At 43.5% G+C, this 144,179-nt stretch overlaps 3 protein-coding genes across 4 annotated transcripts in view; all 3 read right to left on the bottom strand.

Moving 5' to 3' along the window:
* The window catches only part of LOC111976388 (MORN repeat-containing protein 1), a 75,804-nt gene extending 32,596 nt beyond the window's left edge, over positions 1–43,208 (bottom strand). Inside the window, exons 1-10 of one of the 2 annotated variants that reach the window (XM_024005188.2) lie at positions 42,570–43,207; positions 42,351–42,422; positions 41,836–41,934; positions 39,890–39,980; positions 39,482–39,569; positions 33,858–33,954; positions 23,623–23,733; positions 23,283–23,409; positions 22,317–22,528; positions 15,728–15,799 (exon numbers count right to left, since the gene is read on the bottom strand). In XM_024005188.2, the coding sequence (XP_023860956.1) occupies positions 15,728–15,799; positions 22,317–22,528; positions 23,283–23,409; positions 23,623–23,733; positions 33,858–33,954; positions 39,482–39,569; positions 39,890–39,980; positions 41,836–41,934; positions 42,351–42,422; positions 42,570–42,642 (1,042 nt within the window). In that variant the 5' untranslated portion in view covers positions 42,643–43,207. Of the gene's footprint in view, positions 1–15,727; positions 15,800–22,316; positions 22,529–23,282; positions 23,410–23,622; positions 23,734–33,857; positions 33,955–39,481; positions 39,570–39,889; positions 39,981–41,835; positions 41,935–42,350; positions 42,423–42,569 lie in introns of both variants that reach the window. The other variant, XM_024005189.2, reaches the window with a different exon arrangement.
* Positions 43,209–53,504: 10,296 nt separating this feature from the next.
* si:ch211-251b21.1 (PBP2_iGluR_non_NMDA_like domain-containing protein) lies at positions 53,505–61,547 on the bottom strand. The gene is made up of 10 exons (XM_024006429.2): positions 61,415–61,547; positions 60,323–60,403; positions 58,875–58,906; positions 58,164–58,343; positions 57,703–57,929; positions 57,218–57,315; positions 55,322–55,539; positions 54,872–55,091; positions 54,341–54,588; positions 53,505–54,045 (listed from the first exon to the last, which is right to left on the bottom strand). Exons 2-10 carry the CDS (start codon positions 60,384–60,386, stop codon positions 53,947–53,949), a joined length of 1,386 nt encoding a protein of 461 aa, XP_023862197.1. The 5' UTR covers positions 60,387–60,403; positions 61,415–61,547; the 3' UTR covers positions 53,505–53,946.
* A 4,654-nt stretch (positions 61,548–66,201) lies between these two features.
* plch2a (phospholipase C, eta 2a) lies at positions 66,202–142,343 on the bottom strand. The gene is made up of 22 exons (XM_070448107.1): positions 141,746–142,343; positions 131,583–131,729; positions 128,043–128,286; positions 127,014–127,143; positions 115,806–115,976; positions 109,171–109,264; positions 108,245–108,448; positions 107,819–107,939; positions 106,224–106,395; positions 103,532–103,639; positions 99,033–99,185; positions 98,005–98,103; positions 91,304–91,404; positions 88,798–88,886; positions 88,404–88,589; positions 87,868–87,975; positions 87,499–87,623; positions 87,208–87,292; positions 86,541–86,687; positions 83,315–83,394; positions 79,120–79,504; positions 66,202–69,925 (listed from the first exon to the last, which is right to left on the bottom strand). Exons 1-22 carry the CDS (start codon positions 142,014–142,016, stop codon positions 68,178–68,180), a joined length of 4,968 nt encoding a protein of 1,655 aa, XP_070304208.1. The 5' UTR covers positions 142,017–142,343; the 3' UTR covers positions 66,202–68,177.
* Positions 142,344–144,179: the final 1,836 nt, after the last annotated feature.

The following is a 144,179-nucleotide window of genomic DNA, read 5'->3' as shown; positions in this document are numbered from 1 at the left end:
AACATACATATAAGGACAGACAGGCTTACTTCAGGTGAACTGCCATGTCATCTTGATAAGTCGTTTTTGTACTGAACTGTCATTACTTGCTGTCACTGAAGTTGAAGAAGTCATGAAAATGAAATGTAAAGGGGTGATTAAAAGCATCATCTGTAATGGATGTGAGTGTGAAATAATTTTGTTTTKAATAGACACATTCCAATTATCATATAGTGAATTATCAACCTTGAAATTCGAGATTCACTCCGAGCCTCTATTGCTTTAATTATGCTGTGCGGTCTTGTCATCACTTATGTCACCAAACTGCTGTCTCTAACCTCTTCCTTTTCTTCAGTCAACAGTCAGTCAGTCGCTCCAAAACCAGTGCAATCCATTCTCCAACATCCGTCCTTGTACTGACAGGCTATTGCGACTTTTCAAAACATTGTTTTTAGTGGGGTTGTGTACTCTGGCTGCTGGTGTCAGAWTGTTTGGGRGTGAGAGCCCAGCAGGTCCTGTAARGGTTCAGTTCAAATGTAAGCGATAGGGTCGTGACCTCAAACATCAAGGTGTCCCTTTTAATAACGCTAAAACCCAAAGATGAACGCCAGGTGAAGGACTATCGCACCGAGCTGTTTTGCCAGAGAAGAGCGTTCAAGACAGTCAAAGTCACCTAGAACCTCAACTGATCTGCCCGTGYTAATAAAACATCTATTCAGCTAGACTGACAACTCACGTTGGAAAAGMATCCATTAAAAGGTATCTGTTCTCAAAACTTTCATGCAATACCTTCCCCTTTAAAGGTTAGACAAAGCCTGATTGGTCAAAATACAGAGGCATACACAGCTGGGGTTTTACTTTTAAATTCAGACAAACCCATAAACCATGAACCCTAAAAATCTATCCGTTTGGTCTGCATGCACGACTCAATCAAGATCTGCCGGGCACCTCCCACTGCACTAGCAACAAGGACACACCAATATTTAATTAAATTAGCAGCGCTATAACTGCAAGGTCTCCTCATCCACGGCCAGAGGAACAGCAGTAAAAGTGGGAGGAGGGACGTTGTGGCTGCAGAAGCAGTGTAGCACTTATTTCCCAATGCCAGAAATGCATATAATAGTAACTTAGAGCACCCCAAAAAAACATTTCCAAATTACAAACTTTGAGGTTTACTTCAAATCAGCTCTAACTTRGGAAACAATCCCACAACGCCCTGCGGTCAGCGTCACATGGTGAATGAAAAACGTCGTAAAAAAAGTGGGATACATTTGTGAGAATGAGGTYGGTGAATTGGACGTCTTCAAATTTCATTCCTGAGYACTTCCACAGCTATCAATAATGGAAGGAAGGCTTCAGCAAGAAGTTMCTTCTCAAAGTAGATGCTGTCCCTACCATTAACATGGCTTCTAAAACATCTCAAACAGCCAGTAGCACCAGCAGTGACTGAGCATTGTCACTGGCATGGAAGTAAACCGGGTAWATGCAAGCAGCATTTCAGAGAAGCCCAGCAGCCATGCTTTCTTTGGAGGTGTGGATTGTGGATTTTGGTCAATCTGGAAAGTTCATTTCTGGAGCTCACCGTGAATTGTGTTTTGGGAGCTGCTGGRTGTCTGTACTCGGGCTCTGTGTGTGTGTGTCTGTGTGTGTGGATGGTTGGTCAGATGGATCCACGCAGGTTGATGGAGACTTACAGCATCATTTTATTCTGCTATATCTGCTATGGGCTAGGGCATCTGGAATATATTGCCTACAGTCCAACAGATTTAGGAATGGAATATGGAAACCATAGTTTTTAATGTGTTTGTGGGGGCTGCAAGTTGCGATAATTCYGTCGTTCTGTGGCTCAGGGGCAGTTTTCTATACGGCCTTCTGAGTGCGGGCTAAACTGAAATGCAATCCTTCGGGCCATGGATCTGATCGTGGATCGGGTAGCATTTCGGAGAAGCCCCGGAGCCATGCTTTCTTTGGAGGGGTGGATTGTATCGTTTTTTTTTTTTGTTGAAGCAGATGACGTTAGCTTGCTTAGAGCTAGCTATCCTCTTCCTCCATTTCTGAATGAATTTGTGGCTATCCTTCTAGCTATCAAAATAAGTGAGCTAGATTTTGTTTGTGTACTGCCATATGTCGATAACATAGCTATGTTTGTCACTGGTATGGACTAGAAAATATCCCAAACCTATCCAGTTAGACAGTGATAGACACAAGCTAAAACCGTGGAGAGAAGGAGGATAGAATTCACTTTCTGTTTCATCTGCTGCTGGCTTGCTAARGTTCACTCATAACGTTTTACACATGTAATTGATGAAATTAGATTTTTATTCTATAAATATCSTAATTGTGTCAATATGTTGTGAATATTGTAGAAACATCCTCACAGCCACTGGGTGAGCACCAGCTTGCCATGTACAGTAGGCTACAGGCAATATGTTCCTCCACCGTGTGAGTCATAGAAATTACCATCTTGCATTCGGGACTTTCCGGCAGTCTTCGTGGATTTTATATGCAGAGAGCATAAATTGTACAATTGTAAACTTACAAAATAATTGTTCAAGTTAGAACCCATGCAAATMAGTTAATATACAGCACCAACTACATATCTGATAAGGTCCGGTATCTACTACCTGGACTTGAAGTGGCAGAAGAGGGGGGAAAACASGGCCCATTCATTTTCAAATCAAGCATTCCCTGCCGTGCACCAGTTTTGTCCTTAGCCGTAAAGGGATTGACATGGAGCATATGGTCCCTGTGTTTCAAATCCGAGGCCTTGTTTTACCAACTCCCCTCAGGTTTAATGCCTGTGTCTGGGTGTCTGTGCTGCGCTACAGCCAATTAACATGCTGGAGTAACAAGCTGCACCTCACAGCATAGAATATGCCTGAGCCTGCTTCTCTGATTGCCGGGCTTTCTCATTAACTTAAGTATATAAGAGTGTTGGTGCAGGACAGCTCAGCAGGTGTGCATGTTTTCCTTTACACAGTGCAACCAGTTTTGTCAATAATTGAGGGGAATATGGATTGCTTACATGTGGACGAGAAATGCATTTTTGATGCGTTTTGACAGGGACATGCATAAAAGGCATATTAGATTTGACTTTTTTTAATTTTTTAAATTTACCCTTCTTCCCCAAATTTTGTGGTATCCAATCGCTAGTAATTACTACTTGTTCATCGCTACAACTCCCGTACGGGCTCGGGAGAGACGAGAGTCGAAACCATGCGTCTCCGAAGCAACCCAAACAGCCGCACTGCTTCTTAACACAGCGCGCCTACGAGGGTGTTGGAGGAAACACGTGCACCTGGCCCCTTGGTTAACGTCGTCACTGGCCCGGCCCGCAAGGAGTCGCTGGCGCGGATGAGACAAGGATATCCCTACGGCCAACCCTCCCTAACCGGACGACGCAAGGCCAATTTTGCTCGCCTCCACCCCACCGGTCGCGGGCTGCGACAGAGCCTGGGCGCGAACCAGAGACTCTGGTGCACAGCTAGCGCTGCGATGCAGTGCCCTAGCACTGCGCACCCGGGAGGCCTGGATTTACATTTAGCAGACTCTCTGACTTACAGTAGTGAATGCATATATGTTCATCATCTGGTCCCTCCTGGGAATCGAACCCCAAACCCTCGGTTGCAAATGCCATGCTCTACCAACTGAGCCACACGGAACCTTTTAGTTTAAAATTTTAGTTTGAGCATTTACTTTGTAACCATAATGAATGATGAGTGGAGACACAAATGGTGATGTGTTCCACTTTCAATGGATAGAGTATGTGAGCAGAGCATGCCCAATTTGACTGGAGTGAGGCCTTCTCGCCCGCTTCAATCGCTCCAGTACCGCTCAAGTACCGCTCACTTCACTTGCGAGCTCAAGGCATGACCAGCCCAGCATGCATTTGTAGGCTATCTTGTGTGCTGCTATAGACCCTGCTGAGCTACTGTCATGTAGTTTTCAGAAAAAGAACTGTTAAACAGGTGCATAATCAGGTGACAAGATGAGGAGGACAAGAGCAAGAGGGGAGTGCGGTGATGTAGTGTCCACAACTAAAGAATCATCTAGAATCTGGAAATTATTTGCCTAAAACTTTTGGCCAACCACTCTGCCCAGCCTGGCAAGAGTCGCTGAAGGGTGTTTAGCATCCTCAGTGTCTCAGAAGGGCGGAATGGATCTCCGTATGCTGGCCTGATCTCCAGGCACATCGCATGAGCCGAGGTCACAGACTCTGGCCAAACTCGTGTTTCTAAAAGTGAACTGAAGAAGTACTGAAGACTGACTGAGGTGAAGGTTCACCTTCAACAGACAACGACCCTAAGCACACAGCCAGACAACGCAGGAATGCGCTTCGGACATCTCTGAATGTTCTTAGAATGGCCCAGCCAGAGCCCAGACTTGAACCCGATCTAACATCTCTGGAGGAGACTGAATATAGCTGTGCAGCGATGCTCCCCATCCAACCTGACTGTGCTTGAGAGATTCTGCAGAGAAGATGGGAGAAACTCCCAAATACAGGTGTGCAAGCGCTGTAGTCATACCAAGAACTTGAGACTGTAATGCCAAAAGTGCTTCAACAAAGTACTGGGTAAAGGTCTGAATACTTATGTCAATGTAATATCAGGTTTTTATTTTTAATACATTCGCAATAAATAATAAAAAACTGTTTTTGCTTAGTCATATATGTGGCATTGTGTGTAGATTGAGTGAGGAAAATGTTTTATTTAATCCCTTTCAGAATAGTCGTTGTCTCTAAAAAGCATATTGATAAAATAATTGATCCAAACTAGGAATTTGCTATGGACCAGGTCTCCTTTAAACTCCCATAATGTAGGTACCGAGTGCAACTTAACATAAAGATATAAATGCAACATGTAAAGTTGTCACGCCCTGATCAGTTTCACCTGTCTTTGTGCTCGTCTCCACCCCCCTCCAGGTGTTGCCKATCTTCCCCATTATCCCGTGTACTTATACCTGTGTTTTCTGTTTGTCTGTTGCCAGTTGGTCTTGTTTGTCAAGCTTACCAGCGTTTGTCCTGTCAGCTCCGGTCTTTTCCCAGCCTGTCTTTTTCTCGCCCTCCTGGTTTTTGACCCTTGCCTGTCCTGAACCCGCCCGCCTGACCACTCTGCCTGCCCCTGACCGCCGTCCTGTGCCTTTGCCTCTGTTGCTGTAATAAACATTGTTACTGTCACGTTCTGTGCATCTGGGTCTTACCTTATCCCGATAAAAGTGTTGGTCCCATGTTGCATGAGCTGAAATAAAACATCCCGGAAATGTTCCATACGCACAAAAAGCTTATTTCTCTCAAATGTTGTGCTCAAATTTGTTTACATCCCTGTAAGTGAGCKTTTCTCCTTTGCCAAGATAATCCATCCACCTGACAGGTGTGGCATATCAAGAAGCAGATTKAACAGCATGATCATTACACAGGTGCACCTTGTGCTGGGGAAAATAAAAGGCCACTCTAAAATGTGGAGTTCTGTCACACAACGCCACAMATGTGAGAGACGGCGCCGGAGAAGATGGCTGACGTTTTACGTGCTCCTAACCGATTGTGTTTTTATTTTCATTTTTTGCAAGTKATTATTTTACTTATTTTGTACATAATGTTGCTGCTATGCATATATGTAAGGAACTCAATGAGCTGTATTCCGCCATAGGCAAACAGGAAACCGCTCATCCAAAACGCGCTCCTAGTGGCCGGGGATTTTAATACAGGGAAACTTAAATCTGTTTTACCAAATTTCTATCAGCATGTTAGACCACCGTTACTCCACACACAGAGAAGTGTAACAAAGCTCTCCTCACCCTCATTTAGGCAAATCTGACCATAATTCTATCATCCTGATTCCAGCTTACAAGCAAAAATTAAAGCAGGAAGCAGCAGTGACTCGGTCAATAAAGTGGTCAGATGAAGCAGATGCTATACTATAGGACTGTTTTGCTAGCACGGGCTGGAAAATGTTCTGGGATTCTTCCGATGGCATTGAGGAGTACACCACATCCGTCATTGGCTTCATCAATAAGTGCATCGATGACGTCGTCCCCACAGTGACCGTACGTACATACCCCAACCAGAAGCCATGGATTACAGGCAACATCCACACTGYGCTAAAGGGTAGAGCTGCCACTTCCAAGGAGCGGGACTCTAACCTGGAAGCTTATAAGAAATCCTGCTATGTCCTCCGACAAACCATCAAAACAGGCAAAGTGTCAATACAGGACTAAGATCGAATCGTACTACAACGGCTCCGACACTCGTCAGATGTGGCAGGGCTTGCAAATCATTACAGACTACAAAGGGAAGCACAGCCGAGAGTTGCCCAGTGACACGAGCCTACCAGACAAGCTAAACTACTTCTATGCACGCTTCGAGGCAAATAACACTGAGCATGAGCGCATCAGCTGTTCCGGACGACTGTGTGATSYCGCTCTCCGCAGCCGATGTGAGTAAGACCTTTAAACAGGTCAATATTCACAAGGACYCAAGACCAGAAGGATTACCATGAAGTTTGCTGATGACACAACAGTGGTAGGCCTGATCACCGACAACTACGAGACAGCCTATAGGGAAGAGTTCAGAGACCTGGCCGTGTGGTGCCAGGACAACAACCTCTCACTCAACGTGATCAAGACCAAGGAGATGATTGTGGACTACAGGAAAAGGATAACCGAGCACGCCCCCATTCTCGTTGACGGGGCGGTAGTGGTGCAGAAGAAGAGCTTCAAGTTCCTTGATGTCCACATCAACAACAAACTAGAATGGTCCAAACACACTAAGACAGTCGTGAAGAGGGCACGACAAAGCCTATTCCCCCTCAGGAGACTGAAAAGATTTGGCATGGGTCCTCAGATCCTCAAAAGGTTTTACAGCTGCACCATTGAGCGCATTCTGACTGGTTGCATCACTGCCTGGTATGGCAACTACTCTGCAAGGCACTACATAGGGTAGTGCGTACGGCCCAGTACATCACTGGGGCCAAGCTTCCTGACATCCAGGACCTCTATACCAGGRGGTGTCAGAGGAAGGCCRTAAAAATTGCCAAAGCCTCCAGCCACCCTAGRCATTGACTGTTCTCTCTGCTACCGTACGGCAAGCGGTACCAGAGCYCCAAGTCTAGGTCCAAGAAGCTTCTTAACAGCTTCTATCCCCAAGCCATAAGACTCCCCCCCTCTTTTACGCAGCTGCTACTCTGTTATTATCTATGCATAGTCACTTTAATAACTCTACATACATGTACATATTACCTCGACTAACCGGTGCCCCCGCACATTGACTCTGTACCGGTACGCCCTGTATATAGTCTCGCTATTGTTATTTTACTGCTGCTCTTTAACTACTTGTTACTTTTATTTCTTATTTGTATTTTTTAAACTGCATTGTTGGTTAGGGGCTTGTAAGAAAGCATTTCACTGTAAGGTCTACACCTGTTGTATTCGGCACATGTGACTAATAACATTTGATGTCTCAAGTCATGAGGGAGCGTGCATTTGGCATCCTGGCTGCAGGAATGCCCACCAGAGCTGTTGCCAGATAATTAAATGTTTATTTCTCTACCATAAGCCACCTCCAACGTTGTTTTAGATAATTTGGCAGTACGTCCAAACGGCCTCACAACACATGTAACCACGCCAGCCCAGGACCTCCACATCCGGCTTCTTCACCTGTGAGATCGTCTGAAATCAGCCACGAAACTGTGGGTTTCCACAACCGAAGAATTTCTGCACAAACTGTCAGAAACAGTCTCAGGGAAGRTCATTTGAGTGCTTGTTGTCCTCACCTGGGTCTTGACCTGACTGGCGTCGTAACTGACTTCAGTGGGCAAATGCTCACCTTCAATGGCCCCTGAAATGCTGGAGAAGTGTGCTCTTCACGGAATCCAGGTTTCAACAGTACTGGGCAGATGGCGTCAGGTGGGCAAGCGGTTTGCTGAAGTCAACGTTGTGAACAGAGTGCCCCATGGTAGCGGTGAGGTTATGGTATGGGCAGTCAAAAGCTACGGACAACAAACACAATTGCATTTTATCGATAGAGATCCTGAGGCCCATTGTCGTGCCATTTCTCCACCGCCATCATCTCATGTTTCAGCATGATAATTCACGGGCCCATGTCGCAAGGACCTGTATACAATTCCTGGYAGCTGAAAATGTCTCAGTTCTTCCATGGCCTGCATACTCAGACATGTCACCCCAATGAGCATGTTTAGGATTCTCTGGATTGACGTGTCCTACAGCGTGTTCCAGTTCCCGCCAATATCCAGCAACTTRGCACAGCCATTGCAGAGGAGTGGGACAACATTCCACAGCCCACAATCATCAACCTGATCAAGTCTATCCGAAGGAGCAGGTGCAAGGGGCTGRCATAATCGTCTTCGGCGCCCAGGGAATAGTGGGTTAACTGGCTTGCTCAGGGGCAGAACGACAGATTTTTACCTTGTCAGCTCGAGGATTCTATCCAGCAACCTTTCGGTTACTGGCCCAACGCTCTAAACACTAGGCTACCTGCCACCCAGTCATGTGAAATCCATRGACTACGGCCTAATTTATTTATTTCAAATTGACTGATTTCCTTCGAACTGTAACTCAGTAAAATCTTTGAAATTGCTGCATGTTGCGTTTATATTTTTGTTCAGTGTACAAAGCAAACATTGGTGTCAAAGTTKTACCGCTTGCTCTGTAATACAGTATGAGTAGTATTTTAATTTCAATAAAAAAAAATGTTTTTTTACATTGATCAAAATATTWAAAAATATAAAAATGAATATTGATAACACACCATTTTGGATTTTGCTAATTGTTCTATATTGTTGAACATATTCTATGGGTATATCAAAGTTTCAGAGTGGGATCTCTGCTAGTTTTAAAGTTATGGCCCATTTTATACAGAGAAAWTGGAAWAGAAGGCAATGTAACCAATCACAGCCCTTCTTTTACTTGTATCATTGCACATCCTGCAAATTACCAGCAGAGGGTGATCATTTTGAATCCATTTTCCCATTCACTCTGTTGTAATGCTTACAAATTGGATCATAACCCTTAAAGGAGCAGAMATCCCACTCTGGGACATTGATAGGCCTTTACCGTATATTAGCCAAATCCAAAATGTGTTTTTTCAATATTCATGTTTATATTTTACAATATTCATAAATTAATGTATTTTTTTTTTTGTGAAAGCAAAATACTACTCATATTACAGAGCAAGTGGTAAAGCTTCATTTGACACCAATTGTTTCTTTGTAGCACCTACAGATGAAATATTATGGAGTCTTAAAGGAGGCCAAGGTAAGGCCAAAATGTCAGAAATATGCCAACTTTGATACATTATTTCTCAATTATGCTTTTATATATAAATGTCATGAAAATCCCCCAAATCCTTGTKTTTTTTTGTCCTGGTTTCATATGGAATCACTCTAAACCACAATAACGACCGTTCGTCTTAAGCCACAGCCAGGAAAAAGCCATTATGGTAGAGTAGAGTAATGCTTCTTTAACATTACTAACCAGGTTCAACATCTATCAATGAAGGTATAAAAAGGATGAAGAATTTGGGGGGACATTTAAATGCATGTCTGTTTTCTGTTCCAGTCGACCGGGCACCCTTTAWGATATACATCATTTTCAAGGTATGGTCCCTAAGCGAACGCCATGATTAAATCATCAGAMAGAGGGTGAAAGAGAGAGGAATGGATGGATGGATGAAGGAGGTAGAGGCTCACCTCTACAAGCACCCCACCTCTGGAGGCCAACTGAAATTACCTTGATTTATCAGGTCTGAATCACGTCTGCACCCCACTCTCATAAATTCAAGGCCAAAGCTTCCAGATAGTTTTGATGATCAATAAAACGTAATTGGATTTTTCGCACATATTTGACCAGAAGTATTATAAAACCAGATGGAAAACTGTAAATTCGGTGTTTTAATGCCTGTCAATGGCACCTTCGGTAAATAAATCTCTCTGAAATGGCTATGGGCCTTTTATGTGTGATGTACTGTACCGATAAAAAGTTATAATCGTTTCAAATTGACACCTCCAATCTCTGGGTCTTTTCTATGGTGAGAGAAACATTCTCTCCTTGATACAGAAATAAACAAGCAGATGAAAAACAGAACACCCCTTACAAAAGGATCTCCATTTATGACATTAACCATTTACACTCCACATTAAATCCCATTCAGATTTCAATAAAAGTGTTATGCGGTGTTGTACGCCATTAATCAAAAATGTATCCCAATCTTTAACAAGAGAAAACATACTCCTGAGCGTCGTAAAAGAAGTGGAGAGAGAGAACACTCCATTAAATCAATTATGTCTGCTGCCAGAGTCTAGGCGAGGGATAATTACTTAGGGAGGGCGATCAGAYACTAACCTAATGATGATGCCCTTTCGTATGCTCCTAGACTTGATGAAGCTGTAGCTCCTATGGGAGTGGCCTGATGGTGAAAACGCAGCAACCATATACAAAGATAGAGAGGAAGAGAGGGGGGTAAGAGAGAGGGGGAGAAAGAGTGGTAGACAGATAAAGAGAGTGGAGAGAGAGAGTGAAAGAGAGAGAAGGGAGAGAGAATGAAAGCGAGACAGTGAAAGAGGTATGAGAGAGAGAGAGAGGGGGCAGGTGGCAGCGGGGGGAGGATTAGCCTTAGGGGTCAGTTGCTTTCTCACCTAGCTTAACTGCTGCGAAATGAGCCGAGGCCGTCAGGAAATTAACGAGGCGAGTCGGAAGCAGCCTCGCCGGCGCTCTGACCTTCTCTCTTTTGACACGCACACGCACACAAACCCGTACGTACAAACAAACACACGTCCTCGCAATTCATCTCGGTCTCTTGCACTGCCTCTCTCTTCCTCACACTCCCATTTCTATGTCCTGATACTTTATCAAAGTTAATACAATTTAAGCTCTGTTTTAGTAGTCACGAATGTACTCAGTTGTGCTGCTTCTGTAAACTCGTAATTACTCTCGCTCTCTCTCTCCTACTTCTCTGCCCTTCATCTCTCCTTTTCATCTCGTTTACTCACTCCTTTCTCTCCTCAGTTACTCCATTACTTACTTCATCCTTTCTCCCTCCCTCTTTCTCTCTCGCAGCATGGAGAGCAGTGAATTATCATCCCCTGTGCATTTCCACTTAACTGAAAGGGCTTCCTTTGAACTTTGCGGGCGAAGCCCTGCGCAGTCCACTGTTGTTCAGTGCAAATGAATGGGAGATGCGCTTGGGGAGCAAGAAAGAGCGAGAGAGATAAAGTAAAAGAACTGCTCGTGCTGTCCGAAGAGAGCCTCGATGGATTTTCACTATCAGTGGCACTTTGAACAGAGATAAGCGCAAGTTCTCGACTCGAAGTAGAGCTCAGGCTCGATCAAAGAGCATTGATCCTCAGAGCTTGGACAACAGAGAACAAAAATAACTGTAAAATCGGTCAAAAAACAAGGCCCGCAAAAGAGCCCCTTAAGAGGAAAATAAAATACACTAATATTGTGTACTTTCACTTAATTCCGAGAGAACATCGTAATGCTGTCAATAACAACTTAACAAGAGGACTAAGCGACCATAGGGAGGAACATTGTTCAGACTAAAAATTGGATTTCAAGGTCATTGGTGGTGAGGTTGAGAAAAAACTCCTCAGAATTCTGCTGTCTATCAAAATGTACCCATATAATTGGATAGAGGGCACCAGGCCTCGAATTTCCCGGTGGCAACGACGGCTATGGCCGCCGATGACCCCTTGTGTGGATGTAAWGTCCCCAAAAACAATCCATGCCTTGCAGAAGAAGTGGCCATTGTGCCCWTGGGCTGAATATAATAATTATAATTCCCTTCTCCCGGCTGCCAATCGCAGTGCTCCCAAAGCACCTATCACTCAGGTGGCTCACTCAGATATCTCAATTCTTATTAGCCAATGCCGTCARATGATCGGTTCCTTTCCACAGGCCTAGCAGCTCKGAAGTAGGCTACAAGTGAAGACAGAAACATCGGGGATGCAACGGCACACGTCCTTATCGAATTCCCAAGGTGCATATTGAAGATGTTAGAAGAACTGTCCACATTTACTTTTTGTCAGGCAACAAGATGAGTAACGAACAGCAAAAGCACAAACCTACTGTATGTCAATCTACTATCCTCCATAGTACAAAAGTTGACCTATTCTATTGGTCAGCTTGTCATTCTGTGAGAGAAATAAATAACAGACTCAACTGGGACAGWTGTGGGATGATAGATCCCAAATGAATACAACAGCTGTACATAAAATACAACTTTTAAAAGTAAATGAGGCTGCTGCTACAGATCAAAACGTTTKACTTCACATTTTGATAAACTATTAGGCTTTCTTCACATTATGAACGCAGCAATGTGSGCACGGCAGTTGTCTATAAGCGCAAATGTTCKAAAATMWAATGATTGAAAAGCYCACGGCAAATGCAAGCGGTTTCATATGACAGATGAAAATATCCTTTAGKAATMTAGAAAGAGATAAGATCTAAAGATGGGTTGTTAATATGACTCGGATTGTGTCTTTGGCTGCTGGACAACAAAAGACAGTAGAGAACATGACAGATATTCTGGGTTCAATGGCATATGAGGAACTGTTTATAAAATAATCCTTTCACCATTCCTATGGTCCGAACACAGAAAAATGATGACAAAAACAGTACAGTTTAAAAAAAAATTACTTTTATGGTTTCAAAATGTTGACTGACCGCTCAGATTGCAAGATGACTGAGGTTGCAGTGCGCAACAGGCACTGGCCTTTCTCTCCTATCTGAATGAACAGTGCCTCGAGTATGTCAACAGAAGCCTTTAGATGGGGAGCGCCAATGTAGGCTTTCACCATTTAAAAACATTTAGTCCCCTATTTCAAAATCAAATCAAATATAATTTGTCACATGCGCCAAATAGAACCGGTGTAGACCTTACAGTGAAATGCTTACTTACAAACCCTTAGACAACAATGCAGTTAAGAAAAATAAGTAAGTATTTACTAAAATAAACTGATGTAAAAAATAAATAACTTTTTTGGGGTGAAAAATAACAAATACTGTAATTTATGAGCAACAATAAAATAACAGTAGTGAGGCTATATACAGAGGGTACCGGTACAGATTCAATGTGGGGAGCACAGATTAGTCGAGGTAATATGTACATGTAGCTAGAGGTAAGGTGACTATGCATAGATAAACAGAGATAGCAGCAGCGTAAAAATGGGGGGGGGGGGGGGGTCAATGCAAATAGTCTGAGAAGCCATTAGATTAGCTGTTAGGAGTCTTATGGCTTTGGGAGCCATAAGCCTTTTGGACCTAGACTTGGCGCTCCGGTACTGCTTGCCATGCGGTAGCAGAGAGAACAGTCTGTGACTAGGGTGGCTGGAGTCTCTGACACCGCCTGGTATAGAGGTCCTGAATGGCAGGAAGTTTGGCCCCAGTGATGTACTGGGCAGTACACACTACCCTCTGTAGTGCCTTGCAGTCGGAGGCCGAGCATTTGCCACACCAGGCGGTGATGCAACCAGTCAGGATGCTCTTCATAGTGCAGCAGTATAACTTTTTGAGGATCTGAGGACCCATGCCAAATCTTTTCAGTCTCCTGAGGGGGAATAGGCGTCGTCGTGCCCTCTTCACGACTGTCTTAGTGTGTTTGGACCATGATAGTTCATTCGTGATGTGGACACCAAGGAACTTGAAGCTCTCAACCTGCTCCACTACAGCCTTGTCGATGAGAATGGGGGCGTGCTCAGCCCTCCTTTTTCTGTAGTCCACGATCATCTCCTTTGTCTTAATCACGTGGAGGGAGAGGTTGTTATCCTGGCACCACACTGCCAGGTCTCTGACCTCCTCCCTACAGGCTCTCATCGTTGTTGGTGATCAGGCCTACCACTGTTGTGTCGTCGGAAAACTTAATGATGGTGTTGGAGTCGTGCCTGGCCGTGCAGTCATGGGTGAACAGGGAGTACAGGAGGGGACTGAGCACTCACACCTTAGGGGCCCCCGTGTTAAGGATCAGCGTGGCGGATGTGTTGTTACCTACCCTTACTACCTGGGGGTGGCCCGTCAGAAAGTCCAGGATCCAGTTGCAGGAGGTGTTTAGTCCTTAGCTTAGCAATGAGCTTTGACTGCACTATGATGTTGAACGCTGAGCTGTAGTCAATGAACAACATTCTCACGTAGATGTTCGTTTTGTCCAGATCTACAGATTGCGTCATCTGTAGATCTGTTGGGCGGTATGCAAATTAGGGTGGATCTGGGATAAACTGTGTTGATGTGAGCCATGACCAGCCTTTCAAAGAACTTCATGGCTACAGACGTGAGTGCCTTGGATCGGTAGTCATTTAGGCAGTTTACCTTGGGGTTCTTGGGCACAGGGACTATAGTGGTCTGCTTGAAACATGTTGGTGTTACAGGGACAGGTTGAAAATGTCAGTGAAGACACGTCCTGGTAAGCCGTCGGGCCCTGCAGCCTTGTGAATGTTGACCTGTTTAAAGGTCTTACACACATCGGCTACGGAGAGTGTGATCACACAATCGTCCGGAACAGCTGGTGCTCTCATGCATGCTTCAGTGTTGCTTGCCTCGAAGCGAGCATAGAAGTCATTTAGCTCGTCTTGTAGGCTCGTGTCACTGGGCAGCTCGTGGACGTGCTTCCCTTTGGAGTCCGTAATAGTTTGCAAGCCATGCCACATGTGACAAGCGTTATGGCACTTATTGATGAAACCAAATCAAATGTTATTGGTCACATACACATGGTTAGCAGATGTTAATGCAAGTTTAGCGAAATGCCTGTGCGTCTAGCCAGTGACTGATGTTGTGTACTTCTCAATACCATCAGAAGAATTCCGGAACATATTCCAGTCTGTGGTCTACAGCTTATAATGAGATACTCTACCTCAGGCAAGCAAAACCTTGAGACTTCCTTAATATTAGATTTTGTGCACCAGCTGTTATTTACAAATAGACATAGACCGCCACCCCTTGTCTTACCGGAGGCAGCTGTTCTATCTTCCCGATGCACGAAAAACCCAAGCAGCTGTATGTTATTCATGTCGTCGTTTAGCCACGACTCGGTGAAACACAAGATAMTACAGTTTTTAATGTCCCATTGGTASGTTCGTTTTGATCGGAAAAAATACAAAATAATTTTGTAGAAGACCACTTTCTCTTGGTAACAGAGAGACATGCTTAAAGCTGAAGTTTCAACGAGTCAGCAGGCAATTGAATGGCGTCTGTGCTTCGCTCAGAGGACGCTGGGCAGAAATACTCGGTCATCAGTTATATGAAATGGTGCCAATGTTGTACTATCACTAAGTATGATCATATTTATTTTACAGTTATAAGGTGAAATGTTTTAAGTAGTTTATCATTTGATTGTTACTATATTTAGAAAGCATTTCAAATCAGTTCAAGTCCTATTCCCATATAATTTTTCAGATATATATCATATTTGTACTGTGTACTTGAGCTTGTCCTTAAATGTGACTACATCTCAGCAATTTATAACTATGTTTTACCAGAAAGGTGAGATTTTAATCTTTCAGACAGTATAAGCATTACTAGGTATTGTTGATGGCCCTCTCGGTAAATAATTACTTTTGGGTACGTCTATATAGGTGTAAATCTACATTTTGACAATTACATTTAAAAGGTTTTAAAGGTAGTGAACTTGATGGACCCTCTTGCCAACTCTAGCCTATAACTTATATGGAAATCCAAATCTCCAAACCCTTTTCATGAATCTTGAAGAAGTTAAAGACGCAGATGTGTTAACGAGAGGCATAATTACCTGAGAAGAACTCGGTGATGYTGGTCGATTCCCCTTCTCCTGACTGATTCTGCTCCCCACTCACTTCCTTTCCTGAGCAGAGAAAGCACACTCAACTCTATCATGGCCCTGACATACAATATAATACACTACTAGACAGTATATTGATAAGGCTCTGGTATATATGATATAATGCATCATGTCCAGATAGTGTATCGTCATTATCTGCCTAATTCAGAAGAACACAGAATCAGAACTCTGCAGGCCATAGAGTGACAGTGTCTCAGTTTGGTTAGGGAAATGGAATGTGTAGGGCCGGCTATAATATTATGGATAATAGTATTGGAATTTGAATACACTTCCCTCACAAAACAAAAAACAACCAAGCAGTACAGAGTGTAGGGAGGAACAATGGCAGACTGAAGACAGCGGAACAGAATGCCTCAAGATAAAAATTTAATATTCAATATCTGTAAATCTGACTAAATATTAGCACTTCACTCCACATACTCGTGGGCAATAAGCTTCAATCTGGAAAACAACACAAGTCTAGAGACCGTCTTGCTAAAGACGATGAATGATAAGTTGGGCATACTTGAACTAGCCGGTAAAGATATAAAGGAGATAAAGTCGAGCCTTGAGATGAGTGACGAAAAATCTACGACAATAGAGAAAGAAACAAAAAATCGAAACGCTACAGTCCATACTATTGAAACGGATGTTAAAGAATATGTTTCTGAGAGGAGTCTTACTTGAAATACAGACTAGATCTATGAGAGAAAATATGGCACTAACGGTATTAAAAGAGAATGAGGATGAAGATCCAGAGAGTGTTACAGATCCCAGGCAATACTGTCAACAAAATCAAAAGTGTACATCTTTTCGGACAGAGAAACGAGCACCCGATTGTTGCCAGATTTGCATTCTTTAAGGATAAAAATAATGGTTAAAAACCTGGGCAAATTGCAGAACGGCGCAAATTCTGTACCCACTCTTCAAAGCGAATAGACTAAAAGGGAAACGTGTAGCTCTTGCAGTAGATAAACTGTACATTGATAACCAGCTGTTCTGAGACACCAAGACTACTCCATGGCTATTCTAAATAACACCAAGTTCCCATAGAGGYGTCGAATAATGGAACACCCAATACTATCCATGGTAGGAATTGTAATAAAAAAAACGGAAAATAATGAAATACATAAATTGATGAAGAAATAAACCACAAATACACTATACCATTCAAGATAGGGAATGTTGTAAAATAATTTAGAGTATTTAGAAACAGATTAAAGATAGCATTAGAAGAATGGATCATTATTGAAACAATAATAATAATAATCTTCAAATATAAGGCACTGGAACACAAAAGTACTGAAAAGCCCAAAATTAAGTAGGAATCAACATAGTAGGGATAAAAACACAGCAAACAGAGGACATAGACGGCACAGTGTGGGTGTGTGCAAGTGTATATGTGGGGGAGTGTTGTTGTAATGGAAGATGGGGTGTGTGTTTTAGTGATTGGAAAAGTGTGGCGAGTGACTGAAAAAGGAAAATGGTTGCAAATGCCAGAGCCCATGTGTGTCTGCGAACAGGAGTTGTGACAGTGAGAGTTTTACAGTTTGTGCAGATATGGGATACACATTTAAAAATAAATTACAAATAGTCTATTTATTTATTGTCCTATCATGATGGAACGCTCCCGAACCCTATACCCTAGACACCCATCTGAGCGACCGACACACTAAGGAGAAGTCTTTATCTGTTTTATAGGCTACTGCAAGCAGCCTATACAGAAAGATAAACGTGGTCAGAGACCCACTAAAGCAGAATCCTCAAGAGTCTGAGCCTGCCTGGCAGTGTTGGTCCAACAAAGCCAAAGCCCCCGGGTGGGTAAGCATAATATACAAGGATTTCTCAAAGCTGCTAATGAGAACCTTGACGACCTTGTACCTTTCGGTGGGAATTCCGGTGGGAATTCCGGTGGGAATTCCGGTGGAAACCCCCACGCAGGTAGTGGCAGGGCTGGCAACACTAGCTGCAGTAACCCATGGGGAGGGGGTCACACTCAGACAATCAGAGAGGGGGCAAATTATTGTGACCCTAGCGGCACAAAATAATCCAAAGGTCTAACTACTCAGAGACACTTGGGAAAATGGTCACAACGGGGGACCAGCGTGTGTTTGTGTTTCAGGGGAAAGGGGTGTATCTGAGCTCCATCACTAGGACTTGACATTGGTTAAGCAAATCTCCCCATTCTTGCTCAATTTTGCATGCCTTCTCAAACAGCTGCAACTGTATATGCATTCACACATCAAGTCTTCTGTTGAGTTGGGCTCGGGGATTGAACAACTGTTGAACATCTGAGCTTGTGGTTGTTTGTGGGGGAAGGGTGTGTATGTACCCCACATCTGTTGCTAAGGGGTAATGATGTCAGGGACAGTATAAGATGAATCACAATAATTGTTTCCCCCAAAAAATATATTTTTGTAATGCCGGTCCTGGTTATAGATAACAATCCTTCGTATGAAGTGCCTACATATTAGTGTTTGTTAATTGAGGAAATAAATTAAGATATGCACAATTTCTTTACATATATATATTTTTAAATAACAGTATACAATACAATGGAGGTGAGTGCGTTGGAAATGCTTTGGCAGTTAAACTGCTTCTGTTCTGTGTGCTCTTTTTAAAGGATGGGCCCTAGGATACAGGTGGACAGGGGTGGTCTGCCAGTCACTGGGACGACAACCTGTGTGCTCTTTTTAAAGGACGGGTCTGGGATTCCTGGGATTCCTGGGAGTGCATTCTGATGAAGATCATCAAAGGTAAGTGAATATTTATATTGCTATTTCGGACTTCTGTTGATTCCACAACATGGCGGGTATCTGTATGGCTTGTTTTGGTCTCTGAGCGCTGTACTCAGATTATTGCATGGTGTGCTTTTTCCGTAAAGCTTTTTTGAAATCTGACACAGCGGTTGCATTAAGGAGAAGTTTATCTATAATTCCATGCATAACACTTGTATCCTTTATCAATGTTTATTATGAGTATTTCTGTAAATTGATGTGGCTCTGCAAAATCACCGGATGTTTTGAAAGCAAAACATTACTGAACATAACGCGCCAATGTAAACTTTGCTTCACGGTTGGGATGGTGTTCTTTGGCTTGCAAGCCTCCTCCTTTTTCCTCCAAACATAACGATGGTCATTATGGCAAAACAGTTATATTTTTGTTTCATCAGACCAGAGGACATTTCTCCAAAAAGTACGAGCTTTGTCCCCATGTGCAGTTGCAAACCGTAGTCTGGCTTTTTTTATGGCTGTTTTGGAGCAGTGGCTTCTTCCTTGCTGAGTGGGCTTTCAGGTTATGTTGATATAGGACGCGTTTTACTGTGGATATAGATACTTTTGTACCGGTTTTCTCCAGCATCTTCACAAGGTCCTTTGCTGTTGTTCTGGGATTGCTTTGCACTTTTCGCACCAAAGTACATTCATCTCTAGGAGACAGAACACGTCTCCTTCCTGAGCGGTATGTGTCGCGATGGCTTGAATAATTGAATAATCTATTGGTTAAAACAGTGTCGATGACACATGGTATGGTAGTGAGTGGATATGACAAATATGATTGTTATACATCCACAGGTACACCTCCATTTGACTCAAATAATGTCAATTAGCCTATCAGAAGCTTCTAAAGCCATGAGATAATTTTCTGGAATTTTCCAAGCTGTTTAAAGGCACAGTCAACTTAGTGGGTGTATACTTCTGACCCACTGGAATTATGATACAGTGAATTATAAGTGAAATAATCTGTCTGTAAACAAATGTTGGGAAAATTACTTGTGTCATGCASAAAGWAGATGTCCTAATCGACTTGCCAAAACTATAGTTTGTTAACAAGAAATTTGTGGAGTGGTTGAAAAATTTGTTTTAATGACTCCAACCAAAGTGTATGTAAACTTCATACTTTCAACTGCATGTATATATGGGGGATTTGAAATTATGCAGGCAATTCCATTGATAGAAGCCACAATCTATTTGCAATATTAAAGCTGATCCACCCCCTAAAAACAAAACAAAAACTACCCAGAACACTGACAAAAGCAATGGAGTGTACCAAACAGCACAACACAAATTAACTTTAAAAAAAACAACAACATCTGTTTGAAATATCACTGATCCCCCGCCTTCTCCCTTCGACCCTCCTACACACACACACACACACACACACCCTTCTACCACTGCACTACACAATCATTAACATTCTAGACAGCGGGAGGCCTGGCCTCTCATCTCGATGAAGAGGAGCCTCTTGTGTCTTTAATGGACGTCCGTATGAAATATTTATCACCCCTACATCCGGCCTGCCAAGGTAAATGTCTCAAGAATTCTAACGGTAAGCGAAGGGCGGCGCGCTAGCTCCCGGAGTCAGGGTGATGGGCTGGTAGCATGGTGAGTGGGGTGGAACAGCAGCTTAAGTTTAAAGTGGCATTTAGCTGAGATTAATGCTGTTGATCAAACAGCGTCTGAATTGGCGTCTGAATTGCGGAGAGCCTTTTTTGAAACGGGGGCAACTTAGATGTGATAGGTCGCATGTGTCGCGATGGCTTGAATAATTGAATAATCTATTGGTTAAAACAGTMTCGATGAGACGAATATGATTATTTGTGTTTGTTCACAAGCTTTTCTATATAAAAGACAAAGTCTATCATGTGTTTGCGATTAATTAAACAAATTAAGGCATTTCGTTTTTGATTCATCAAACACAACATTTTACTGCCAAGACCTCTGTAGCTGATTGAGACGTCTGTGAAGCCAGATAGACTTGAAACGCTCCATAAAATGGGACTTCCCTGAGGAAAATCCTAAGTAAAGTACATTACAGCAGCCAAAACATTAAAGACATCTTTATAGGCACACATACTYATAGAGACTCTGCTCTGCAGGCATCTCCTATAACTTCTTATGGCTAGGGGTTCCGCTTGAAAACATTCCGCTGAAAAGGCAGAGCGCGAAATTCAATTTTTGGGGGGGGAAATATGGAACTTTCATACATTCACAAGTGCAATACACCAAATTAAAGCTCAACTTCTTATTCATCTACCCGTCGTGTCCGATTTCAAAAAGGCTTTACAGCGAAAGCACATCATATGATTATGTTGGGTCAGAGCCTAGTCACAAAAACACATACAGCCATTTTCCAGCCAAAGAGAGGAGTCACAAAAAGCAGAAATAGACATAAAATTAATCACTAACCTTTGATGATCTTCATCAGATGGCACTCATAGGACTTCATGTTACACAAATCATTTATGTTTTGTTCGATAAAGTTCATATTTATATCCAAAAATCTCAGTTTACATTGGCGCGTTATGGTCAGTAATGTTGTCCCTCGAAAACAAAAGCGAATTTTCAGAGAGCCACATCAATTTACAGAAATACTCATCATAGAACTTTGATAAAAGATACAACTGTTATGCACACAATTAAAGATATTCTTCTCCTTAATGCAACCGCTGTGTTAGATTTCAAAAAAACTTTACGGAAAAGCACACCATGCAATAATCTGAGTACGGCGCTCAGACACAAAAACAAYCCATACAGGTACACGCCATGTTGTGGAGTCAACAGAAGCCAGAAATAGCATTATAAATATTCAAATATTCACAAATATTCTTCATCAGAATGCACTCCCAGGAATTCCAGTTCCACAATAAATGTTTGTTTTGTTCGATAAAGTCCATKATTTATGTCCAAATACCTCCTTTTTGTTAGCGCGTTCAGTTCACAATCTAAACTCACGAGGCGCGGGCAAGTCCAGGCGAAAGTTCAGACGAAAAGTTCAAAAAGTTATATAACAGTTCGTAGAAACATGTCAAATGATGTATAGAATCAATCTTTAGGATGTTTTTAACATAAATCTTCCATAATGTTTCAACCGGAGAATTCCATTGTCTTTAGAAATGCAATGGAATGCAGGTCGCTCTCATGGCCATGCGCCTGACCAGCTCATGGCATTCTGCCAGACACCTGGTTGAAACAGCTTTCATTCCCTCCTCCTTCACAGTAGAAGCCTCAAACAAGGTTCTAAAGACTGTTGACATCTAGTCAACAGCCTTAGGAAGTGCAATATGACCCCATAGACACTGTATATTAGAAAGGCAATGAGTTGAAAAACTACAGACCTCAGATTTCCCACTTCCTGGTTGGATATTTCTCAGGTTTTCGCCTGCCATATGAGTTCTGTTATACTCACATACATCATTCAAACAGTTTAACAAACTTCAGAGTGTTTTCTATCCAAATCTACTAATAATATGCATATATTAGCTTCTGGYCCTGAGTAGCAGGAAGTTTACTCTGGGCAGGCTTTTCATCCGAACGTGAAAATGCTGCCCACTATCCCAAACAGGATAAAGAAGCCATGTTTTTTTTAAAGAGAGAAAGAAAGAGAAAGCAAGAGAAATAGATAGAGAAAAATAGAGACAGAGTGAGAGAGAGAAAGAGAGTGAGTGAGTGTACAAATAACAGAAGGCCCAGTAAACAGTGTGAGAGAGAAATAAAGGGCGGCGTGGCGAATGACTTGCCGTGACTATCTCGCTATCCCTTACCATCCAGGTAGCTGGGGGTACCCCCCACGAGTGGCGGCCCGTCTGATCCGCTTCCAGACTCCCACTCGCCCTCGGGAAGCAGTGGCGAGACAGCCTGCGCTGAGCCTGATTTAGCCGCCACCGCAGCCACGGCTAGGGGGGCTGCAGTGTCTATGAAGACCTGGCTTCCAAAGGCTCTCTCCATCAAAGGGTAGCTGACAACCTGAAAGCCACTGAGTGGGGGGAGAGAAATAGATATAAAATAGGAAGAGGGGGAGACAGTGAGAAAAAGAGAGAGAAGAAATAAGGAGAAATAGGTAGAGAGAAAMGCATAGAAGGGGTAGAAAAAGAGTGTGACAGAGCGAGTGAATGAAAAAGAATGAAAACAGCGAGTGCGAGATATGACACATCCGTGTAATCCACACAGCTCCCAATCTCTAGACTATACCAAGAGAACTAGAGACCATGCAAATCAAACACAGCACATCCTGCCAACCATGGGACAAAAAAAAAGATGAACAAACATGGGCATGGCGGAAGGAGTGGAAACATGGAACTACATTGGAATAAAGTTGCGTCATAGAGATTACACTGGAGCGGATAATGTCATTGACCTGCATAGCTCTAGAACAGGGATAGGCAACATCGAGGCTCGAGGACCACACCGAGACTTGGAAATTGAACAGAGTGACGCAAAAACAAATGTGGACCGATTTGTTTGTAAAAATGTATTTGCAGTCTGGGAAAAAAGGACAGTTATTTCAAAATACATCGGCCCATTCCAAAAATATTTATAATCAGGTTTTAGAAGTTCAAGTGTTGTTTCCCCAATTTATTTATTTTTACTAAATTGACTGCCGGCTGTATTTAAATCGGCTTTCCGGCCGCATCCACCTGTTGCCCATCCCTGCTCTTATGTGCTGATAAAGGCAGCCATCTTGGTCAGGGATACATTTTCTATTTAATTCTATGATTGACATATCCTACAATGGTGTGGGGATGGGTGTTTCCTTGATGTCTTCCATCATCTTCAGCAGGCTCGCTGGAGTTGTTGACGGGGAGAGATCACAGAGTCTGATAGCAGTGGATATTTGTAAGACTCTGCCATTTTCACCTGGAAAAAGAAGAGAAATTGTACATGGTTTTACAGTTCACACTTCTCAATCAAATGTAAACGTTGTATTTTTAAAAACTGCATTTTTGTGTAACAGTCAGTTTAGAATTTTCCTCAATTTACTGAATTGAAATGGAATTGACCCAATCCCCAACCCTGGTAACCGTAAAGTAAACTGTGATATTCCTATCTGGCGTCCATTTTGTGTCTCACCCGTTGCCTTCTCTCCCGCCTCCGTCTGCAGTTGCACTTCCACACAAAATGGAGTCTCTTGGAAGACCTCCAAGACATCTCCTCCCTCTATTACAACTTTCGAAGCGCCACCTGCCGTGGTATACAAATGGGCTTCAATGAATAATCAAGGCCATTCAGTTTTCCATGCACCACATCACCAAAGAGACTTCTTTTCAATACCAKTCGACATCCAAAACCACGGTCTCATTAAAACCCCTTGATCGGAGCTACGCTAAGACAGGTCAACGTGTTAGTGTATAACAAAAGGAAACTAGCTCTCTCACTCTTTCGCTCTCTCTCCCCTCACTCTCTAGTTTGAGTAAACTATTTTTCTTTCTCTCCCTCTGTTGGTTTCTCGCTCTCCCCWTCTCTCTCTCTCTRTGCCCTCAGTAGGATAGGTAATTAGCATATGTCACTGTTCTGAGTCGTCTCGAAGCGCCTGCCAGGTCCCACCTCATGAATAGATCCCCAACTACATCCCATCCCCACCCATTAGTTGGCATGCAGATCAGACGACTCCATTAACAAACCTTGTCATGACATGTCAAGGAAGTCATCACGCCACGRCATGTACACTCATGTACCGCCGCTTCAAATCTACCAAGAACAAAAACAGACGCCAAAAGTCGAAGAGCTGGGCCTGTACTCAGAAAGCATCTCGGAGTAGGAGTGCTTATCTAGGAACAGCGTTGCCTTCCCACAGTCGTGATCATAATGAACACGAMTACATGGGCCTGATCCTAGATCAGCACTCTGAGACGTTATTAATATGGGCACAAGAAGTTGTGTGTGGTGCATTGCCATGCAGGACGGTACACTGGCTTAGCATTCAGTAGTGGGCAGCACTAAGAAATCATAAATCTGCCATCTCCTAGTGCCAAGAAGCACTATGTGTTCTATCTACGATGGGCATTAGCATTCAACGCCGGGCGCGATGCATAGTAGTCTTATGATTGGAGATGATCACCCCTGTGTTGTGCGCCTGGTGAAAACAACGGGCAGAGAAGAGTGGTAGATCAATAACGTTGGGAGCGATGGCGCCTCGTTGACAGCAGGCATTACCGATGAAGAGTAAACAGATGCCACAATCCTCAGAATCCTAATCAGAGCAATTTACAACCTTGTCAGCTCAGCGCTGGTTCAAATGAATCAGGTGTAAGTAACCTGCCTCCTCCAACATGTGCATGTTTGCATGTACACATGCACAGGAAATCCCCCCGATGGGAGTGATCCCCCCCACCTTCACTCCACACCTGCCTCACCCTGGGCAGCAGCAGCCTGCCAAGGAGAGGAGACGTCAAGCCTGCTTGGAAAAAAACGGCTAACTAGAGCTGGTCTGAGCAGTTGGCTGGATATGCCCTCACCGGCTAGTACTTAATAATGCTGATTGGTTTTGGTTCTGCCCACTATACTGCTGTCCGGTTAGAACGTGATGTTGAGGTCCATTACTGTAACTTGGTCACAACCACACACACACTGCAGCTTCCATTTGAAGATGTTTTATATGCATGGTGTGTGGTGGTGACCAAGTTACAGTAATGGACCTCAACATCGCGTTCTAACAGGGAAAGGCAGAGTAAAACAATCATTAGGATCCATTTCTAAGAGACTACTGAGATAAATATACATCATGCAATAGTAAATGTGGACTCTACATAATTAAGAATGCAATAACAATATGTGCAAACAGAAAGTATGATGTTCTAACAAGGACTGCTATAGTATAACATATTCACACATCAGCAATGTAAACTTATTGCCAGTGAGGGGGAGAGAACTGAGCCTAGGGTTATTAAGATTTATGGTTCTTGCTCAGGCCTGGCAACAGATTTTATCTGATGGCTTGGCTACTGCACATGTTCTAGAGCACGAGAGCAGGCTGGATACAGTCGGAAAGCTACAGACATTTTGCAACGGCAGCCTGCTAACAGTACCATAAAAAAACTATAGAAATCACTGAGGTAGCATGTGATATAGACACTACAAATATAACAGTTAAATGGCCACACTCAACACAGGTAGCAARGCAGTAGGCAAATGATAATATGGAAATACAAAAGGCATGCATGAACAAARAATAGCACTAGCATTAGCTATAAGCAAAGCATGACAAAACAAACTCTCAAACTTCTTAAACCTAACAACTCGGCCTAATCCTGTTAGGGTCAGACATTGCACACACCAATATACATATATACACTAGATGACCAAATGTATGTGGACACCTGCTCGTCAAACATCTCATTCCAAAATCATGGCCATTAATATGGAGTTGGTCCCCCTTTTGCTGCTATAACAGCCTGATAATAAATAGTRCCCACTAGCTGGCCTCCGCCCAGTACCCTGCCCTGAACTTTAGTCACTGTTACTAGGCAGCTATCACCCGGCACTCAACCCTGCACCTTAGAGACTGCTGCCCTACATWGTCATTGAACACTGGTCACTTTAACAATGTTTACATACTGTTTAACCCACTGCATACAGTGGCAAGAAAAGTATGTGAACCCTTTGGAAATACCTGGATTTCTGCATAAATTGGTCATACAATTTGATTTCATCTTCTTCTAGGTCACAACAATAGACAAAACACAGTCTGCTTAAACTAATAACACACAAACAATTATACGTCTTCATGTCTTTATTGAACACACCGTGTAAACATTCACAGTGCAGGGTGGGAAAAGTATGTGAACCCTTGGATTTAATAACTGGTTGACCCTCCTTTGGCAGCAATAACCTCAACCAAATGTTTTCTGTAGATGCGGATCAGACCTGCACAACGGTCAGGAGGAATTTTGGACAATTCCTCTTTACAAAACTGTTTCAGTTCAGCAATATTCTTGGGYTGTCTGGTGTGAACTATTCTCTTGAGGTCATGCCACAGCATCTCAAAATCGMGTTGAAGTCAGGACTCTGACCGGGCCACTTCAGAAGGCGTATTTTKTTCTGTTGAAGKCATTCTGTTGTTGATTTACTTKTGCGTTTTGGGTTGTTGTCCTGTTGCATCACCCAACTTCTGCTGAGGTTCTATTGGCGGACAGATAGCCTAACATTCTCCTGCAAACGGTCTTGATAAACTTGGGAATACATTTTTCCGTCGATTAGAGCAAGCTGTCCAGGCCCTGAGGAAGCAAAGCAGCCCCAAACCATGATGCTCCCTCCACCATACTTTACAGTTGGGATGAGGTTTTGATGTTGGTGTGCTGTGCCTTTTTTTCACCACACATAGTGTTGTGTGTTCCTTCCAAACAACTCAACTGTAGTTTCATCTGTCCACAGAATATTTTGCCAGTAGCGCTGTGGAACATCCAGGTGCACTTTTGCAAACTTCAAACATGCAGAAATGCTTTTTTATGGACAACAGTGGCATCTTCTGTGGTGTCCTCCCATGAACACCATTCTTGTTTAGTGTTTTACGTATTGTAGACCCGTCAACAGAGATGTTAGCATCTTCCAGAGATTTCTGTAAGTCTTTAACTGACACTCTAGGATTCTTCTTAACCTCATTGAGCATTCTGCGCTGTGCTCTTGCAGTCATCTTCGCAGGATGGCCACTCCTAGGGAGAGTAGCAACAGTGCTGAACTTTCTCCATTTATAGACAATTTGTCTTACCGTGGACTGATGAACATCAAGGCTTATAGATACTTTTGTAACCCTTTCCAGCTTTATGCAAGTCAACCATTCTTAATCTCAGGTCTTCTGAGATCTCCTTTGTTTGAGGTATAGTTCACATCAGGCAATGCTTCTTGTGAATAGCAAACTCACATTTTGTGAGTGTTTTTATATAGGGCAAGGCAGCTCTAACCAACATCTCCAATCTCATCTCATTGATTGGACTCCAGGCTCCATTTAGCTTTTGGAGAAGTCATTAGCCTAGGGTTTCACAAACTTTTTCCAACCTACACGGTGAATGTTTAAATTAAGTATTCAATATAGACAAGAAAAATACAATAATTTATGTGTTATTAGTATAAGCACACTGTTTGTCTATTGTTGTGACTTAGAGGAAGATCAGATCACATTTTATGACCAATTTATGTAGAAATCCAGGTAATTCTTATTTAAAAGGGTTCACATACTTTTTCTTGCCACTGTATGTATATACTGTATTCTAGTCACACCTTTTCTATTCATATACAGTCCATAATGTCTATCATATACTATTTATATTCCGGCCTCTAACATTGATCATTCTAATATTTRTATATTTCTTAATTCCTTTCGTTTTATTTTGGGATTTGCGTGAATTGTTTTGTATTGTCAGGTATTACTGCACTGTTGGAGCTATGAACACCCGCGATAACATCTGCAAAATATGTGTACGTAACCTGACAGGGACAACTGACTCTGGACCTGACAGGGACAACTGACTCTGGACCTGACAGGGACAACTGACTCTGGACCTGACAGGAACAACTGACTCTGGACCTGACAGGGACAACTGACTCTGGACCTGACAGGGAGAACGACTGAGAGGAACTGGTAACTCTGAACCTAGCCGGGCAGGACCCTGATGACCCATCTGGGCTAGGGTCTGAGGGCCGATTAGTGCTGGCGACAGCAGACCAACAGTTGTACAGCTGGAGACTGAGGACCTAGTGCTAGGGACTAAGGGTAGATGATAGACTGGGCCTACCAGGAAGGCAAGGAACTTAAACCTACAGCGGGGGCAGGATACACTGGACCTACTTGAGGGGCAAGACATTCAAAGCCTGGACACTTTACACCTGGCAGGAAGGCAGGAACTGAAAATCAGGGCTTGAACTATCACAGTGAATGCAGGCGGGGATGGAGAAGCCCCAACGTCCTGACTGCACTTGAAATCTGTAGTAGATGCAGGCTGTGGCTCCATCCTAGGAGCAGGTGAATAATCCACCACTGGCTTCGTGGTTGAACGTTCCAGGACAGCAGACAGTCGAACCTTGGGCACCCGAGCGACTGCCTCAACTAGCAGGGGATCCCCCCTGGGAGGAGAGGATGACTCCGCAAATGGCAACTTGAATGGACCCCATGGCAGCAACTGCGTGTGGCTCCACGATTGGAGCTGGGGCATCCTTAAATATGGCTAGTAAGGCTCTAGCTGAGTGGGGTGCAGATCTTAATGTGGTGGACTGTGTTGTCATCTGATGGGGAGCTGGGCCGCTCTGGAGAGCAGAAGCGGACCCGGCTCTCTGGTGGCTCATGCCCGGGGTGGCAGCGGCTCCCGATGTTTTGGTAGATATGGAGTATGCTCCAACCGGGAGGGCCTGGAGTGCCGTCAATCTGGTGAGTAGCTAGGCTACCTTGGGATATAGTGGAAGTCCCAACAGTACCGTGGAGATGTTGAACGGGGGCCCCGGTGTAGTGTTTCTCAGGGGAGTAGCCTAGCCGACTCAGGGAGTAGAGGCGGTGATGGTGCTCCCGTGGCGTTGACGATGGTTCTAAGCAGGGGGGGGGGGCTAGAGCGGTGGTAGTCAGGAGATTAGTGGCGGTGCTCCCGGGGTGGTGACTCTGACTGGGAGGTCCTAGACAATGCGCGCCTGATCTCTTCCCTCTCATAGAGCAGCTCCTCATAGTCTCTCTGCATCTCCCAACTGGAGAGGGTGTGATCACTCCACTCAATGATCACTGAGGAGGCCTGATGCAGGGCTTGTAGTATCTTGGATGAAAGAGAGGTGAGAGGCCTCGCAGGGGTGAAAGAGGCCTCGCAGTTCATCTGGTGCGTGACGGCATCTTGTGGCAGTGTGGGCTGAGGTGGGTGGTGACAGGTGTCTCGTGGTGAGACGCACAAAGTCCTCTTCGAGGTACCTCAACATCAAAATTATAGCAGGTCAGAATCAGGCTATATGAAGGACCATGAAAAACACAGTTGGATGCTAAATCAGGCTCGAAGGACCATGAAAAACACAGTTGGATGCTAAATCAGGCTCGAAGGACCATGAAAAACACAGTTGGATGCTAAATCAGGCTCGAAGGACCATGAAAAATGGCTAGCTGGAGCTCGTCTTAGCGGTCAGCTGTGAATGCCCTCACCCGCTAGTACACTTGAACTGATTCACTAAAATCTGCCCACTATAGTGCTGTCCAGTTAGAACGTGATGTTGAGGCCCCTTACTGTAACTTGGTCACCACCACACACACACTCACGCGGACACAGGTAGCAATGCAGTCGGCTAATGATAATATGGCAATACAAAAGGCATACATGAACAAACAAGAGGGACAGCCTTTTTTACAATGCTTAAGTACCAGATCCCTACCTGCCTGCTTCCCAGAGGAGGAATGCCATTTCCTCTCAGCCCCAGAGGACGTGGGCGGAGAGGAGCGGAGCGTGAGTAGTTTGGCTGGATTTTCCAYAAATTGGAGCTTTGGCCTTCTCTCTCGCTCCAATTTCGCTCAGCCACCAGCTTTGGTCATGCTTGGCCCAGCATTTTTCATTTCCTTCATCATTGTTCTTTTAATTATGCCTATTCTGATGTATTTATTTAGCCTACCACACCACTAATGCGCAGAGATGTTGATATGAATCGACCAAGAAATAGGTCAAACAGCCTATGTAATTGATAGCAAGACAATGAATGAGTGCATTCCGCAGCTCCAGAAATGTATAAAAGAAGAGGAGTCTAAGTTTGTAACAGTGCTAAAGTTGTCTATAAACACAACAGAGCCACAGTGACAACTGAAGTAGCTGATCATTAATAGATTAGAGAAAAAGCAAGTAGTTGTTGAAATGTTTAAGCACAATATGTTTGTCTATTGTTGTGGCTTAGATGAAGATCAGATACATTTTGATGTCCAATTTATGCAGAAATCCAAGTAATTCCAAAGGGTTTACATACCTTTTCTTGCCACTGTAGCAATGCTCTCTTGGGTAAATAAATGAAACAAGATCCAGTTKAGCTTCTTACGATAGTCTACTTCAAAACCAAATGGTACATCATTTAACAAACACTTTTGTGACTATCTTTTTTATTTTTTATTTGGAGTGGCAGTTTTTTTCCCTGTGAGTGATGATAGATTTTTTGGCAGAGCAGGAGAAAGGCCGTTGAGCCCGTAGCGGTGTGCAAAGACCGCTCCATAAACGATGAGTGGGTTTTCCTACCGCGCAACTTCATCTCGCATGCTCTGCTCCCCCCTAAGCCTCAACCCCCATCCTCCTCATACACCACCCCCCTCTCCTAGTCCCAGTCCAACCCCTGTCCACGGTCTTGCAACTAGCCCAACACCGACCAGAGGGGGATCAACCTGTGGATGTCTGCAGCAGGCAGGACTATGGAATGTCTTAAAACAGCCCCCCCCTCCCCCGCTGCTAGTAGGCACACTCATCCCTCCCGAAGGACAATCAATAATGCAATACGAATCCCTCCCTCCCTTGTCCCTTCCCCGTGTGATTTATACGCTACTAGGGTCCCGGACAGCGGCCGGCCTGTCCCGCTTAATATTTCCCCACCTCAACGATGAGTCATCCAGCCAGTCAGTCATCCAGCCAGCCAGCCAGCCAGTTAACCACTCAGCCAGTTAGTTAGCCAGAAATTCAGCCTGCCAGCCAGAGAAAAAAGACAAAAGGGCTGAGCCTAACTAGACGTATTACTGTATACATTCTTGGGGTGTGTTTCCGGAGGGTCGCTTCGATGTCGCTCATAGTGACGAAGGCAAAAGTATTTTCTACATTATGTATTTATAGCTAAACTTTCTGTAACGTTCCGCCGTCCTAAATAAGCCTCAGGTTTGACCTGTGACAACGACAATGTGATCCACTCCACAGTCTGAGTGGTGTGTAATATGGTGGTTTGTGAAATGGCTGAGGACAGAGTAACCATTAGGAGGACGCTTTATTTATTGTACGAATTKTAAGTACGAATATGAAGGATGCAGAGCGTCGAGATGTAACAATGGTATAGTTATAGTTGTCATCGAAAAACCAATCAGGAGACGCACATCATGGACGCTCCTTCGATTTTTCTGGATGACAAAAGGCATAGACTGATCATAATTCAAGGCCAAAAAACAGCTAAATCAATGACCTACTCAGTCTACTATACAAGGTGCAGTGTATGTTAGACAGGCTCGTGTCTGTCATGTACGGGATAGGTTAGCRTAGGTAGGTAACATACTGTTCCTGCTTTGCCGCTGGCTATCGCAAATGGCACCCTATTRCCTATATAGTGCACTACTTTTCACCAGAGCCCGCACTAAAAACAACAGCRGAAAATCTGGTGTTTCTATTTCAAACGGTTTTGTTATATTTCAATCTTTTGTGATGTACAGTGAACAAAAACATAAATGCAACATGTAAAGTGTTTCAAAATAAATAAATGAAATAAATGAGCTGAAATAAAAGCTTCCAGAAAAAGCTTATTCCTCTCAAATGTTGTGCACACATTTGTTTACATTACTGTTCGTGAGCATTTCTCCTTTCCCAAGATAATCCATCCACATGACAGGTTTGGTATATCAAGAAGCTGATTAAACCTTGTGCTGGGGACAATAAAAGGCCACTAAAATGTGCAGTTTTGTCACAACACAAWYRCAAGATGTCTCAAGCTTTGATGGATTGTGCAATTGGCATGCWGACTGCAGGAATGTCCACCAGAGCTGTTTCTAGAGATTGTAATTTTCATTTCTCCACCCTAAGCCGCTCCAATGTCGTTTTAGAGAATTTAACATTACGTCCAACTGGCCTCARAACCACAGAWGCACATGTAACCCAGCCCAGGACCTCCGCATCCAGCTTCTTCACCTGCGGGACCATCTGACACCAGCCACCCGGACAGTTGATATAACTGTGGGTTTGCACAACCYAAGAATTTCTGCACAAACTGCTAGAAACCGTCTCAGGGAAGCTCATCTGCATGCTCGTCGTCCTCACCAYGGTCTTGACCTGACTGCAGTTCGGTGTCYTAWCCGACTTCAATGGGGAAGTGCTCACCTTCGACGATCACTGGTACGCTGGAGAAGTGTGCTCTTCATGGATGAATCCCGGTTTCAACRSTACCGGGCAGATGGCAGACAGCATGTATGGTGCCGTGTAGGCGAGRGGTTTGCTGATGAYAACGTTGTGAACAGAGTGCCTGCCCTATGGTGGTGTCAGGGTTATAGTATGGGCAGGCATAGGCTATGGACAACGAACACAATAGCATTTAATCAATGGCAATTTGAATGCAGCGATACCGTGACGAGGTCCTGAGGCCCATTGTCGTGCCATTCATCCGCCACCATCACCTCATGTTTCAGCATGATAATGCACGGCCTCATGTCGCAAGGATCTGTACACAATTCCTGGAAGCTGAAAATGTCCCAGTTCTTCCATGGCCTGCATACTCAGACAGGACACCCATTGAGCATGTTTGGGATGCTCTGGATCAACGTGTACGACAGCGTGTTCAAGGTTACGCCAATTTTCAGCAACTTTGCACAGCCATTGAAGAGGAGTGGGACAACATTCCACAATCAACAGCCTGATCAACTCTATGCGAAAGAGATGTGTTGCGCTGCATGAGGCAAATGGTGGTCACACRAGATACTGACTGGTTTTCTGATCCACACCCCTACCTTTAAAAAAAAAAAGATATCTGTGACCAACAGATGCATATCTGTATTCCCAGTCATATGAAATCCATAGATAAGGGCCTAATGAATTTATTTCAATTGACTGATTTCCTTMTATGAACTGTAAGCCTTTGAAATTGTTGCGTTTATATTTTTGTTCAGTGTATATTCAGTGTAATATTGGGATGCAAACTCAAAATTGAATACACTCTATATCTGATATGGTACAGATGTCTTCTTTTTTTTAAGCCCATAACCATGTGTGTGAGGTGTATACTTTTGATTCAAAGTAGATTTGTTTAAGACAACCAAGAAATACTGTGTGACCCTGATTTAGCCCACTGCAGTAAAAGGTTAAATTTGCATCCCAAATGCCCTTTTCAGTGCACTACTTTTGACCAGGGCCCATAGTGTTATTGTCAAAAGTAGTGCACTAAATAGGGAATAGGGTATAATCTGGGATGCAACCCACTGTCTTCTTGGACTGGGCCAGAGCCATTAGTCTAGTCTTGTTAAAAGGCCAATAAGCTTACGCACATTTTATCCTTACAGATCTATTAGATGGGCCTTTAGGGGTAGAGTCTAGGGGTTGATTTGGGACTTGGCAAACCGCCTGACACTCAGGCTGTGTGTGTGAAGTTGCGTGCATATGTTCGTAGGTACAGTATATTGCGGTCCTACTTACCTAGCGGTCTGCCGTTGGTCCACACCCCCTCATAGATAATCCCAGAACAGTGGATCATGGTCCCCTGGCCGTTGAAGAGGTTATTACGCCATTGGCCCTTTTAAGGAGATTGTATTTTAGGTTTGAGGCATCATATTTATACTACTGTACTATTCTTAGTGTACAACTTGTTAAGAAACAAAGAAGACATGTACATCAGGAGACGCTGAAAGCCATACCTCTGAGATAAGAGGGGAGGAGTGTGTGTGTGCATGCATGCATGCATGTATGCATGTGTGTGTGTGTGAGAGAGAGAGAGAGACAGAGGGGGGAGAGTGAGTGAGAGAGAAAGAAAGAAAGTAAAAGAGCGAGAGAGCGAGAGAGAGGGGAAAGGGAGACAAAGAAAGAGACTGTCAAAGTCAAACATATTCAGGGGGATCAATGCACAGACTTTGCCTGGCAGATCCAAGGGAGCTCCAGACTCAAAGCTCTCGAACACTACTTCAAAGTGGTGACACGTCCATTAGAATTTCTAATTCTGATCGCATCGACAGGCCTAAGGCTATGGCACAGGCAAAAATGCGCAGAGAAAAACTAGGCCACTGCTCAGTGAGAGAGAGAGAGAGCGAAACAGAGACTACCATGGGTATTCTACAGTATGCACCGTTTCCTTTAATAAACCTAAAGAAAATAGTCACGATTTACATCAATCATAACCTTTGAATGTCTTGAGGCCTTGAGAGGTGGTGTAGATAGAAAGTTGTTCAACAGGATACAGTACAGTAAAGAAATAAAGCTTTAATTGCTGCTGGACCATGTTCAGTGGGAATTCTGATGACCTACAGTACCAAGGGGAAGAACTGGAGGTTTGACTGCAACCTTGCAATTTTAACGTTTGCGTCTTTTGGACAACCGTCACATATATCAATGAGTTCATGTTGGTGAACTACGTTGTTCGTTATCTTTCCAAATGAAAAATTATCTTCACCCCTATGCTTTCAGTTGACAGAAGGCTAGATCATTTCAAAGCAGATAATATTTCCACATTCATAATCATCAATAATCCGACTTTTAATGTCCTAGGTGAAATCGACTGGGATTATGGCTTCATCTGCTTAGGCAGTCTCTCTCTCTTCATCTCTCTCTCTGGTTGGAAGCTTAGTGCAGCTGTCAAGAAGCTGTGTGGTGAATAGTCAATACTTGTCTTTCCTGGGTCTCTACCCCCCTGGCTCCCCATAGCCACAGCCTGCTGCCAGTTCTAAATCAATGAGTCCTGCAACTCATTACAAAGTTCAAGTTCAGGTCACAGAGGAGAGATATGTTTCCTTTAGATTTTAATAGAAACACTGGATCGAGGGTTAGGTGGGGGTAAATATCCAAACAACTGTAGTTGTGTTTACTGTGAAAGTAGGTKGTTACTGTAGGGTACAGGGCTATTTTCAATGTACACATTTTAAACAAACTTTTCAATTTGTTTCAATAAAAAGTATATACAGTGCTTTCTGAAAGTATTCAGACCCCTTGACTTTTTCCCCCATTTTGCTACCTTACAGCCTTATTCTAAATTAGTTTAAATTGTTTTTTGTCCCCTGATCAATCTACACACAATACCCCATAATGACGAAGCAAAAACAGGTTTTTCACATTTTTGGCACCTTTGGCAGCGATTACAGCCTCAAGTCTTCTTGGGTAAGACGCTACAAGCTTGGCAGACCTGTATTTGGGGAGTTTCTCCCATTCTTCTCTGCAGATCCTCTCAAGCTCTGTCAGGTTGGATGGGGAGRGTTGCTYCACAGCTATTTTCAAGACTCTCCAGAGATGTTCGATCGGSTTCAAGTCTGGGCTCTGGCTGGGCCACTCAAGGACATTCAGAGACTTGTCCCGAAGCCACTCCTGCATTGCCTTGGCTGTGTGCTTAGGGTCATAGTCCTGTTCGAAGGTGAACCTTCACCCCAGTCTGAGGTCCTGAGCGCTCTGGAGCAGGTTTTCATAAAGGATTTCTCTGTACTTTGCTCCGTTCATCTTTCCCTCTATCCTGACTCCCAGTCCCTGCCGCTGAAAAACATCCCCACAGCATGATGCTGCCACCATCATGCTTCACCGTAGGGATGGTGCCAGGTTTCCTCCAGATGTAACTCTTGGCATATAGGCCAAAGAGTACAATCTTGGTTTTATTAGACCAGAGAATCTTGTTTCTTATGGTCAGAGTCCTTTAGGGGCCTTTCAGCAAACTCCAAGTGGGCTGTCATGTGCCTTTTACTGTCATGTGCCTTCCATCTGGCCACTCTACCATAGAGGCCTGATTAGTGGAGTTCTGTAGAGACGGTTGTCCTCCTGGAAGGTTCTCCCATCTCCACAGTTGGCCTTGCGCTTCAACGCTAGTTGTTGTTCTGGAAATTGAGTCACTACGCTATTTACTTTCTGAATCTACTTCATATCGCCAAGTCTACCTTTAAACCCTCATACCTGCTGTCCCATTTGACCAAGAGACTCAAAACTTTGTATGTAGGCGTCTTTCCTCATGCTGAACAKATTTCCCGTAAGGACCCATAAGGTCCGTCAGGTTCGATTGTCGTCGATTTGGCCATTTTTGAAAACTTTGAAAAACGTATTGTCATGGGCCATAAGTCCAAATTCGGTATGTARACCCATGGTACATATGGTTTTTTTATACGATTTTATTTGATAAATACAAAATATACACATACAAACGACAACAAACAAACTACCTCTCCCTCTACTGTATTTATTTATTTATTTTGCTCCTTTGCACCCCATTATTTCTCTCTACTTTGCACATTCTTCCACTGCAAATACACCATTCCAGTGTTTTACTTGCTATATTTTATTTACTTCGCCACCATGGCCTTTTTTTTCTATTTTTTTTTTGCCTTTACCTCCCTTATCTCACCTCATTTGCTCACATTATATATAGACTTATTTTTCTACTGTATGTTTGTTTAACTCCATGTGTAACTCTGTGTTGTTGTATGTGTCGAACTGCTTTGCTTTATCTTGGCCAGGTCGCAATTCTAAATGAGAACTTGTTCTCAACTTGCCTACCTGGTAAATAAAGGTGAAATAAACTAACGCTAATGCTTAAAATAATCATACTTTTTCCCCCTCAAGAACTGAAAGTCAGATTCACTTCAAATTTGGTCTTTGGACTCATCACAATAGTCCCTAAAGAGTTTGAGAAAATAAAGTTGATGCATTCAAAGATGGCCACACTATACCTGTAGATCAAGGTTTCCCCAACTCGGTCCTCGGGACACCAAGGTGTGCACATTTAGGTTTTTGCCCTAGCACTACACAGCTGATTCAAATAATCAACTAATCAAGTTTGATCATTTTAATCAGCTGTGTAGTGTTAGGGCAAAAACTAAAACATGCACCCCTTGGGGTCCCGAGGACCGAGTTGGGGAAACGCTGCAGTAGATGCATATTAGCATATAGGCTAATATGCTAAAATAGGCAAAAAATACTTTGCTTCTGGTGCAAGACATGTATTTTGGGGTAATCTCAGTTGCCCAGAAGTAAATTCTTGTGAAAGTGTGTCACTCTGTATACAATATTTTTTTRCCCGGAGATGATGGGTTATCGCATATCCGGTCGCAAAATGTTGTTTTGTAGGATACCCGGAGGCAAAGTCATTAATATCCGTCAGGTTGAGGCTTCTTGGGTACGTGACGTCACTCTGAGCCCTTACCAAAACATGGCAGACCGTTTCTCTCGCCTCAGATCTGAAACCAGTAGCAACAAACCAACTTAAATGACAGTTAACTTAAAATGAAAAGATCTAACATGCCTGCGCCCCAATAACATTGTCGCCAAGGAAGGCACGCTAACTAGCTACAGTGTTTYAGTCATCTCAACCATTTTCTTTTAAACAGCTCAGCTAACTAGTGAAATGCTCATTTGCAATGCTAGCCAGCTTACGCATTAGCTAGACGGCTTCTAGACTCTGGAGTTCATGGGGGCTTCAGGAGTCAGCGGGCTAGATGATTCCACCATGGGCAACAACAACCGGCTACTGGAACTGAACCGATGGACATGGAGCAATGACATTTGATATGTAAATCTTATGTACAGTATTTGTCCTTAGAAGCTGTGTGYATATAAAGTCACTGCAACCTTAGATGGCTGGACCAGACCAGTTGGTGGCACTAGAGATGTCATTGGCACCAGTGGCACTATAGGATAAAATTGCTCTCGAGAACCCAAGGCATTAACAAGGAATTCTGCCTTATCCCAAGGGTTCTCAGACACTGCTTACCGGTGTGAACTACATTCCCAACGCTCTGTTTTAACATTTAGAAATGTCAATAATCATAGCTTGCGATATGGTTTSCGAAACATTTTACCTTTATAGATAGATCTTTCCTATCAGCGAGAAATAATCTTTCAAATAAAAAATATACACTTACTGTAGCAGGTTTGCACAGATCAATACGGCTGTGTGTGCCTCCAGTGATTAACTACACTTCCATTACACTTCCCAGTTAGGCTTACACACAGGTGTTCAAGCACGCTAGATAGCTAATTAGCACAGTTGGTCGCCTCTGTCTTCTGTCTGACTTCAGTAAAGAAGCACGGGAACATGGAGACATGGCCGTGTAGGAACCCTAACCCTATGAAGTTGTGCTGTAATTTAAGTGCGTGTTAACGTTCAGACCAAGCATCGGGGCTCTTAAASTCCCCTGGCCAGCAGATACCTTAATGAATCCTTAAATGAATAGATGCTGGAGGTACAGTAGTTAGTGTCTATGAATGAGCTAAGGATACTAGAGCAATAACTACTGATCAAGTGGGCTTTGTCTCTTGCAAATGAATGTTAGATTTAAATTAWGCAGATGAACAATGTGAAATATCGTGATTAGTATAATCACATACTGTTGCCCTATTATGTGGTCTGAACGTAGTGAAATGTGTATTTTATTTGGCAAAATTTTTAAAACGGAAGTCCTGCCATTTGTGCAGTCAGCGTATTGCAGCTGTGTGTGTATTGAAGTGTTTTGTAACGCTGATGTACTTTAGATTTGGTTTTAGTCATTTTAAACTGTAGAAATGATACTGGACTTACAATCATACATTTTCTTGACTGTGTTCAGCTCGCTAATAATCACTGAAATGAAAGCTAGACAGTCAAGGAGCATCGACATCTTCCAAAAGGACTGCACATTTGCACATTTTCACAGCTAGGAAATATAACACATTTTCAGTGTGGCCCTCCGGACCTCGTTGAAGACCGAATGCAGCCCCCGGGGGCAAAATTTGTTTGGCACTCCTGTCCTAGGATGTAGTGCAAATTACGGCATGCTTGACATACTATCTGATCCTCAGTAGAAATYCAATGGTGACCCGCAGTGGCAATTTGGATGAACAGCAGCTAAATATATGTTCTAATTATGAGGCGCTCAAAACAGCAACATGTTTATTTGTGGCCAGCTTGASGACAAATCAAATCTTGTTTTTGGGAATAAAAGTTTGAGGACGCGAATAGTACACCCCAATAAAAACTGTGTCATCTGGACATTATATCACATCGAAGAAAGAAAGAAAAATAAACCACACATGTATCGGTCATTTGATTTGACTGAACATACATGCATTGTGAAGAAATTGAAATCAAAATGGACACCCACCTCGTACACTGATCCATCCCCAAAGTGCATCACTCCGTGGCCTTGTTGTTGGTCCAGAAGCCAACCTCCTTCATATTGATCCCCATTCCTGTCAAATTAAGCAAAGTTCATCTCGAGGTCATCTGAACAACAACCGGACATTGGTTTCCAACAGGATGGCTCATTGGGTTTGGCATACTTCTGTCCATGAACATGTTTAAACTTAATCTGGGTATGTTTTCAGTTTGAAACAACTTTGTCCAGCCTATAGGGTTCGAATTTCCAGTGTGATGAAAAATGCGTAATCTAATGAATAATCTTGACTGGTATGAACAACATTTAGTACTTGCAATACATTCTTGAGACAGTAATATCTAACTCAGAACTCTGGTCCTTTGCAACGTAATCAAGAGAGGGACAACGTTGTACCTGTAATGCATTTGTCCTTCACCATGCCGCTTGTTTTGATGAAATGATCCCTCGTATGTTTGTCCATCCTTATCCAACAGAAACCCATTGCCTGGATGATAGGAYTATGCGAAATATAATTGAATGACACAATCTTGACGTTTGACTTCACATATCAAGGTCAGACAGAAGTCCTGGCTACATCTGAAATGGTACAGTGCTGTTGGTGCTGTCATTCTGTTACCAAATGTTGCATCTGCACTGTTCTTCAAGTAACTGAATTCTTATCAAATTTAGGAAGTGGACTGACCAGAGTGTGTGTGTGGTACACACACTAATGGATAAAAGTATGTGGACACCTGCTTGTCGAACATCTTATTCCAAAATCATGGGCATTAATATGAAGTTGGTTCCCCTTTGCTGCTATAACAGCCTCCACTCTTCTGGGAAGGCTTTTCACTAGGGACTTGCTTCCATTCAGCCACAAGAGCATTAATGAGATCGGGCACTGATGTTGGACGTCCAAAGGTGTTTGATGGGGTTGAGGTCAGAGCTCTGTGCAGGCCAGTCAAGTTCTTCCACAACGATCTCGACAAACCATTTCTGTATGGATCTCGCTTCGTGCACGGGGGCATTGTCATGCTGAAACAGGGAAGGGCCTTCCCCAAACTGTTGCCACAAAGTTGGAAGAACAGAATGGTCTAGAATGTCATTGTATGCTGTAGCYTTAAGATTTCCCTTCACTGGAACTAAGGAGCCTAGCCCGAACCATGAAAAACAACCCCAGACCATTATTGCTCCTCCACCAAACTTTACAGTTGGCACTATGCATTCGGGCAGGTAGAGTTCTCCTGGCATCCGCCAAACCCAGATATGTCAGTTGGACTACCAGATGGTGAAGCGTGATTCATCACTCCAGAGAACATGTTTCCACTGAGTCCAATGGCAGCGAGCTTTGCGCATGGTGATTTTAGGCTTGTGTGCGGCTGCAGTTTTGAAATCGGCAGTGAGTGTTGCAACCGAGGACAGACGATTTTTAWAGGCTTCAGCACTCGGCGGTCCCGTTCTGTGAGCTTGTGTGTCCTACCACTTCGCGGCTGAGACGTTGTTGCTCCTAGATGTTTCCATTTCACAATAAAAGCACTTACAGTTGACCAGGGCAGATCTAGTGTAACCGATGTGAAATGGCTAGCTAGGTAGCGGTGGTGCGCGCTAGCAGCCTTTCAGTCGGTGACGTCACTTGCTCTGAAACCTTGAAGTAGTGGTTCCCCTTGCTCTGCAAGGGCCGCAGCTTTTGTGGAGCGATGGGTAACGATGCTTCGTGGGTGACTGTTATACCTGTCTCTTATACACATCTAGATGTGTATAAGAGACAGCACTTACAGTTGACCAGGGCAGATCTAGTGTAACCGATGTGAAATGGCTAGCTAGGTAGCGGTGGTGCGCGCTAGCAGCCTTTCAGTCGGTGACGTCACTTGCTCTGAAACCTTGAAGTAGTGGTTCCCCTTGCTCTGCAAGGGCCGCGGCTTTTGTGGAGCGATGGGTAACGATGCTTCGTGGGTGACTGTTGTTGATGTGTGCAGAGGGTCCCTGGTGCGCGCGAGGGGACGGCCATAAAGTTATACTGTTACACTAGCAGGGAAGAAATTTGACGAACTGACTTGTTGGAAAGGTGGCATCCAATGGCAGTGCCACGTTGAAAGTCACTGAGCTCTTCTACTGCCAATGTTTGTCTATGGAGACTGCATGGCTGTGTGGTCAATTTTATACACCGGTCAGCAACGGGTGTGGATGAAATAGCCAAATCCACAAATTTGAAGGGGTGTCCATATACTTTTGGCCATGTAGTGTACATATGGCTCTGYGACTGACTAACCTAGGTGAGTGCTAGCTTCGATGCAACCAAGAGAGTCCAGCACAATGTGAAAACTCTCTTGGTTCCATTGAAGCTAGGTGAGTGCATGTACCTGTTTTTGCCCAGAACCTTGACCCATTCCCCTCTATTTCCCCATGAGCAAACTCCCCCTCGTAGTAGCTTCCATCTTTCATCAAGAGTTTTCCATGCCCTGGATAAAAAAGTAGGAGTTTCATTCAAGTGCATAGCCTAGCCTAGCTTCAYTGCAACCAATAGAGTTTACCTTCAGCACAATGTAAAAACTCTGTAAAAACGATCTTGTTTGCATCAAAGCTAAGCCTTTCCCTCCCTTATACAACATTATATAATTGTGTTTGATTAGCTATGTCAAACGGTGATTAGCTAGATAGCATAGGCTAAACATATAGTTTGCATATCATTATAATATAACAAGCAAACATGGTAGCAAAGTCACACTATGCGACATAAGGTTCAGCTATGTTTTTCATTTATTGTTGTTTCTCATTTCATCAGCAATCATATTGTCAGCAACATAGCCAAGTGTAACCTTCTGCTATTACCAAAAGAACGTAGTTAGTTACTACCAAAGGCATAGGGCATACACACCATGTTTTTCGCCCTTACTCCACTCTCCCTCATAGCGAAAAAAGCTGTTTGGATACACATACACGCCAAACCCTGCATGGTGGTGGGGATAGATAAACAGACAGATTCACGCACCTGCTGATAATACGCTTTTTATAGCAAATATTTGACGGGTTGTCATTACTTAAATCATGAAGAAAATCATAAGTGTTCTTCTGAGCGTATACTGTCTAAACTTACCGTTCCGGGTAAGATTTGTTACTTCTCCGGAATAGTAGCGAGAGTTTCTTATTTGTTTTTTGACAGCAGCCATCTTGCTTGGGAAATGCGTCCTTAGCAACAGTCATCTCTGGCGGGGCAGGGCTCAAGCATAAATTAAAGGGCACGTTCAACACAAATGGGTTTCGGGGGAAAAAACGGGATTAAATCATGACATAAGTGATCTTCAGGTCGGAAATTTTGAGCTCTAGAAAGATGCAGAATTTCCGACTTTGAAATTCAAGATGGTTGACCGTTCTAAAGATATTTCCCAGTTGGAGCTCGTTTCTATGAGTTCCCAGTTGTCTTGMARGCACTGTACTCGGAAGTCGGGAGATTTCAGATTTCCCAGTTGTTTTGAACGCGGCAATAGTCCACAGATGCTAAAACGCGATAGTCCGACTTCCAATTTTGTGACATAGCTACCAAACGTGCATCTCCCCAATAAGGCGGCTCCAGTACGAAATAACAACARAAATACAGGTAGCCTAGTCAAATAATTAACATCCAATCATATGAACCATTACTCTCTCACGGAAATTCCACTAACAGTCCGTAAGTAGCTAAACGTAGCTGTTGCTCATGTTGGTATCTGTACTGATGGCGCAAAAGCCATGACAGGGAGACATAGTGGAGTGGTAATGCTTGCTCCCAATGACACGTCAGTGCACTGCAGCATCCGTCCGACTTGCTGCCAAGAGAATGCCTGACAGCTTGAAAGATGTTTTGGACACTACAGTGAAAATGGTTAACTTTGTTAAAGCAAGGCCCCTGAACTCTGGTGTATTTTCTGCACTATGCAATGATATGGGCAGCAACCATGTAATGCTTTTACAACATACAGAAGTGCGCTGGTTATCAAGGGGCAAAGTATTTACAATTATTTTTGAATTGTGAGACAAGCTTAAAGTTTTCTTTACTGACCATAATTTTCACTTGTCTGACCGCTTGCATGATGATGAGTTTCTCACATGACTGGCCTATCTGGGTGATGTTTTTTCTCGCCTGAATGATCTGAATCTAGGATTACAGGGACTCTCTGTGCGGGACAAATTTGAGGCTATGACCTATGATTAAGAAGCTGGAGCTCTTCTCTGTCTGCATTAACAAGGACAACACACAGGTCTTTCCATCATTGTATGATTTTTTGTGTGCAAATTAACTCTAGCTTATGGACAATGTCAAATGTGATATTGCAAAGCACCTGAGTGAGTTGGGTGCGCAAATACGCAGGTACTTAACTGAAACGGATGACACAAACAACTGGATTCCTTATCCCTTTCATGCCCTGCCTCCAGTCCACTGAACAAGAGAGCCTCATCGAAATTGCAACAAGCGGTTCTGTGATATTTAATCAGAAGKCACTGTCAGATTTCTGGATTGGGCTGAGCTCAGAGTATCCTGCCTTGGCAAATTGTGCTGTTAAGACACTGATGCCCTTTGCAACCACGTACCTATGTGAGAGTAGATTCTCGGCCCTCACTAGCATGAAAACTAAATACAGGCACAGACTGTGTGTGGAAAAGGATGTAAGACTGAGACTCTCTCCAATACAACCCAACATTGRAGAGTTATGTTRATCCTTTCAAGCACACCCTTCTCATTAACTTGTGGTGAGTTATTCACATTTTTCGATGAACAAATAAAGTTTTATATGTAAAATAGCTAAATAAAGAGCAACATTTTTGATTATTATATTATTATTTGTGCCCTGGTCCTATAAGAGCTCTGTCACTTCCCATGAGCCGGGATGTGACAAAAACTCACACTCATTCTTATGTTTAATAKATGTATAGTGTGGCAGGCTTACAATGATTGCAAAAAACAACATTTGAGAGTGCGCTGACCCTGGTGCTAGAGGGGGTACGCAGCTGGAGGTTGAATGTTTGAAGGTGTACAGGACTATAAAAAGTTTGGGAACCACTGTATAGAACACTGCTGTGCATACACATACATGTTTTGGACTAAGATAGAAGCTGCAGAAAGGACATGCCTCAACCAATGGGTTGCGTGCCATGTCATCAACTGTGTCATCAACTGACAGATTGCGATAACATTTTGGTCATGTTCCTCTGCCCAGGGGTTGCTGACYCCTGCCAYATCTTACAACGCCTGGATAAGATATTTTAAATTTCAGATAACCGCAATCTGTCAGTCAATGACACAGTCGGTGACGTGGCACGCAATCATTGGTTGATGCATGCAACGTCTGAGCAGGGGAAGGCGACCATGATGTGGTTAGCTGATATGTAAAATAGCTATCCAGGCGTTGTAATATCTGGCAGGGGAATGTGCCCAGTCTCTCCAGTCCATTGTGATATAAAATAATGCTTGAGAGTTGATAGCCTGGTGTCCCATAGGAACGCAGACGTTCCATTGACCAGATTGGCGCACAATCAACAAATGTGATCCAACAAAGCGGGTATCTGTCATGATTTATGTAATGTAACAGGCCCGCAATGTGCTTACTTAAATCTGTTTTCACTGCATAGAAGAAGTGACTGCTAAATGCTAACTCCTGTTAGTATAACTGGTTAGCATAGCTAGCATAAAGAAATTGTTGAAGGTAGTCAAGTAGTTTTTAACTGTAATGCAGTTGATTGGTAACGATGACATGATGAACATGTGTTGGGGTTGACATCCATGCAAGCATTATACTTCGATTTTTACCTCAAAATGGTGTGAAATAAACATATAAAACAATAGCCTAAATGTAGGCACATTTTGCTGGGGGGCAATGAGGAGACTCTGGATCTTTCACCTCGACCCTTCCCCCACGTGTTTCCATGCCAATTCCATTGTTATGGTCAAGTTAGATTGACCTCTTTAGAACATCAGCAGGGACTTATGGCCCGAATACCCACCTCCCCACAATTCCCAACCAATGTGTCTCTATGCCTGACTCAGCACAGGCTTTAGAAATTGAGAAGTTTTTAGCTCATGTGAAAAGTCACTCCCATTGCCACCCAGTTACAGTGAGTGCACAATAATCAAACCCTGTGGACTCAGTTATCTACTGCTTTAGCCAGACAACAAGAGGAAGCCATTGTCAGTAGACATTGTTCAGTAGACATTGTCTACTGAATATTGTTGGTTCAGTGAAATACAAGAGGTCATGAGGAAGAACGTGGAAATCTGTATCAKCTTTTAAAAGACAACCCTTACGAAAAAAGACTGCAATCAGAGTGCAGGTTAACTYCAGTTATTCTGTAATTACTGCGTCCAAAWTACCAGTCGACTGCAGTTTCAAAACTGCAATCTTTTATCGAACATTGGCTTGCGAATAACTTTTTATTTTTGTGTTGACAACAACTGTAAAGTTTAGTCATGGTGTGGTGCTCAGTACCTGGATGTGCAAACTAGAAGCAAACATAGGCTGTGGTAGGGTAACATTTCATCAGTTACCTTACTAAGAAGAAGTCGGGCAGACGTAACATAGCTAAATTAGCTAGCGAACTCCATTTGTTTACCTAAACCAAAATCTAGCTAGCTTTCATAATACACTGGCTAGACATTCCAAAGCAAATCAATATAATTAGCCATCTGCTATCTAGCGACGTGATTTGCAACTTTGCATGCTAACTTTAGCTACATTAGGTTACGTTAGCTACAGCCTACCAGACCGTATCTAACCATTAGCTAGCGAACTTAACTGCAGATGATAACATAGATGGCCTATGTGTTGTATTTACAGAGTCCGATCCCATCAACATCTGCAGCGGCATCAACATCATGCTCAGCACCAGGAACTAGTGTAAGTCACCTTTGCTAAATCTTTCCATGACTCAGTGATGAGCAAATAKATATATTGGAGCTCGGCATAAACATGGTCTGTGTTTTGTTGTCATAGTTGGTATGTTTATAAGTAGMCTACAAATTCTACTGTAGTTCTTTGTATTATGGAGGCTTAGTTGATTGTTTATGCAAAGCTTGAAGTCTAAATTGGAGAAAAGCAGAGTTATTACACTGAACAAAAATATAAACGCAACATGTAAAGTGTTGGTCCCATGTTTCATGAGCTGAAATAAAAGATCCCAGAAATGTGTTTATATCCCTGTTAGTGAACATTTCTCCTTTGCCAAGATAATCAATCCACATGATAGGTATGGCATATCAATAAGCTAATTAAACAGTATCATTACACAGTTGCACCTTGTGCTGGGGACAATAAAAGGCCACTCTAAAATGTGCCGTTTTGTCACACAACACAATGCCATAGATGTCTCAAATGTASAGGYAGCGRGCAATAGGCATGCTAACTGCATGAATGTCCACCAGAGCGGTTGCCAGAGAATTMAATGTTAATTTATTTCTCTACCATAAGCCAACCGTCCAACCGGCCTCACAACCYCAGACCACTTGTGACCATGCCAGCCCAGGACCTCCACATCTGGCTTCTTCACCTGCGGGATCATCTGAGGCCACCCGGACAGATAATATAACTGTAGGTTTGCACAACCAAAGAATTTGGCAGACAGCATGTATGGTGTCGTGTGGGCGAGCGGTTTGCTGATGTCAACTTTGTGAACAAAGTGCCCCATGGTGGCGGTTGGGTTATGGTATGGGCAGGCATAAACTAAGGACAACAAACACAATTGCATTTTATTGATGACAACTTGAATGCACAGAGATACCGTGACGAGATCATGGGGCTCATCGTCATGTCATTCATCCGCCGTCATCACCTCATGTTTCAGCATGATAATGCCCGGCCCCATGTCACAAGGATCTGTACACAATTCCTGGACGCTGAAACAACTGTTTTTGTGACAAAACGAGATGGAAACACATTGAACTTGAGATTTTTATTCGGTACAGTACATGAAAACTTTATTTTTGTGTGGACTACGTCATTACTCTGATTTTTATCTGCGCCAAGTCCGTTTGGTGGGACAATTTGCATTTTTTCTTTACGCGGATTTTAGAAGAACTTAGCTAATGTAGCAAATAAGTAGACATCGCTTGTATGTCTACTCGATTTTAGAAGATTTTAGAAGAACTTAGCTAATGTAGCAAATAAGTAGACATCGCTTGTATGTCTACTCGATTTTAGAAGATTTTAGAAGAACTTAGCTAATGTAGCAAATAAGTAGACATCGCTTCTATTCAAGAAAAAATGTATTTGCTCTGGAGACTGAGGTGAGTTTACACAGCAGTGTGCAGGAACAGTTGACATACAGTGCATACGGAAAGTATTCAGACCCCTTGACTTTTCCCAATTGTTTTTACATTACAGCCTTTTTTTATATATATACTTTGTTTTTATTGAGGAACACAAAGCAAGTACAAATAAAGTAAAATAACAAAAAAGATCTGGCAGTTACAGTGCACGTCATACCTTCATCATATTAGTTACATTGACATCTTTGAATTAGAGCCATTTCAAGTATGAAACTTCATTTTCACAGTATTCCTGACCTCTCTCCTCTTTGTGTTCTTAAAGCAAAGGTCATCCGCTCCATGTGGTGTATTTCTTTAGCAATATCCATTGTGTCACTGTGGGAGGGTCTTTTTGTAGCCATTTCCTAGTGACAGCTCTTTTACTGGCTGCCAGTAGGACCTTCAAGAGGTACTTTTCTCTATTGTGTACGTTATCAGTATTTCACCCAAGTACAAAGAAATGAATGTTTGTTTTATGTCAAATCCATTCTTTTTCCAATGTAGATATTATTTTCTCCCAGTAAGTTTCGATTGCGGGGCAGGTCCAAAAGATATGAGATGATCACCCTCAATAACAGCATTCTCTCCAACAAGGGTGTGGTGAGCCAGTCTGTTTTGATTTCAGTTGAGGTGTTATGAAGAAACGGATAACATCTCCCAACAGAATTCTCTCCATGGACCTTGAGTTGGTGGAGCTTTGTTGAGTCTCTAATATGTTCAACCATGTTCATCAGTTATTTCAATGTTAAGTTCCTCCTCCCATTTCTTTTTAATATAGTTTGTAGAATGTTTCTTTGGGATTGAATACCCAAGTAGAGATTTGAAATAGTTTTTTGTTACTCCCCAAGTTGTATGCTAATGAATACTTGGATACATTTTTGAGGTGCTCGAAGGTCAATCACTTTTATCTCCCCTAAGAAATAGTGTCGAACTTGTAGGTATCTGTAAAATCTGTTTATCCAAGCCATGTTTTTTTACTTAGGCCTGAAGTTACTAGGTCCCCATTTTTATAATTGTGACTGAATGATTGTATGCTTTCTGCGCCCATTTGTTTAAATCGCTGTCCTGATGTGCAGGATGAAGCTGGGGTCGTATGCGGGCCAACATTCAGCAGTTTGATCACTCTGTCTAAATGATTTTGCTTAACTACCCTAAACCATGTCTTAGAGAGAAATTCATCCACTGATTTTGGTTTGTATATTCTATTAGCATGTCCTTATTTCCCAAAACTGACTATATGGGTATGCTACTGTCTGGGTACTCTTGCAAGTAGTCTCCATGTCTTTCCATTTGGATTCGTATTCTGAATTGCACCAACACACCAGAGGTCTCATTGGGCTGACACATAATAATCTTTTAGGTTTGGTAAGGCCATACCCCCACAGTTGTTTGGTAATTGTAATGTTGTATATCTAATTCTTGGTCTCTTACTGTTCCAGATAAACCTTGATATCCATTTATCCCTAAACTGTTTAGGTGGGATTTCTATGGGCAGTGATTGGAACAAATACAGTAACCTCGGCAGGATGTCATTTTGTTTGTTTCAATTCTACGACTAAGATCTAAGGGAAGTGAATTCCACCTGTCTAGGTCATCATATTGTCTTGTTGATGTGATCGTAATTCATGCAATAAAGTTTGGGTGTATCTTTTGGTAGGTACACTCCAAGATATTTAATGGATGAAGAGGTCCAGGTGAAGTTATACCTACTCTTCAGCTCTTCCTGTGGGGTATAATTATATACTAGGGCTTGGGTCTTGTGTACGTTAAGCACATACCCTGAATATGTTCCAAATGTTTGTAAAACATCCATCAATCTAGGTACACTTGAGCCTGGGTCTTTAAGGAATAACAGAACATCATCAGCATACATGCATATCTTATGTTCACTGCCTCTTATTGTTATTCCCTCTAAGGTTGTGTTCTGTCTTATTGTTATTCCCTCTAATGTTGGGTCCTGTCTTATTGCCTGCGCTAATGGTTCGAGGTACAAGGAGAAGAGCGTGGGTGAAAGATTACAGCCTTGTCTTGCCCCTCGCTCTAATTTTATCATTCGTGACAAATGTCCATTTATCTTTATTCTAGCAGTCAGATATGTATACAGTGATTTGATGCACTGTATCACTTCTTTGTTGAAACCAAATATTTCCATAACTTGGAATAGGTAATCCCATCCCACTGAATCAAATGCTTTTTCTGCATCTAGACTGATTAATATTGCACTTGTCTAATTCTGAGTAATGTGGTCCATGACATGTAATGTTCTCCTTATATTGTCCTGGGTCTGTTCTATTTCGTATGAAACCAGTTTGATCTCCGTCAATCAATTCTGGGATTATGTTCTCCATTCTTTTGGCTATTATTGATGCATATATAGTTTATAATCCGTGTTAAGAATTGCAATAGATCTATATGAACTGCATTCCTTCTTATCTTTACCCTCTTTTGGGATTACAGATATGATGGCCTCTCTCCATGACGGTGGGAGACCCCCCCCTCCCGCAGAGTCCAGTTAAAACAGGCCTTAAGTAGAGGTGTTAGTTGTTCTCTGAAGGTCTTGAACCATTCTGAAGGGAAGCCATCAGGGCCTGGAGACTTGTTTACTTTTAGTTGAGATATTGCTTTATTAATTTCTTCGGTGGATATTTCTGAAGTAAGTCTGTCATTTTGCTCTGTCCCAATTGAGGGGAGATCAAGTGAGTTAAAAAATGCTCTATTGTCTGTGSATCTGCCTTCTCTGGTTGCTTGTACAGATTTGTGTAATATGATTCAAATGCATTCTGTGTTTCATCTAATTTGCATGTGATCTTCTTTGTTTTGGGGGTCTTTTATTTTGAAAATGGTATTCTGTGATTGTTGTTTCCTGAGTCTCCATGCTAGTAATTTGGTTGCCTTTGAACCTGCTTCATAATATCGTTGTTTCAGGAACCTGAGCTTTAACTCTACTTCTTCTCTATAAATCTGGTCAATTTCCTGTTTTACCTGTTGAATCTCTCGTAATATAAGAGGGTCTTTGTATTGACTATGAGATCGTTCTAAGTTTCTTAGTGTTTCTGTGCTTTAATCTTTTTCTTGAGAGACGATGTGGCTATGATCTTTCCTCTAATAACCGCCTTAGCTGCATCCCACAATGTAGCAGGAGATACTTCCCCGTTATCGTTATTCTCCAGATAGATGTTCAATTCTGTCTTTATTGATTACTTGAATCAAGTATCATTCAGCATGCTTGTATTAAGTCTCCATATAGTATTTCTTGGTTTGCTATCAAGGTGTAGAGTGAGGTAAACTCCATTATGATCTGATAAGTCGCTCTGCCCGATCCTACAATCCTTAAGCCTGTGTCTATCTGCATTGTACATAAAAAAGTAGTCTAACCTGGAGTATTCAGTGTGGCGGGCTGAGTAAAAAGTATATTCCTTATCGGTCTTGTGGGTGTCACGCCATACATCAAGCAGTCCTAGATCCTGCAATATCCTATTGATATTTTAAGCAACTAGACTCATTTTCCTATTTTGATTTGTGCTGTCCAATTTTGAGTTTAAAATCGTGTTAAAATCCACCCCACGGATAAGAGTGCCAGAGGTTTCTGTGGCAATTAAATCAAACACCTTCCCGTAGAAGACCATATCACTCCCTGGGGGTGCGTATACATTAAATCATGTAACTTCCTTGTTATACAGTTTACATTTAACAAGTATAAATCTACCCTCATTGTCTTTTATTTCTGACAAACTCAAAATTAACTGAATTTGGGATCAAGATCGCAACTCCCCTTCTACCCATTTTGTAAGAAGAAAAAAACTATTCCTGTATCCCATTTTCTTGAGTTTCTCGTGTTCACGTGTGGATAAGTGAGTTTCCTGCCAGAATAGTAAGTCACCTCTCTCCCGTTTCATCTTTGCTATTACCTTACTTCTCTTGATGGCACTCCCRAGTCCGTTTACATTYAGACTTATGACCTTACATTCCCGATGATGCATCGATATCAATAGAAAAACCTGTGCACCATATCTGTGATAGGAGAAAAATGATGGATCAACAACATTATAGTTACTCCACAATACTAACCTAAATGACAGAGTGAAAAGAAGGAAGCTTGTACAGATTAAAAAATATTCCAAAACATGCATCCTGTTTMRAACAAGGCACTAAAGTAATACAGAAAGAAATGTGGCAAAGCAATTCATTTTTGTCCTGAATACAAAGTGTTATGTTTGGGGCAAATCCAACACAAAACACCACTGAGACAGCAGTGGGGTCAAACTGTAGAACCAAGTTCCTACATTTGAATATAAAAATGGATTTTATCAAACAAAACTATGCTACATTTTTATCTCTGGGACCCTCAGGAGGACAGATTAGAGCAAGATTACTGAATGTAAGTACATTATTTACCTTCAGAGGTGAATGTATCAAACCAGTTGCTGTAATAAAAGTGTTTTGTTGTGCACTATCCTCAAATAATAGCATGGTATTTTTTTGTTGCTGTAATAGCTACTGTAAATTGGACACTGCATTAGATAAASAAGAATGTAAGCTTTCTGCCCATATAAGACAATTCTATGTCCCAGATGGTAGGCTGTTTACAARGTCATTCTAGTCACATTATTGAATATTGACCAAGAACTGTCCATAGAGGTTAATTGCATTGTTGGTTAAGGGCTTGTACTTAACATTTCATGGTAAGGTCTACCTGTTGTATTCGCATGTGACAAATACAGTTTGATTTGAAATTCACCTTTCAGCAGGACAGTAACCTAAAACACCAGGCCAAAAGTACACTGGAGAGGCTTACCAAGACGACATTGAATGTTCCTGAGTGGCCTAGTTACAGTTTGGACTTAAAATGGCTTGAGAATCTATGGCAAGACWTGACAATGTCTGACTAGTAATGATCAACAACCGACTTGACAGCTTGAAGAAGTCTTTAAAGAATAATGTGCAAATATTGAACAATCCATGTGTGCAAAGCTCTTAAGAGACTTACCCAGAAAGACTCACAGCTGTAAATRGCTGCCAAAGGAGATTCTAGCAAATACAGTTGAAGTCGGAAGTTTACATACACTTAGGGTGGAGTCATTTTGTTTGAAAAACAAAAACTTGTTTTTCAACCACTCCACAGATTTCTTGTCAACAAATTAGTTTTTCACAGACAGATTATTTCACTTATAATTCACTGTATCACAATTCCAGTGGGTCAGAAGTTAACYTACACTAAGTTGACTGTGCCTTTAAACAGCTTGGAAAATTCCAGAAAATGATGTCATGGCTTTAGAAGCTTCTGATAGGCTCATTGATATCATTTGAGTCAATTGGAGGTGTACCTGTGGATGTATTTCAAGYCCTACCTTCAAACTCAGTGCCTCTTTGCTTGACATCATGGGAAAYTCTAAAGAAATCAGCCAAGACCTCAGAAAACAAATTGTCACAGTGACTCTATCGGATTGAGTAATGACTACAGAATTACTTTAAGTAACTGTACTCAGATATATTAAGTACAATGGGTTTCCTCAAAAGTTTTGACTAATGACAGCACATTGGGGTTTACAGTGTATGCATTGCAGCGCCATCTTGCTTCGCGAGACGACACCCCAAGGGGGATGGAGAATGAGCCCATTCGTGGAATTTGGTAGATCTTATTTGACCCCACAATGCAACAACAAAATGTACTGATCAGTTATCACAATAACTACCTCTAACCCACAGTGSCTGTTCACTCCCCCCACTCCTGGAAAGCAACCATTTTACAAATCCATAAAAAATCAATTGTATTTATTTATRTCTATCCATCCATCCAAAACACATGAGAGTGCTTAGGTGTGAAACTTAACAAAACTAACAAAWAATCTATGCATTTGGGACGTCTAGGGATTTAATTTGGTTAAAGTAAAACACATAGAACGGTTAATGAAACAACTCATAAGCCACCAGATTTAGTAGCACATGAGATATTTTGGCAGTACATATCAACAACAAAAAACTATTGAAAATACAGTTGCCAAAATAATTTATCTGGAGGTTAGTTGCAAAGCCTGTATCAACTTAATATATATAAAATACAAACTGTTAGTAGTCTATTTCTACTAGGATACGGAAGATACTGCTGCTCCCAAGGACAGGTCCAGGGTCCCTCACACATGGTTAATATGCGTATCAAACTATATGGTGCTTTTCGGAGCCAATCAGTAAAACAGATCCTTTACGCTTTGCTCTTCTCTGACGTCTCTGTGRCTGCATTCGCCCTGCCCGATCTGAAACGTTGACTCAGCTCTGCCGACAATACTGAGCAGCAGGATTTCTTTGAGGAGAGAAAAAGGGGACAGAAGAGAGGATAGGAGAGAAGAAGAAATGTGAGTAGTAGGGGGAATTATAGGAAGATAAATCATTCTCTACTATTATTCTGACATTTCACATTCTTAAAATAAAGTGGTGATCCTAATTGACCTAAGACAGGGAATTTGTACTGGGATTAAATGTCTGCAATTGTGAAAGACTGAGTTTAAATGTATTTGGCTAAGGTGTATGTAAACTTCCGACTTCACCTGTATATATTTTTTAAGTCCATTCAATATCCCCTCCTCATGTTCCCTTACCTTCTGGTCCTTGGCTTGGTTGCGGGCCTTGGAGGCAAGCTCCAGGAGGGCAATGAGGAGGCCCAGGCCACACCCCAGGGCCAGCAGCATGAAGAGGCCCCTCAGGAGGTGGGCCTGGAGGGCCTGTGGGGCTTGGCCCCCCTCTGGCATACAGCTATTGGCCCACCACTTACTCTGCAGGTACGCCAATTCCCCAGACTCACTCAGCTGCAGTATGGCCACCGTTATGTTCTTCATCATAGGGGAGCCTGGCAGGGAATGAGAGGCAGGGAGGATACAGAGGGAAGGAGYAGGGAGATGGAGGGACAGCAAGTGAGAAAGGGGAGTTATTTTTTGTCTTGAGAGAGAAGGGTGTCAGTGTGTATGTGTTTGGGTGCATATCAAGTAATGCACTGAATTTGGAATACTTCAGATATTCATCACCACAGCAGACCACCCATAAAAACACATAGACAATGTTCCCAATGTTGCCTATTGATATATCAGGCCCATCTATGTGGTGTACTGTGGATCCAGCTGCTCGGGGCTCACCTAGGGGTGCTGCAATGCTGTACCCTCTCATGGCAARGAGTTCACTGCTGCGGACCAGGTTGCAGTAGCGAGCCACAGCCAGGTCCAGAGACGCTACCTCGCCAATGAAGGCGTAGTTGCCTTCCTGGGCACGTCGATTGCCCTCTTCCACAGAAGGCACACAACTCTTCTTCCTCTCCATGTGCTGGAAGATGCGTCGGTAGGTGGGGTTGTTGGAGTTCTAGAAATGGGAGCGAAAAGGGAATCTTAGAAATGCAAAGTTGGTCAGATGATTTTCGGCCATAGTTGTTGAGACATTAGCGATTCTAGTTGTAGGTGTACGTTTTTATCCGAAACTCACTATGGAAGGAAATGTAAAGAAATATGTGCAYACAATTTAGCATTTTTGTACATCGATTGACGTTTACTAATTAATATATTTGTGCGGTTTCTTTTTAAAGCGACACGTACTTTGAAGAAATTGAACGTGGAGCCGCCTTCCACTGTTCCATAGTCAATGACGTCCTGTCTGGCCAGCTCATCGAAGTTCATCACCGAGCCGTGTTTGGTGTCCGAGTGTAGCATGGTGTTGAAGTTGCTGAAGTAGCAGGCCAGGAGCACCACTGCAAACACCCACCAGATGGCGCTGATAATGCGGCCAGACAGGCCTTTAGGGTGTGGGCCAGCACCTGAGAACACAAACCATAGAGAACGCAAACTTCATACTAAATTGCAGATCTGGACACTATGCCACTTTATGTTTATATACCCTACATTACTCATCTCATATGTATATACTGTACTCTATACCATCTACTGCATCTTGCCTATGCCGTTCTGTACCATCACTCATTKATATATCTTTATGTACATATTCTTTATCCCTTTACACTTGTGTGTATAAGGTAGTAGTTGTGGAATTGTTAGGTTAGATTACTCGTTGGTTATTACTGCATTGTCGGTACACTCGCATTAACATCTGCTAACCATGTGTATGTGACAAATAAAATTTGATTTGATAAGCGCCTAAATTAGCACAGTGGCTGTACAGTAACYTGCTATGCATGACGTCAGAGCTCCGGGTCTCCGCTTCACAGATCTGAATGTTTTTTTGTATGTTTTAGTATTTTCTCGTTAATACCTGCGTTCTGTTTTGTATGATGTAACAATGTAAATTGTTGATCTGTATTTTGAATAAAAAAAATGGTTTTAAAAAGTTCTGAATGGGTTTTGTCTGACAGCGGTTCTGAACTTGAGCACCGGGCGCGACAAGAAGTTGCCCCCGCCTCTCCAGCTAACTGCTAACTGGGTAACTTATGCAATTTGTTTGTTGTCTGAGTGAGGAAAATGCTGTACATTACGAGGACTCTATGTATTTTGAAAGATGAGAAGTTGAGGATTATTATAAATACCGCTTTGAAGTCATACAAGCAAGCCAAACACCCGAGTCCAAATGTGCACATCACATTTCCATATCATAAAACTCATGTAAAATACGGTTTATTTTTTAAATACTTGTTATATATTGGTTTTTGATCACAACAGAATCACAGCAAAAGATATATACATTTACCCCCCTCCCAAACTGAAAATAAAATTATTAACCTAAACAGGCCAACAATCAGCATTTCATAAAACAATATAATTGGTACTATGGTACAAGTAATTGTTGACCCGAATAAATAATAGTCATACAAAAATAATACTAATAATAAAAAAATTCAACAAACAAAAAAGCAAAAGCAAGGTATTGTAACGACCCTGGGTTTATAAGCGCGGAAATCGACTCTGCCGCACGAGCATGCTTTTGCGGCACAGTCGATAGCGCGCCGGACCTCGGGCTAGAACGTCAAGGGTTCGAGACCTGCCCCCTGCTGTTTCATTACAGTATCGTTTGGTGTTGGCTTGGACATGTATCTGAAGTGTTATTGTTTTCATGTATTTACTTGTTTTTTGTTAAATCTCATTTGCATGTTGGCATCCCTACCTTGCGTTTTCATCGTCTTTGCGTGTATTACACACACACGCACACACACACACACACACACACACACACACACACACACACACACACACACACACACACACACACACACGTCCATCCACACCCGTCCACTTAATATAAGTTAATTTTATCTCCTGTTAGCGCCTATAAATATTTCATAATATAATGTCAGTCTTCGTATTTTTTATAATTTAGATAGTCATGTTGCAATAGAACAAGCTTTCAAATTATGCCCACCTGACCCAGATTGCGATTTATTAAGGACCGTTTTCTATAATTGTGTAAAGGAGGGGATGCAGGGCTATGTTAAAATTAAAAAAAAAACACACAAGTCCGGGCGATTTGGCTCATAGCTGCGTTACCTTGCAGTGTCAGGGCTCCGGTGATGTACCAGAAGCTGTGCAGGAGGGTGAAACTGTGTTCGTCTGTCTCGGGGTCAGCCCACTCACAGGGGCTTATCCTGAGGGGGTGAAGTGAGCATTGAGATGTCTTTCTTTACAGAACTTCATTCTCTGGACAGTGGCCAAACCAGATTCTTAGAATGATGAAATAGCAGTGTAGTTTCTACTTCCATTGACGTACTCTATTATCAACCACCCCTATCTCCCACGCTAGAGTTGTACACTGGACATCCTGTAGCCTATATGTTTCACAGCATTACGCATTATGTGTATGTTGACATCTTTGTATGCAAAGATTCTAACTTCTACGTATTTTTACTTAGTCTCGTTGACTTTAATGGATGACTGACAGACTTAAGTGGAAGTTAGGATTCTAGGGTTTATGACTAGGGTTTATAGCTAGGGGCTAGATTAGGAATGGGGCCGAGTGGATGATGATATCTCACCTGGCCACCAGATAAATGCAGAGGCCAGTCACCAGGAAGGCCACGAGGACACCCACCCACATCTCCGTGGAGAAGGGGAAGAGGAAGCTGACGAAGTGGCTCTCCTCGGAGCCCGGGTCCCTGCTCAGGATGAAGCCAACACCGATCTGCATGAAGGGAGTGCTCATCTCCACCGAGAGCTCCCTGGTTGCAGTGAGGGTCAGAGAGGCGACCGCCAGGTCGGCCTCCTGATAAATAGGAGCAGACAAAAGCAGACACACACATCACACAGTGACACACACACATGAGCAGGAACACACAGACACAGGAACAGGGACAAACAAACAGGAATAGGGACCCACGCACACAAGTGTGAGTGAGTATAGCCATCCACGGCCTACTGAACACAAGTCTGAATGACTTAACCAATCTCCCAGCGTAGCGTATACCACCACCTGCTACTTTCTGTCCAGGTCACTCACCCCTCGGACCACCTCCCCGATCATCCCGTGCCAGTTTCCGCTCTCGTCCTGTCGCCCGTATTTGCCGTCCTTCACCAGGTGCACTTCATACTTGAAGCCCAACTTCTTAGCGATCTCCGCAAGCAGGTCAATGCAATACCCCTCCAGCTCAGACCCTTGGGTCATGGTGTATGGCTCTTGCTGGTGGGAGAGAATCCGACAAGTGGATCATAAGTTAAAACATTGCATTCCATCATAGAGTTACATTGAAGTGGCACACCAGTCTCCTTTTCACCACATTTGACTTCTGATTGACTTAACAAAAGGCGCATCTCAATAGGAGGTCCGTGTATGTCATGACAGATCAGAATCATGTGGCCTATGGAATCACAGCCATGGAATCTAATCTGATTGTTCAAAAGAACAATAATTGGGCAAAATATCAGAATTGGGCACTTTATGTCYTTTTTCCTGTTTACACATTTGGTGGAAAATCTGATAGGTATCAGATATTTCATCACATCGGAATTGGGCTGCATGTGTAAAAGAAGCCACAGTGTCATTCGAACAGGTGTGCCCAAATAAATGCATTGGATCAGAAGAGTCATTATGATAAATATGAATTTGAAATATAAAAATGAATGTTAGCCATATGTCTGATGATATGCATAAACAATTTACAGTATGATAATATGAATGCGATAAGTATTAGTATGATGTGTAATACCTTACCAATATAGTGGTGATGGATAACGCTGCAGGCCCTGGAACAACAAAAACCAAACACGTCGATGTATATACACTGCTCTTTAGTCTGTCTGTGTAATGAAATATAATGTGAGGGATTAATAGGATTCAACGTTAATCCCTTCCCTTGCATTGGTTCATTTGCTTTGTCTGGTTGAAAACTAGTAGAAGTTGCTTCTTGAGGGCTTCTAATGTAAGCGTATCATCATACCATGTTATGCTCTGTCCTCTCTTCCAACTTCAGGAGTTAAGACCCAAGAGCCAGGATAGAGAAGAATGGCTGTATTGTAATGCAGCTTTCTAACGAGACACTTTTCTCTCCAATGATAAGGAGTCCATTTTGGGGGCAATGTAGGGGGACATTAATGGGGTACAACAGGACTGTTTTGAACCTCCTGTGGTGAGACTAAAGTGGGCTCCTACCCACCCCGCTCTTCCCTAAAGGCATGTTCTGGAACCAACAACCCCTCCATCGAACGTCTCCAGCAGAAGAAGCAAACAGTCCCCCCTTCCAATCCCCCTCCATTATGCATGACACTGAAAATAGTTTTCCTTGCCGTAGACTGACTGTGACCAATGCCATTTCAGCATGTCCGTCTCAAGAACTAACAAGCCCTGCCAGGGTTAGAGGCGGGGAAGCGGAGGTGCTGGGGCGCAATCGCTCCACATACAGTGGTGGGCCCAGTCGGGGGTGCTCCCTCGGTATCGTATGGTGTCAGTGGCATACTGACACACATCAACAGTAATTTGTAAAAGACCTTTGGCATCGACCTACAAGCCCACTGAGATGTCTGTCATTTCACGGACCTGCCCCGAGCCATTGTCTGCAAGCTCAATTGATTTATCACACTCTTTTGTTGGCCGTGGCAGGCATCCTCTCGGACGGCTCGTGAGAAATGATCTGATGAGGCCCCGGGGTTTGTTAGGGCTCCAGCCGTCCAGCCTCGGTCAATGGGCAGAGTCAGATGTCGAGACACTAACCATTTTAGGGCACCCTCCCATAGGCTAGGGCATGCTGGGATGCTGGAGGAATTTCAAAGGCTGACCTCCAGGCTGGTTTTAMTAAGGCAGCACTAGAGAGCCATTGCCTGCCACAGCTTGGTGCCTCAGTATGTTTTCTAAATGTATTTTCAACCCTTATTCCTCAAATTCCAATAGATAACCTAAGATACTTCAGAGGTGTCTTGACCACTTATACATTATACCACAAGGGGTCAGTGTAATAGTGGTAATGGTTAATGAGTACCCTCGACCGTAGCAGGGAAGAAGTAATACTGGGAGATTAAGGTAGAAATTGCCCTCAAACACAGATCTGTGATCAGATTACCCAACCCCAAATCCTAACCGTACCATTAGGAGGATTATGAAATATTTGAACCTGGACCAGTGGCAGCATTCCTTGGAAACCTTATGATATATATGTATGTATTTACCAGCAGTGCAACACCCAGATAGCAGTGCCACGGCACACACGACCAYTCCAATCAACGCTTTCATGTTGTCACCTTCTGAACCTGAGAATTATAAGAGGTGACAACTCATTTTCAATGACCAAGGTGACCGTACATTTGTATTTACTTTTGATGATTAGATGCTCATGGATTTCAGTTTATATTGACCTCAATATGAGTGTTCAACATTGTAAGCTATGGGTCAAATTCAACAAAAATACTACAAACTGATAATTATTGTAGAAATAATAATAATATAAATGCAGAGGTATTTTTCTATAATTTGAGGGCAGTAATTCTGGCTATACTATACCTTATAGTGCTCTTGTTAATGTGAAATGATTCCTGCTACACTGTAACATGTATTATAATGACTCATTATTACATGTTTCTAAAACTGTACTCAAGGTTACTCCAGGTCAGGGTTAGGGCTAATGTTAAAGTACAGTGTACTAATAATAGACTACTTGTTAACCTAATTACACGAGTACATAGTAATAAGGGCACTGTAGTGTAAAGTGTTATAGTACTTCCCTGCACAAAAAAACGAGAAAAGCATATTAACCTTTCACGTAAAAATAKAAATATATATATTGGCTCAGGGGATAACAATGAGATTTTATGTATAATTTTTTAACAAATGCATTTTTAGCACTATGTGCTAACCAAGGACAATGCTTTCCAAATGGTGGGTTGAGACTGACGCACCATGCCTACAGACTGGGTTATAGCTCAACACATAGTTTAGTCTATTTGGTTAGTCACAAGGTTCAAATTCAACTTTATTTCTTATAAAAACATTGGAAATCCTAAACCAGAATTTCACATTGCAATTCAAATGTGGGGGTTATAATGCAAATGTGGGGGTTATAATGCAAATGTGGGGGTTATAATGCAAAGAAACTATAATAAACCATGCCTCGTGGCACATGCATATGTTCATTAATATATCACAAATGGAAGAGAATTTAAAAAAAAATGCTATTAGGAACAACATCAATAAAATGCTGCCATCAAAATTCTCTGTAAAAGTGAATAGCACTGTCTGAATGATAACCAATAAGGTTTCCTTACCTTAGATATTCCGTCGTAGTAAAGAAGCAACTCTGGTGGAGTGGAAGGACGCAAACAAAGTAGTTAATGGAGAGGGAGGGATGGTTGTGTGCAGTGCAAGAGGGTCAGATATCACACCCACACGCAACCCGAAATTATAAAGGGGTTGGACAGTAGATGTGGAGGACTCTAAAGCATGTGGGCTGCGTCCCAATAATCTAATCTCCTTTCTCCCGAAGTGTGCACTTGTTCACTTCCCTTGGTGCACAATAGCAGTGATAGAGGGATGCACATCAAGCTGGAAAATTTTTGTTTTTGTCAAGTAAGAGAGCCCCCAACCTCTCATCCCCCCCACCTAAAAAAGGAGAAGAAAAAATAAGTTCCTAGTAGCCAATGGAGAAAGGGGAGTTGGGTGCAGTAGCACACCCATACAACGCAGGAGATTTTGGTGGTTTGAATTGAAGAGGGCAGTCCATAAGCGTAGACTAAGGATATCAAGGATCTGGAAGGATTCTATATGGAGGAATGGTCTATGATCCCTCCCAATGTGTTCGCTTTCAGTTAGTCAACTTCCTTACAACATAATATGGGGAGTCGCACTCGCGACTTCGGTTGAAGAATATAKAATCACGCCTGACAAGGCCAATGAAATCCACACCTCGCTGGAATCCCTGCCTTCCTCAGGTGATAAGCATGAGGCTCGGATGAATTCCTTCAATTATTCCGCTCTTTACCTCAGTGTGAACKGGAATGATTCACGCTACTAAAACAAACAAATGAAACATGAGACTGTCTTATGTTGTGCGGACTAAAGTTTCCCCTCTGGACGTTGTGTGCTGGAGTTTGTATGGTTCTCATAGTTACCTAATCACAAACAATTAGTTATTCTTCAGATTGTTTGGCCTGGCTTTYGTAATGATTAAGATGGCAAAAGATGCGACCTAGATGACGAAGGCTAAGCCGGGTTCGGGTTCGCGCCCGTGCCCAAATGTTGTCTTGTATGTCTCGGTGCATGCTCTGCAGTGCCCTCGTTCAAATCAGTTTGTGTGCAGGACTAGGGGACGGCTGGCACTGAGCCCATACTAGTCCACACGCAGGTTCTCTTGACAATCGTGTAGCATTTTTTAGGTGGCTTGGTGTTTCCTATAGTGACTTCCTCTCCCGGGTGGCCGTACCTCGGCTGTATTGGAGTTGTGGGAAGCAGAGATGGATTGGATCTTTGGTCGAATCAAATGTCTTGTCTGCCTGGGCGTGGTGTGTGCAGTGGCTGCCCAAGCTCAATCCGGCTCCTGTGCACTCTATCGTTGGTTACCGGATGCTACTTGAAGAGAGAGGGCCGACAGGTTCAATAGGTACACGCCCGCCGCTTGTCTCAGTCAAGCACTGCTTTACTCTCTTCCCAGACTTGTCAATGAAGGGTCTGGTCCCACCTCGTTGATACGGTCCTATATAGACTTTTGAGACCATGCTGGCTAACAAGCGCTGCATAGCGTGCTAGTCAGGTTAGCTAATTCACCAAGGCGAGTTAGCTACTACTAGCTATTCTTGCCTCCCCAAGGTGGAGTTGCTTGGGTAACTCTTGTTTCATATACATAGCGTTAAGTCGCTTGGTTATTCTAAACGGACTGTGCTGCGGTCAGAGTCTAGCTAGCCTAACTTAGACTAAAGAGCCTCCTGACTAATGTCGGCTAGTATGCATAACTTCCGGTCAATGAAGCTTACTAGCGTTCCCCCGGCGTTATGGCAACCCCCTTTCCTATTTTCAATTCCCGGAGTTGGAGGGAGTGGAGAAAGCGGGACTTGCATTCACCTCCGATGAGGAAGCTGCCCCCGTGCACACCCCCGGAGTGAGGGGCCTCTCCACAAACAAATTACTGTGACGACAGTGCCCTCACATTTTATTATGGCAAACAGGGTACTACAGCAACCATTTCCGGAGCCCTCTGTGCCTATTAAGGGGCCGGGCTATACAGTCTCACGGAAGAACAACAAGAACAACATGTGTTGGAAGCTTGTGTAACCCGTGTGAAATGGCTAGCTAGTTAGCGGGGTGCGCGCTAATAGCGTTTCAATCGGTGATGTCACTGGCTCTGAGACCTTGAAGTAGTTGTTTCCCTTGCTCTGCAAGGGTCACGGCTTTTGTGGAGGGATGGGTAACGATGCTTCGTGGGTGTCAGTTGTTGATGTGTGCAGAGGGTCCCTGGTTCGAGCCCAGGTTGGGGCGAGGACAGGGACGGAAGCTATACTGTTACATTGATGCTGTTGACCCGGATCACTGGTTGCTGCGGAAAAGGAGGAGGTCAAAAGGGGGGTGAGTGTAACCGGTGTGAAATGGCTAGCTAGTTAGAGGGGTGCGAGTTAATAGCGTTTCAATCGYAGACGTGACTCGCTTTGAGACCTTGAAGTAGTTGTTTCCCTTGCTCTGCAAGGGCCGCGGCTTTTGTGGAGCAATGTGTAACGATGCTTCGTGAGAGGCGGCAGTTGATGTGTGCAGAGGGTCCCTGGTTCGAGCCCAGGTAGGGGAGAGGGACGGAAGCAATAATGTTACACTTGTCCATGTGTAATGCCCGTCTGGTATCCCACGTTCCATGGTGTTACAAGGCGCTTTGTCGCCAGTACCTACGACTGGTTGGCTTCTGTGATGGAAGTCGTATTGTTGATGCAGCCCTTCCAGCGCTGAGTTCTAGCCACTCACCTGGACGCATCGCGCAGCCTAAGCCAGTCGCTTCAGATGTCTGTCAGGCCTACCGGCTATGGCCCAGGGATGGGGCCCTCTGCTATGGTCAGGGGGCTCCTGGAAGTTGTATCCCGCAAGGTGATCCTCCAGAGGATGGATTGCACTGTACGAAGGCAACTCGATTTGGGGGCGTTATGGACACTGGTGCGGAGCGCACTGCATATCAATTACCCGGAGCTCCTAATGGTGTATCTGGCGCTCAGGCATTTCCCCCAGATTTTGTCGGGCTGGCTTGTGCGACAATATGTCAGTGGTGGCGTGCATCAAAAGACGGGGAGAGGAATTTTGTCAGGGCTGACATAGATCTTTACCCATCGCGAGAAAATGCGTATTGAAAATGAGGCCCCGTTTGAACCACTGGAGTCTGTGGATCTGAAGATCCTCCGTTATAAAACCTCCTTGCTYGTGGCTTTGGCCTCGACTAAAGGTGTTGGGGACATCTATGCGTTATCCGTACACCCTTCCTGTTCTCAGTTCGCCCCGGGRGACTCTAAGGTGACMTTGRGTCCAAATGCGGCCTTTGCCCCGAATGTCATGGCTACATCCTAGAAGTCCTCAGCGTTTGAGTKATTTCCCTTTTCGCCTCTCCCTTTTGCTTCTGAAGAGCAACAGAGGTTACATGCCCRGTGTCCGTGGCGAGCTTTGCACACGTACATTGAGCGGACCTAGGTTAAGTATTTATCTGACCAGCTTTTGTCTGTTTTGCTATTCCAGCTCGCGACAGGGTGCTCTCTGCAGCGTAATTTAGTATCCACTTGGGTTATGATTCTATTTCCCCATTGTATGTTGTACCGAAGTTGAKTGACTGAAAGGGAATGTAAKGTTATGACTAACACACTAGCAGCTTACAGTGTTGCACATCAAGATGGCAAGGCTTGTTTTGTCAGGTTACATAAGAGAGCCCCTAACTAATCATCCCCCTTCCCTCTCAAAAAATACAAATAAAATATAAAAAGAAGTTCCTGGCTAACCAAAGGAACAGACACAGTTCCTGGGAGCCAGGGGGATGAGTCATGAAATGAGGAGCAGAATTTCGACCCTGARGAATCCTTTGGGAATCATCAGGAGGAGAGTTGGAACCAGAGAGAAGATAATGTGGTCACTGAAAACAAGCGTCCTATTCTTGAAGCTAACTCTAAAGGAGCTTATTGGCAAAAGAACAGTGCTAGAGAGAGAGAGAGAACTGTTTATAGAACAATCCTTTTGAGGAAGTGGCCAGAGTTAGTGCACAAGGCAGAACAAAAGATTTAAAAACAGGGGACTATGATATTTATAATTAGTTGATTTTGTCCTAGAAGTTCATTGAGCCACATGAAGGTTCAACCTGTTTATTTTTGTATTGGCTGCATTGTTACTTTAAGTTAATCCCCATGATGCCATCGAAGAGGGACTTGACTCCACTATTCAATAAATCAGAGAAATACTTATTTGGTACCCAAGCAAAAGACACCCCCTGTTCAAATTAACTAAAGAGACTAACACATTGCAATTAACTCATCTTTTCAATGTTGTATACTTTGGAGGAGTGCCTAGATCTCTGGCAACATAATGTTAATTCAAACAGAGTTCAGTCTTAAAAACGTTATTTACTTAATTCCATAAATCTCAATTTCTTCCAGAGAAGTTGTGAGCTTGGAGTCATGTGGGGCTGGAGTTTGATGGGGTAAGAAAAGCATTCAAGCTCCTGTGACAACATCATTCCCTCAGTTCAGTAGTGACTCAATAGAGCTCCAGATTTTGGTTGGAGGGCTGAGCCATGGCCAATCGACTGGATAAATAGGGTTTGAAGAGGGGAGTCGAAATGCTCTCGGAATCCTAATGAAGCTGTCTTTTGTATGTGTGACAGCAGGGCACAGTCTGTGGCGCTAAAAGGAGCATGTCGCGCTTCAGAACCCTCTCCCAGTACAGAATAAGAGGCCTGGCTATAGCCAACAGCTTCACCAGAGGTGGCCGTCATCTTGGCAACCCCAGACTCAAAAACACTGTTGGCAGACRGTTGATTGATAGGTCAGTACAGGGAAAATATAAACAAGGCTTTAACGGTCTTACCGGTTTTAATCATCATTACCCGTTTTTGTCATGATGCAGGCTTTATAGAGCAGTCATAAAGCATTCATAAGCACTACACAAATGCTTGRCAAAATGAGTTATAAGCGATGTCATACATAAAGGGTTATATAAAATACCCTTACATCTGGTGCTTTGCCAAGCATGGCAAGTTCCTGGAAGACTTTTGAAGCCACTATATCTAGGCCTTATGAGGGGTTTATGAGGGCTTTAAGCCTTAAAAGTTGTAGTTTACTAAAAGTGTGACCACAACATTTTATCTTCCAAAATCTTGGGTGGCAAATGTAACGGAAAGGATGTTCTTCTGTTTTCTTTTCTTGGCTGGGCATGTATTGTGGCCAGAGACATTGTTCTGCAACATTTCTCCCCATCAGGGAGTCTTGTGAACTACGCCAATGAGGTTGGGAGAGGTGATGGCTGGTCAATACAACCCAGCCAGGCAGTCCATAATTAGGGCAGCTAGGGGAGCCGCCGTGCCAAGACCGAGTGCTTTTACATGTCAACTTCTGTAAAGATCATTTCATCTGGCTGCCCATTTTGTTCCAAGATAAATCTTTGGTCCGAACATTGAGACAAGAGTCCAATGTCTGAACAAGAGTCCAATCCGACTGAATAAAGAAAAAAAGAAATATGCTTTTGTAATATACAGAAGAAATATTTATTCAGTTCATAATGACATCTGGMTTTTACTTCAAAAATGATGGTTCCTAAAAGGTTGCAGGGAACTGGCATGGCAGTACAAACGGTACAGTACAAACGTGCGTGGAAACAGGGTCACTCCTATCTGGTCGAATATCTACAATGAGAGTGTGACCAATCACATCATTCAACAGCCTGAACACAGAAAGAAAAGTCAAAATATCAAGTCCCATTTAACTTTTTTTTTGTATAATAAAATAAGAGACATATGATACTGTGCTTAAAATACATGCAGTCAAATAAAAAATAGGATAACATGGTAAAAAAAAAACTTGCCAAATAATGGGCAGCTCACTCAAATCACACTTCACTGTACGCACAGAATAAAAAAAAGTTGGGTTAAAAAGACATGTTTTGGATTTTGTTGTTATTGTCATTTGACTTATTTTGTTGTTTTTAGTAAAGATTCTGCATGGGCCCTTGGCTAAACAACCTTGAAGAAAATCCGTCATCTACATTATCTGCAATATAATACACTAATAGCTATTTTTAAAATATTGCTTGCACATGGCTGGGCTACTGGTGATATATAATGAGTTGGGCTACTGGTGATATATAATGAGTTAACAGTTTACTATTCAATCTTAAGGTTTAAAAGTACAGTATATATCATTCAATTTCAAAAAAGGTTTTCTAATCAGACTCTTGTAGGCCGTTATTGTAAATAAGAATTTGTTCTTAGCTGACATGCCTAGTTAAATAAAGTTTAAATAAAAAWAWAAWAWWAAWWAAAAAAACTCCACTAATGGTTGTCTATTGCTACTTTGGGATCAGCTCAACTCACAATGAATACTCAAAACGTGGAAGTCACTGAACAGTCAAGCATATAAAAACTATTGTAGAGATTTGTTTTTCCAYTTACATTTCAGTATTACTAATTTGGTGCAAACAAATGACTGTATTGGTAAAGGATGCTTTCATAAGACAGCTCACCACTGTTTCTATTATTTGTGTGTACGTGTGGTCACTTTGTTGGAAAAATTACTTGCACATCCTTTGTGACCAGCTTGGCGTATAGTTGTTCAAAGTTTATAGGTGAGTTACTGAGCAGTGAAAATAAAACATTGACCAGAGTAAAACTGTGCTTGTGACTGTAAGTTTCTGGAAGAAGTAGCATTATTRAGGGATTGATTAAACACATTTAAAAATGCATCCTGTCAATATATACAGAATTCCCTTTCTTTATAAATGACAATTTCCCCTTCCTAGAAAACTGGATGGAATTCTAAATTAGTTTTGCTTCAGTGTCTCTCACGGTCCGGTCCAAAAMAAATCTGATTCTCAGAGCTTGAGCATGAAAAAGACCTCATTGTTGTCAGAGTTCGGGGAGGTCTGGGACTGTGTCTGGGACTGTCTGTTGGGGGGCGGCCCCGGGGGGCTGAGCTGGCTTAACAGGTCCAAGCTAGTGCAGGGGCTCTGGGCTACGCAGCACGCCCCCTCCGGGTTACCCCGCTCTTCAATAGGGCTACCGCCTCCGAAAATGCTAATGGCGCCGGCAGCTAGGTGGGGCTGGTTGAGACCTTGCAGCCTCTTCCTTTCCTGGGCCTCCTTGGCCCTGTTGGCGATGTAGCGCACCCTGCTCTGACTCCGGGAGGACATTCTCCGTAGTGGGGGTTCCTCCTGAGCCTCCTCCGGGGACTCCTGCTGTGCCTGGGTGGCGAAGTCACGTGCCGTCAGGGGCTCCACATCTGTCAGCCTCCTCAGCTGCTCTGTCAGGTCGCTTGGCGGCCGGGGCCTCTGGAGACCTCGTCGAGGATCGTTCCTGGAGGGCCTGACGATGAAGCTGCGGCTGATGCTGCGGTACTTGCTGTCAAAATTGCAAGCGATGTCATCCGAAGTCAAGTCCCCCAGGCTCTTGGACATAGAGGCTCCGGTATCCAGGGGGCTGGCAGCTGCAGCAGCAAGGACTGCTGCTGCAGAGGGCTTCTTGGCTGGGGAGGAGGACTGCTTCAGCCCTTCCATATAGAGGCGGCTCCAGGTGTGCCTCCTCTGGGTAATTCTACTGGGTGAGTCCACTGGAGGCTCCCTGGGGGCTCCGAGGGGTCTGGGCTGCAGCTCGTCCTCTGGCTCCCCCGGGTGGCCCTGCCGGAGGTTGGGGTTGGACTTGCTCTTGCTGACCCGCAGCGTGTCAAAAGAGGTGATGGCCGAGCGTGGCCTGGTGACCCAGGAGGGTGGGTCCTGGAAGGTGTTGTCAGATGGGGAGGGCCCGCTGTTCAGGCAGGTGAGGCTCTTCCTGGCCAGGTTGGGCAGGGACAGATCAATGACGGTGTCGTTGGACGAGATACTGGAGGACGAGGACACGCTGTCTCGGTGGTTGCCTGGCTCGGGCTCCAGCTTGCTCCACAGCCGGTCATTCAGGGTGGCGTCTGTGCACACCTCCGGCACGGCAGATGCCTGCTGCTGCCCCCCAGCCGCCGACCGCACGTAGCCCTCGCTTTTGGTCCTTCTGACGGGCGTGCGTGACGGGTTGCCGCCGAACATCGTTCTCAGGACCTGGACTTTCTGAGGGCTGGAGACAGAGTGGTCGGCGAGAAGAGCAGGAGACTCTGCCCTTGTCTCAGTCTTGCGCTCGGCATCGTCCTTTGTGTGGTCTGTCGGAGTATACAGTGCTTCCGTTCGGCTTGGAGCGTGCTCCATGGGTGACGAGGCGCCGTTGTCGACCCGGGGGTCTCTGCAGGACTGTGAGGGGGTCAGGTCTTTGGGGTCCGGTCTCTTCCCCGGGACGGGTACGACAGGGGCTGAGGTGGTCCTGTGAAGGACAGGGGGTATTTTGCTGACCCCCCTTTCCTTGACGGGACTCTCCTCCCCCCTACCGTTGACGGGACTGTCKGCCTCACTATTAGAAGCAGGGGATGGAGTGGTGGTGGTTATTGCTGTGGCTGGAGGGAGGGGCGGAAGTGGGGAGTGACGTGTTGATGAGTGGTCTGCTGGAGTAGAAGCGGAGCGAGTGAGATGTCTGTCACCCAGTTCTTCAGCGATTGGCCTGAACAGTGAAAGAGGGGGAGCTGGTCTCTGCCCTGTGGAATGGTCTGGAGAGGGAGAAGAGAAGAATCAGATCAGTAACTACAGGACGACATTTGTCAAAATGGTTACTACCAGTAGCATACTTATAGTATCGTTATGTGAGCCTTATGATGCATACAGTATATGGGTGATTCTATAAAAGTGGTGCAAATTGCAGTCCCACCCCAAAATAACTATTTAGAAAAAAAACAGGTCTCCAAACATAGGACATTTACAGTACCAGTCAAAAGTTTAGACACACCTACTCATTACAGGGTTTTTCTTTATTTTCTACATTGAGTAATAGAATAATAGAATAATAGTTAAGACATCAACACTATGAAATAACATATATGGAATCATGTGGTAACCAAACAAGTGTTAAACAAATTCAAATATATTTTATATTTGAGATTCTTCAAAGTAGCCACTCTTTGCCTTGATGACAGCTTTGCACACTCTTGGCATTCTCTCAAAAWGCTTCATGAGGTAGTCACCTGGAATGCATTTCAATTAACAGGTGTGCCAATTAACAGGTGTGAATTTCTTTCCTTCTTAATGCGTTTGAGCCAATCAGTTGTGTTGTGACAAGGTAGGGGTGGAATACATAAGATATCCCTATTTGGTAAAAGACCAAGTCCATATTATGGCAAGAACAGCTCGAATAAGCAAAGAGAAACGACAGTTCATCATTACTTTAAGACATGAAGATCAGTCAATCTGGAAAATGTCAAGAACTTTGAAAGTTTCTTCAAGTGCAGTCGCAAAAACCATCAAGCGCTATSATGAAACTGGCTCTCATGAGACCCGCCACAAGAAAGGAAGACCCAGAGGATAAGCAGAGGATAAGTTCATTAGAGTTACCAGCCTCAGATTGGAGCCCAAATAAATGCTTCACAGAGTTCAAGTAAGAGACACATCTCAACAGCAACTGTTCAGAGGAGACTGCGTGAATCAGGCCTTCATGGTCGAATTCCTGCAAAGAAACCACTACTAAAGGACACCAATAAGAAGAAGAGACTTGCTTGGGCCAAGAAACACGAGCAATGGACATTAGACCGGTGGAATTCTGTCCTTTGGTCTGATGAGTCCAAATTTMAGATTTTTGGTTCCAACCGCCGTGTATTTGTGAGACGCAGAGTAGGTGAACGGATGCTCTCCGCATGTGTGGTTCCCACCATGAAGCATGGAGGAGGAGGTGTGATGGTGCTTTGCTGGTGACACTGTCAGTGATTTATTTAGAAATCAAGGCATACTTAACCAACATGGCTACCACAGCATTCTGCAGCGATGCGCCATCTCATCTGGTTTGCGCTTAGTGGGACTATCGTTTGTTTTTCAACAGGACAATGACCCAACACACCTTCAGGCTGTGTACGGGCTATTTGACCAAGAAGGAGAGTGATGGAGTGCTGCATCAGATGACCTGGCCTCCACAATCACCCAACCTCAACCGAATTGAGATGGTTTGGGATGAGTTGGACCGCAGAGTGAAGGAAAAGCAGCCAACAAGTGCTCCGCATATGTGGGAACTCCATCAAGACTGTTGAAAAAGCATTCCAGGTGAAGCTGATTGAGAGCATGCCAAGAGTGTGCAAAGCTGTCATCAAGGCAAAGGATGGCTACTTTGAAGAATCTAAAATAAACAATTGACACTATAGAGATATATTAAAGGTCTCATCGTTGTATCCGTGCCATTATGGCATCTGTGAAAGCACATGCAGTGCCATTGAGGCTATCTCCATTTTAACGTTGCATGCGCCATGCTCTATCAACTGAGTTACAGCCGACCAACATGTGAGTAGTAGATACAGTGCACACTTCAGGAAAAAGTGTAGAGTATTGAGATGCATCGCCAGCAGAGGGGCTCCCACCCTCCAAGAGCACAAATACTGAAATCTATTTGGCCAAAACATAGATGTCTACAATGTGCTATACTGTACTGTAATGTGCTCTACTGTACAGTACGCAAGCTTACTCTACTTGAATTCCTTACAATTGAAGGGGCCCATGGACTCTTGATTTAGTGGTATTGGTCTACTGTACTCTACTCTGCTGTGCTCTACTGTACTGGTAAAAGAAAATCTATCTGTAATAGAAGGTTAATCAAAATGATCACTACTATGTTTTGGTAGTGACACATTTAGTGCTGTCTCTTATACACATCTAGATGTGTATAAGAGACAGATATATGTCTACCTGACATATGCTGGAAGATAAGTGTGCTGAAAGTTTGTTAAAAATAGGATACAAGTGTATTTTTTTCTTACCCATACACAAGATTATAAACTGGGTGGTTTGGCATCTGGGTGCTGATTGGCTGAAAGCCATGGTATATCAGACAATGTACCACTATTTTTGTTAAAAATAGGATACAAGTGTATTTTTTTCTTACCCATACACAAGATTATAAACTGGGTGGTTTGGCATCTGGGTGCTGATTGGCTGAAAGCCATGGTATATCAGACAATGTACCACGGGTATGACACAACATATATTTATGTTGGTAACCGGATTCTAAAAGCAAAAAGGCACCTTGGACATTTGTAGTATATTGCCAATATACCACTGCTAAGGGTAAGAACAGCCGTTAGACGTGGTATATTGGCCATATACCACAAACCCCTAGGTACCTTATTGCTATTAGAAACTGGTTACCAAAGTAATTACAACAGTAAAGAAAATGGTGGTCATACAGCCAAATCAGCAGTCAGGGCTCAAACCACCCAGTTAATCATTGGCCAATATACCACACCTCCTCAAGCCTTATTGCTTAAATGTAATGCTTCACACTAAACATAACTGCCATTCAACATATGCATACGATTGATGGATAGATGCCTAAATGACCAATKTTCAACATGATGAATTGCGTGCATACACTGATGACCAGGATGGTTTTGACTTGAAAAAAGAACAATARGGCAAAGATGGAATGGGAATCACCAGCAGGGTAGTTGTGATTAGGATGATCATTCATACATTGAGACTCCATGTGTSCACATCCATATGCACCAAACACAGTTAAATACTCCCAAGTCGTTCTCGTGAAATCTATGTACATATCTCAASCTGTTGATGAAATGTAATTCCATTAAAGGAGTAGTTRACTATTTTACAGCTTGATGTTAGATGGTTTCTCACCCTGAAAGTAGTCTATGGGCCAGGAAAAWCTGTAATCCATGGTACAGCCATTACAAACTTCAGCTAACTTTAGCCACCGCTAGCTACAAATCAATGGAAATGAAAGGGCATGTGAGCATATACAATTTTTTAAAATAAACTCCATATTTGGTGTAATGTTACTTAAAGMTGATTTGGCCAATAACAAACACAACATGCCCCCATCACTMCCATTGATTTTTAGCTAGCGGTGGCTAAAGTTAGCTGAAGTTTGTAATGGCTGTTTAAAGAAAACTCAACCACGGATTACAATTTCTCCTAGCCCATAGACTACTTTCACAGTATGGAACCATCTAACATCAAATTGTAAAATAGCGAACTAGTCCTTTAAAGCTATCTGTGACTGACTACCCTGCCCTGAGTCATATTCATTAGTGCATAAACCCCCCCCCCCCCCCTCACCCAGCAGTCTGTTTGGTGCTTAGTGAATATGACCCTGACCTTAAACACGTCACGGTGCTAACGGGGCAGTGTGAGTGAGTGAGTAAGTGAGTGAGTGAAGGGAGTGAAGGAGGATTATGAAGARAGGCAAGGCACAGTGAGTGAGTAGAAAATAGTGGGTGAGCGTGCAGACATTCAAGGGTTCTCTTTACCTGGCTTTGGTCATCCCCTCAATTCTGCACTAGGAACAGAGAGAGCGTGCAAGAAGGAAAAAATAGGTTTAGCACAACTGGAGGAAAATAGGAAATAAGAGGGAGGACAGTACAGAGGAGAGCGCTTAAGCAAGACAACATACAGTGCATTCGGAAAGTATTCAGACCCCTTGACTTTTTCCACATTTTGTGGACAGCCTTATTCTAAAATTAATTAAATAGTTTTTTTCCCTCATCAATCTACACACAATATCCCATAATGACCYAGCAAAAACAGGTTTTTATATTGTTTTGCAAAAAAATGAATAACTGAAATATTGCATTTACATAGGTATTCAGACCCTTTACTSAGTACTTTGTTGAAGCACCTTTGGCAGTTATTACAGCCTCGAGTCTTCTTGGGTATGACGCTACAAGCTTGGCACACCTGTATTTGGGGAGTTTCTCCGATTCTTCTTTGCAGATCTTCTCAAGCTCTGTCAGGTTGGATGGGGAGTGTCGCTGCACAGCTATTTTCTATGTCTCTCCAGAAATGTCAGATTGGGTTCAAGTCCGGGCTCTAGCTGGGCCACTCAGGGATCTTAAGAGACGTGTCCTGAAGCCACTCCTGCATTGTCTTGGCTGTGTGCTTAGGATCATTGTCCTGTTGGAAGGTGAACCTTAGCCCCAGRCTGAGGTCCTGAGCGCTCTGGAGCAGGTTTTCATCAAGGATCTCTCTGTACTTTGCTCCTTTCATCTTTCCCTCGARCCTGACTAGTCTCCCAGTCCCTGCCYCTGAAAAACATCCCCACAGCATGATCCTACCACCACCATGCTTCACCGTAGGGATGGTGCCAGGTTTAGTGCTGCAGAGATGGGAGAACCTTCCAGAYGGACAACCATCTCCACAGAGGAACTCTGGAGCTATGTCAGAGTGACCATCGYGTTCTTGSTCACCTCTCTGACCAAGGCCCTTCTCACCCGATTACTCAGTTTGGCTGGGCGGCCAGCTCTAGYAAGAGTCTTTGTTTGWTCCAAACTTCTTCCATTTAGAATGATGGAGGCCACTGTGTTGTTGGGGACCTTCAATGCTGCAGAGATTTTTTGGTGCCCTTCCCCAGATCTGTCATAATCCTGTCTCGGAGCTCTACATACAATGCCTTAGACCTCATGGCTTGGTTTTTGCTCTGACATGCACTGTCAACTGTGGGACCTTATATAGACAGGTGTGTACCTTTCCAAATCATGTCCAATCAATTGAATTTACCACASGTGGACTCCAATCAAGCTGTAGAAACATCTCAAGAATGATCAATGGAAACAGGATGCACCTGAGCTCAATTTCAAATCTCATAGCAAAGGGTCTGAATACTTATGTACATAAGGTATCTGTTTTTTATTCATATAAAATTTGCWAAAAAAAACTAAAATCCAGTTTTTGCTTTGTCATTATATGGTATGGTGTGTAGATTGATGAGGAAAAACTTWWATTRAATCAATTTTAGAATAACGTAACAAAATGTGGAAAAAGTCAAGGGGTCTAAATACTTTCCGAATGCACTGTACAGTTGTACCAAATGCACAGATAAGTTGAATACTACTCATTTCTAAGGARAAACTATCAACTTCACAATATCACGTTTCTTAACTATTTAAAACCATGTCTACACTAGATAGTCCACTGATATATTATACTGTGTTGTGAACATAGAGCACACCATAACACAACAGAGACATTGGTAAGTGTGGAAGAAGAGTAGCTGCTGATTTCGCAACAGCTAATGGGGATCCTGATAAAATATATATATTAAACCCTGCTCAAGCACGGTCGAAGAGAAAAACATMATATATTCTCATAGGATGTTGTGTTAAATGTTTGGCAAACATCRTTCATTGCAACATAAATCTCAGACCCAAAGGGATAAACATAAACCCTACCCCACCTCTCTTTTCCCCCAAAAGGAACAACTCGTGATTTCCTCTGATGTAATGCAGTGAGTGGGAGATGCAAGCAGGGGAGAGAGGACAGCTGGTGTTTATCATGTTGTGAACCGGGGMTCAAAGGGTGAAGGGCTCCTCAAGGTCAAATCATATAATGGTTTGGCTCTTTCGTTGATGGGGGAAGTTTTCTGTTCAGTGTTACCAAGGAGGTTTGAGTTCAAGAGTTATATGGGGCCTTTCTGCAGTCCAACAAAGTGGTCTACATTCCATAGAATGATGGTGAATTGAGTTCAGTTTTTTGCATTTTGATTTCACACCAGTTACAGGTAGGTTTGCAAAGCTACCGGTAATTTACTAAAGTTGATAGTTGATCATTTGCCATATAATTTTTGTTAATTATTCGGAACTTTGGTCATTTATACTTAAATATCAAACAAAAAAAATATTCAGATATAGTATTCATTTTTTTATATTTTATATATTTGTATATATTTTTATACATATTGTCCATGAGTTTCTAGTAGATAGACCAATTTCAAGAGAAAATAGCCTAATTCCATCCAATCAACAACGGCATTATTTTCAATTAACTCTTCCAACTATTCACTTTTTTCACAACTGCCACCAGTTTYGCGCCAAAACATTGGCAACAAATACATATTTACATAGTAAAAGAAATAAGTGTGTTGATAGTTTATATTTAGGACAATGTTTWKCAGCTTTGTCATTATTTTTAAATAATCAAATGTAATTATTTAATACACTGAACAAAAATAAAAATGCAGCAATTTCAAAGATTTTACTGAGTTACAGCTCATAAGGAAATCAATCAATTCAAATAAATAAATTAGGCCCTAATCTATTGATTTAACATGACTGGGAATACAGATATGCATCTGTTGGTCACAGATACCTTTAAAAAAAAAAAGGTAGGGGCGGGGATCAGAAAACCGGTCAGTATCCATTTGCCTCACGCAACGCGACATATATCCTTRGCATACAGTTGATCAGGCTGTTGATTGTGGTCTGTGAAATGTTGTCCCAGTCTTCTTCAATGGCTGTGCGAAGTTGCTGGATATTGGTGGGAACACACTGTTGWACAGGTTGAARCAGAGCATCCCAAAKATGCTCAATGAGTGACATGTCTGGTGAGTATGCAGGCCATGGAAGAAAATTGACATTTTCAGCTTCCAGGAATTGTGTACTTGCGACATGGGGCCGTGCATTATCATGCTGAAACATGAGGTGATGATGGCGGATGAATGGCACAACAATGGGCATCAGGGTATCTCTGTGCATTCAAACTGCAATATATAAAATGCAATTGTGTTCGTTGTCCGTAGCTTATGCTTGTCCATACAATAACCCCACCTCCACCATAGGGCACTCTGTTCACAATGTCGACATCAGCAAACCGATCACCCACACGACGCCATACACGCTGTCTGCCATCTGCCCGGTACAGACAGGTCAAGACGACGAGCACGCAGATGAGCATCCCTGAGACGGTTTCTGACAGTTTGTGCAGAAATTCTTCAGTTGTGCAAACCCACAGTTTCATCAGCTGTCCAGTGGCTGGTCTCAGACAATCCCGCAGGTGAAGAAGCCGGATGTGGAGGTCCTGAGGAGGTCCTGGGCTGGCAGGGTTACACATGGTCTGGTGGACACTCCTGCAGTCAGCATGCTAATTGCACACTCCCTCAAAACTTGAGACAGCTGTGGCATTGTGTTGTGTGACACAACTACACATTTTACAGCCTTTTATTATCTGCAGCACAAGATGCACCTGTGTAATGATCATGCTGTTTAATTAGCTTCTTGATATGCCACACCTGTCAGGTGGCTGGATTATATTGACAAAGGAGAAATGCTCACTAACGGGGATGTAAACACATTTTTGCACAAAATCTGAGAGAAATAAGCTTGTTGTGCYTATAGAACATTTCTGGGATCTTTTATTTCAGCTCATGAAACATGGGACCAACACTTTACATGTTGCGTTTATATATTTGTTCTGTATATATTTTACATGGGATAAGGCCAGAGGGTCTGAGATAATTACAGACACCTGTGAAGTACCTTAAAAGGGCCACTAGATGTCTTGTGATATATTACATAAAATCCTTCAAAGTGACCAGAATTCTGGTAGTTTACTCTTAAACTTCGAAAGTCTCCAGCAATATACCCTCCCTTTACAACCCTAGTTACATGTCCTTCACTTACCAGTTGTTCTTTCATCTGTTGGACACACAGCATGTTTTTGTCAGACAAAGAAATAATTAAAATAACACATTACTAGTTTGCTACACATTAGTACAATTATGCACTGCCTTCGACTATRAATTTAGTCACAATGGKTATTTAGTGGGGATTTTGGGGCTAATGAACTAAAGGAGATTTTGATTGGTCAGGGGACCGGAGGTCTAGACTAAAGGGAGATTTTGATTGGCGAGGGGACCTGGGTTCTAGACTATAGAACACCCAGGGAACTACAAGCCCAATGATGTTGGCTCTCTAAAGGGTGGGTCCTCTGGGGGATCAGGGGATCAGCACCACACAATGGGCTCACTATGGCCACTATGGCAGCTGTAAGGGACTGCTATAGGAGTCTCTATGGGACCTCTATGGGTACTACAGTGGGCACTGCGATGGCTGCTCCACCTTACCGGCGAAGAACATGGGCGATTTACTGCGCAGCTCTTCCATCTTCTGAGCGAAGAGGAGGTTCATCTCACGCTGCAAGGTGCCCACGGCGCGCCTGCGGCTGTCAAGGACCTCTCTTGGGGGCAGCATAGGGGCCAGCTCAAGGCTGCACAGGCTCTCGCAGCTGCTGCAACAACGGTCGCTGATRGACCAGCTGTCGCAGTCGGCGCTTGTGATGGTAGCGCGAGGGGCCTTAGTGGGACCACAAGCACTGCCGTAGTTGGGTGGCGGGACGCACTGCCAGCGCAGGCTGTTCCGGCAGTCAGGGGTGAYCATGGGCACCGGGGTGGGGGCAGGGGTGAGGAAGCGCCTGCGGGGCACGCTGCAGGAGCGGGCGTTCCTCTCAGAGGGGTCAGGACGAGGCTCAGTGTGTTGGGTGCCCAGAGTTTGTCTGGCTTTGGCCCGGGACCTGGGGAAGGGGATAGGCCGGAAGAAAGCCTGGGGCTGAAGTAGGGGCAGTGCCTCAACTTTGGGCTTGGTCTGGGCTTGGGGCTCATCAGGGTGAGCTGTGGCCAGGGTCTGTGGTTTGGGCATTGGCTCYGGTTGAACTTGTCTGGAGAGAGTGGGGCAACAGGCGGCTTTCTCAGGCCTCTCTCCCCATTTCTCCTCATCCTTGAACTTCCTCTCCATCTCGGGGCTTTCTTTGGAGCTAATTACACAGTTGATGCAGTTGGAGGACACCCCCATCCTGCCACTGCTGTTGAGGGCCATGCGGGCAAACACTCCCGGTTTCTCATTCAGGGGGTCGTGACAGCGCAGCCGATTGACCCGCTTGAGGGGCTCACTCATGGGGTATCGGAGGAAGCGGGGCGAGCCCTTACCTTTGCCCTCATCAGGGTTGAAAGCCCCGTTGGTGCTGTGGTGCCCGTTGGTGCCTTGGCGTGGCGTGGCGGGAGCAGCTGCGTCCGTGGCGTCTCCGTTGCGCTGGTGGASCTGCGGGGGCTGGGATGAGGCGCTGAGATCCCTGTCGTCTGACTCCCGGTCCTCGCTGGCCCCTTCCGAGCTGTAGTCTTTGGTGTCGATGGCGATCTCTGGGAAACCCTTCTTGACCTTGGGCTCGCCCTTAGTGGGCTCGCTGGCCGTGCGGCGCAGCAGGTGGGCTCCGAACGGGTGCTTACGGCTGAGCTGTGCAGCAACATGGCTGTCGAGAGAAGCCTGCTTTGGGTTTCTGTGAAACAGCCCTTTTATGCCGCTGGCCACCTTGCCCTGAGAACAAGAGACGAGACAAAAGAAAACAAACATCATGAACAGGTTCACAGCAAGCGTTCACCAGAACATACAGTACTGAACTCCACGATCTTTATACCTAGTCTAATGCAAGTCATTACTTTGGTGTCATTGCATTTGCATTACTAGATGTTGAACAAGGGTAGATTAAGAGTTAGACATGCTCCAACATACAATATTGACACTAACACTGGCTATGTCCAAAATGGCACCCTATTCCCTATATAGTGCACACTCTTGTTGGAGCCTCATGGGCTCTGGCCAATACTAATGCACATTATAGGGAACAGGAAGTAATTTCGGATGCAGCCACTGGATTCCCGACCACGCGACAATTAGTTCCCGTCTGTAGAACAAGTTCCACTATGATAACCATATATTATTGGACAGCGTTGGTTTGCCTTGTTCGACTGTATGGGTGACCACACATTCTATCAGTGTTTGTTAAATAGAATGTCACACTACCACATCATAACAATGTTTTTRTTTCAATTGAAACCCATGCCAACACCTTGTGTTACAGGCATCTGTATTCATATTGGAAAGCAAATCTCTGTTACTATACATGTCTGCTGCCAAAACCACAAGAGTCAGTTTATCCATGCGTATATATTAGCATGTATATTGTTAAACATGCATACAGTGCATACTGTATTTGGACAGTGACACATGTTTTGTTGTTTTGGCTCTGTACTCCACCCAGCACTTTGAAATGATGCAATGACTATGTGGTTAAAGTGCYGACTAGCTTTATTTTGAGGGTATTTTCATCCATATCGGGTAAAACCGTTTAGATATTTCAACCCTTTTTGTACGTAGTCCCCACATATTCCCGAGCACGCAATGACTACATCAAGCTTGTGACTCTTTATTGGTGCATTTGCAGTTTGTTTTGGTTGTGTTTCAGATTACTTTGTACAAATGAGTGGTAAATAATGTATTTTGTCATTTCGGAGTCACTTGAATTGTAAATAAGAATGTTTCTGAACACTTCTACATTAAATGTGGATGCTACCGTGATTACGGACAATCATGAACGAATGAGTTGTGAGAAAGTTAAATGCATAAATATCATACCATTGGATCATTTCAAATCCAATGTGCTGAAGTATTGAGCCAAAACATAAACAACAACATTCCCTGTATATACTGTATTTTCATGAGGGTTATAAATTCTGGTAAGCTCCCTGAACAAAACGAAACATATGTTGAGCATCACAAACGATATTAGTAAGTTAGAGAAAGCAGATAGGCCTAATACTCAACCCAGACAACAGGTGCCAGAAATGAATCAGCGTTCATCTCCAYAGTCCATTCACTTATTACACAAAGACCTATCATTTTGACCCCGCATCGTAAACAACAACATACACTATGGTAACCGCTGTAATGTGACCGTTATGCTCACGTCACAAACACACACAGTAGTGTGCGGACGGACACATGCTGTGTCCACATGTACAGTGTGGGGGGGTGAGAGGTTACGATGAAAGTGACAATGGGGGGACAGTGTGATTGATCCATGAACACCCTGACAGGGGGACATGACGGTGAAGACACAATTTGACAGCCACTGATCTAAATGACACTGGGTTATCTGCTGTTACACTCCTGGCACTGTGTGTGGATATGTGTTCATTGAAAAATGCTTGCCTTTCAGCACATGATATGCAACAACCCAATGTCATTTCTTAAACCATGAAGTAGATCCAAGTGGAATTACATCAGGACTGACTGAGTGCCCAGGCATTACAGTACACATGATGCAGATCGACTAAAGTAAAAATCACAATACCATGAACACCAAGGGCCTGATACATTCTGTCTACATGTTATGGACAGAAAGGTGATGGCAGACTGGACACACTCCGATGGCACACATTATCCAGAACACATTTGAAAACGGAGACTGGTTCCTCTCAAGGGTTCTTATCTAGGGATTGTTTCCTTGCCACTTTCCTCTAACCGTTTTTACATTTGTTAGCTGGTTGTTTAGCAACAGCCAGAATCTCATGACTAGCAATAAGGTAGCACTTCTAGTGGAAATAGATTGCACCTGTTAGCAGTGCATTCAAACGCATGGGGAAAGTGCTCTGCTTTACACAGTGGTGATTGGGTACCCTTTCCTTTCGCCATACATGGGAACTGTTTCCCCACCTCTAGGTAATATGATGACAAGGTCAGGACTAAAACAAGCCGACACAGGGGACAGTGTCCTCAAAAGGCAGGAACTGTATACCCCTGCAGTGCATCAAACTGAGAATGTCCTGAGTAAGGGGAAAATACTGTCCAGAAAAATACTCTCCACTTAGCAGGCCCCTAGTCCCCTGTTTTTGTGGCTCTCTCCCCCCTTTCTGTCTCTCGCTCCCTTTCTGTCTCTCTCTCCCTCCCTCCCCCCAGCGCAGGTTAGTGACATTGGATCTACTTTGGGTTGATGGAGGATGCTGGCATGTTCACAACTCATGGTCAGCATGAGTTGGCCTCTACGGGTGGACGCAATTGGCTTGCGGGGGCGGAATCACTGGGGTGGCAGGGGAGGGGCATGTGGTGCATGCAGTATGCTGATTGGATCCCACTACACCTGGGTTCTGAGTGGCGCCTTCAGGGCTCCTAACAATTTCCTGCCTCTAAAAGCGGCGTTTGGACAAAGAGGGGTCCACTGAAATCACAAAGAGACAGAGGAGAGAGAGTTCAGAGAGGAGGAGACAAAGGGAGGGAGCGAGAGGGAGGGGGAAGGGAGAGTACAGCAGATGCACATACAGTCACAGTTGACAGAGAAGATCTAGAAACAGGAAGAGAGATGAACAACAGTGTGGTAATTTCAAGTATGACGGAAGACAAAATGCAGTATAGAAATAAACAAAGAATGACATTAGGAGATAGTCAAACTATGGAAAAACTGTTGTTGTTTCATTTGATCCACCATGTGTTGACTGACTCCTGATAACTAACTCTGGGTAACTGCAAACTAAAGTACCATATGCTTACAATTTCCAATACCTATTTAATGAATCCCATCCTTTTTAACGGCTTCTGATAATGTTCTGGTTTAGTGCAAGATGTCACAACATTTCCAAGACCGTTCCAAGCCGTTCAATTTATCAAAAATCAACTCAGTGTCTTGACTGAGTAATGAAAAAATACAAAATATATAATATAAGAAATACAATTGCATATCTCTGCATGGATACAGGAAGAGTATAATCTGTCTTAAAAACAATCAAATAAACACGATTGAGACAATTCTACTATACGTGCCCCCATTTCAACATCCCAATTGTCGGTGGCGTCCGGTGGCGTCCGCAGCAGCTGCCACTCAACTGCAACGCACAAATCACACTGGTAGGCTGGCTGGGCCACGGTTGGCTGCTGCTAATGACACTTTAATGCCTTAATTAATTAATTAGCCATCTCTCAGATTAATTCTTATTAATTGAGCTGCAACCGGGGCAATTAGCGAGTTCCTAATTGAATACATTTTTTTATTATTATATTTATTTCCAGCTTTGGCACTCAATCCTTCATCTGCATAATAATGCAGATTTTGAATTCCAACATATTTGTCCCTTCAATAATCACCATCGATTGATGACTAAGGGGGAAAGTAATTTCAATTCTATCTAAAATATTGTGTTGAAAAGTATTTTGGAGCTAAATAGTGTTTTGACAGGAATCATATTCAGAAGCCCAATGTTAAATTATTAAGAGAAGAACAGTTCATGGTTTCCAATACTAAGGACAAACCCTCATTTCGAAAACAAAAGGCCTAGTACCTCCCTTTGTACCTACCTTACCAGTGATGTCATGCACAGACACATGAACAAAGATGGAAGCCTCCTCCATACCTTCCAAATACACGTGGCGAAAACCTAAAATAAAACAAAGARATTATGACAATGAGCCCGGCGACAAGGAAACAGCGCAATGTTCCGTCTCTCAGTTAGAACACACACAGCCAACGCTGCTGTCCCATGTCACACTGAGTATTTAAATACGGTAACAGTTTACTTGACACCCAGTGTCATTACACAGTATGACGTGGTCATAAACATGTCATAACTTGTCATAACCTGCCATAATATGGTCATAACACTGTCATMACCCATATCTATACCTGTTGTGACATATATTGTGTTATTTTATGGCTGTTATGACAACTAAATAAAAGTGTCAAAACCCACATTTATTCAAATTAAGCATTATGAKCATCKTMTGTCACTTTAGTTGGACGAAGAAAATACACTTTATGACACTGTCAAGAAACATTATGACCGGGGCCTCCCGAGTGGCGCAGTGGTCTAAGGCACTGCATCGCAGTGCTAGCTGTGCCACTAGAGATTCTGGGTTCGAGTRCAGGCTCTYTCGAGGCCGGCCGRGAGRGGGAGACCCATGGGACGGCGCACAATCGGCCGGTAGGYATGTCCTTGTCCCATCGCGCACTAGCGACTCCTCTGGCGGGCCGGGTGCAGTGCACGCCGTTGCCTCCAACACATTGGTGCGGCTGGCGTCCGGGTTAAGTGGGCATTGTGTCAAGAAGCAGCTTGGCTTGGTTGTGTTTRGGAGMACGCACYGTTCTCGACCTTCGCCTCTCCAGAGTCTGTACGGGAGTTGCAGCGATSGGACAAGACTGTAACTGGATACCACAACATCGGGGAGAAAAAGGGGTTAAAAAATAAACATTATGACCACCATAAACATAAGCCCGATAGGCCTATCAAGTACAGGCACTTATACAATATATATACAAAAGTATGTGGACACACCTTCAAATGAGTGGATTTGGCAATTTCAGCCACACCCGATGCTGACAGGTGTATAAAATCGAGCATACAGTCAAGAAATCTAAATAGACAAACATTGGCAGTAGAATGGTCTTACTGGAGAGCTCAGTGATTTTCAACGTGGACCGTCATCACCTTTCCAACAGGTCAGTTTGTCAAATTTCTGCCCTGCAAGTGCTGTCCCAGTCAACTGTAAGTGCTGTTATTGTGAAGTGGCAACGTCTAGGAGTAACAACGGCTCAGCTCAGCCCGTACACCACACAAGCTCACAGAACGGGACCACCGAGTGCTGAAGCGCGTAGCGTTGAAAAATCGTCTGTCCTCGGTTGCAGCACTCACTACCGAGTTKCAAACTGCCTCTGGAAGCAACTTCAGCACAAGAACTGTTCGTCAGGAGCTTCATGAAATGGTTTTCCATGGCCGAGCAGCCGCACACAAGCCTAAGATCACCATGCGCAATGCCAAGCGTTGGCTGCAGTGATGTAAAGCTCACCGCCATTGGACTCTGGAGCAGTGGAAACGTGTTCTCTGGAGTGATGAATCACGCTTCACCATCTGGCAGTCCGATAGACGAATCTGGCCCTTTCCTGTTTCAGCATGACAATGCCCCCTGTGCACAAGTCACTCAGCTCCGTCATATCCTCATATYGTCTCTCCCATCACTGCTATGAGGATGGACCTCTCCTCTTCTCTCTATACACCAAGTCACTCAGCTCCGTCATATCCTCATATGGTCTCTCCTATCACTGCTATAAGGATGGACCTCTCCTCTTCTCTCTATACACCAAGTCACTCAGCTCCGTCATATCCTCATATGGTCTCTCCTATCACTGCTATGAGGATGGACCTCTCCTCTTCTCCTATTACACCAAGTCACTCAGCTCCGTCATATCCTCATATGGTCTCTCCTATCACTGCTATGAGGATGGACCTCTCCTCTTCTCTCTATACACCAAGTCACTCAGATCCGTCATATCCTCATATGGTCTCTCCTATCACTGCTATGACTACTTTTCTACTTCCCCCTTTCTGACACCAAGGTGGCGACACGCATCTCTGCGTGCCTGGCAGATGTCTCAGCTTGGATGTCGTCCCACCACCTCATGCTCAATCTCGACAAGACGGAGATGCTCTTCCTCCCGAGGAAGGCCTGCCTGCTCAAAGACCTCTTCATCACAGTTGACAATTCCATAGTGTCACCCTCCCAGAGTGCAAAGAACCTTGATGTGACCCTGGACAACACCATGTRGTTCTCTGCAAACATCAAGGCATTGACTCGCTCCTGCAGGTTCATGCTCTACAACAGGAAGCGGCACAGGTCCTAATCCAGGCACTTGTCATCTCCCGTCCGGACTGCTGCAACTCGTTGTTGACTGGTCTCCCCACTTGTGCCATCAAACCCCTGCAACCTATCCAGAACGCCGCAGCCCACCTGGTTTTCAACCTGCCCAAGTACCCTTCATGTCACCCCGCTCCTCCTCACACTCCACTGGCTTCCAGTCGAAGCTCGTWRKAACTACAAAGACCATGGTGCTTATCTAAGGAGCAGCAAGAGGAACTGCCCCTCCCTAACTTCAGGCTATTCTGAATGCGGAAGACACATTTCTGTTTAATGCATTCAGTTGTACAACTGACTAGGTATCCCCCTTTCCCGTTTCTTTATAAGCAATAAGGCTTAAGTATAAAGGATATATGGCCAATATACCATCACTAATGGCTGTTCTTAMGCACGAGTGCCTGGATACAGCCATTGGCCGTGGTATATTGGCCATATACCACAAACCCCCYAGGTACCTTGCTGTTATTTTAAAKTATTTTGGGTTAGAACAGTAACAAGTATTGTTTTGTCATACCCGTGGTATACGCTCTGACATACCACAGCTTTCAGCCAATCCGCATTCAGGGCTCAATCCACCCAGTTTATAATAACAAACACATAACATACATAGCCTATACTAACACAATAGGCCAGGCAAGTCAGTTAAGAACAAATTCTTATTTACAATGACGGCCTACACCGGCCAAACCCGGACGACGCTGTGGCCAATTGTGCGCCGCCCTATGGGACTCCCAATCCCGGCCGGTTGTGATACAGCCTGGAATCGAACCAGGGTGTCTGTAGTGACGCCTCCAGCACTGAGATGCAGTGCCTTAGACCGCTGCGCCACTCGGGAGCCCTGAGCAGCGGTTGGGGGTTTGGTGGAGTGCAGAAGGAGGAGGACGTAGGTAGGTACCTGGTATCATGCTGTTGAAGGCAATGGTGCGCTGGCCAATGAAGTCCTGGCCGATAGGGTCGTGGTCCCACACCAGGAAACGGACCAGCACCAGCTCGGGCATGTGCAGCGTGAACACCAGAGTCTCCTCCCACATGGGGTTAAAGCCTGGAGAGGAGAGGAGAGAGAGAGGGAGGGAGAGAGGGGAAGGGAGAGGGGGGAGGAGAGGGWTGAAGCAAGKGAAGGTGTGGGGAAGAAGTAAAGTGTGAGAGAAAATATAGAAATAGACAGAGAGAGCGAGAAAGAGGTAGAGAAAGAGGGAGAGCGGTGAAGACACAGATTGAGATGGGCAGAGAGTGGGAAAGATATGGACAGTGAAAAAGAGCAGGAGAGAGGGAGTGAGYGAGCGATAGAGAGAGACGAGTTAGAGCGCTGGCTCAGCAGTCATGAATAATTCAGGGTTGTGTGTGTGTGTAAATGTGTGTGTGTGTGTGTGTGTGTGTGTGTGGAGACCCAGTGGTGCTGTAAAGTGCACTGCTTCGGTGCCAACCTCATCAATTATCCATGACACACACACACGCCGAGACAAGTGCAACCAAAAAAACGACACGCCTGACTTAACCCAACGTAAAGGACGAGTAGCGGGTGCGATGCACATTTAGCCAACTTTTTATCCAAGCGTACTCACCATTGTCATCCACCACCCTGGTTTGTTCCTTACAGCAGTCCACTGGCAGACCAATGATCTCCACCTCCACAAAGGGGTCGATAATCTGACCCACAGACAGACAGGGACAGACATACAGAAGTTAAGAGGCTTGACCAAAACAGCCAATGTAGTAGCAGTATTAGTAATAGGGACATTGTGTAATTTTGGTCCAAATTATATGATCTTCCTCAAATTAAATCGCTAAAAAGGTCCTTTGGAGGATGGATTTTCGGCATATATTTGAAATCTGTATGTAAAATYAATCATCACCTCTCCTCTGTCCCCCAGCATGGAGTCTTTGGGCTTGGGCAGCTGRTGCCCACTGATGATCTTCAGSACCAGTTGTTTCTTCATCTGCCCCGGCAACGGGTCCTCCATCATAGGGTTAAAGACACCTACAGGAGGGACGGAGGTACAAAAACCCTCTTACTCTTTCCTCTGTTAGATACCTGGGTTGTACTCACGAGGCACCAAATGAAAGAAAACAGACTGAAACAGGGAGAGACAACCTAAACTTGTCCAATAAGAAATGCTTATTTTTTTGTTTCTGTTGCAAAACGCTTTGCTACGGTGTGCACTTGTGAATACGGCCCTGTAGTTGTTTTGCTATGAAATCAATGGGAGGATGCTGCTGCCCACCTTCACACATGCAGGCCGGCTTTAGGATGTAACCACAGTTGCCGTTGCTGTTGAACTTGGCTCGGTTCAGCTGGAGCACTCTCCCCTCCGACTGGTAGTTCAACGCCACTGAAAATCACACAAACCAAAAGATTTTTAATTCAACTTAGAAACTAAAAAAATCTGGGGGCAAACGGAACCATATTCTGTCCACATGTGCAGCCATTGGAGAATTCAACTAAATCAAATCAAACTTTATTTGCCACATACGCCGAATACAACAAGTGTAGACTTTACCGTGAAATGCTTACTTACAAGCCCTTAACCAACAGTGCAGTTCAAGAAGAAAATATTTACCAAGTAGGCTAAAATAAAAAAGTTATAATAAAAGTAACATAATAAGAATAACAATAACAAGGCTATATACAGGGGGCACCGGTACCGAGTCAGTGTGCAGGGGTACAGTAAATTGAGGTAATCTGTACATGTAGGTGGGGCGAAGTCCAACTCTACATTATCAAACAAGGTTTTTTTTATGGAAATGGACCCCCCCATACCCAGATGGCATCCAGCATTCCAGAAGGGCTGTGGGTTGAAGTTGGAAGAGTCCACACGGTAGGAGGAGGGGTAGATGCGTGAGAGCTGCCGCTGGTTGAAGTGGATGAAGGTGGCGGCTTTCTGTTGCATGATCTGGTGGGCCTTGGTCTCGCTTAGAGAAGACACCTGCCAACTGGAGCTCGTGACTGGAAGACACACACACAGTACACAAATATAAGACACACAGACAACTAAATCCTTTATGTTGGCTTGGTGATAAAACAAATCCACACACAAAAAGAAATACTCCTTTGTCTGAAATGGACATTCCATTCTTCTCTATTCCTACTCCTGTCTGGGGTCAGTATCCGTATAGTAAAGCAGTTTCCGGTAGGGTTTGTTATCCCTGCTCACCTTGTGTCTCTATGTCGGAGACGCCCACTGACTTGGTGTATTTGACCAGGTCTGACAGYGCCCTGGACAGCTTCATGGTCTTCTTCTTCCTGCAGGAAAACAACCAGTGAGCCAGTGGGACAGTGCTATGGTACGTCTAGGCTTACAGTATGGTTGTACAGAGCGTTTCAATGGTAACCTGCTATGTAGTACATGCTGCCATGTACCTGCTGTGGTGCAGGTGTAACATGTCACAATGGTAACGGTCCATGTCTCTGTGGTAACGGCCCATGTCTCTGTGGTAACGGCCCATGTCTCTGTGGTAACGGCCCATGTCTCTGTGGTAACGGCCCATGTCTCTGTGGTAACGGTCCATGTCTCTGTGGTAACGGCCCATGTCTCTGTGGTAACGGTCCATGTCTCTGTGGTAACGGTCCATGTCTCTGTGGTAACGGTCCATGTCTCTGTGGTAACGGCCCATGTCTCTGTGGTAACGGCCCATGTCTCTGTGGTAACAGCCCATGTCTCTGTGGTAACAGCCCATGTCTCTGTGGTAACAGCCCATGTCTCTGTGGTCACAGCCCATGGCCATGTCCGAAATCTGGCTTACCTGCTAAACTGTTAAACTACATACTGTGTCGTAATCATACTGCATACTATATAGAACATACTGTTTAGTAAAAAACGCATACAGTAAGCAACAAATATCAACATAGTACTACTCATTCATACTTAGAAGGCATCATCGAATGCCCAATCGTGCTTATTCCCCACAACTTGTTCATTTTTGTAGAGCCCCCCTATTCTGACAATCAGCTGTTATCGAACACACGTGGGTGTGAAAAAACTATTCTCTTCCTCAATTATGCAGTGAATTCCACTAGATGAAAAGTCTAAATCAGTATGACATCCAGGCATTTAAAGTATACTTGATTTTTGAAATTTCATAAAATATAAAACAGATTTCTTTTCGCATACTCGAATGGCCTACTATCTAGTTATGGGTATTAGGACATGGCCCATGTCTACACGGGAACATTTCATGTCTCTAAAATTAAATCAAATCCAATCAAATGTTATTTGTCACATGCGCCGAATACAACAGGTGTAAACCTTACAATGAAATGCTGCTTACTTACTACAAGCCATTTACCAACAATGCTTTAAGTAAAAAATAGAAAAATAAAAGTAACAAACAATTACACAGCAGCAGTAAAATAACAATAGTGAGGCTATATACAGAGGGTACTAGTACAGAGTCAATGTGTGGGGGCACAGGTTAGTCGAGATAATTGAGGTAATATGTACATGTAGGTAGAGTTAAAGTGACTATGCATAGATAATAAACAGAGACTAGCAGCAGCGTAAAAGAGGGGTCTGGGTAGCCCTTTGATTAGCTGTTCAGGAGTCTTATGGCTTGGGGGTAGAAGCTGTTAAGAAGCCTTTTGGACCTAGACTTGGCGCTCCGGTACCGCTTGCCGTACGGTAGCAGAGAGAACAGTCTATGACTAGGGTGGCTGGAGTCTTTGACAATTTTTAGGGCCTTCCTCTGACACCACCTGGTACAGAGGTTCTGGATGGCAGGAAGCTTGGCCCCAGTGATGTACTGGGCCGTACACACTACCCTCTGTACTGCCTTGCGGTCTGAAGCCGAGCAGTTGCCATACCAGGCGGTGATGCAACCAGTCAGGATGCTCTTGATGGTGCAGCTGTAGAACCATTTGAGGATCTGAGGACCCATGCCAAATCTTTTCAGTGTCCTGAGGGGGAATAGGCTCTGTCGTGCCCTCTTCACGATTGTCTTGGTGTGTTTGGACCATGTTAGTTTGTTGGTGATGTGGACACCAGGGAACTTGAAGCTCTCAACCTGCTCCACTGCAGCCCCGTCGACGAGAATGGGGGCGTGCTCAGTGCTCATTTTCCTGTAGTCCACAATCATCTCCTTTGTCTTGATCACGTTGAGGGAGAGGTTGTTGTCCTGGCACCACACGACCAGGTCTCTGACCTCCTCCCTATAAGCTGTCTCATCGTTGTTGGTGATCAGGCCAACCACTGTTGTGTCATCTGCAAACTTGATGATGGTGTTGGAGTCGTACCTGGCCATGCAGTCATGAGTGAACAGGGAGTACAGGAGCACGCACCCCTGAGCACGCACCCCTGAGAGTGCACCCCTCAGTGTTGAGGATCAGCATTGCGGATGTGTTGTTACCTACCCTTACCACCTGGGGGCGGCCCGTCAGGAAGTCCAGGATCCAGTTGCAGAGGGAGGTGTTTAGTCTCAGGGTCCTTAGCTTAGCGATGAGCTTTGAGGGCACTATGGTGTTGAACGCAAGCCCTGCCACACGGTGGCAGAATCATTATGTACAAAATAAGTTACAAATAACACAAAAAAACCATACACAATAGCACAATTGGTTACGGGATCGTAAAACAGCAGCCATCTCCTTCGGCGCCACTCTCTCCTAAGTCTCTATGGTAACAGTTCATGTCTCTATGGAAACAGTCCGTGCCTCTACGGTAACAGTACCTGATGTGGTGTAAGGGAGCGCGGGAGGCCATGCTGGTGCTCTCCTGGTCCGTGTCAGTGTCCTCAAGGCTGTTGGTCTTCTTCAGCTTGGCCGCCTTTTTCTGGAGGGGAGAAGGTCACAATACAGTCACAACAGCACCAATGCACTAAAGTTTCTAGGGATGAGCTTAAGTGGTGGGCCAAAGCAAGCTATCTGCTTTAGTTTTCAAGATGATCGATCTCTGTCGAGGGAGGAGCTGGTTTTTACATATTGTGTATATTTATTTATTCTGAACACATTTCCGTTAGTTGGCAATGTCAATTCTTGATTTAAAAAAAAAACGTTTACGTTCGCTAGCTGGACAGGCTAATGCCGCCCCAATTCCCCGGAGTACCCGGCTAGGGTAAAGGAGTATGTAGTGGCAAGGGTCAGGGATATAGAACAGGTCTCCTACACAGATGCACGTGAAATAGTTTAAGGAGCGAGGAGAGCTGAAGATATGGTGGTGGATGCTCAGCAGACTGTGGAGATTCAGAGTGTTGTTCAACAGCTGAGGGAAACTGATATACTGATGTGAAGAAGGTGGATTTTATGGTGTCCAAGAAACTGGACATAATAGTATTTACGGCTGAAAAGGTTTTTGAGTTTCCAGGACTTCACTGCCGAAACATTGCAAAGAATACTGTCCAAAGATGGTCTTCCCTCTCAAGCCCCAGAGCCTGTAGGGATGGGTGTTGGCATTTGAATCTGAATAAAGAAGTACACTGAGCTTTGTTTAGTTTAGATTTATTTTGTTAACTATTTGGGCTGATATACAGCCAAAACAGTAGGCGCCGGCATGCAGCTATTGCATTTGTTTGTGGACTGCAATACTATCAAAGAAGAACACACTGCACAGTAGGTGGTGGCAATACACCAATAGCTGTAGTCTGCCATAAAACTTTAAAGAAGAAGAAGAAAAAGGCAAACGCCGTCGAGTACTAAACTGTAAACCCATCAAAAATGGTGTATCATCCATGGTACTATCTCTGCTGATCACGTCTGCCAATCACGTAATCCTTACCTAAAGTAGTAGACAGCTGGTGACATCTTGAGAAAGACCTCCGTCCGACAAACTTCTATCAAATCTTTTTTATTTATAATCTGACCATTTAGTTATAGAAACGTGATACCATCAATACGAGCTGTAAAATGGCTCAAAATGGAATCAAATCAACTTAGAACAAGTAATGTAGTTAGTTATCTTGCTAGTTGGCTAGCTAGTTACAACAAGTATATATGTTGCTAGCTAGCAGGAGCAGATAGCTTTATCACTAGCTAGCATTTCATTTAGCTATTAGTTTATCCAAGTAATAATTTAAGACAACATAAATCTGCAGGACAAGTAGTGTAAATATAATACAGTCATCAAGGCAGGACCCACTAATTTCATTCATACTGACAAATAAGAAATGCCACATATCCCTGTCAATAGTTGGAGTAGGACGATTGCAGAGCACCCTGCCTCAGACTGTCAGATGTTCATTTTCTAGCTCACAAACTCCATCCCTTTGCTGTGATGATTTATTTGTTTGTCTTTCACTTTTGTCTCACATAATCTATTCAGCTCTCCRGTGTCCAGCTCCCAGAGATCAACCAAGTGCTTTTGACCAAGCATGGGCTGATTCTCTCATCTGTGAGGAGAACCATACTACTGCAGTTTGAACTAGCCCTGCCGTCACCATTTAGACATTGGGACCACGTATGCATCTGCCTGTTGTCTTTTCGTTGGGGGTTTTGTCTTGCACAGTGTAGTGCATTATAGAGTTGAAGATACACATGCTTGTTTGAGCATCTCGAAGACTAATGTAGAATCAGTTTTAAAAACATCTACAGGTTTAGCGTCCCCGTCCCGCTTAGTTAACGTAGGCTAATGTGATTAGCATGAGGTTGGAAGTAACAAGAACATTTCCCAGGACATAGACATATCTGATATGGGCAGAAATCTTACATTCTTGTTAATCTAACTGCACTGTCCAATTTACAGTAGGTATTACAATTAAATAATACCATGCTATTGTTTGAGGAGAGTGCACAGTTATGAACTTGAAAATGTATTCATAAACCAATTAGGCACATTTGGACAGTCTTGATACAACATTTTGAACAGAAATGCAATGATTCCTTGGATTTTTTAAAAAACTGCTAAAATTAAAGCAGGAAGCACCAGTGACTCGGTCTAAAAAAAAAGTGGTCAGATGAAGCAGATGCTAAACTTAAGAACTGTTTTGCTAGCACAGACTGAAATATGTTCCGGGATTCTTCTGATGGTATTGAGGAGTACACCACATCTGTCACTAGCTTCATCAAAAAGTGCATCAATGACATCATCCCCACAGTGACTGTACGCACACACCCCAACCAGAAGACATGGATTAAAAGGCAATATTCGCACTGAGCTAAAGAGCAGAGCTGCCGCTTTCAAGGAGCGGGACTCTAACCTGGAAGCTTATAAGAAATCCCGCTATGCCCTCCGACGAACCATCAAACAGGCAAAGTGTCAATACAGGACTAAGATTGAATCATACTAAACCGGCTCTGACGCTTGCAAACTATTACAGACTACAAAGGGAAACACAGCCGAGAGCTGCCCAGTGACACGAGTCTACCAGACGAGCTAAATAACAACTTCTATGCTCAGTAACTCCGAAACATCAGCAACAACATCAGCTGTTCCGGGCGACTGTGTGATCACGCGCTCCGCAGCCGATGCGAGTAAGATCTTTAAACAGGTCAACATTCACAAGGCCGCAGGGCCAGACGGATTACCAGGATGTGTACTCTGAGCATGCGCTGACCAACTGGCAAGTGTCTTCACTGACATTTTCAACCTCTCTCTGTCTGAGTCTGTAATACCAACATGTTTCAAGCAGACCACCATAGTCCCTGTGCCCAAGAACACTAAGGCAACCTGCCTAAATGACTACACTCACATCTGTAGCCATGAAATGCTTTGAAAGGCAGGTCATGGATCACATCACCACCATTATCCTGGAAACCATAGACCTACTCCAATTTGCATACCACCCCAACAGATCCACAGATGATGCAAACTCTATTGCACTACACATTGCTCTTTCACACCGGGACAAAAGGAACACCTATGTGAGAATACTATTCATTGACTACAGCTCAGCGTTCAACACCATAGTGCCCTCAAAGCTCATCACTAAGCTAAGGACCCTGGGACTAAACACCTCGCTGTGCAACTGGATCCTGGACTTCCTGACGGGCCACCTCCAGGTGGTAAGGGTAGGTAACAACACATCCGCCACGCTGATCCTCAACACGGGGGCCCCTCAGGGGTGCGTGCTCAGTCCCCTCCTGTACTCCCTGTTCACTCATGACTGCATGGCCAGGCACGACTCCAACTCCATCATTAAGTTTGTCGATGACACAACAGTGGTAGGCCAGAGACCTGGAGGTCAGAGACCTGGACCGTGTGGTGCAAGGACCAGAACCTCTCCCTCAACGTGATCAAGACAAAGGAGATGATTGTGGACTACAGGAAAAGGAAGACCGAGCACGCCCCCATTCTCATCGACGGGGCTGTAGTGGAGCAGGTTGAGAGCTTCAAGTTCCATCACCAACAAACTAACATGGTCCAAGCACACCAAGACAGTCGTGAAGAGGGTACAACAAAACCTATTCCCCCTCAGGAGACTGAAAAGATTTGGCATGGGTCCTCAGATCCTCAAAAGGTTTTACAGCTGCGCCAWCGAGAGCATCCTGACGGGTTGCATCACCGCTTGGTATGGCAATTGCTCGGCCTCAGACCGCAACGCACTACAGAGAGTAGTGCGTACGGCCCAGTACATCACTGGGGCCAAGCTTCCTGCCATCCAGGATCTCTATACCAGGCGGTGTCAGAGGAAGGCCCTAGGTCCAAGAGGCTTCTWAACAGCTTCTACCCCCAAGCTATAAGACTCCTGAACATCTAATCAAATGGCTACCCAGACTATTTGCATTGCCCCACCCCCTCTTCTACGCTGCTGCTACTCTCTGTTATTATCTATGCATAGTCACTTTAATAACTCTACCTACATGTATATATTACCTCCATTACCTCAACACCGATGCCCCCGCACATTGACTCTGTACCGGTACCCCCTGTATATAGCTCCGCTATTGTTATTTCACTGTTGCTCTTTAATTATTTGTTATTCTTATCGCTTACTTTTATAGGTATTTTCTAAAAACTGCATTGTTGGTTCAGGGCTTGTAAGTAAGCATTTCACTGTAAGGTCTACACCTGTTGTATTCGGCGCATGTGACAAATAACATTTGATTTGATTTGATCCGTCTAAAACGTTCACATACACTGCTGCCATCTAGTGGCCAAAACCTAAATTGCGCCTATATTCCTAAATCATACATTGACCTTTCTCTTGCATTTCAAAGACTAAAGAAAAATGTWAAAAAATTATTACAAACTCATGYTTTTTTCTTTGTATTATCTTTTACCAGATTTAATGTGTTATATTCTCCTAAATTAATTTCACATTTCCACAAACTTCAAAGTGTTTCCTTTCAAATGGTATCAAGAATATGCATATCCTTGCTTCAGGACCTGAGCTACAAGCAGTTAGATTTGAGTATGTCATTTTAGGCYAAAATTGAAYAAAAAAAYGGTCCGATCCTCAGGTGACAGATTATTTTACTATTGTAACATGCAGTGGGGAGAATTATATTGTCCCCGTCAGGAGCCCAGGATTTTGCCATAGATGGTAGAGTTCTCGTCTTTGGAATACACAAATTTTAGATTGCATTTTGCTAAGGCAGTGTTCCCCAACTCCAGTCCTCGAGTACCCTCAATTGTACACATTTTTGTTGTAGCCCTGGACAAGCACACCTGATTCAACTTATCAACTAATCATCAAYCCCTCAATGAGTTGAATGAGGTGTGTTTGTTATGGGCTACAATGAAACTGTGTGCTGTTGAGGTTATTTGAGGACTGGAGTTGGGAAACACTGAGCACTGGTCTCCATCTACATCGGTCAGCTACATTGGTGACCAGGGTGGGATCCTTTCCATGGGCCTGGGCCTCAAACTAATTTTCCTAGAAAGAAGGGGGAATACTGAAGCATGTGTTGATGACAGTTCTAWAGTCTCCATCAGAGGCTCAGGCTTTTGGCATAGATGGTAAAGCTCTCATTTCTGGACTGCAACGTTGTAAGATTGTGCCCTCCAGGGTACTTGATATACATTGATTGGTACTGCAGCTTACACTATATTTAGATACTTCAAATACTGCCTGAGACACCTTTCCTATTTGTCTCCGTACTCAATAAATGGTGAAACACTATTTGRGATGGTGTTCTTTGTTCYAAWGTATATGTATGAAATGTACATTTGGAAAACATGTCTGATACTCAGACTCATAGTTTGTAGATTAATGAATGGATTGGCAAGATTTTGGCACCGTCAACCTTTAGGTGAGTAGAAAAGTTAATCATTTAAACCAACATTTAGTATTTGAAACTCAAACGTGAATTTCCCAARTGCTTTTTCTATAATCCTACAGTCTCCATACCTTATTTTCCAATATTATGCATGCCCYCCATGGTATTGGGMAGCTGCTATTTGAGAGCTCATCTGMTTTAGAAATCAAACTCTGGTTATCTTATTGCAGAGCACATTGTACAACTGTTTTTAGAGAACATTGTACTGCAAGGTATGCTATATGTGTAGGCTATGCTATATGTACTGGCTAATATGCATACGCAGCTGTCATGRTTAAACCTCTATTCTAGCATACATGACACACATCTTTCTATCTACATGCTTTTATTTGGTTTTCTATGCTAAGTACATGATGTAATGTTTATTTAAGCCTGCGGCTAGTTACATGAAATGAGACATACAGTGWGTGTACCAAAAATTAGGAATGCCTTCCTAATATTGAGTTGCARCCCCTTTTMCCCTCAGAACAGCCTCAATTCATRGGGGCATTGACTCTACAAGGAGTCYAAATCGTTCCACAGGGATGCTGGCCCATGTTGACTCCAATGCTTCCCACAGTTGTGTCAAGTTGGCTGCATGTCCTTTGGGTGGTGGAACATTCTTGACACACACAGGAAACTGTMGAGCGTGAAAAACCTTGACACATCCAGGAAGCTGTTCCTAATGTTTTGTACACTCAGTGTATATATATATTTTTACTATAAACTTTGGGGGGCCCAAAAATAAAATCACTTGTGTTCCGGTTTTGACCTGTTGCCGACCCGTGATATAGGGTGTAGGGTGTGATTTCAAACAGCCATGGATCTAAATGGACATGTTTTAAATGGGACATGATCCTGACCTGACATTCCTCAAAAGACTAATGAAATGGAATAGGATGGAATGAGAAGAGTGGTAAATTCAATCATGTTGAGATAACAACAGGAATTAAGGACAGGAGTGGAGACCAGGGTCGTGTTTAGCAGGTACAAAACAGAAACGTTTCAAAATGCTTCTCAACGGAAGAAACAAAAATGAGCATCCTTATAAGACAAGTTCAGTTGGTACGGTAGCACCTCTGCTCCAAAGTGTTATCCATCAGTACTGTAACATTATGTTGAATCAAATCACTTCACTATGTTATGGCCTACTGAACACGACCCAAGAAAGATGACCTGAGAAGGTGGACAGGAGAGGAGAGAGTGAGGAAGAGGAGGTGGGGTGGCGAATGAAGCCCACCTTGCGTTTGGAGAAACTTCCCATGAAGCTCCTGCCTAGACGCTTGTTGGTGCTGGGGTTGGCTTCGTCCCCTGTGTCTGCATCATCATCACCTTTGCCCTGGAAGAGAAGGAGCACACAAACACACACAATTCAGCACCTCCTTTACACATATTTTGTTGCCACAAAGACACCTGTCCAGTTCCAAAGTGATATGTTTTTGGTCCCACTTTCAAAGGACAATAACCTGTAGAGGCATTCTAAAACATTTATGAAGACACACACACCTATTTTCTTCACCATGTTTATTGTCTTCACGTAAGCAATGCCTAGAGACTCATTTGAATGCTAATGTCCTCCTTATTGAAATTGATTGGCGCTTGGCCTCTGTGTGTGTGTGTATATGCGTGTGTGTTTGCTTGCATGCGTGCATGTGAGTATATGTGTGTACTGTTGCTTGCATTAGGCACCCTGGGTAGGAGGCATTGCCTCCTCAATCAGCCAAAGCCCTCCGCTGCTGCTAGGCCACACTACTTAATGTTTATCATGATCAGGAGAGCGAGAGAGAGAGAGAGAGACAGAGAGACAGGGCTCAATTACAATGCTAATGAAACATTCTACTAATAATGGGCATCTCTGCGATAAGAGAAAGGGGAGGAACAGAACGATTGTCTCAGCGAAAATGAAAACGTTTTCCCAGAATACTTATATAAGTGTTGCTTCTCAGGCTTACAGTGGTACTTAACGAAATGTCCCTTTATATTACTTACAGTGGTAGTCCAACKCTGACAGAATAAGTGTGCAGAGGCTCTCTTCTTCACTCCACTCACACCCCCGTTGGGTGTGCGTGTGYTAGCCTACATTTCTTCACTGTCTACAACAGACCTGGGGGTTCAAATACTATTTGAAATCATTTTAAATTCTGGACTTGTGCTTGATTTTGCATGCCTGTTGCAATGGAGCCAATAGAAAAGTCCAGGCAGGTTAAAGCAAACACTCAAAGTATAGAATATGAACCCAGTTCTAGTCTACAGAGCCGTGGTTGTTACCTTGGAGGCTGACTGATCGGTGGGCTTGGTGGGGGACAGTGTGGCGATGGTGAAGCTGTCTGGGTCCTCGCGGTCGCGGATCTTGGACTCCTTCAGCAGGTTGTCCAGCTTCTTCTTAGCCACGTTCTCTACCTGCTTCCTGGTCATGGATGTCATGGGAGGGAGAGGGGAGGGATGGGATGGGGGGAGAGAGAGGGTAAAGGAGGGAGAGAGAGAAGGGGAGGGACAAAGGGGAGAGATAGAAGAGGGGGAGGAAGGTGAAGAAAGGGGGGGGGGCGAGAGAGAATTACAGGGTCTAATAAAACCATATATTGCAACAAATAAAGATATTTTCATTTTGTTCTGATTGACAAAATAAATGGTTGGTCAATGGTCATGCAATGTCAGAGAAAAGACAATATGTACACTACTGTATTAAAACATTTTGTAGATACTTTTATGTGGAAAAAACCCTGATGTTATGCCTAAATGCCCCCTCATACGACTCAGGACAAAATTAGAGCACTATAGGAAACTGGGTGCCATTTAAAACCACAGAACATTTCAGCATATAACATTACTATTCCATTGGTTGAGAATGAGATTCGTTTTATATGACAATCTGCAATATTSTAATGTACTGATATGTACTATTTGATAAAGAGTAAAGAAACCAATTCTATGAGCACTGACGACATGCATATTGGATTCAAACTATTTTGTGTGCAATCCTTAGGCATTGTGTTATTGTTCGTTGTAATTTAATGTACACTGAGTATACAAAACATTAGGAACACCTTCCTAATATTGAGTTTCACCCCCCCTCCCTTTTGCCCTCAGAASAGACTCAATTCGTCAGGGAATAGACTCTACAAGGTGTTGAAAGCGTTCCACAGGGATGCTGGCCCATGTTGACTCCAATGCTTCCCACAATTGTGTCAAGTTGGCTGGATGTCCTTTGGGTGATGGACCGTTCTTGATACACACGGGAAACTGTTGAGTGTGAAAAACCCAGCAGCATTGCAGTTCTTGACACAAACCGGTGCACATGGCATACCCTGTTCAAAGCAACTTAAAACTGTTGTTTTGCCCATTCACCATCTGAACGGCACACATACACAATCCATGTCTCAATTGTCTCAAGGCTTAAAATCCTTCTTTAACCTGTCTCCTCTCCTTCATCCAGTGGTTCCCAAACTTTTTATAGTCCTGTACCCCTTCAAACATTCAACCTCCAGCTGCGTACCCCCTCTAGCACCAGGGTCAGCGCACTCTCAAATGTTGTTTTTTGCCCTCATTATAAGCCTGCCACACACACACTATACAATACATTTATTTAACACAAGAATGAGTGTGAGTTGGTGTCACAACCCGGCTCGTGGGAAGTGACAAAGAGCTCTTATATGACCAGGGCACAAATAATAATCAATCATTTTGCTCTTTATTTAGCCATCTTACATATAAAACTTTATTTGTTCATCAAAAATTGTGAAGGGTGTGCTTGAAAGGATGCACATAACTCTGCAATGTTGGGTTGTATTGGAGAGAGTCTCAGTCTTAAATCATTTTCCACACAGTCTGTGACTGTATTTAGTTTTCATGCTGGTGAGGGCCGAGAATCCACTCTCACATAGGTACCTGGTTGCAAAAGTCATCTTAACAGCGCGATTTGCCAAGGCAAGAAACTCTGGGCGCAGCCCTATCCAGAAATCTGACAGTGGCTTCTGATTAAATTCAATTTTCACAGAACAGCTTATTGCAATTTCGATGAGGCTCTCTTGTTCAGATATTGGTAAGTGGACTGGAGGCAGGGCATGAAAGGGATAAGGAATCCAGTTGTTTGTGTCATCCGCTRCGGGAAAGTACCTGCGTAATTGCGCACCCAACTCACTCAGGTGCTTCGCCATATCACATTTGACATTGTCCATAAGCTTGAGTTCATTTGCACACAAAAAATCATACAATGATGGAAAGACCCATGTGTTGTCCTCCAACTTCTTAATCATAACCTCAATTTTGTCCCGCACATTGAATATAGTTGCGGAGAGTCCCTGTAATCCTAGATTCAGATCATTCAGGTGAGAAAAAACATCACCCAGATAGGCCAGTCATGTGAGAAACTCATCATCATGCAAGCGGTCAGACAAGTGAAAATTATGGTCAGTAAAGAAAACTTTAAGCTCGTCTCAATTCAAAAAAATCTGTCAATACTTTGCCCCTTGATAACCAGCGCACTTCTGTATGTTGTAAAAGCATTACATGGTCGCTGCCCATATCATTGCATAGTGCAGAAAATACACAAGTGTTCAGGGGCCTTGCTTTAACAAAGTTAACCATTTTCACTGTAGTGTCCAAAACGTCTTTCAAGCTGTCAGGCATTCCCTTGGCAGCAAGAGCCTCTCGGTGGATGCTGCAGTMTACCCAAGTGGCGTCGGGAGCAACTGCTTGCACGCGCGTTACCACTCCACTATGTCTCCCTGTCATGGCTTTTGCYCCATCAGTACAGATACAAACACATCTTGACCACCAAAGTCCATATGATGTCCCAAAGCTGTCCAGTACTTGTCCAGTGGTTTACAGAAGAGGATGTCTTTCTTAATTGACCCCCCCATAAACGTAACGGACATACACCAGGAGCTATGCCAGGTCCGCCACGTCTGTTGACTCATGCAGCTGTAACGCAGATAATTCACTGGCTTGTATGCGAAGCAGTAATTGTTTCAAAACTTCTCCTGCCATGTCACTGATGCATCGTGAAACAGTGTTGCTTGATGAAGACATTGTCTGTATAGTTTTTTGGGCCTTTTCCCCCAGCAATATCCGTGGCAGCAGGAATAATTAAGTCCTCCCCAATAGTATGGGGCTTGCCTGTCCTAGCCACTCGGTAGCTCACCATATAAGACACTTCTAGCCCCTTCTTATTAATGGTATCTGTTGCTTTTATACATGTTTATACATGTCTTACTACTCGATTGTCGTCTATATTGTCGCTCAAAAAACTCCTGTGGCTTGTTTTTCAAAGTGTCATGTTTCGTTTCAAAATGTCTGCGCAAGAGTGAACCCGCGAGAGAGTAACGATTAATGTGATTGAATGTTAATTAGTTGGCTACCTGTATTTGACATTGTGTTGTTATTTCGCTGAACACTACATGGTTTAATTTTATTTTTAGCAGTGAAACGAGGTTACTCAGGCGAGAAAAAAAAACTCACTCAAATGTATAGCCCCGTTGGAAAATATAAATGGACTGTTTGAAAATGTGAGTAAAAAAATAAATGTGAGTCACATTTTTATTTGGCGTACTCCCGACGGCATTATGCATACCCCAGTTTGGGATTACCTGGTCTACACTAATTTAAGTGGATTTAAGTGAAATCAWTAAGGGATCATAGCTTTCACCTGGTCAGTCTATGTCATGGAAATGTTTTGTATCCTCAGTGTATAGTGTCAAAAGAGAGCACTATGGAAGTTGGACCTGAAACCACTTGCATGCTTCTACCACTAGATGGGAGAGTTACACCACAAACAAACTCCTGTCATCGGTCTCAACATGTACATAGACAACGTCCTGAGATACAAGTAYCTAGCAAGTTTCTGCCTTTTTTTATCAAAAGAGATGTACAAAGCCAATCGCTATATTATCCAAGTAGTCTTAAATTGTTTCCTTCCACATAATATACATACTATTTCGCACATATTTTCCTTCAGGACTACTGACTGGAATGGGCTTAACGACAACTATCTTGTCATATCAGGGAGGAGGGAAAGGAGACGAGGAGAAGCAACCATTGAGATATATTGGGACGTATCCTAAAAATTACACCATTGGTCATGGTAAAGCTTCTCACTTTGACTAAGGTTTCATACAAAAATAGAATGTCCCTTCTAACGATTCTATTTCTATGGTTTTATAAATACCTCGGCACTGGCATTGGACAGCAGAGTCACAGGTGTAGTGTGCACAAATGTATGTTAAATAGGATATGATTGGGGCGGGGTGATGTTTAAAGAAGTCTGAGAATGACCACGTGTTATAGTACCTTCCACTTCAGAATGCATGGACGACAATGAAAAGATAGAGAGGGAGAGGTAGAGAGAGAGATAGGAGAAGAGAGGGAGTAGATAAGAAAGAGACAGGTACACAGAGGGAACAACAGAGCTTTACGACAGAGAAGACGAGARGAGGAGGGGGCCACAACGGACACGGGCTAATGCTTAACTGAGACATCATTCATTAAGTACAAACAGGAACGGAAAAGTTATCCCTGACATAAGCATGCATGCCCACAATCACGCACGCACATTTACCAGCACATGATAATGATACAATAATAACAGCGACAAATATACTTGGGTTGTTTCTAGACTCCAATTAGGAACAAACAACATCCTACACAATATACAATAGGGTATATTTCAGTCTGTATTGTATATTGTATTATTTTCAATATAGAATAGATCGACCGCAGAGTTGGCGGGATTCAAATGGGTAAATGGAGGGAGGAGGAGGAGGGGCCCTTACATCTCCGTTCATCAATTTGCAGTCGTCCTCCATCTCGTCTGCGCTGTCTTCATCCGTCACGTCGCCCTCCTCGTTGTCTTCGTCGATGTTCGGCGGGAGCTTCTTGCCCTGGTGGACAAAAGTGGCGTTAATATATGGGTCATATTTATTAGGCATCAAACAGAAGAAAAACATTCTGTATGAGGGATGGAATACCTGAATAGGYTCAATAAGAATCGCACATTTTCATACTTCGTTGCAAATAGTTTTCCGATTGCATGCTCTAATGAACAGAACCAAGTAGCACCATTTCATGAGTTTCTGGGTAGAAGTTACCCTTAGGCCAGGTCTAGAATCATGTAACCCGCCTCAATACTCTACCTGAACCATTAGGGACGGGTAAACAAAACTGACCTGTACTCCATTCTATGGCCTTTTCATCTGTATGCCAGTGTGTGGGTCAGTTCGAGTTTAAATTCGACATTTTAGGTTGAACTAGATATTAATATCATAATACTGTCTAATTCAGTGTAAACACTAAATGGGTTGTTATTGCTCAGAGGTGCTGAGTGCTATTAACATGGTGCGTATTAAAGGATGTAGCTTTTTGCACTACATTTCCCCAATCTAAACCATTAGGCTTTCCTCCTGAGTGCTAAAGGTGTACCAGCCGTAACAGCTACAGCAGCCACTAGGGACTCTTCCCATACCGGTGTTTCTGGGGTAGTGTTCAGAATGGTGTCATGTTGTAGATAGAAATATCATACATAAAGCTGACACAAATGCCTATTCTCCTTGACAAAGAAGAATGTCTATTCTACATGATACGTTTCTARTTGTCCTGTAAAATGACACCTTCTAAACATGCTGTTCACCAGTAACAGTTTGATTGAATGACACAAACGGCCCTGCTGAGTAGCAGCCTTATACTCTACGAGAGGGACACTTGAAAAGACAACGCTGATGGATAGAGGGGTAAAAATGTCAGGGATCGATGCAGCAGTAAAGGATCGGTCTCGATCTTGCCGGTCGCCGGTTTTCCAAGGTTCAACGAGGGGATGTTTTTTGGATTTTCTCAGCAGCAATCATCTTCAATAACTAGGTCCTAGGTCAATAACTAGGTCCTAGGTCAATTAACTAAGTCCTAGGTCAATAACTAGGTCCTAGTCAATAACTAGGTCCTTAGGTCAATAACTAGGTCCTAGGTCAATAACTAGGTCCTAGGTCAATAACTAGGTCCTAGGTCAATAACTAGGTCCTAGGTCAATAACTAAGTCCTAGGTCAATAACTAGGCACGGATTCTGTTCTGGAAAATCCATAAAGAAGCTACGGCTGCATTTAGTGTCATCGGACAGTTTCGCAAGCAGTGTCCACGTTGTGAGTGGAGTGGAATGAGTTAAAGGCCAATTCCACCCCAAAACTATCTTTTGGTATTTGTTTCTTTAGTCCATTGTTGATATAGTTCCAAAATGTTTTGCATGTCAGCAATCAAGTTTTCCAGACATATACAGAAGTCCAGCCGATATGATAAAATAATTTGGGGGGAGTATTCCTTTAAGTGCTGTGTTAAACATGGCAGTGTGCTTCTGGTATGCAATGTTTTTAGAACCATCTAAGAGAAGCAATCTCTTTCGGGGCCGCACACACAACCACCAACCACACACACACACACACACACACACACACACACACACACACACACACACACACACACACACACACACACACACACTGTTGACAGTTAATTGAAATGCAGACAAAACTATAACGATCCACAATCAAATGAGAAAATCCAGCCAGTTCCAAACGATCATGTAGGAGTGATGCTATAGTACAATCACACGCAGCTCTACTGGACAGCTGCCACATGGCAGTGTGATGTGAATGCCAACCAGGCCTTGGTACTGGGCCTTCTTCCACTAAAGCACCTGGCATCAATAAACCCTCCTTAACTTCAAAACGTGCTGTTCTGTCTCGTCTGCTAATGTGGAGTTGATGGAGGCAACTCAGTTTGTTACAGACATGCGTGTGTCGTAGCACTCTTAATTAAAAGGTTTCCTCTCGTTGTCTCCTTTCTTTAGTGATGACGAAGAGAAAAAAGCTGGATAGCTGTCAGCCATATTGATTTGGCCAGTCACGTCCTTTCAAGGTCAGAGGGCATGAAGGAGAGGACTACTTCCGAAGACCCACTAGGGCCAAATCAGAGTGATTTTTAAGCGGTCTGTCTGGGGAAGACGTGCGGAGTTGAGGCTGTATTTAGAACAGCGTGGTAACTAGCGCTAGGAGTGCCCATTGACCCATAGCTGCCTGATGTGCCTAGAGTCAGCTACAGGTTGAACAATTTCCAACTCCATTTATATAGCGAGAAGGAAGGAACTCAGGCGCCTCACCTTTTTAGAAATGAATTTGCTTGTTTCTAATATGATGTATTGCTTTTGGKAATATTCCTCCCTTTCTGTAATGTGACAAGGGTTAGTGTCCAAGCCTGCAGGCATTTGTTCCAAACAAGGCTTCTATTTCAATAGTCTGCAGATCCACGATTCGCTGTATCAGGTGTATTACTGCTGGGAAGAAACAAAAGCCTGAACACCCAGTAGATCTCCTTTCTGGGACCGAGGGTGGAAAGACCCCTGGTCTATGACCGACTGCTAAGAACAATACTTCTGTGTGTGTGTCTGGGCGTGTGTGAATATGCGCATGCAAATTGTTTACCTTGACGAGGATCTTCCCTTTGAGGGTGTCTGGGGAGGGCAGGTGGCCCTGTTCGTCTGCCTTGACGGCTGAGAGGTCCAGCTTTTCTCCCATCACCTCCACCAGGTACTGGGCCATCTTCTTCTGCTGGGGGACGCTGCAGTGGTTCTCTATGGACAGGATCACTGGGTAGCTGACAGGGACAGACGTGGGTTATCACCACGTCTCAGACTTGAGGACAAAGACTCAGGTACAGCCAGAGATGAAGCCATCAATCTATATAGTGTCAGACATCTATGGCACAGCCTTGGCACTGGGTTATCACTAATGAGACAGTTGATGACAAAGACATGGGTTTTCAATTTGTGACTAGAGTTTCAGTCCAATGTCATCACCTTCAACCCTCTGAAATTTGATTTTGAAGTGCCTCAGAAAATTACAACATTCTTTGAAGTTGAATACGTTCCTTGCTGTTCAAAGAATTATCTACAAATAGTCTTGCACTAAAGATCACACAAATATGCATGCAGACTCTTTATTGGATTATCGCCTACAGTAGCACTGTGTGTGTGTGTGTGTGTGTGTGTGTGTGTGTGTGTGTGTGTGTGTGTGTGTGTGTGTGTGTGTGTGTGTGTGTGTGTGTGTGTGTGTGTGTGTGTGTGTGTGTGTGTGTGTGTGTGTGTGTGTGTGTGTGTGTGTGTGTGTGTGTGTGTGTGTGCGAGTGAGTGAGTGAGTGAGAAAGCAGGTCATGTAGAAACACTTGCTTGTTCCAGTAAGCCTGTAGGCGTGTCAAGCCTGCATTTCTCTGTCTACTAAGTACTAAGGCACACAACACAGCCCATCATAACCCAAGACATGATGGTCGCCGACGTTCCCTGTTCTGTCCTCATAAACATGTGTGTGGGGTAGACTGCAATTGCTATGGGCACTACTCAAAACAATACACTGCCTTTCAACTATGATCCCAGGGACTTGTGTATGATAGATGCTAGTCTATGACAGTTGTGTATGATAAATTTCATTCTAGCGGCGCAACAATTTGTATGCTTGCTTTGTTCAAGAAAAACAATTAAATGAAAGAGACTGAGTCACTGAGAACKACCTATTTGTATTAGGAATATTAAGAGATAATTATCTTTAATAGTTTGTGATTTATAAATGACTATAATAATTCAATAGAAACAAATGTTTTTACCATGAGCCTTGTTCATTGGTGTACCTAATGCATTACATACCCTACGGTAAAGTAGACTACATCTGAATGCCACAATGCAACCATTAGCATAAACGCACAATGTTGTTAGGCTCGCTATTGCGTGTATGACAAAAAGCTCTCATCAGACCCCTATCTCATGAAACACCATACTGACGGCAATTGAATTCAACGTCTCATTCCCACGCAATCTCCTATATAGGCTCAGGATGAACGACGCGGCATAAAAGAGAGTTGTGAATTGAGATTATGTGCGAGCGAATGTCTCAGAACCTCATTTTCCATGTGCCATAAAAGTCCCACTTTCTGTCAGGGGGTTGAAACCTGGGAAACTAGCTGATGTGTCTATGGACAAAAGGAGATGAGAGAAAGAGGTGAAATTCAAAAGCAGCGACACACTTACTCGTTTTTCAAAAAGGCGTACTTGTTGATGGTCTCGATGACGTCTCTGAAGAGGATCTTGGAGGTGAGCGTGTAACCGTGGTGCACGATGGGCTCTCCGTCCTGCCCGTCCCAGCAGTCCACTTCAGTGGAGGGGAATAAAAAGAAAGGGGAGAGGAGCGACCATGAGAAGTGAAGGGCACTCAAAGCTAGTTAATAGCCCCGTGTTATTACTTTAACCATGCTCGTTTACTTACTAGGGACCCATTAACAGTCACTGACTGTGATGATAGACATAGCAAATATTTGTAACACCGTATGTAACCTGTGTGTGTACATGTAACATGTATTTGGGTGCATGTGTTTGCTTGCATGTGCTTCTTTACACACAAATGTTTGCGTGTCTGTGTGTGCGCTCATGCGGGAGAGAACGGCGTCTTTCACCGACCTTCCACGCAGCGGCAGCCGGCCTGCAGCACCCAGGCGTACATGTCGACGCGGGACTGGGACATGAGCTGGTCSCCCATCAGGTAGGTGTTGTGGGAGGAGGCGACGAAGTAGTTGCAGAGCGGCTGCGACATGTCCTGGGTCACCTCGTAGTGCTCCGGGTTGAAGATGTCCCCCGCCGGGCTGCGCATGTAGCTGGTGAAACCTGGGTCACACACAAACAGAACATTTTTTACAACTGAAAATGAAAATGAGCGTTCCTTATTGGACAAGTCCAGGTAGTCCCCTCCCTGTTTCAGTCAATTTTCGTTCCTTTGGTGCCTAGTGAATGCAACCCCGAAGAGGACCACATGGGAGCAATCAATCATGATGTGTGGGAGACATCTTGTAGACAAGGGGTGGGATTGAGAGGAATGGGGCAGATGTGTTGAACATGAAAGTGGATCTCGGGGTGATATGACCATGGTGAGTTCCTAGAGGGATTTCCTTTGGGCATATAAAGTATCAATATTGTAGATGTATTCTGAATAGAGAGAGACGATGACATGTTCATATGATAGAGATACAGACACGTGAATGTGGTCTGTAGATGTTGTATTTAAACTGACAGTACACAAATGTTAAGTATTCGCTCATTAAAATGACAAGTTCAGACAATGCTCAGAGTATGTCTGTGGGTTTAGGGACAGATCAACAACAACAACAAAAATTATTACAAGCCAACATTTCATGCATCCATTTGGATTTTTGATTTTTTAGAGATGAACAATAAACACATGTTTTTGTATAATCACGGGGGGGGGGGGGGGGTCGGGGATTCTATATGAATAGGCTGTTAGAAAAGATCAATTTCAGAGCATGGTGAGACATTCAACATTTGACTGATAAAAGGACAATCGAAAAGGGGACCAATAAGAGAGCTCTTACCATCAATACCCAGAACTCCCTGCTTCTGGTTCTCGGAGCAGGGCTCAAATTTGTTCACAATCTCAAGGCAATGGTCTTTGGTCACCTTGGTCATCTACAAAACGGAAAAATACAAAAACACATAAGCAAACAGTAAGAACCGCAGATTGACTACAGTACCCATAATAAAATATGTCTCCTCAAATCCCCCCTCCATAACAGTAAACATTGGGAGGGTTGGGGGAAGTCCTGTTAATCCAATTTGGCCATGTCCTCACATGCGGCTTCTGCCCTCATCCCTGTGCTGGAATCCGATTGTCCGCCCAACAGCTGGCCCTTTTAAACCGGCTGACTGGTCGATCAGATTCCCATCCATGTTGATCATCGTCAGGCCGTTCCAAAATGGGTTGTTGAAGAAACAGACTGTCTCAGTGCCAAGTTTTTTTCCCAGTACAGGGCTGCACACTACTAGGCCAATATGTTTGTGGTTAGCGCTTAGCACTGGGAGAGAGAGGCTTTGGCTAAGTGGCTTGGTCTACTTGTTGAAGGGGTAAACAGGATTTCGACCACAGAATGAGAAGCTAGCCAGCAAAAAAGCTAATTCTCCCTTCTGTTGTGACACTTTCAACTGCTCACTCTCAAACATGAGGGATTTGACATCAAACTGCTTACTGACTGTGGTTTTGCTCCAATACCCAATGCCTCATCATGAGAGGTTCAGGGGATTTTTAATAAGTGGGTAAATGTGGATAAATGGGTTTGGCTTACGAGTGTGTAGAGTGGACACATTTTGGGCAATGGTATTGAGGCAGAGATGGGAGAGTTAATATACACCACACACACAAAATGGTGCCTGATGAAGGCCCGCAGCATCATCAACGAACCCATACAATCCAGCTACAAGCTGTTCACTCCCTTACCGTCGGGCAGACCGTATCAGAGCATGAGGTCTGATACCAACAGTCTCAGAGACAGTTTCTACCTACAAGCCATCAGACCGTATCAGAGCATGAGGTCTGATACCAACAGTCTCAGAGACAGTTTCTATCTACAAGCATCAGACTGTATCAGAGCATGAGGTCTGATACCAACAGTCTCAGAGACAGTTTCTATCTACAAGCCATCAGACTGCTGAAAACTTGAACTGGACTGACCACCTGCACTGACTCGCTGCACATTAGCACACATGCACAACCACACACACCACACACACACCACACACACACACACACACACACACATTATGATTGCTAAATACTGCACAATTTAAACTTTCCCCCAATCCCCCCTTCCTCAAAACACATATTGGACTATAAATTGTGCCTTCCTGTAAAAATATATATATTAAGCCATGTACTTATATTCGTATTATTTTCTTATTTCTTATTGTATTGTAGAGAAGGACAAACAAAAAAGTGTAACGGTTCGCATTAAAACAAAGATGTGGCAAAAGGCTTACTTCATTTTTTTTCTCACTGCATCAAGGATAGCGTACAAAGATGTTTCGGCTTTACAGCCTTCTTCAGTGTGTAGGTACACATGTAGTAGTCTTTTATTCATAGTCTTTTATTCATAGGCTAGGTTGTAGCAACCCCATGATGGTTATAAGGAAAATGAGAGATCATGTAGTAGCCCAAACCTATTGATGTTACATTGAACTGGGTGAATAGAATACGAATGGCAGTCATCAAATTAAAATATCCATGCTCCAGTAATCCAATATCCATGCAAAAAAAAATAAAAGACCTCCCTCATCTTTAACAGCATTGACCACCACTGATACCAATGTGTATCCAGTACATACGACTAATAAAACTTGAAACACACACACACACACACCAAGAGAGAGCTAGTAAACACAGTTAAAATGAGAAACCGAGGGGAGGCTGTAGCTAATGATGCCAGCAGAGAGAGGAGAGAAGAGCTAGAGACAGCCCAGCTGCATCCTGGCCCCATTTCAAATAAATCACCTCGCAAAACCGCCTCAGTGCTTCCCAACGAAGTAGCGAGTAGTGGAACATCCAATTCCGTGCCCCAAAAATACGACAGATTGGATACAATTTCCTAATTACAGCTCCTTTTCTGTCTCTTTTTCACAGCAGAACCATATTACATGTTATCCCCTGAAGCCTTTAGAAGTTCATTTGAAGTGATACTGCTAATTCTAATAGCCTTGTAGGGGCCTGTGTCTGCACTTAAGCACTATTAAGCATTTGCTTCAGAACCCAATGGAAGATCCATTAAACGACTGTCTGTCACCTAGCGCGGTCTCTACGGGGTGACTCACGGGGGAAGACACAGCACATCCCCATTTAGTTAGCTAGTGGGCTAAGTGTAATGTCAGCATAAACACTCCTCCAACTTGCTGTAGCAGGAGCTTTCCCCATTGGTTAGCTGAGCATTCTACACTGTAGATAAGGATATATTGGCTCTGTTACAATATTGCCACGAAACACAACACTTAGGATGAGAATTTTGAGATTTTGAATTTTGGGATGCATGTATACGATAGTGATTGTGGTGTTTTTCCATCAATTGTCTCTTCTATCCAGCTAGGGACAGATACACATTTACTGGGGGGGAGGGGTCCATAATATGGGAGGGTTGTCAAACTTTTTATTTTGCTTTGGGGAGGGTTTTGCGTTGTTTTACTGGGCACAGGGGAGGGTAGTGTGTTTTTCCCCTGGTTTACATTTGCTCTTCTGCTCGTATTTTCCCTATAAACAATGGCTTGACTTACTTTTGATATTACCCTAATAAAGTTTAGAAAACTTTTGTGAAGGTTTGGTATGGTGTGGCTATTATTAAGCTTTAGTTACTGCAGGCCTATGATATGAAGGCAGCGTGCTCCGGCGCTCCAACTGACTCCGACAGTTGAACTTGAGTTGAGGAAGACTGTTTCAGGCCTACCAGAGTTACTGCTATAATCTAACAATATAATGCTCATCTTTATGCAAAATATTCTGATAGAAAATGAACCAATTAGCCTTCTTTTGTACGGCTATATCTGTATAGCAGACGCAGTAGCCATCTGACATAAAGAAATGTCGGTGTCGTAGCATGCCACCGGAATATCTCTATCTCTCTAACTCACTGGGGTTACGCCTAATCTTCCCTTCCTTTATATAGGCTCTGTATATTTATACAAATGTTTATATCATACAGTGGACACCTAAGCCTATAGGCCTATGCATGGAATATCCTGATACYTGTTCAAATCTCTGACAGCTGAACCGCGAGGTGGAAAATTGTTGTTTTAGGAAAGTAGCCTAAAAACCAATTAAATATACAGTTTTGCATAGGCTACACTTGGAAACATGAGGAATAGTGTTTTTGTCATTTGTTATAGGCTGTTTTTAAGGAGACGTAAATGTGGCTCATTWGGCCAACATCCCTCGTTTATTGATGGAGCTGGCTGCGCCAGGTTGGACCTGAATGCAGATGGATGTCCGATACATTTCTCAGAATGTCCGGTACATTAAAATCTTCTAAAGAAAACTCTGAAATTACATATTACATATACATAAAATCTGTCACCAATTGGATGGAAACCTAGCTAGTTCGCTAATCCAGTGTCACTTTGATTWTGTCTGCACATCATGGTTCACCAGCAGCCCCAAACATCTAAAGAATAAGCTACCAGCTAAACAAGCTTGTAAGAATTGTAGTTAAACTCCCCCTCATACTCATCTCTGTAATGTGTCTGTATCTATGTAATTGTATATGTATGTATGTAAAAAATAAAAACCACAATGGAAATAAGTCCCTGACTTTATTGTGCAATCCGGGTCACTTTTAAAAATCTTTGTGTATATACAGTTGAAGTCAGAAGTTTACATACACTTAGGTTGGAGTCATTAAAACTCGTTTTTCAACCACTCCACACATTTCTTGTTAACAAACTATAGTTTTGGCAAGTTGGTTAGGACATCTACTTTCTGCATGACACAAGTAATTTTTCCAACAATTGTTTACAGACAGATTATTTCACTGTATCACAATTCCAGTGGGTCAGAAGTTTACATACACTAAGTTGACTGTGCCTTTAAACAAAAATGATGTCATGGCTTTAGAAGCTTCTGATAGGCTAATTGACATCKTTTGAGTCAATTGGAGGTGTACCTGTGGATGTATTTCAAGGCCTATCTTCAAACTCAGTGCCTCTTTGCTTGACATCATGGGAAAATCAAAAGAAATCAGCCAAGACCTCAGAAAACAATTGTAGACCTCCACAAGTCTGGTTCATCCTTGGGAGCAATTTCTAAACGCCTTAAGGTACCACGTTCATCTGTACAAACAATAGTACGCAAGTATAAACACCATGGGACCACGCAGCGGTCATACCGCTCAGGAAGGAGACACGTTCTGTCTCCTAGAGATGAATGTACTTTTGTGCGAAAAATGCAAATCAATCCCAGAACAACAGCAAAGGACCTTGTGAAGATGCTGGAGGAAACAGGTTCAAAAGTATCTATATTCACCGTAAAACGAGTCCTATATCGACATAACCTGAAAGGCCGCTCAGCAAGGAAGAAGCCACTGCTCCCATAAAACAGCCAGACTACGGTTTCCAACTGCACATGGGAACAAAGATCTTACTATTTGGAGAAATATCTTCTGGTCTGATGAAACAGAAATAGAACTGTTTGGCCATAATGACCATCGTTATGTTTGGAGGAAAAAGGGGGAGGCTTGCAAGCCGAAGAACAGCKTCCCAACCGTGAAGCACAGGGGTGGCAGCATCATATTGTGGGGGTCCTTTGCTGCAGGAGGGACTACAAACCTGACTCAGTTACACCAGCTCTGACAGGAGGAATGGGCCAAAATTCACCCAACTTATTGTGGGAAGCTTGTGGAAGGCTACCCGAAACGTTTAACCCAAGTTAAACAATTTAAAAGGCAATGCTACCAAATACTAATTCAGTGTATATCAACTTCTGACCCACTGGGAATGTGATGAAAGAAATAAAAGCTGAAATAAATCATTCTCTATACTATTATTATGAAATTTCACATTCTTAGAATAAAGTGGTGATCCTAACTGACCTAAGACATGGAATTCTTACTAGGATTAAATGTCAGGAATTGTGAAAAACTGAGTTTAAATGTATTTGGCTAAGGTGTATGTAAACTTCCGACTTCAACTGTATATATTTTTTTTACTGACAAATAAAATCAATCAATCAATCCATCTAAATTGTGCAGTGGCCAATTGATGAATGGAAAGAGACATCTTTTACAAAACAACAAAAAGTTTAATGACATTGTCACGCCATCACTTCTATACTGGGTAAGCCTACAAGGTAGGGAGGGATGCATTTTATTTTTGTCAACACAAAACCATGATATTGAATTGCTCGAAGTCGGTATGCTTTGTTGATTGGTTGTGTGGTGCATCCCTCCSCGCTATCATGCATAAATGTATTTTGTCCCCCCACACCAAACGCGATCACGACACGCAGGTTAAAATATCAAAACAAACTCTGAACCAATGACATTAATTTGGGGACAGGTCGAAAAGCATTAAACATGTATGGCAATTTAGCTAGTTAGCTTGCACTTGCTAGCTAACGTTAATTTGTCCTATTTAGCTAGCTTGCTGTTGCTAGCTAATTTGTCCTGGGATATAAACATTGAGTTGTTATTTTACCTGAAATGCACAAGGACCTCTACTCCGACAATTAATCCAAACATAAAACGGCCAACCGAATCGTTTCTAGTCATCTCTCCTCCTTCCAGGCTTTTTCATCTTTGAACTTATATGGTGATCGCATCTAAACTTTCATTGTATTACCACGACAACCAGCAACAAAGTTCYTCTTTCAYTCACCCACGTGGGTATAACCAATGAGGAGATGGCACGTGGGTACCTGCTTCTATAAACCAATGAGGAGATGACTTTCAGCGTGATCTGCGTCAGAAATAGGAACGACTTCTATTTTAGCCCTTGGCGTCGCAGACGCTCGTTGGCGCACGTGAGCAGTGTGGGTGCAATAATTGAATAACATGGATTTCTAAATTTATTTTGCGACGCTCGCGCACACGACGTGTCCGGTCTGCATGTCAACCAGCATGTTAACGGTTGAAACCTCTTTGTCAAAGCTTGGAGCGTCAGAATGTCAAACACATTTTCACTGCAATTAAACAGTAATATCCTGTGCTTTTCCCCCCCTAATCTGTTGACCAACATATTTTTGACACATGGAAACAGGCAGGAGGGGGGGGGGGGGAAACTATACAATTGTCCAACAAAGTTGTTCCTAACCATTATTAAGACTCAAATCTTCAGATGTTTGCCTCAGTTAAGCCATTACAAAAAAGGTCTGTCACAGAAATGCCTTAAAGGAGTACCTCCGCGTGAGTACCTCCGCGTGAGTACCTCCGCGTGAGTACCTCCGCGTGAGTACCTCCGCGTGAGTACCTCCGCGTGAGTACCTCCGCGTGAGTACCCCCGCGTGAGTACCCCCGCGTGAGTACCTCCGCGTGAGTACCTCCGCGTGTATATGCCAGCGTACCTGCATGCTTGCACCTGTGTGTGCATCCGTGTACGGATGTGTGTGCCAGCACGGATGTGTGTGCCAGCACGCATGTCTGCGTCTATGTGCCTATCTGCCTACCAGCCTGCCTGCATACGCTTCAACTCTGCTCCTGCATACCTTCTGCTCCACCTCCAGGAAGCGGGTCAGGTCGATGCTGTCCAGGTGGTCCTTGTGGTTGCTGTAGGTGAGCATGAGCAAGTAGAGATCGCGGCGTGTCGACATCATCTTGTAGAAGGAGCAGAACTCCTCGAAGTCCAGGGTGCCCTGGTTGTCATCTGTGTCTGCCTCCTGGGGAGAAGAGAAGTCACAATGCCATGTCAGTTCATTTAGACATAAAGAGTGGAATCCTAACTTCCACTGTAACGCAGTAGTTATTCAGTTCAGGGATGAACTGAAAAAAAACTGAAACCATATCATGACCAAGACTTGGCATCTATAAGGTCTTATTTATGCATACATTTAAGCAATGAGATGAGATAAATATATATATATTAGATACACACACAAAACTAGTCAAAAGTTGTCAAATGTCAACTGACATTTACTCCTGAGGTGCTACACCCTCGATAACTTCTGTGATTATTATTATTTGACCATGCTGGTCATTTATGAACATTTGAACATCTTGGCCATGTTCTGTTATAATCTCCACCCGGCACAGCCAGAAGAGGACTGGCCACCCCTCATAGCCTGGTTCCTCTCTAGGTTTCTTCCTAGGTTTTGGCCTTTCTAGGGAGTTTTTCCTAGCCACCGTGCTTCTACACCTGCATTGCTTGCTGTTTGGGGTTTTAGGCTGGGTTTCTGTACAGCACTTCGAGATATTAGCTGATGTACGAAGGGCTATATAAAATAAATTTGATTTGATGATTGTTATTGCATTCATCATGTGGCTAGCCTATAGATCCTAGACCAAATTATGTGTTGTTGTGAATGGAACTGTGTTGTGTATAGGATCACATTATTAAAAGTTCGCCCGAATAATATGCACAGCAATTAACAGCCACTCTAACACTCAGTTAAATAACTAGTCAGATGGAATATCGAGTTGTGTTTTGGTGATGTAGTGTGAATATGAGCATGCATATTGTAGTTAGGTATCTGCATGCCTGCCAACACTCATGGTTGAAATGGTTTTCTTGTGTATGGCCAGCTCCATATGTCTCGCATTGCTAGAGATGGACCTGACTGCAGAGTGATGACGTGGGTGCTGGTGGGAGGTTGGCCTCCATGCACAACACACACACTTCAACCTGCCAGTTCTGATACCCGGCCAGCTCCCAGCTCTTGAAAACACACACACAAACTTTCAAACTTCCAGTTCTCATAACTTTCAACCAGCCAGATCCCTGCTCTACACTGACGCACACACACACACACACACACACGCACACAAAACACACACACAGGTCACAGAGTGAATATGGGTTTTGGCACAAGTGAGGAACTGACACTTATTTCTCAGTATGACTAAGCAGAGACAACTGAAACACACACACTCGCTTCTTAAACATTGAGATTACACATAGAGTGTGTGTGTGTGGGGGGGGGTTCACCAGCCACCAGGAGAGCTCCTGTTCTTCTAAACCAACAGAAAATATCAATCTAGTCTCATTCCCACCCATTCATTATGTAAAAGGGGGCCTGGGCACTAAAGCCGTTACTACGAGGTGGCACATTAGCCATGTGGCTAATATGAACTAATTCATCAGTGTGTGGTGATTCTCGCTTCTCTTCCTCATCTCCGGCGCGTTCAGCTGCGATAAATCATTTAGCAGCTTGCCTGAGTGGTGCTGCCTCCGGCCCGGGATAAAGAGTGCCTCACTGAAACAACGTACCTCTGTGTCTCAACACCAAACGGGCTCTCTGAAGTCAATCTTTCCGGGGTGAGAGGAGGAGAGAGACTCTTGATGCACTAGGCTAAGCTAGGCTACAGTACATCACCCCACCCCAGGTGGTGCTGGAAGGAGTCCCTTTGTAATAAAACAGGCAACCCCATTTGCTCAGCTTACTGCTTCCTGGGCAGGCAGGGGGTCAGACTGAGTGTGTGTCACAAATGCCACCCTGTTTTCTATAAAGTGCATTACTTTGACCAGAACCCCTATTCCCTATATAGTGCCCTACTTTTGACCAGGGCCCATGMGGTTCCATTTGGGACTCAACCTAAGGATTGTTCTCAAAAGCTACAGAGCAGCCTCTGCTCATAGGCCCAGTGAATTGGAACCAATGAATGAGGAGAATGAGACGATAGTGAGTCAGAATGGAGGAGATGCTATCGGTGTGTGGAGCTCAAGGGACTTAGAGGGGAGTGTGGAAGAAAGATAAGCCAGTGCTCCGATCAGATTGACTGAATCAATAGGATCTACATTTACTGGAAAATTGTAAACATGGTCAGGCAAGGTGTTTTTCTTTTCTCTTTTTAACCGTTTCATTTAACGTTGCCAGTGATGGTGAACTCAGAATATAAGTAYCGATTTGCACCCAAACGGTAGCTGAGACATGAGAGCTAGTCTATGAGAGTTTAAAAGCTAACTGGAAAATTACAGCAATGCGGCATTTATCCTGAGTGGCGCAGCGGTCTAAGGCACTGCATCGCAGTGCTAGAGGCGTCATCACAGACGCGGGTTCGATCCCGGGCTGTATCAAACCAGCCGTGATCGGGAGTCCCATTGGGCGGCGCACAATTGATCCAGCGTTGTACCCGGGTTAAGGGAGGGTTTGGCCGGGGTAGGCCGTCATTGTAAATAAGAATTTGTTCTTAACTGACTTGCCTAGTTAAATAAAGGTTACATTTAAAAAAACATATAACACAGACTGACATGACCATCTATGACTTTGCACACAATGTTGTGATTAGACAAATGTACCAAAAATCATGTGCTAACAAGCCAAGAACTCTGTATACTGTAATATATATTGAAAGAGGGTCACTAATGCTTAATGCAATTGATGCACGTGCGCTGGTTATTATCCTCCTACTGGGTCAAGTCAACAGGGAAAATCACACACAGGTTCCTCCCAGGAGTAAATAGGTTAAGCCAGCAGACCAGTCCACTGTCCCGTAAACACACTCCTGTCTGACACACACACACACACACACACACACACACACACACACACACACACACACACACACACACACACACACACAAACACACACACACACACACGCACACAAAACACACACACAGGTCACAGAGTGAATATGGGTTTTGGCACAAGTGAGGAACTGACACTTATTTCTCAGTATGACTAAGCAGAGACAACTGAAACACACACACTCGCTTCTTAAACATTGAGATTACACATAGAGTGTGTGTGTGTGGGGGGGGGTTCACCAGCCACCAGGAGAGCTCCTGTTCTTCTAAACCAACAGAAAATATCAATCTAGTCTCATTCCCACCCATTCATTATGTAAAAGGGGGCCTGGGCACTAAAGCCGTTACTACGAGGTGGCACATTAGCCATGTGGCTAATATGAACTAATTCATCAGTGTGTGGTGATTCTCGCTTCTCTTCCTCATCTCCGGCGCGTTCAGCTGCGATAAATCATTTAGCAGCTTGCCTGAGTGGTGCTGCCTCCGGCCCGGGATAAAGAGTGCCTCACTGAAACAACGTACCTCTGTGTCTCAACACCAAACGGGCTCTCTGAAGTCAATCTTTCCGGGGTGAGAGGAGGAGAGAGACTCTTGATGCACTAGGCTAAGCTAGGCTACAGTACATCACCCCACCCCAGGTGGTGCTGGAAGGAGTCCCTTTGTAATAAAACAGGCAACCCCATTTGCTCAGCTTACTGCTTCCTGGGCAGGCAGGGGGTCAGACTGAGTGTGTGTCACAAATGCCACCCTGTTTTCTATAAAGTGCATTACTTTGACCAGAACCCCTATTCCCTATATNACACACACACGTCCAGATTGGTCCCTGGTGTGTTTACCGTGTGTTACCATGTATTACACCAGAAGCCATCTGCGTCCCTGAGCACCATATGGGTGACCCCTCGGCGGGGCGCGAGGCTTAGCGCGCTTAGCTACGCCACAGGCTGAGGTAAAAGAACAGCCGCGGCCACCAGCGCTAACAACACATTAACACGATAACACAACGCTAACTTGCTAATCCTCGCAGGGTCATGCTGTCAAAGCACCCTCTGGCTTTACTAGGCTATGTCATGGCTGGGAGTTTGTAGCTACTAGCCGAACCCTAAGTAAAAAGTCATTTATCAAGGGTTATATCTCCATTCATCTTTCCTTGATCTTCTCACCGCCACTTTTTAGGATTTAGGATTTTTATTAGGATCCCCATTAGCCAACGTCAATGGAGACAGCTAGTCTTCCTGCGATCTGACACATACCGGAAAATACGTTACAGACAAAAATACTTTACAATTTGCATACATTTAAAAGATTATCATAGACATTACAAGCTAGGTTTCCATCCAATTGGCCACATATTCTCATGATAATATCTCAAATCAGCATTAAAAAAATGTTGTTTTGTTTTGTTGCAGATACACTATATATACAAAAAGTATGTGGACACCTCTTCAAATTAGTGGATTCAGCTATTTCAGCCACACCCGTAGATGACCGGTGTATAAAATAAATAAATAAAATAAATAAAAATAAAAAATAAAAAAGTAAATAAAATGACTTAAATGTAAATGTAAATAAAATTGAGGACACATTGGTAGTAGAATGGCCTTACTGAAGTGCTCAGTGACTTTCAACGTGGCACCGTCATAGGATGCCACCTTTCCAACAAGTCAGTTCGTCAAATTTCTGCCCTGCTAGAGCTGCCCCGGTTCACTGTTAGTGCTGTGATTGTGAATTGTACAACGGTTGGGTCTAATCCTGAATGCTGATGGGTTAAAACCGCATTCCAGCTGGTGTCTATTCCACAAGTTACCATCTGCTTAATATATGACATTAAAATYGCTATTTACTCTGTTCCAACTGACTGCGCAATCCACTGTCTCATTAGCCCAGCCAGGCAATTTATACACTTGATCTCCACTATAAAAAGCACGTAGACATTATCTCACATTTCTTTTAGACTAACATTTAGTTGTTTTCAACAGCGGAGATTTGTATAAACCTTGCCGTCTGTCTCTCTGACATTTGCAACATTGTTACAATATTCAAATTCAATCTCCAGCTGTCGCATAGTAATGAACGTGTCGGGACTCGGGATGAGACAGACAGGCAGGCAGCTTTTCTCAGCCATTCGAAATCATGAATCAGCATCATTTTTATACAAAGAATATACAAAGAAATATCAATAGCAAACAGGTCAAATGAAATGCATCTAGTTTGCAGTCTTTCCAGCTTCAGTTTGAAGGGATTGTGTTGGCTAGCTCCTCTGAACAACAGTGTCCTGACGGGAGAGTACATTTTTATGCCAGCTAAAATCGAGCATTATTGTGCATCATTAGATTATTGTTGTGGATGTTAGAAATACATTTCACTAGAAAACAGCTTAAACAAATGCAAATGCAGCTACTTTGTTGTTATTCTGGCTGCACTGTTTGACGTGACTGCAAGTCTGATGTAGTTGGCTAGCTAGCATGCAAGGGATAAGAACGTTGACAGCCAGTATGGCAGTAGAACACTTAGAACAAACAACTCGGTCGCGTCCATAGATACAGAACAAAAAGACTTAACGACTGGGTCACGTCTCTGGCAACCGAACCGATAGAACGAACGACCAGCTGGCTTGGCTAGCAACCTTAGATTTGTGTCGGGACTATATCTTGTGGAAGGATGAAATAGTATGAATAAATTCATCAAAATAAAGTTGAATGAAAATATGTAAATCATTATTTTAATATGTTGGTAACCCCGTTGTATAAAAGTGAGAATACCCTCGAAGCCGGTGTTTGGAGGATATATTGGCCAATATATCCTCCAAACACCATCTTCTCTGGTGTTTGGAGTGGAAAAGTGGAGTGGAAAAGTCTAGGAGCAACAACTGTTCAGCCGCAAAGTGGTAGGCCACACAAGCTCACAGAACGGGACTGCCGAGTGCTGAAGCGTGTAGCCCGTAAAAATCATCAGTCCTCAGTTGCAACACTCAGTACCGAGTGCCAAACTGCCTCAATGCAACTTCAGCACAATAACTGTTAGTTGGGAGATTCATGAAATGGGRTTCCATGGCTGAGCAGCCACACTGAAGCCTAAGTTCACCATGCGCAATGCCAAGCGTCAGCTAGAGTGGTGTAAAGCTCGCCACCATTGGACTCTGGAGCAGTGGAAATGCATTCTCTGGAGTGATGAATCACGCTTCACCATCTGGCAGTCCGACGGACAAAACGCAACAAAGCTCCTATGCAAAGCCATCACTCTGTCACTCAGAAACTTCCAGTGTCTGCCTGCAAGCTGAAAATCTTTGCCTGTGCGTGTTTAGGCTACCTGCCCCTCCCCCATCCATAGCACAGGCTACTGTACTGACTTTACAAGCTTGATTCAGAAGATAGGGAGAGAGTTTTTAATTAGCTAGAGGAGAATGGATGAACTTTTTCAATGCTACACAGAACAAAAATATAAACACACCATGTAAAGTGTTGGTCCAATGTTACATGAGATAAAAAATAAAAATAAAAATAAAAATACATACACACAAAAAGCCTATTTCTCTAAAATGTTTTGTACAAATATGTTTACATCCCTGTTAGTGAGAATTTATCCTTTGCCAAGATAATCTATCCACCTGACAGGTGTGGCATATCAAGAAGCTAATTAAACAGCATGATCATTACACAGGTGCACACTGTGCTGYGGACAATAAAAGGCCACTCCAAAATTAGCAGTTTTGACACACAACAAAATGCCACAGATGTTTTGAGGGAGCGTGCAATTGGCATGTTGACTGAACGAATGTCAACCAGAGCTGTTGCCAGACAATTTAATGCTAATTTCTCTACCATAAGCTGACRCCAACATCGTTTTAGAGAATATGGCAGTACGTCCAACCGGCCTCGCAACCGGAGACCACGTGTATGGCGTTGTGTGGGCGAGCAGTTTGCTGATGTCAARGTTGTGAACAGAGTGCCCCATGGTGGCGGTGGGGTTATGGTATGGGCAGGCATAAGCTACAGACATAGAACACAATTGCATTTTATCGATGGRTATTTGAATGCACAGAGATACCATGATGAGATCCTGAGGCCCATTAACGTYCCATTCATATGCCGCCATCACCTCATGTTTCAGCATGATAATYCACGMCCCCATGTCACAAGGATCTGTACACAATTCCTGGAAGCTGAAAATGTCCCAGTTCTTCCATGGCCTGCATACTCACCAGACATGTCACCAATTGAGCARGTTTGGGATGCTCTGGGCCAACGTGTATGACAAAGTGTTCCAGTTCCTGCCAATAWCCAGCAACTTCGCACAGCCATTGAATGGAACAACATTCCACAGGCCACAATCAACAGCCTGATTAACTCTATGCGAAGGAGATGTGTTGGGCTGKATGAGGCAAATTGTGGTCACACCAGATACTGACTGGTGTTCTGATCCARGCTCCTAGTAACGAACAAAGAAGCCCGCACATTGTTAAAGCTCCCAAGCTGATCCACACCCCTACCTTTTTTTTAAGGTATCTGTGACCAACAGATGCATATCTGTATTACAAGTCATGTGGAATCCATAGATTATGGCCTAATTTATTTATTTAAATTGACTGATTTCCTTATATGTACTGTAACTCAGTAAAATCTTTGAAATTGTTGCATGTTGTGTTTATAATACTATAKGCATAGTTATCATGTTTCACGTTGGATTTAGTAACTACAAAAAGGTAAGACGTGTTTTTAATTCTGGTGCCACTCTGCACACACAAGCTTGTTAGCTAGCTAGCTCAAACGACATTCAACGTTTCTCCATAGAAGCCACTCCTCCTAGGTATAATTCTGTGGAACTAATTCATATAATGCTCCTCAACCCTCTCTCACTCTTTCCCTACCTGCACATTTTCACTCTCATCTTGTGCCATAGGCTACACTTGTCTGTCCACCACGCATGTAAACAAATAGCTTGCCTGCTCTATCCGCACTGATTGGTGAAGTAATTGAATTAGCTAAATCTAAAAAACTGTTGACTTCACTGGTTAAYAAAAGGAACAGAAAGGAACGATATATACCAGTACTTTTTGGGGTTGGAACCAGTTCAGGACTTGTTTAGACTTGCCATAACAGAGGGGATGAAATCTTGACTCAAGGAATGTCGCCCTTTCATTTTTTGTAAAACAAAAAATATACAAACATAATTCCACTTTGATATTATAGAGTAGGCCAGTGACAACATCTCAATTTTAAATTCAGGCAGTAACACAGCAAWATGTGGAAAAAGTCAAGGGSTGTGAATACTTTCTGAAGGCATTGTACAGTATATGTAAACTGTTCATACAGACTTTTTGACAGCACAAATGACACCCACCCTGTWTTCAAAGGCATGCTGTGTCTCAACCGACGGTTGACACTTTTTTTWAAAGAAATTCTAAAATAGTTTGACAACCCTGTTTGTAAGCTTTAAAATGATATCAAACTAAACCGTTTATCTTTTCCAGTGAAGGCATGGATGTCTCATGGTATGCAAAATGGGTCAACTTGGGCCTCCCGAGTGGCGCAGCAGTCTAAGGCACTGCATCGTGGCCGGGAGTCCCATAGGATGGAGGACAATTGGCCCAGCGTCGTCCAGGTTAGGGGAGGGTTTGGCCGGGGGGGGGGGCTTTACTTTACTTGGGTCATCGAGCTCTAGCAACTCTTTGTGGAACTCCTTCTGCAGGCTGACCCCGGTCGCCAGTTTAACTGTGTCCTCCGACACATGCGGTGCTGCTGGCTTCCYGGTTAATCTGGCGGGTGTTAAGGAGAGCAGRTAGGCGGGTCATGTTCCGGAGGACTCATGACTCCACCTTCGCTTCTCCCGTGCCCGTTGGAGAGTTGCAGCGATGAGACAAGATCGAAATTGGGGAGAAAAGGGGGGTAAAATGCAAAAACATTTGGGGCATTCAGGACCACTTCTACCATAGCAAATATGTATGGTAAGTTTTGCTCAAAACAAAAGGGTGTGGTTAAAAAGTGATTGAAAGGCCTCCCGAGTGGAGCAGTGGTCTAAGGTACTGCATCGCAGTGCTAGATGTGCCACTAGAGATCCGCAGCCGGTCGCGACCGGGAAACCCACGGGGCGGAGCACAATTGGCACAGCGTCGTCCGGGTTAGGGGAGGGTTTGGCCGGCCGGGATGTCCTTGTCCCATCGTGCTCTAGCGACTCCTGTGGTGGGCCGGGCGCATGCACGCTGACACGGCCGCCAGGTGTACGGTGTTTCCTCCAACACCTGGTGGAGGAAACGGCTGGCTTCCGGGTTGGCATTGTGGGCATTGTGTCAAGAAGCAGTGCGGCTTGGCTGGATCGTGTCTCGGAGGACCTACAGCTCTCGACCTTAGCCTCTCCCGAGTCCGTACGGGGGTTGCAGCAATGGGACAAGACTGTAACTACCAATTGAATAACACGAAATTGGGGAGAAAAGGGGTAAAAATAATACATTTAAAAAGTGATTGAAATCAAATGGAACGACACAATTGCCTTTCCTGTAATACAGTTTCCTGTGACAAATCTGTCCGAAATGTCACAACCATCATGATGACACATCCCCATTACCACTGAGTGAGTAATTCGAAATGGGTTTGGAAAAGGTCAAGTGTGAATGCGTACTTTTGCGACATTCTTGAATGAAGTTGTTGAAAGAACTCAATTTAAAGTTGTGAAATAATCAAGACGTGAAAGCCACAGCCCTTTCTATTTACCATGACTGGGTCATTTAGAAAAAGCTGCCTCGTCATTTCTAAACCATACAGGGAGAATAGGATGTGCATTCACACACAAACTAGGTCGAGATATCTAAGAAATCAAAGGTAATTGTCGTTTGCTTAAGCTTTATGGTGTTAATTAAACATATTGGAAACAAAGGGGCCGTCATCTCTTTCATAAGATAAAGACTCACAAAATATCATCTCAGAAATTAAAGTGCATCTCTGGTTTTGTACTTACTGTTTCAAAATATCCACAAAATCAAGTCATATTGTATTTGTCACATGCGCCGAATACAACAGCTGTAGACCTTACAGTGAAATGCTTACTTACAAGCCCTTAACCAACAACGCAGTTTTCAGAAAAAAAAGTGTTAAGAAAGTATTTACTAAAATAAATACACGTAGTATCAATTGCTTTGATCAGGGCGGCGCACAATTGGCCCCGTCATTGTAAATAAGAATTTGTTCTTAACTGACTTGCCTAGTTAAATAGGTTAAAGGTTAAATAAATTAAAAATGAAAAAATCTATTGACAATGTTTGTATCCTGATTGGCACCCTATTCCCTATGTAGCGCTTAGGGCTCTGGCCAAACGTAGTGCACTATATCAAATGTTTATTTTTATTTTTATAATTTCACCTTTATTTAACCAGGTAGGCCAGTTGAGAACAAGTTCTCATTTACAACTGCGACCTGGCCAAGATAAAGCAAAGCAGTGCGGTAAAAACAACACCACAGAGTTACACACAAACAAACGTACAGACAATAACACAAAATAAAATAAAAATTGAAAAATCTATGTACAGTGTGTGCAAATGTAGAAGAGTAGGGAGGTAGGCAATAAATAGGCCGTAGAGGCGAAAATAATTACAATTTAGCATTAATACTGGAGTGAAAGATGTGCAGATGATGATGTGGAAGTAGAGATACTGGGGTGTAAAAGAGCAAGAGGGAAAGTAATAATATGGGGATGAGGTAGTTGGGTGTGCTATTTACAGATTGGCTGTGTACAGGTACAGTGATCGGTAAGCTGCTCAATCAGCTGATGCTTAAAGTTAGAGAGGGAGATAAAAGACTCCAGCTTCAGAGATTTTTGCAATTCGTTCCAGTCATTGGCAGCAGAGAACTGGAAGGAAAGGAGGCCAAAGMAAGTGTTGGCTTTGGGTATGACCAGTGCAATATACCCGCTGGAGTGCGTGCTACGGGTGGGTGTTGCTATGGTGACCAGTGAGCTGAGATAAGGCGGGGCTTTACCTAGCAAAGACTTACAGATTAAATAGGGTGCCATTTGGGACCAACRCCATTGACAGACTTGTCTGTAAGATTGTTTGACTGCTCATTATTGAGAGAGTAGTGCGTCCCTACCACAACAAACCAATGAGACACACACATTGYTAAAAAAGGCCACTAAGCATCCTTGCTGTCACTTATAACACTCCTTCTCTCCCTCTCATTTTGAGATTATCAAAGTGCTATTAAAGCTACATTACTATTAACATAAAAATATGACTGTAGTGTACCTTGAACATCTGCTTGACTTTCTGGCGGGGTAGGTTGACGTTGAGTTTATGGAGGAGCTGCAGGACCTCGCTGATGCTCAGGCTGCCATCGCCGTTCTTATCCGCCTCCGCAAATGTCTGCTTCAGCCACGTACCAGTCAACCAGGAGTTGAGGATGGATAACACACATGTAAGCACAGACACGGKCARGGGCACAGACACGGGCACAGACACGGGCACAGACACAGACACGGGCACAGGCGTGAGCACGGCCACGGGTACAGACACGGGTACAGACACGGGTACAGACACGGGTACAGACACGGGTACTTGCCTGTTTAAATGCAGTCTAGGTGTTCTATTAACTATCCACAGGTGTTCACATCGATTTATTGATTGATTAATCAATTAATCAAGTATCATCTGCAACAAAAGTTTACAGCTAAGGTGGTTCAGAATATTTAGAGAAGGTGAATTGCGGTTCAGAGCCCAAACCGTTCTGAAACGAGCAAAACCTTTTGATCTCTCACACAGCTCTCACTCTCCGCAGCCGAGTCTAATTTTAGCGCAAACCGTCTGTGTGCGTCTCTGATCGAGACGATGTGATAGGTGCCTCCGGCAGCCTTCACCTGCCCTCCTTTTATCAGCACATCAGCCTTGCTGACATGCCAGCACGGAAGACTGTGTGTGTCAGTCTGCGTGTGGGGAGAGGGAAGGAACTTTAGTGTGTGTGCATGCGTGCTAGCATCATTATTCCTTATCCACACTCCAATTCAAATATTGAAAAGTCCTCATCAAAAACGGTATTTCAATTCTTCTCCTGACCTGCACRGACTGAATAGAAATGTCATTGACCTGTGGGTCCTATTTATTAGGCAACGGAAGAAAACAGATTGAAACCGGGAGGGACAAGCTAAACCTGTCCAATTACAAATGCTAATTTTCCGCTGCAAAACATTTTTGCTAGTGTGCACTAATGAATAAGACCCGGCTGTCCAGTTACCCATGCCCAGAGACAGCCTAACATGCCCATTTCCCCAGTAAGGATATTGATCACGGGTGCGCTGCCMCTTGGCCAGGCTGTCCTCGTCGCTGATGCCCGCCACCAGGTACTTGAGGCCAGTGATCCAGGTGCGRGCTTCCTCGCCCGTGCTGGACACTAGATCCAGGGACTCCAAGCGCTCGCCATAATACAGGCTGAAACAGCGGTTGGGGTCGAAGCTGCCCTCAGAGTAGCGCTGGAAGATCTCAGATTGCTTGCCCTCGCACACCTCTCGGATGGAGTCGATGGAGACTGGATAGAGCGAGGGCGGGAGGGAGGGAGAGAGGGAAAAAGGGAGAGAGATAGGAAATAAAGGTTAGTTCACCATCACGCTGGAAAAGTCAGGTGAAACAATGAAAAGCTGACTGTTGACGTTGAATTTGGCCCTTACATGACCCTTTTCACACCATTATGCCAAACGGAACCATACTGTTTTGGCTTAGTTACTTCCCTTTCAAATTGTCCATTTCAGCGCCTAAAAAAAATGCATAACCAGGCCCATTTCATTTAGCCCAGCTCAGTAGTGTGAAAAATCCACATGTTAAAAGAGGAACTATTCAAGGGAAACCTGAGGCACTTCCGATGTAGACCATTAAAACTTAATAGAGAATCAGGAAAAGTCACTCGATGAAGCAAATCCATTTATAACCCTCATATTCATATTATATTGAGTTTATTCCATTGGGCGGGATTGGATTTATTCCCCCCCCCCCCGTCTGACGTATAACGAGGCTGAAACAGCAGCGGGCGGCTAAATTGTTGAGGTACAGGGAGGGATCGAAACTTAACTTAGAAGTCTGAATTACGAGGCTTAGGCAATATGGAATTGGAATTGTGATACAGTGAATTATAAGTGAAATAATCAGTCTGTAAACAATTGTTGGAAAAATTCCTTGTGTCATGCACAAAGTAGATGTCCTAACCGACTTACCAAAACTATAGTTTGTTAACAAGACATTTGTGGAGTGGTTGAAAAACGAGTTTTAATGACTCCAACCTAAGTGTATGTAAACTTCTGACTTCAACTGTATGTGGTGGCCATTTTGAGTTTACGTCAAGACCACTCAATGTTCTGAGACAGAAAAGGTGAGAAGTGTATACTATCACGTTGGCCTGTTTTCGGGAAGATTGACTCAGTAACCTTTTGGGATGATCACCTAATTTGGGAGTTAATAAAATATATTCTGGCTGGTTTTCAGGTTGAGCTCTCTCCATGTCATTATTTCATATGCCAGCCCCTTGGGTCGCGGAGCTGTTGAACATGCATAATTCCCTTGAAAATACTAACTTGCTGACCTAGAGGCCATCCAACCTGAGCAAAACAATCCATTCCAGTACAGTTAGTTCAAAAGCCTTTGTGCCTTTGATTAATGCTTGGAGGAGGTCCAGCCAATATGCATTGATGGTTAATTTATTTATTTGGATCTCCATTAGCTTTTGCAGCCTATTCATCCTGGTTACTACATGATTCCATTTGTGTTAAATCATCGTTTTGATGTCTTCACTATTATTCTACAATGTAGAAAATAGTAAAAATAAAGAAAAACCCTTGAATGAGTAGGTGTGTCCAAACTTTTGACTGGTACTGTATATCGCAACACTTCAAGCATAAGCATTTCTGTCTTTTCTGTAGATGTTATATCCTTGTATTGCTACTATCTAAGAAAGAATTATCTAAGAAAGTTTCTCGATGAAACTCACTTAGATAATGGTAATTGATGAATCTATTAATATACTAATACAATTATGCGTGTGGATTGATTTCTGTTAAACACAGACAGAGTGTTAATTTAGGAACAGACACAGAGCATCGTTATAGGAGAGGAGTGATCTATGCAATCTAAAAAAAACTACAGTACTCCACATTTTCAAATTGAAACGAAAAAATACAGAAGAATTCTATACACATGCATGCACACAGGTACAGTATGCGTCTCAGGTCGCACAGAAGCCTCCCAGTTGAATGGAAACCTGAAACCAGTTTGATTGGAGATTGTCAACACACACAAGACTACATGTCAAAGGTGAAGCCGACATGCTGAATAACAACAGCGCATGGGGCTTGTGTGCTCCCGGGTGGAGAGGGGGGAAAGCATGAAGGGGTCCCTGAATAAGGCCTGTTCATAAATAATGCAGAAGTGTACAGTTATCTGGGGCCGGGAATGTGATGGTGGCCCTCTCAAGAACAGTCTTTCAAAAAAGATATATATGCTTCTGTAGGGTCAGTGTGCTGTCATGTGGCCTGCTGTCTTTTAGTTTTGTGTTGACATGATTGGTGTTGCTGCATGAAAACAACCTCTACCTTTCTCACCCAGCTGTCTCAACTCCCCACCACTAAAACTGCCCCGGCAAGGCAGGGTCGTGTTCTTTACAATAGACTTGTCCAATAAGAAATGCTGATTTTTGTTTTCCATCGCATAGCCTGAGACTGTGTTCATTAGGGTATCTCCCAATCCGATCCCATGTGACAGAATGGAAGATTCCGGGGTTCTTATTCTAATTTCCTTTCCTGCTCCATTCGTCTCTCTGGAGGTCCCTGCGTTCCGCCTTTCCTGGTTCAATGTGTTGACTCAAGCGACGCTGGTCTGGCAGATTAAAGCCGATGAATAATTGAGGCTACTTAAGAAGCTTATTAACTCCCATGGCGGTGGTGGAGCTGGGCTAGAGGCTACGAAGCGAGCGGCAGGAAACTGAGCCTGGTGCCTCCTGTGAGACGGGGCCATTTTGTTTCTACACAAACAACTTTGAGGTGAATCCTCAATGATTCCTCTGCTGTTTGGGACTATGGTAATAAGCTTAGTGGGAGAGATGGAAGTGCTGATTGTTGATGTAAGACAGACTAAAGGGACATTCACGCAAACATGTTATATGTACTAATATGTACTATGAAAGTAATCGTGGAGCTATAAATACTAGTCTAGATTCAATCAGTTCTGCCTTAACCCGCGATAACCGACAACCGCATATCAGTTTCATCATTTTTATTTAGGCGATGTCGGAGGTGTGTCAGAGTTGTAACCGCATTTGAGCTTCCGACGTTATACCTATCACGGACATTTCCATTGGATGTGCCGAGTCGCATTAGTAATAATCCCATGCAGCCCTGTTACATTAGGCCGGTATAAATCCTTATTATTTTGTTTATTGATTTTGAACGCGAGTGTCATTATTTTTTATATAGCCTTTCTCATTCTGAACTTCTAAAGCGAGTGGGATGGGTGTGGCTTCGTGACAATGACCACACGAGCAGCCGCTCACTGATTTGACAGCTCTAACGCAGTTACCCCTCCGGCTTAAACGCTGGATCTGATTGAATCTGGGCCGTAATTCCTGTTACATCCAGGTTAATACAGAAGTAGGGAATCAAAACGTGAGACACTGGATGAGGGCCAGTCAGTCAGTCGTAAAGTCAAAGAGACTCCCTCTTGGCTACGTCATTCTACTATTAAACAGACTGTGTGGCTACAGAGACTTAACTCCTGTTAATTCCAGGTCTAAGCAGGTCAGTCAATCATTCAGTCATGAAGAAAAATAGTAAAACTACTCACTCTTGGCCTTCTCGTTCTTGCGAGAAGGCCGCCAGCGGATGCAGGACTTGTGTTGGTCCAGGTAGAAGTAGCGCACCAGTCCCTTGGAGCCGCCGCGGAGCTTCACCATCTGGGTCCCTGTCTGCATGGAGCTCATGCACTTCTCCACTGGAGAGAGAAACACAGAGAGCGTGAAGTTAGTGTGAGAGTAAGAGTGTAAGAGTGAGAGAGTGTGTGTATTTAAGTGATTATGTCTGGGATAACGAGGGAGGCTGTGTGTATTGCATTGGAGTGCGAGTAGGTTTGGTTGTCAAGCACCAATTCATTCATTCATTTCAGTCTGGAGCTCAAGGCAGATAAACATTTTTTTTACCATTTACTCACACAAGGTCGCGCTCACACATACTGCATTGGATATGGCTTTCACAGCAGCCTGTGTTTTACTTGGAGGGAGAGGGAGGGAGGAAGAGGGGGAGAGAGATGGGGAGAGTGAGAGGAGAGGGGGTAGAGAGTGAGAGGGGGAGAGAGTGAGAAGGGGATAATGGGAGAGAGGGGGAGACGGCTGGAGAGAGAGAGAGAGAGAAAGAGGGGGGAGAGGGTTGAGGGAGAGCGAAATGGGGGAGAGGGGGAGAGGGAGACATGGAGAGAGGGAGGGGGCAAGAGAGAGGGGTAGGGAGAGGGAGAGTGACAGCGAGAGGGGGAGGCAGAGAGAGGGAGGGAAGGGGAGATGAAGGGGGAGAGGGCAGAGCCAAGCAATTTCTTTTTAAATAATCCCCTGAACCAGACACCTATTTTACACCGTGTTAGGGCGGAAGAAAAAAAATGGTTAGCTACCCGAATCCATTTGGTTTGTGCAGAAGACATTGTTAAACACTGGTGCTGAGACGAGACCACTTCTCGCACAGCACCAAACATACCCCAAGAGGAAAATGGGTCAAACAGAGCGGCACCAAAATATCGCTCCCACATTTATGGCATGATTTCGGTCATTCAGGTCATTATTTTGGTTTCAGTTTGACAGCTCTTCCCCAGATAGCTCAGGTAATGGCATCCCTATATAGCTTGTGCAGTGCCACTGTTTAGCCCGACACAACCCTGGGCTAAGTCTCCAATGGCAGATTCTCAACTGTCAGGTGTCAATAACATCCTATGAATGAATCATGTTTGACTAATATATAATTAATATATACTACCATTATGATTATTATCATAAACATCTCCATGAACATTATGTGTGGTGTATAAGTAGTACCACCCTTAGCGGCGTTGCCAACAACCTGATGCATTCAGGAATACAGCCATCTTTAACCTAGGTTCCTGTGGGAACTCCGCTCAGGCATTTCTTTTACGCCTGCTATGTTAGGCTAAAGTAGTACAGACATCCCAGTGATAGATAGATTGCCATTGATTTGGCTTCCCTGGGCTTTCATTGGTCAATAGTGAGAATGGGCCCAGAGGCCCTGGTTAATTCCATGCAGTCCCGAACCCCAAACTGCCTGTGTCAATTTACTCCAGGGCAGTGGTTCCCAAACTTTTTATAGTCCCGTACCCCTTCAAACATTCAACCTCCAGCTGCGTACCCTCTCCAGCACCAGGGTCAGCGCACTCTCAAATGTTGTTTTTTGCCATCATTGTAAGCCTGCCACACACACACTATACGATACATTTATTAAACATAAGAATGAGTGTGAGTTTGTCACAACCCGGCTTGAGGGAAGTGACAAAGAGCTCTTATAGGACCAGGGCACAAATAATAATATTATAATAATCAATCATTTTGCTCTTTATTTAACCATCTTACATATAAAACCTTTTTTGTTCATCGAAAATTGTGAATAACTCACCACAGGTTGATGAGAAAGGTGTGCTTGAAAGGATGAACATAGAGTCTCAGTCTTAAATCATTTTCCACATACAGTCTGTGACTGTATGTGGAAAGGCAGGAGCTTTGCCAAGGCAGGAGCTTGTGATTAAATTACATTTTCACAGAACCGCTTGTTGCAATTRCGAAAAGGCTGGAGGCAGGGCATGAAAGGGATAACTAATCCAGTGGTTTGTGTCATCCGTTTCGGGAAAGTACKTGCGTAATTGCGCACCAAACTCACTCAGGTGCTTCACTATATCACATTTGACATTGTCCGTAAGCTTGAGTTCATTTGCACACAAAAAAACATACACTAATGGAAAGACCTGCGTGTTCCAACTTCTTAATCATAGCCTCAATTCTGTCCCGCACATTGAATCTAGTTGCGGAGAGTCCCTGTAATCCTAGATTCAGATCATTCAGGTGAGAAAAAACATCATCCAGATAGGCCAGTCGTGTGAGAAACTCGTCATCATGCAAGCGGTCAGACAAGTGAAAATTATGGTCAGTAAAGAAAACTTTAAGCTCGTCTTGCAATTCAAAAAAATGTGTCAATACTTTGCCCCTTGATAACCAGCGCACTTCTGTATGTTGTAAAAGCATTACATGGTCGCTGCCCATATCATTGCATAGTGCGGAAAATACACAAGTGTTCAGGGGCCTTGCTTTAACAAAGTTAACCATTTTCACTGTAGTGTCCAAKACYTCTTTCAAYCTGTCAGGCATTCCCTTGGCAGCAAGAGCCTCTCGGTGGATGCTGCAGTGTACCCAAGTGGCATCGGGGGCAACTGCTTGCACGCGTGTTACCACTCCACTATATCTCCCTGTCATGCGCCATCAGTACAGATACCAACATGAGCAGCAGCTACTTTTGGCTACATACGGATCGTTAGTGGAATTCCCGCAAGAGAGTAATGGTTAATGTGATTGGATGTTAATTATTTGACTAGGCTACCTGTATTTGACATTGTGTTGTTATTCCGCTGAACACTAGATGGTTAAGTTTTTGGGGGGGCAGTGAAACAAAGCTACTCAGGTGAGAAAAAAACCTCACCCAAATGTATAGCCCCGTTGGAAAATATAAATGGAGTGTTTGAAAATGTGAAGGAAAAAAATAGAAAAAAAGATGATATACTGTATATATATTTTTTAAATGTGAATCACATTTTTATTTGCCGTACCCTCGACGGCATTCCCCCGGTTTGGGAATACCTGCTCCAGGGGATAATGCAGAATGTCAGTCCAATCCGGACCACTACTTACTTAAATTGCAATTCTACCAGCTACTGCTACGACGATGCTAATAATATAGGCTACAGTATGTGGCACTATGTTAGCCTCACACGCCAGCAATAGGCTGAACGAGAGAATAGACTACTATTCTGACTAGACTACTAGTCATATGCCCAATTATTTCTCTTCTGTCGTAGGCGAAGGCAATTGGGATCAATAGATTGGACTGTAAAGTAGGCTTGGGCGAAATACCGTTTATACAGTATACCGGGGTATTTCGAAATACCGACGGTATGATTTTCAACTGTTAAAAAAACAAACAAACATATTTGTCATTTTTGGGTTGGGGGAACCCCCGCCTCAAAGAGGCTGTGTGCCATGCCAATAAGTATAAGTTAAGTATAACTATAAGAAATCAAAGATGTGTCAAATAAATGATATCCAGCTATGCATTTGGTTAGCTAACTTGCTAGCTAAGTGGCAAGATGTCAAGATCAAGCTTCTTGGTTACAGCAGAGACATTCAATCTCCTCCTAGATGAAGATCTCTGTTGCATGAATTTATATATTTTTTGAAATAGCGCTCCTTGTGTGCACTTCTGGTAATACCGTACACCCCGGTATGGTACACAAYCGGTATGACGGTATGAAAATCTGGATACCACCCAACCCTACTGTAAAGTGTTTTGAGATATCATATGACAACATTGAGAAGTATTTCTATCAGGCACAAAAATCGAAATCACGATAAATGTACTTAATTATCACGATAACGATAAATTGAACAATGTGTTTATACTATGACATTACTGTGCACCAGTTACTGTTTTATATTACCCTTAATAACCTGCTATAACCCCAGCCAGTTGGACAATTCATCTTAGTGTAATACTCCCCCTTTTTAACTGCTAATAAATCAAGAAATGTACATAGCACACTCATGGTTCTTATATCATTTGAAAGAGCATAAATGCAAGATTAAATATATGCCTTCACAACTTTCCTAGGTCCATCCTACACACAAAATAATGTACAATTTAAACMTAAAAATAACAGAAATATACAAGTGAATGTTTCCTCCAAAGACAACCAAATTCATTTTAAACTCTATTAAACACTATTCTTTGTCTTTAGCCACTAGATCAATAAAGTGTCATGCATAGCCCGCCCAAATGTTTTCATGACTGGATGAATTATTCAGATTTTACAGCAATTTAGGTGGATGATAGTGTGCATGTCGCAATTCTGGGTGTTGTTGGCTAGCTTTCTTTTTAGTAGCGAAGCTAGCTAACATTGAAATTCAAGACAACATGTGTATATGATAACAGGGATGTTTTAAACTGTTAAATAGCTTGAATCAGTGTGATTTCAATGATGTAAAGATGATATGGCTACGATTGAAATAAATTGTGGAAGTTCATTTTACGTTCAGTTTCATTTTTTATTAGAGCCTTGAATGTGTACAGTGTAACTGGCTACACATGGAGTCTGACTGTAGTGCCAACAACAAGCTACTGTACATGCGTGAAACCTGTCTAGGCAATACAGTATGTCTTTTTCTGTCATAAAATCTACATTCAAAAGTTTGTTTTATTTCAGTAAGAATGCCAAATGTCATGGTATATCATTGTGTGTAGCGTAATGTGTGCATGCTTTTCCACTCCGACAAAACAACAGGGGGAGTGACAGATATCAAAACTCAAATACACATGACTATCCTCGATGAAAGGTGGGTATTGAGGAGGGACGGACACTCTTCCATTCGCCTAATAACGACTTGACACTTTCCTCGATCACTCTACCACTTATCGGTTTCCAGGTCACGGAGGAGGACAGAGAGAGGACAGAAAATGAGAATCTCCATAGGTGTTCTGACGCATGCTGGTGTGTCTGTATTGTCCCAGTCTGTCTGCTGCCAGTAAAAAACCCAGTCTCTCCCTCTAGGGATCAATAATGTTTATTCATTTCATTCCCTTGAAAATAGGTGTTGAGAGAGTCGCTATGCATGGAATACACATTGTGAATATTGTTCACCAGAGACAACAGAGCTGATGCATACTGTAACTGTACTCTAGCTCATTGCAAATAGGCCTGGACATACTGTAACTGACTCCTAGCTCATTCCAAATAGGCCTGACATACTGTAACTGTACTCTAGCACATTCCAATAGGCCTGGACATACTGTAACTGTACTTCAGCACATTCCAAATAGGCCTGGACATACTGTAACTGTACTCTAGCACATTCCAAATAGGCCTGGACATACTGTAACTGTACTCTAGCACATTCCAAATAGGCCTGGACATACTGTAACTGTACTCTAGCACATTCCAAATAGGCCTGGACATACTGTAACTGTACTCTAGCACATTCCAAATAGGCCTGGACATACTGTAACTGTACTCTAGCACATTCCAAATAGGCCTGGACATACTGTAACTGTACTCTAGCACATTCCAAATAGGCCTGGACATACTGTAACTGTACTCTAGCACATTCCAAATAGGCCTGGACATACTGTAACTGTACTCTAGCACATCCAAAAAGGCCTGGACATACTGTAACTGTACTCTAGCACATTCCAAATAGGCCTGACAACTGTAACTGTACTCTAGCCATTCCAAATAGGCCTGGACATACTGTAACTGTACTCTAGCCATTCCAAATAGGCCTGACATACTGTAACTGTACTCTAGCATTCCAAATAGCCTGGACATACTGTAACTGTACTCTAGCGCATTCCAAATAGGCCTGGACATACTGTAACTGTACTCTAGCCACATTCCAAATAGGCCTGGACATACTGTAACTGTACTCTAGCACATTCCAAATAGGCCTGGACATACTGTAACTGTACTCTAGCACATTCAAATAGGCCTGGACATACTGTAACTGTACTCTAGCACATTCCAAATAGGCCTGGACATACTGTAACTGTACTCTAGCACATTCCAAATAGGCCTGGACATACTGTAACTGTACTTCTAGCTCATTCCAAATAGGCCTGGACATACTGTAACTGTACTCTAGCACATTCCAAATAGGCCTGGACATACTGTAACTGTACTCTAGCACATTCCAAATAGGCCTGGACATACTGTAACTGTACTCTAGCTCATTCCAAATAGGCCTGGACATACTGTAACTGTAACTCTAGCACATTCCAAATAGGCCTGGACATACTGTAACAATGCTCAGCCCAACAACAACATCAGTAAAACCCGCCGGGCTTTGCAAACAGTCCAGCTCATTTGTGTTCATTTTATCCTCAGGCTGTTTAAGCAATGCAAATAGACCACCCATCACCCACTCATTGACTTGAATGGGAATACCTATTCAAGTAATTATATTTCTATGGCTTTGGGCATAGATGTTGAAGTCTTACATTATTGTGGCATAGAGACACAGTACTTTATTTATATATTTATTTTTACATCGACAGCCTTTATAAAGATGAGCAAAAATAACTGTATCAAATAAATAATTCAAATACTGAGCTATATTGTATGCAAAAAAAGGGAAATTATATTATTTTATACAATTGCTCAGAGAAATACATTTTGTTTAACAAGTAATACTTTTTTCCCCTCAAAAAATGTACTCTTGGACAAAATGGTGCAATCTAGAACCTAAAGGGTTCTTCGTCTGTGCCCATAGGAGAACCCTTTGAAGAATCCTTTTTGGTTCCAGGTAGAACCCTTTTGGGTTCGATGTAGTACCCTTTCCACAGAACCAAAAAGGGTTCTCCTATGGGGACAGCCGAATAACCATTTTGAAACCCTTTTTTCTAAGAAACACATATCAAAATCTACAAAGAAATGGTTAATTGACCACAAAATCAACATATCACAATGGCCATCTCAGTATCCGGACTTGAACCCCATTGAAAACCTTTGGTTTGAATTGAAGAGGCTGGTCCATAAGTGCATATGAAGGATATCAAGGATCTGGAAGTATTCTGTATGGAGGAATGGTTTAAGATCCCACCCAATCTCATGAATCATTTAAGAAAAAGGCTCAGTGTCCTTATCCTCGCAGGGGGAGGGTGCTGGAGTATTGAAAACGGGGGATCATTTTGACACCTATTTTTTTGAATTACTTGTTAAACAAAATCGATTTCTATGAGCAATTGTATTAGTATAAAATAATATATTCCCCCAAAATGTTTTGGCATACAATGTAGCTGAGTATTTGTGTATTATATATTTTGTATTCCCCCGTCCCTGAACTGTGCCAACAACTAAACTGTCCGCCTGCCTCTTCAGCTCCGAATCTGTGAAGACCCATCCCAGATGTAATAAGGTAGGTGGTCCCCGGTGAAGACCAACATCTGCTACAGAACCATCACAACCCCCTAAAAGCGCAACACTGTATCACTGACTGCATCTATCCCTTATACCCTGCCTTCATCTTAGCTCTTCATAGTCCATGATACGGACAGACAGCTCCTCCAGGAATCTACTCAACTGTGAGTGAGTGTGTGTGTGTTGGGTGGGWGTAGACTAATTGATTTCACTACAGCGACAAGAGGCAAAATCGAATCAAATCTAGTCTAACGAAACTCTGTTTAAAGTGGGCCAAGTGCTGATTGCAGCCAAAAAGAGAGGAGGGGAAAAGGAGAGGAAAGAAAGGGGAGACAAAGGAAGGTAGATGGGAGAGATGATTGCTTCAAAGAGTTATGATATGAAAGGATGGATATCTGCAGTCTAAACTGGGGGAGATGGAATGTGAACTAATYGGTTGTTGGGTCATCTACAGTCTACTGTGAAGTGTACAGAACACCACATCATTCTACAGGGTTGGGGTCACTTCAGTTAAATTCCTGTTTGTTAGCTTGGACATGGAGTTTCTCCATAGGAATGCAACTCAATTGTATTCAACACGTTTCACTGGAATTTAGATGACCCCAACCCTGCTATTCTGGAATGGGAAAATAAATACTGCATATTTTCCAAACGTATTTTGTCAATACGTTGGAAACTTCAAGGCTACTCACAGCCCGTGGAAGCCCGATCAATCAAAGGACAATCAATTAGGCACCAGTCTAGTGCATGTTGGACTTTCCCCTCTCTCTGAGATATGCTGCCYCTCTCGGAAGTTGCAGCTGTTTGAATTGCTGCTAATGGAGCAATTAGGGACCAAGTCGTCAAACTGGGGTAGATACACATTGTAAAGAAGACTCAACTTCAAGGAATCTGTAGGAAACTCTTCATAATATAAACCACACTGCACAGAAGAACTGGTGTGTGTTCTAGGAAGAAATTAGATATGGAAAATAAAAAGTGCTCCAGCTGTGTGTGTAGTGCAGTGTTTCTCGATCAATTCCCCTTGGGATCACACAAGCGGGTTTTTGTTTTAGCCCAGCAGCACCAACAAACCTGATGCCACTGATCAAGGGCTCAATGATTCAGGTGGGTAGAGAAAAAATGTGCACCCCCTTAAAAAAATGGTCCCTCAGGAAAGGACTGAGAATTGTATAATGAGCAAATGGTTTGGCATGACGTGAGACATTCATTTTTTGTGATAACAAGCAGACACAGCATGGCAAAGAAATACTGCAGGGGTACTGTAGCAAAGACTTAAACTAACAGCCGGAGGGAAATCTCAATGTTTGCCCAGAGACTGGCCACTTCAAACTAACTCTTTATTATTGGGTCCAGAGCCGTTGCCATGGAAACATGCTCAGGGTTACACAGTATGGGGAGATGTAAAAACATATAGACAATAAGACAGTCCAGCAGGATAAAATTGTCATAAAAAATACAGTATTATATGTCATTACTGTGCTTGACTAGCCTACTGTATACAGATGCCAGTCATGGGAGATATGACCAACAACAAAATTACATTTGGGAGCTACTGAAAATAAATACATCAATTATAATGGTATTATCCTCAGCATGTCAACAAAGTCACCCTAAATTAACACTCATTTTACTTTTCCTGTAATTGATTGTAATTACGAGAGAACGTCAGAATCACTTGTGTGTAACAACGTGTCGGCTAATAAGGGAAACAATTACATCTCTGAATGGGAGAAATCACTTCGCCCCAAAAGGTCTGATTGAAACACACTAAAGTGGCTTGCTTGTTTGTTTGAGTACAAGCTACTGGAATTCAACAAACGCAATTAATGATAAGAATCAGACCGAAAAAAAATGCTTGCTTGAAAATGAATCAAAAGTAATTACACTGACCGTCAACAACAATACAACAATCACCCAGACAAAATTCCCAACTTAGTCCATCTCCTAACTTTGTGTTGACTCTCAACATGATTTGAGTAAAACACATTACTCCATGAGCTTGATTCATAACTACACTCTTCAGACGTCTACCCATCGTGTGAGGGCTTTACGACTATTTACATGGTTAAAATAGAAGCCAGACGACAGGTGATGGACACGCAATCTGCCAGGAGGCAGCTGAGGATGAGGTAAGTTGGTGTCAACCTTAATGCTGTTAAATAAGCAGCGGCAGAAGTGCCGGGTGTAACCGCAGTGATGGCATGACCTGGTCATCCGGCGCTTCAGTGGGAGTGCAGTCTGGGTAGAAGAAGTGGGCCAGGAGAGCCAAAGGGGCGGAGTCACGTTGTCCTTCGCACACTCGGTCAGAGCACTAGGCTAAGCTTTAGGGGATTGTCTGGAGTCCATATGTCACACACCCACACACACAAGCGTGCGCACACATACAGCAAATACACATAGACACCTATAGACCGATGTTTCTGTAGTGAAGGTGTCTGTGTCACTGATGTAAAAAGCAGCAGAACAATGAGGTAATGAGGTAATAGTGAGGTCATAGGACAAGTTGTTCCACCACAGTCCCACTGACACACTCCAGTCATCTGGTAGAACAGTACCTAGTACCACGTCTCACCAGAGCTACATAACAAATGTACTGTTCCTACAACACATCCACAATCCAGACACACACGCACACACACACACACACACACACACATACAGATATGCATGACCAAGTTCCCATTCCGTTTCAACAACAAATGTACTCCAGAACACTAGTTATTGTAGTGGTCAATCTTTAACCTAATCCAAATGCCATCCATCCATCCATCCATCCTTACCCATGTCTCCCAGCCTCCACATGGAGGACACAATTCTGCTGCCAATACAGAAGAACTCTTCCACCAGGCAGGATAGGGAGGCCTGCTGCTGGCTCTTACACACAACACGCTCCCCCTCTTTCTTCTTCTCTTTCACCGTCTCGCCGCTGTGGATGGGGGCCTGGTCCGTGGTAGGGCATGGCTCCTGGGCAGCCTCCGCGTACCGCATCAGCGCAGAGGACACGGGAAAGGACATGGGGAAAAGGCCACTTGTCATCACTGAGGCGCTCATGTCTGAAGGATTGTGGGTGCACGCCGACGGTTTCCCCGTTTGCTTCTCTCAATTGCGAAACGGCGATTGAATGCCCCGGCTACGTTTGCTCAGGTAGAGTTAGGTCTGTTTTCCCTCTGGCTGGCAAAGCCAATGCAAATGCGACATGGACATCTTAACGTATGACTGAGGTCAAAAGGGGGATTTTTGGGGGGGGTTTCGATTTGGAAGGCTGCTTCTTCTGCCTTTGTTAGAGCTGATTAGTGTACAGCTTCCTTGGTAGATTGCTGAGAGTTAGTCATCACAATATCTGCTGCTGGCTCCTTTCCAAAGCATTCTTTCAGAGCCTTTTCAGTAGGCAGTTCTCTCGGTGGGAGAGCGAGAAGAAAATCCTCCTCTCCAAATGCTGTCAACAGTTAGTCAATAATCTGGCGCTGCTCACCACAGCAAACAACCTTCCCTTCTCTCAGCTCGCCTTCTCTTCAACATCCCTCCATCTCAGTTGACAACAAGGTGCGCCTGTATGATATGTCCTTTCTCTTCGTTCTTCAGCTAGAATTCAAAAGGCTGCCTCTCAGTGTCAGTCGGGAGAGTAAATCCTTCGGAATCTCTAATCCAGGTCGGGGGGATTTACTTAACGTGTGGCGAGAAAGAGAGAGAGAGAATGGGAGAGAGACACAGAGAGAGAGAAACGCACTGAGAATGAGCCAGGCACCCTAATAGAGATGTAACAAGTCTTGTTTTTCCTTCTCACCAATTAAAAAGTCGTTTTTTCATGCCTGAAAGTGTCTCCTGTGGGGCTACCAGAGGGTATCAAAATGACGACACACACAAGTCCGTGCACACAGACTCGCTTTCCCCAGGCCGAGGGGAAAGTTTTTTTGAGAGACCTCAATCTCCAGTTACGTTCCATGGAGGGGAAAAATGATCTCCCTCTCTATTGACCACCTGTATAATCTGGGTCTGGTTTGAACACATACAAACACTCAATTTTGGCTAATTGAATGGCCTGCTGATATAGGTGCACGAAGATATGATTAGCTACTAGTGTGTCTTTGGCAGAGGTGCATATAAAACGACTTAAGCGCTGCAAAATCAAGTGGGAGGGTGAAAGAGGGGGTGCAAAGCCTTAAATCTGACAAAGCAAACACTGCAATAATGTCACACCTTCCACTGTAAAAATAGAGACAGAGTTGGAATCCTCTTCCATTGTTATATAAGAAATCCCACAGTCCTTATTAGTTAGAATTAAGAAACAGAAGACAAGTTGAATATTGAAGTGTTGTTTTGTAATCAAAATTCCTCGARGGTCACTTTGTAATCAAAATGCCTCGATGGTCACTCTGATAGAGCTCCAGAGTTCCTCTGTGGAGATGTGAGAACTTTCCAGATGGACAACCATCTATGCAGCACTCCACCAATCAGGCCTTTATGGAGTGGCCAGACGGAAGCCACTCCTCAGTAAAAGGCACATGACAGCTGTTTGGAGCTTGCCAAAAGGCACCTAAAGACTCTCAGACCATGAGAAACAAGATTATGTGGTCTGTTGAAACCAAGATTGAACTCTTTGGCCTGAATGCCAAGCGTCATGTCTGGAGGAAACCTGCCACCATCCCTACGGTGAAGCATGTTGGTGGCAGCATCATGCTCTGGGGATGRTTTTCAGCAGCAGGGATTGGGAGACTAGTTAGGATCGAGGGAAAGATGAACGGAGCAAAGTACAGAGAGAGATCCTTGATGAAAACCTGCTCCAGAGCGCTCAGGACCTCAGACTGGGGCGAAGGTTCACCTTTCAACAGGACAATCACCCTAAGCACAGCCAAGAGAATGCAGTGGTGGCTTTGGGACAAGTCTCTGAAAGTCCTGGAGTGGCCCAGCCAGAGCCCAGACTTGAACCCAATCGAACATCTCTGGAGAGACCTGAAAATAGCTGTGCAGCGACGCTCCCCATTCAACCTGACAGGGCTTGAGAGGATCTGCAGAGAAGAATGGGAGAAACTCCCCAAATATAGAGGTGTGCCAAGCTTCTAGCGTCATACCCAAGAAGAATCGAGGCTGTAATTGCTGCCAAAGGTGCTTCAACAAAGTACTGAGTAAAGGCTCTGAAAACTTATGTAAATGTGATATTTCCAGGTTTTTATATATTTATACATTTGCAAAAATGTATACAAACCTGTTTTTGCT

Source organism: Salvelinus sp. IW2-2015, linkage group LG17, assembly GCF_002910315.2.
Source record: "Salvelinus sp. IW2-2015 linkage group LG17, ASM291031v2, whole genome shotgun sequence".
Lineage (NCBI taxonomy): Eukaryota > Metazoa > Chordata > Actinopteri > Salmoniformes > Salmonidae > Salvelinus > Salvelinus sp. IW2-2015.
The sequence above is the reverse complement of the archived record's forward strand: the minus strand, read 5'-3'. Positions and strand labels throughout refer to the sequence as shown.